Source organism: Corapipo altera, unplaced genomic scaffold (assembly GCF_003945725.1).
Source record: "Corapipo altera isolate COAL_440 unplaced genomic scaffold, ASM394572v1 94, whole genome shotgun sequence".
Classification (NCBI taxonomy): Eukaryota; Metazoa; Chordata; class Aves; order Passeriformes; family Pipridae; genus Corapipo; species Corapipo altera.
The window spans coordinates 2,615,377-2,757,358 of record NW_020884950.1 but is presented as its reverse complement, the minus strand read 5'-3'; the positions used below and the strand labels follow the sequence as shown (position 1 = coordinate 2,757,358).

Sequence of the window (141,982 nt, the reverse complement as noted above, 5' to 3'; positions counted from 1 at the left end):
CAAACTGTGGTGGTCAAAAGGCTGCCTTCACCAGCAGTGTCTCTGCTTCCATTGCTGCACACCTAAAGTCTCCCTATCACAGATATATTCTAGGAAAATAACTGAAGTAAAGGAAGAGTCATTTTGTTGAAGTCAAGTGATTCTATGTGGTAATTTAAATAGAATTGTAGTATCAATTTACCTGGGTTTACTTGACAGAAGGCATACTTTTTTGTTAGCATTAAGTCAATAAGCCAAAGGTCTTTAAAACAGTATTTGACTGTGATTGTGACATTGCAAGTTCTTCAAATCAACCCACAGAATATGAAGCAATAAATGGAAAAGGTTGGGTATGATAACAAGGACAGGTGTTACTGGGGGTTATTAAAAACTTTTGCTTCTTTGCTCATAGGCAAACTGCATGTGTGTGCACACTCACATGGAGTCAGATTTGATGGCTCTGCACAAAAATGGGTTTGTAGCTTGTGTCACTCTATGAAGCCCCATGATAATGAATAACTCTTCCCTTCCACTGAATCATCAGGGAAACCAATGGTTAAATTCTGGCCACCAGTGCAATTACCAGGAACAGAGTCTAAGTTAAAAAGAACCCAGCTTGGTCTCAGCACTCAATTCACACTTAGAAAGGTGTTAGAAAAAAAAAAAAAAGTCCCAGATACAACTATTAAAGTGAGCCAGCTCATTTTGAACATCACAAACACAATTAACATGGATCTCCCTTTTCTGAACAATCTTTCCTCCAGGATTTAAAAAGCCCAACAGGAAGCCTGAGAAAAGCAAAGAAAAGTCTTGAGACAATAAAAAAAGCCACAGAATGCAATGCTCACAAAGTAATAGTAGGCATCACTGAGATCTAAGAAGGGGGTGTCTGACAGCCCCTCAGCAGCAGCCTTGGATGTATCCCCGGCAGGCTGGAGGTAGCCTTCACTCAGGAGGGAAGAGGCGAGCAGGAGACCTTCTCTGCGGTTTCGGACGGAGTTGCTGGACACCAGCCAGTCAATCACACAGGTGCCTGGTTACAAAGCAACAAAATATCAGTCACAAACCAAGACAGACCTGAAGAAGCCTAAAAATACAGAGGCAACAAGCCTACTCTATCTATGCATCAATCTCCTGAGAAAGGTTCTTAGCGGCAACACAGGGAGCTAATCTGGGAAGGTTCCTGGGTCATCCAGGGAGGTACAGCCTCATTAAAGTTGGGAAAGACCTCCCAGATGATCAGTCTGACCATTAACTCAGCACTGCCATGTCCACCACTAAACCATGTCCCCAAGTGCTGCATCTACATGTTTTTTTGAACACCCACAGATTTGACTTGGAGCAGAACAGGAATTACAATGTGACACTGTTTGGTGATAAAAAATTCAGAATGGAATAATTCTTCCGGAGTTCAGTGTTTCACACAACAATCTACTCAAACGATTTACTTCAATCTTCCTGACACTGGTTAAATTCCATTGCTTACCATGGTCATAACTGAACACTTTGTCAAGATTCATCTTATGAGCACTTCCTGGGTTGGTCAAGAAAATATCTGCCAGACTTTCTTCCTGACTTCTCTGTTCTACAGAGCTTAGAGCTATTTTATCTATCTTTAGCTTCTTAGTGCTGTGCTCCCTTTATTGTATGGAGAAGAGGGACAAGAGCTCCTTACCTGTAAAGCAATGATTGTACACTCTTTTATCTTTTTCCAGCTTCAACTCCTTTATTCCCTTTTCGGGATCTTTCATTGAGATGTACAAAGCGCTGTGTGTAAAAAGAACCACAGAAACTGTTAGCAAATAAAAAGGTTTTGCCGGTTTGTATGTCATTGTCATTCACGGGGTCTTTGTGTTTGGTTGGCACATGGCTCCCTGCAGAGCTGGGGCATGACTTGTTTTCATCTCCTGAAAAATTCAAGTTGAAAAGCCTGGAGGTATCACTACATCACTGTCACAGCTGTGGGAGCCGGGGGTGGAGGGCACAAATGGCTCACCACATCCCCCTATTTTGAGAATGCAACTGCTTGTGGTGACTGTACTGTGAAGAGAGGAACACCCACTGCTGAGGCACGTTCCCAGGGTCCCATGGCCTCAGCGCAAGCAGGAGAGTTCACTGCTGTGCTCTGTGTTTCCCCCAAAGGTCCTGAGCTGAGCAGAAAACCTGTCACTGCGACATTCCCAAAGCCTTCCTGCTCTCAGAGGCCACAGGTAACATCAGTGAAGGACAAATATTAAATATCATAGGCTAAGTTCTTTGGCCTGATGCTCTGATGAAGCCTGTGAAGCCAGATTGAGTTGGATCTTGGCCCTGCAGGGTTTTACTGTCTTTTAGGGAGCACTGCAGGTTTGTTGGTATCTTGGTATTTACTTCTCAGAGGCAGAAAATAAGTTGTCCTTCCCTTTTTAAAGTACTAACAGATGGCTTCCTGTGTGTGCCCTTTATCTTGTCTTCTCCCTTTGCCAGTTCCATGTTCTCTGGCAGGCAGTGCACTTCCCTTACCATCCAAAAACTAGGCCAACATCAGCATTTCTCTGGAATAAATTATATATTGTATAAAAATGCCTCTCCTGGAAGAATCACACTTTGGCTGGGGGGTCTCCGCTTGTACTGCAGTGTGCCCAGAAATCTCCTTATCAGCAAAATCCTTTGATAAATAAGCATACTGTGGGTAAACGGTGACATTTTAAAAATGAGCTTCCCAGTTCTGATTGCTGGGTCATTTCTGCTACACTGTACACACTGAAACTTTTAGTCTTTCAGAAATCATGAGGTATCATGGACGGACACGCTCATGGCTCTTCCAGACCTAAGTCACATATCTGCCAGCTACCTGCAGAGGGAAGTACACAGGGGAGCAGAGCTACAAGAACAAACCTCAGGTTGATTGTTTCAGGCAGTCTGATAGATTTTCTTGTGGATTTTCTGGCAAACCTTTGGCCCCCATCTATGCAGTGAATTGCTTTCTTGATATCCCGCACCCAGGCATCTCTCTCCTCCAGGTAGGCCGCTTGAAAAAAGTGGTCCTGCTGCTTGGCTGCAGTGAGCTTGAAGACGAACTGAAATGATAAATTAGGTGGTTTTTTTAAACAAAATTACTTTGGTGTAGCCAGTTGGTCATGATTAACCAAGTACCTCCATGACACACAGCCTACCTGTGCCTAAGGGACTATGGAAAGTGCTTTAGAGCCACAGTTAAACTATAAAAGCTCTGAAGAAAAATATGAACAAGCACTGCAGGTAACTGAATCCTTTTGTGTACTTCCATGGGAGTGATCCTGATGCTGCCAGTACAGCCAAGGTGAGTGGCATTGATATAGCTGCTGATTGTAACTTTTGCTGGGAAGTTCAACACAGCTGAAAGGCTGAAGCACTCAGCCCTTGCAGTTACAATGGGTGTAAATTTGTCTTAGTGTTTAGAGACATGTGAACAGTCTGAAGGAGCAAAAATACCCCACATCATGTTGCTCAGCTACTGACTCACAAGGAGAGAAAAGGTCACAGTCACACTGGAGAGTAGCTGAGTACGTTTGCAGACTAGAAAACATTTAAGGGCTTAGTAGAGAGATGGTACATGCAACCCTTGGCTAGATCTTGGGATCACTGCCTATAAACACACTAGCAACAATGAAAAGACTGTATTTCCCAAAAATGAGAAAAGATCTTTTAAAGGTAGTTTTAAAGAGAAAAAAATAACACCAACCTGAAAAAAAAACCCAAACAAATGAAAAAACTACCCTATAAAGTTCACACTGATTGAACTCATTTCCATCCAGTGATCTTTTTGGATGGAAAATCTAGATCTAATTTCTAATTACTCAGGCAAGAGGGTTTCCACTTCTAAAATATAGTTCTCCCATAAGTGAAATTAATTTGTTATGTACTTGTGCTAGAAAACCAACCCACTGAATGAGTCTACTGAAGCCCATATTTGTAAATGGTACATTTCTGAACATCCCTCACATGCATCTTCCAGATTATGGTCAACAGGAAAAATTCTGACACCCTGAAATTGTGCATAAGTCCAACTGACTTTCATGGAAGAGATTTCAAACTTACAAAGAGTGGGTAGTCAAAAATCCAATTCAGATTGGATTTTTTTTCAGACCATTTTTTGTCTGACACTGCTCAGATTTCCAGCAACACCCATCTTTTCCAGTACACAGAGGAGACTGGGAAAGCCCTTTCTCTTAACTTTAGCTTCTAGAAAGCTAGGCCACTAAGCTGGACTTTCAGGCTTCCTCTGAAGCTGGTGAAGAGGTTGAGTGTCCTATCCTAGAAGTGACCACGCCTCCCTCTGAGGATACATATCTGTTTGCACTTTTGAGAAAATTAAACCATACAGGATAACTCTATCCAAAGAAAAGCCATGGGGAAAACAGAAAAAGCTGAAGTATAGCATAATCAACATTACATTAAGCAATGATAAAACACCAAATCAAGAAAAGTGAACAGTGGTGAATGCATTTTGAAATATAATCTCAAAATATGGAGTTGTGGCCTCTTCTGGACAGGCTTTGTCTCTGCTTAACAAATCCGGTATTGCTTCTTTCCCCCTCAGTGCCTACATTTTGCAGCTGATTTACTAAACAAAGCATGTTGGTGATGTGCTCTGAGCTTTCAAGTGAGGCCCTGGTGCAGGTACACAAGCTGATTCATAAAACTGAAATCTAACCAGAGAAATATAAAAGTCAGCTCGTGGCCCAATAGTCCATGCTCCAAACTGGGTGCAAGAGAGACTAGACTTAAAGCTTACCTAATGAGAATTATCCCACTTTTTGCCCTACAGAACTCCTGTCTTAAAAATATACTTTCATTTTTAGCCATATGAAATCAATGTATGGAAACCACCTAAGAACCAGAATTAATCCCATAAGAGGAATAACTGTATGCTTTGACCACATAACCAATGAGAAGCCAGGATGGAATGCAGAGGCACTGGATTCAGCTGTACAGTAAAGCTGCAAACGGTAAGATGCAAAAATGAAGATACTTTGTTTTCAAGAAATACATGCAGAAATTTAGGTTTAATCATGTCAGGCAGTAACCACTCTCAAGAACAATCCCAGCAATGGCTTTGCTCATGTGAATGAGCATGTTGAAGTTTTGACTGTTTGAGTGATGCAAATTTTAAGAGAAAATACATCTCCAGGGCTATTAGTCTATGGACTTCTGAAAAACGTCACCAGCTCCATAAGGAGGATCTGCTCTGATACCTGCTGAAGTTGTTTGTATTGTTCCCACTGACTTCAGCAAATCCTTCATCAGATCTTACTTATGAAAAGGTATTTTGGGTGCCTCAACCTCAGATTCTTCCTCTTGCCTTTATTCTCCCTCAGAAAAGACCCCAGCAACTAAAATGAAACATAATGTAAAGCTCATTAGGTAAACTTATAGTGTCAAATGAAGCATAATGTTAAACTCATTGCAGCCAAAGGAATGATCCTCAAAGACTTTGTCACTTTTCCATACAGATGAAATGCATCTTCTGCAGACTGGTACATCAGCAGCCCTTTGGGCAGGTGAGGATCTCTCTCTCTTTGCCTTCAGCAGACATGGGATACTTCAGACCTCTCTGCCTGTTTTACAGAATGCACATATGCTGGTGAATTATTTTTCCTTTATTGTTAAGTGTGTTACTGTTAGTGACATTTCCAAGCAACTATTATGGACCAATACTGATAGCTGTGCCTTTCTGGGAGTTAAATGAAAAAAACAAAACCCCAGACAAAACTGTTTGGAAAGGAATGGTTTGTGAGAAAAACTTCATTTCTACCATTGCAGTGCAGGATATGTGATACTCTTGAACATAATACCCTTCTCCCCATGGCTCATACCTCATGTATAGAGTAAGGAGTGCTGTGCTGAGGGTTAATTAGATAATTAGCACAGGATTAACAGCAATCTTTATTCTCTGCACCATCCTTTTTTTGTACTACCTCAGTATAACTTAAGAGTCCCTTTCTCTCAATGGATGAGACTCAGTAAGAATCAAGGTGGGGTTTTTCATATAAATGTGAGTTCTGCACAAAGAAAAAAAAAGAAATAAGTTGAAGAAAGAAAAGAGAGCAAAAGGAAAGTCAGCAGGTTCAAATTTGACACGACTGACTCCACTTATCACAAAACCTAAGGACAGGTCTAATTCTCCTCTCTCAACTTAAATGAGAGGTGAACTTTGCTGTTTCATGCAGTCTCTTAGACTTTTTTTCCTATTTTTCTAATGCTCTTAGAGACTTCTATCTTCAGTAAGGCATCCTATGGTAAATTGCTTTAAACTGCAATTGGATAATTTTCCAGATTCTGGGGGACCCCTTTGTCAGAGGAATTCCTGGGGATGTAATGCCTATTTGATGAAATCAAGTTGACAAAATAACAAATTACAGACTAAAGGTATGATTCTTTGTTCATACTAGAAATCCTGTTTTACCAACAACTATTTTTCAGGAGCACTATAACAAAATATGTGTGTAACAGCATTTATCTCCTTCCTGTCTAAGCAAGCCAGTTGTTGTTCCTTGACAATAAATGCTTCCACTGCTCATGAAATGGTTTCCCACAGCTTTATTCTGTGGCAGTTTGATTTATATTTAATACAGGAATTTGTTGACATTCAGCTGCGAAGTGTCCTCACACCAATAAAAATTAGCTCTGCTCTCTGATAGACCCAGAGATTGAAAAAAAATCCATAATAATAAAAAACACCCAACACTTTCTGAATTAGTCCTCTTGAATTGCCTTCAAGTCAAGTACTACACAAGTCCAAGCCTGCTTGTGACTTTCTGAGACAAGTGAGAGTCACCACTGGGATGAGTGCAAGGAATTTGTGACCACCAGCCTTTTGCCCCCTCAGTGCCTCCAGGGGCATAAATATACTGTCAAACCTTGTCACAAAATAAGTACTTACCATTCTTCTGCCAAAATCTTGGCATGGGCTATTTATAGAACTCCCTTTCAGTGGGATCATCCCTTTGGGAGTGTTGTCAGCCTTCCTTTTGTAGAATTCAATTCCATCTTCTAAGAGCACGACCCACATCGGCTTCCAGGTATTAAACATGCTGCCCTGAAACAATAAATCACTGTGCATATTATGTTCAATTAATCACTCTTCACATGGTATCCAATGAAGATATGACCTCCCAGAAAGTGTCTGGCTGATGCTGAAGTAACTAGAGTCAGTGTCTCAAGGGAAACATACCACAACCACACCCATCTTACATGAAGATAAATGTTATTATCCATCTGACCACCACTAATTTCCCCTTGCAGTCACCCCAGACACGAGTTTTTCCAAAATTACATTGCAGATGTTTCTCATCAGTATCAATTAGCCCCAGCCACTGTGTTCAAGATGATGTAGTGGCATTACTGTGAACAACCCTCAAAATTTCTAAATGTGAACTCTCACATTAGGACTGCAAGCATACTGTGCTGTATTTAGGACTTGATGCTACAATACAGTCAGTCACTGAGGCTTGGCTGTCTGATAAGAAAGCACACATCCCAGAGGATCTCTAGCCATTTAAGAACAAACTGTAAGAGTAATGAATAGTTTGAGGGCCTGAGGCTTCAGACCTCCAACTGCAGTGGTGAGGAATGGAAGGGCTTCATTTCACCTTTTAAAGCTTTTGCTTCCTATTCCTGAAACACAGCTGTTAGGTGCAAGAAATACAGAAATAAAGACAAGTCTGGACTCTACATAGAGTGAAACACACAGCAAAACTCTCAGAGACTGAAACAACATGTTTCTCTGTGTTGAGCACAATTAACTGCTAGAATTACTAAGACTTTTGCACTCCAGCCACACAACCTCTCTGGTCCTGCCTGCAGCCAACTTCAACAGCAGTCACAATCCCAGATACCCAGGTGACTTAGTGCTCAGCCAAATGAACACTTAGATATTCTGCAAACCAACAGTTCCCCTGAAGACTTAACCAAAGCACAACAAGCATCGGTGGGCCCCAAAACAGAGACCATTCATCAAAAATATTAGCTCCCCTTGCTCTTTCTGTTACAAAGAGAGACCCAAGTTTATCCTCCCTCTGCCACATCTCTATTCACAGCATCCCTGTCCTACTCAGACCATGGTGTCTGAGCAGTGTTAAAGCTGGAGTAGAAGCCAGGCAGCCACTGTTGTGCTGTGAAAACAGCTTGTTATGATTTCTTAAAACTGAGAGCTGGGTAGAGTTATTTACATTTGCATTTTCTATTTCTGCAGGAGTGAATGGGATAGAGACATACCAAGTCATTTTTGATTTATTCTTCAAACGAACCTGTTGCTTATCACATCCTTTTTTTCTGCTCTACCTTCCATGAGAAGGCTTTTTCACTCTGAATCAGACCTTACATTCAATTACAGGGTAGGGATGGAAAATCATCAGCCAAGATCTTATTAAAAGCAGGACCTGGACCTTCCTCCAGCCTCTGCAGCCCTCACTGGAAGCACAAGATGCCCTACAAAAAAAAATTACTGTTCTGGTTGTTCTCTCAAAACTCAGCTGAAGGGAGAAACAACAAAAAGGAGTTTCATCTGGGTACCACATGTGGGTTGAATGCTGTTTTCCTTTGATTATTTTTCTTTTATTTTTAATAAACCATACAAATTTACCATTTTTGAGAGTCCAAATTTACCCACTGGGTTGATTTTCTGCTAAAAAAATCAATTAAAATGATAAGAACTGTTGCAAATTCCTTTTGTTTGTGGGTTTACCACAGGTTACAGTATTTCTGCTCATAACCAGACAAGTCCAGTACTTCCTGAAGGCTGGACTCTGACACGCTGTGCCAGTGGAAGCCACGGCCAATTTCAGTAAAAATTAAGGCTTTATCCTATAGGCTGTACCACAAAAAACTACAGAGCAGTGGGGCAGTAACTGCCTTCCCAAAGAAGGGATGTGCCCATGACCCCACACACTGTCTCCAGGCCAAGGTGATCCACCCTCTCTCATCTCACTATTCTTCCTTGATGTTTAACTCAGTTAAGTGCAATAAAGTAGGCTGTGGCTATTTCCAGCTGTTACCTGTTTTGCCATACTTTCACAGCATGTTTCCCTACACCTCCCCAGCCTTTTCAGAGTTAGTTTTCTCTTCCACTCAGTCCAAAACTGCCCACTTACCTTCTTTACCAAGTAGCCTTCCCTTATGCGTGTCGGTTCTCGCTCCATGTCTTGGGTAATCCTGCTCTCTAACAGTTAAAGTTCCTCTGGCAGCACAGTCTGTGGGCCGGGGTGTTTTTACAGTACAGCTGTGTCATTTCACAAGTTCCTCTGACTGCTAATCACAAGCCCATTTCCTCTTACAGACCGAGAGAGATAGGGAAATGCAAGAAGCACGTGTGTATTTATAGCCTGCCTCTGACAGCATGGGCAGCAGCCTGACAAAACACTCCATCGTATCAAACACAGCCAGCCTGGATGACAGAATCCTGGGAAATTAAATAAGCACTTTGGTGCTCAGGCCCGCTCTGCAAATATATAACTCTACCAAAACAAAAACAGAGTACTGTGCTGCTGCTCAGTGTGTGCCCAAAGTATCTCAGAGACAGGTTTCTGACTCATCAGTGCTCTCACATCTTCCTCTCCTCAAAATCTCATTCCCAGCAGGTGAGCATGTGGAGTCTGCCAGCAAGTTGGAGGGTCCTCGCCTGGTTAGTGAGGATGCACCCTCTGCTGACACAGGAAATTTGTTTGTCAGACTTGATCAGTTTTGGAGGTCGGTGCTGAGGCCTCCCAGAGAGGTCAGCTGTCAAACAGGCATAAATGGATTAGACCAGAGCATGACATAAAGCACCGACCGCAAAGTGTCACTTTCTACAAGCATCTCTTACTTTCTGCAGAGCTCCTTTGGCTATATTTGGGAAAAGACAAGGCAAACCCATAATTTTTTTATATATATCAGAGTCACAATCCCTCTTCCCCATACAGAAGGAAGTGGGAATGTATGGGAGCCAATAAGGAAAATGCTTCGTTTCCAAGAGCAAAGTGTCCTCCCAAGCACAAGACTACAAATCACTTTTGCAGCTAAGCCCATTCAGATGAGGGTTGAGCCCTGGGTGACTCCATCTGTCACCTCTGCCACTTGTAAGATCCCCAAATAGGGACTTTTTTCAGACAGAAATTCTGGTTGTCCATTTGCCTCTGTTTGTCTCAGCCTTTACTCAGAAGTACACAGAAGTCTGACAAGCTCTGTGATAGAGGATCAGAGGGTTAGCAGAGCCCTCAGAGAGGGCTTTTCTAGACATTCCTCACTGATGCCTATTTAGTGGTTCTCCCACAGTTGAGACTCCACTCCTTCCTTGATTATCTGTATTAGTGCTTTGCTATGCCAACCACTGGATGTTTCTCCCCACTGTCTGAATGGAGATTTTTGTTTCCAGACCTTTCTCGACTTGTTGATCAAATTACACTTCCAGTCTTTCTGCAGGCAGAGCACCTGCCTGCACCACCTATCTCAGGGGAAACACTTTGAAGTGCAGATTATTTCATGTACCACTACATTGTTTGGGGTTTCTAAAACCTACAACCTCAGTAAATTGTTCCTTTGCTCATGTAAATCATGCTATTGTGAGGATGTGATTGCTTAAAGGCCCTGTTGCTGACCTAACCAATCATCCATTAGGCACTTTGCAAATCAAGGACTCCATATATGCTTTCCAATTCTCTGGCTGTCAAGTGTACTTGAAGTCAACAAACAGATTTTAAAATTATTAGAGACAGAAACTCACACAGAGCTAATAAAACTTCATGCTCTTCGGAGCTAAAAGTAAAAATTTACCATTAAAAAGTGATCAAAAAAGCTTGTGTCATATTTAAAGTAGAGAATTTGCCTACCAGGTCCAGACCTTGGAATGAAGATGCATTCCCAGAGAGGAGATGATCTAGCTGTATTCTGAGTTACATATGAAGGCTCCCTTCATTGCCCATAAGCCTTAAAATTATGCTTGATGGACTGAGGAGATTGGAGACTCCTCCTGTATAATGCCACTAGTTCCTTTTGCTTAAGGTGAATTATTTCCTTCATCTTCCCTTTCATGTCAGTGGTTCCATCTTTGGGAAAAGGTACTTTTTTTTTTTTTTTCCTGATTAGATAACCCAAAAATACAGGTCACAGGCAACAATTCAAATTAAATACACCTTTCACGGTGTGGCTGGAAGCCTAAATATCCCTTTATTAGCTGCCTTGAGGCCATAATGCTACAGAGCCTGGAGCAAGGATTAGAGACCAAGAATGGGATCACAGTTAACTCCTTCTGTCTCTAGTTTGCTTCCCCCTTCAGGCCTGAGGAAAAGAAACCACTTCCCCAGCTGGAAGGGCTTATGGTGAGCAAAGTCAAAAGAATATACTGGCATTTTCCTCCCTGCAGGCATTCTTTCCCCTGGTTTTCCTGTTCACCTGCTCCTGCTGACAGTATTTGTGCTGAGTTGGGATGACTCAGGCTCACAGGATGCAGGGAGAGCCCTGCACTATAAATGGATGATATGAAATGACCAGGGATCCTCTCCAATAGAACATCTATATGACCTTATACTAAAAAGAGGTTTAATGCAAACAGAAAAGGTTACTGACTCCTCAATTTCACAAAAGTTCCATTTCTCATTTACCTGCATGAAAAGCCCTTGGAGGTGTGAAATATAATTTTAAACACAGTCAAAGACTCAAGAATTTATCATTAACTACCTAAGCAACTCAGTGTCAAAGCACAAAATCACCTCCATCCAATATTAGCTGAAAGCAACCACTTTTATAACACTTCTTTGCTCTATGTTGTTTCTATTTCATCTTCAAAGCTCTGCTCGTCCTTTTGCCCTTCTGCCTTACACATCTGGAACAATCCTTTTCTTTAACGCTGAGGTTTGGTTTCATTTGTCACACACCACCTCAGGGGAGTCAGCACTTACCTCCCCCCAGGCAGAAACATGCTGACAGCTAAATCACTCATGTGAGGCAAAATGGTCCTTAACCACGCAGTGGCTGTGGCGGGTACGAGGGTACGAGGGACAACCTGGACTGTGGATGCAGATCGTCTTTGTCCAGCCCTTCCTGAAAAGCAGCACCAGGCATAAGATAAAGGAAGAGCTGTATTTCTTCTAGCTCTCCACAGAGGGGAGGAAGAGCTTTGTCTGGCAGAAAGACAAAGTAACCTGCGACGTGGAAACCTGCTGTAACTTACCTTGCTCTCCCAATTTCTGTCTGAAGTAGGTAAAGGTTTGTAATGTTGGATGAGCAGCATTTGTCACAAAGGCACAATCTGCAACAGAGCTGAGTATCTTAGCTCAGTTTACTGGTGAGCAATCTGTTCTTGTACAGGAGATCTTGATGCTGTATTTCTTCAGAATATTCTGCTTTGTTTCTGCTACTTCACAATCCGAGCTCCCTCGAGCATTAAAAAAAAAGTGATCAAACACATTTATCTGAGCAAGGGATCTATCTGAGAGACCTGTGAGTGTTTATATAGAAAATTGAAGCCATATCTTTTGCAAATAAATATGACAGCTGCAAGGAAGGCAGGCAGTTCCTTAGTTTGTTACATCAGCTTCACTGCTCTCTCCATGAGCCCTTGCAGAGCTGGTTCAAACATGTTTACTGTACTGTAAATGCCATAAGCTCACCCCATCTGTAACAGAGCACATGAGCTCTCCATAAATATGCAGCACTACAGAAAATCAACCTGCATTTCCAGGGGAAATTATAACAAATGCTATATGTTCAAAATTATTGTCTGTACAGGAAAAATAATATACACAAGTGATTTGCAAAGGAGATAAAGACTGTCCAGCTGATAGTTCAGAAAAGCTCTTTCTCACTTCTGCATGGAGACAGAGGGCTCAAAAGAACCACAGTATGAAATTAAGAGCTGACAGGTGCAAATCTCAGCACAATTCCCTTTACAGGGAATCACACAGGTGGGTATTTTTAGTGAATGAAATATTGTGGCTTTGCATCCCCTACTTGAAAAGAAACCCCAAATTGCATCATTTCCAAATTTAGTGTTATGTTAAGGAATTAATCAAAGAGGGTATAGCCCATGTCACCTTAGAATCTAAATGCTGTGGTTTGACTGCATTAAATGAACCATCTTGATCTGACCTCAAGGCACATTTTATTTATTTAATGATTGTGGAACTGCGCAGCAGGATTAGTGTATTAGCAAGAAGGTCTGCCTGCATAAATGCTAATACTGAAAAGCTTATTCAGTCGACATATTATCATATCTAGAGAGATCATACTCAGTGGATGCACTCAAGAGACCAAACTGATTTCTCCAGAATGTTTTCTAGACAGCTTGGACCAGCACAAAACATAGGTCAGGGCTTATCTGCATGTTATCTCTGACCTTTCATTGAATGCATCCAACCTCACCTCTACCCTACAGTAGTTCCTCATCAGTGATAAGTGCAGGGGATATTGACACAGCAGGGAAGGTCCAAGCACAAGAAAGAGGTCTTGGAGGACGTAGCTGCACTGTGAGAAGATTTTCCTAGTTTTAGGAAGACACAGAGAGATGAGAACTGCTGGCTACAACTCACTCAAAAAACATTCCCTTCAAAACCACTGAGGAGTTTACCAGGGCACAGGTGAGTGCTGCAATCTTCCTGCTCCGAGGGGAGGGAATTACCTTAATATACCTTGCTGACACCACACAACAGGCTGGGAAATGTCAGGTGCCAGAGGAACAAAAAGTAGATTTGAAGGACTGAAAAAGCAAAAAACCCTAATATTTCCCCCCCCTCCAAAAAAAAAAAAAAAAGCACAAACCAGAAAAAGCAGTTTTGTAGTTTATAAAGACATTAAATATTCCAACCCCACCCCTCAAATGCAGGTGTAGAGAACAGAGGAACAGACACAAATTTATCTCTTTCCTGTAAGTAAGTTACTGCTGTGGCTTAGGAGAAATAGGACCTCCTTCTAAGTCTATGATACGTAATCTATTTAGAATTTTGTAAAAGCCAGCACATTTACTCTTCGTCCATGACTCCTTCTTCCTGCAAGTATTTTCCTCCCTACAGAATATCAAACAATTAATATCAAGTAACCATGTAGGAGCCTGGGGGCTGGAACCCACAGAAAATCCCCAGGGGGACTGGAAGCACATGGGTTTCTACAGCCAGTGCACATCCCACAGCATCAGGCACCTCCATGGGGATGGGCTGAGGTCAAGCCAGGTGATCAGTCTGCAGGTCAGGATCCAGGGCATCCACGGCTGGATATGTCTGTAGCAGAGCTGGAGACCAGCAGCCCTAAGCATAACTCAGGAAGGAGCTAAACCTCAGGACTGAGCGAGAATAGGGCCTATGGGCAGCCCCAGGTGAAGCTGGTCAGGGCTGTTAAGGTGGGCAGCAACAAAATAAACCTTGTAGAAATACTTACTAAATGAAATCCTCTGGATCCCTTTCCCCACCCACGACATAGGGCAGCCCAGTTCTAGTTCCGTTTCCATCTGAAGAACCATTGCGACGCTTTGAGGGATGGGGAAAGGGAACTCCAGGGGTTTCTCAGGGGTCTTTTCAGGCCCTGAGCCTGGAGGGGAAAGGTGCTCCCCCTCCCCCCCTTGCACGTGGCCCCATGGTCGGCAGGGAGACAGGACACAGAACACCGGGCGTGGAGAGGAGGCAAGAGAGAGTTTATTGTGGGGGATGTTACATTTATAGGGTTTAGGAGGATTCACAGAGTAACCAATTAGAAGTCTCAAGGGGTTTAAAGGAACACCCAATCACAGGAAGGGCTCAGGACACCTTCCCAGGACATTCCTGCATGGATAACATGGGGGGTGCTGGGAAGAAGAAGCATGTGTTTGCAAAGAGGACCACCAAAAGCCATTTTAAGACATGTTTAAACAACAGTTTCCCTATATAATGCAGGTTTAATGCTACAAAATGCCTCCCCTTGATCTACACTAATAAGGAGCATCTGGTAGGATCAGATAAGTAAATGTAGTAACACATGTGAAGTTATTGGATTCATAAAAAGAAAGGCCTTGCCTAAATTTAAAAAGTTCCTTCTTCATAAGTGTTCTACTCTAGCCATGTTTCACTTTCACATGGTAGAGCAGTTGCTCAGCCTACGCATACACAGTCCATAATATGATGCTTTTTTTAGTTGTCCCTCATGTTTTCCCCTTTTCCCCAGCAGTGGTCTGGAATAAACTCACAGCCTGAGCTGTGTCCATAGAAAGATGATCATTCAGGCAGAAATAATAAGGGAAAAAAACCTCGTTATAGATCTGACCTCTCGTGTACTTGGGAAACTAATTGCAATCAATGTCTTCAGCTACACACAATTTACTACAACATGATACATCTGGCCCATGAGGCAAGTAAAGCTGATCCCTGGCAATGGCCATCACTCTTCACACACCACTTCAAGTGACACTATCAGGTTCCCCACATGTGAGGCCCCTGTGATTTTGTACTGAATAACATTTAAACTTACAGAAGCGGGAATTGCTGCAAGCACAACTTCCAGGAAGCCACAAAGTGCAGTAGTTTCCACAGAATGTAACAAGATACGAGAATTCTCTGAAAGTCAGGAAATAAGTTAAGGAGAAATGCACACGGAGGCACTTTTTTTTTTTTTTTTTTTGTGGAGATGCAGAGTTCTGCGAGGCAGAGATCATGTCCTGCCCCTATCTTTGCAGAAACCTGTCTGGCTGAACACATTATGAAGCCTGTGTTTAACTGGATACCTAAGTAAGGCAAACACAGTAGGATTTTTTTTTTTTCAGAGGCTTTCAGCAGAATGTATTATTTTGCTTAGTGTTCATAAGAAAATTAATTCACTAAGTAACTTACATGCACAAGGAAATGCAGCTGGGCAATACTATATCTTCCATTTGGCTTAGCAATACATTTCACCACCATGTGTACATCCTAGCCTTAGAAAAGCAAATACATCAGGTACAGTGCAACATGTAGCTGTGAAATTCTCCTAACAAAATAACTCTGGCACGGGACTTGGGCCACGGATATATTTTTTGCTTGGACATTATGGCAGCTATAAGGATGCTGTACTTTTAACAGCAAACAAGAACAAAGGCAAAAATTGAAAAGATGCACAAACGTGCTCCTGGGTTAAAAGAAATCTCTAACTGTTGGATGGGAATGAGACAGACAGAGAGTTGAATTATTGCACAACTTTCAGTTTCAGAGATCTTTGTCCTTGAACAAACAGTACCAGCCACAGGTAAAGAGTAGTATTAAAGATATTTGATTCTCATCTGATACTGTAATTACAGTGGGACTTTTTTCCCCCTCCTCATTTGAATAAGAAGATTGCAATTAAGTGATTAAAAAAATCCCAGCAGAAGCCCTGACCTGCTGATGTTGAGGCAGCAAGACACTGACCCTCAACCCAGGGCATGGTGACTCTGACAGTCAAGAAAGTGACCCTTAGTCCAGGCACGGTGACTCAACAAAACCCTTTTGCCGCACAGGGAGAGAGAAGAGCCACAGAACTACAGAACCGCGTCTTTGCTCTCCGCCCTCCCCTCTCTCTCGGGCAGCTCCGGCTCCTGCGTATCGCTGCGCAGATGCTTCAGCAGGGCTCTGTCATCCCAGAGGGCTCGATGAGCCCTCGGAACGCGTTTCCCTGGGTGATTTCGGGAGGGGGTTCATCCGGATGAGGGGATCTGCGGGATGATTTGGGGGCTCCCTTCGGCCGGAGGAGCGCTCGGGGCTCTCCCCTCCCGCGCCGCTGTCCGCGCCCGTGGTGCTGAACGGGCCCCTCGCGTTTCCTCCGCGACCAACCGCGGGATTAAGGCTGCAGTAATCGGGGCCGGATTAACTCCCTGGAAACCGCCTGCAATCCGAGCAGCTGTAAATGTCCCCCAAACCGGGATATGGGGCGGGGTGGGGCGGGGTGGGGGGGGGGGGTAGTGGTGGTGAGGGCATCCACCGCCCAGATGCTGCGCCGCGATTAGTGAGAGAGGAAAAAAAAAAAAAAAATAAATCTAGTATCTCATCCGCTGCTTTTGGGAAGGGCTGGGTTGGCTGGGATCCGGCAGCCCCTCCTCTTCCTCCTCCCTCCTCCTCTTCCTCTCCTTCGCTCCCGTCCAAGCCGCCTTTTCCGCGGAGGGGGCGAGACGCGCGCAGAGCCCGCAGCCCCCCCTCCGGCCGCAAGCGATGGGCGACATCCCCGGCCTCGTGAAAATCAGCGTCTCCCTCAAAATCCAGCCCAACGACGGGGCCGTGTACTTCAAGGTGGACGGGCAGCGCTTCGGCCAGAACCGCACCATCAAGCTGCTGACCGGGGCCAAGTACAAGATCGAGGTGTCCCTCCGGCCCGGCACCGTCCAGGCCACGTAAGTGCGGCCGCCCTGCCCGGGGCGGCTCCCCCGACCCTGCCCTGCCCTGCTCTCCCTTCCCTCTCCTCCCCTTTATTTTTAGAGGTTTAATGTTTTTTCCTGGCAGGCTGACAGCGCGGGATTGCCGTGATTTCTGCCTCCCCGCCCTTTTTGCCTTGGTGGCCCCGTTTCTGTGTTCCCGGCCAGCTGTTCCCGGTGTTTGCCTGGCCGGCTCGGGAAGGAGGGAGGGAGGGAGGGAGGCTGCGTTTTGGAGTCGCTTCCTTCCCTCTCTCTCCCCACCTTCTCCCGGAGATTTTTTCGAGTCCAGCTCCTTTTCTCCCTCCTTCCCCGCGGTTTTTCCTGGAGGAAGAAGCCCCTGCAGCATGCCCAAGCCTCGCTGCAGCGTGGCAAAGCAGGGACTGGGACCAGATGGGGAACCAGCTCGGGGTGGAGGGGCAGCCCTGCAGAAGAGATTCGACTGACCTCTCCCCAGCTACTGGAAATCAGATCCCTCCTGCCTTTCCTTGCTACTCCTTCCCTGTGTGCCTACAGAGCCCAGACATTTTTCAGGAGCCCCAGTGAGTCAGCAGCACATGCAGGTCTGCTAAAAATCCCTGAAGCATCCCCCAGCACAGAGGCTGCCAGGCTGCAAGCCCACGTGCTGGCTCCAAGCTGCCAGGGAAGGGGACACACAGGGCTGAAAGGCTGGATCCTGTCTCTTTGCAGGACGATGGGCATCGGGGGTGTCAATGTCCCCCTGGAGGAGACATCGCGGGATGCACAAGTGGCCTCTTACACAGGAATCTATGACACAGAAGGGGTGCCCCACACCAAGAGTGGGGAGAGACAGCCCATCCAGGTCAACATGGAGGTATGTATATCTCCCAGCCTGGCATGGGAGGGCAATGGAAGGCAGCAGGGGGTTGACTCCCAGAGAGAGTGTGGAGGTGAAATATTCCAGGGCAAAGTCTGATCGCAGCTGCAGCCTCCTCTTGCTTTGTGTCAGTCAGGCTGCTGACCAGAATGTAGTCCTGCTTCTTTCTCTCCCCAGAGAGCAGGAAGGGCCAGGGAGGAGCAGGGGATTTTCTAGAGACCTGCAAAGCCCTTTGGGGTCCTGCAGCAGAAAGAATTATGAGCTGAACCTCTCACGTCTTCTGAAGGACTTAACCAACTCCCACCAAGTTCCCTGGCTAGAAATCCAATCCCTTGGCATACAGGGACCCCTCTTCTTGCCAGCACTACCATTTTATTTTGATGCAGAGCGTGCCCCAAGCACAAGGGGTGACTATTCTCCCCTTCCACCTGTCATCTGCAGGATGCCTTAGGACCTGCCGGAGACTGAAAACATGTGTGAGAACAAGCTCCCACAAGGGAGAAGACAAAGACCATCTTCTCCCTTTTCCCATATGCTTCCATTATCTGCATCCACAAACCTAAGTTATTATTCAAGTGGCTCCTCACTCCAATCTTAAAGAGAGGCTCCATGGCCCCAAAGTGAGATGGCAAAGGCTCCAGCCCATAAGGCAGCAGAGCTGACAGAGGACAGGAAGAGCAGCAGACAGATTTCCACAGTACTCTTTATGTGGTATGCTCGGCATGCAGAGGGAGATTTGTTTTGATTTGGTGGTTTGTTTTTTTTCCCCCTCTCCTGATTACAGTTTTGAGGGATTTCTGCTGTTTATTCCATGTCTTCTGTACCAAAAAGGGTAATCAGGGGAGTAAACCTTCTTCATCTGAAGCTCTCTTAAGGGTCTGTTCCCACTTACACAAGTTTAGGACCTTGCCAAGACCACCATTTTTCTGGAACCATCATTTAGCATAGAAATCTCCTTCTGAATAAGAACTGTAACATCTCTGTTTGGTGTTTCTAATAATTACAGTGTGCGCAACTAAATTTTGGAGACCCATATCAGATTAACAGTTACTACTTCATAGTCTTAGGTTAAAAGACTACCCTGAAGTATCTGTACATGTTAATCACTTTTCTACACAGCAACTTCTTTTTAACACCCAAGAAAACCAAACACGTGGTATTATTTCACAACAAGTTTAAAAGGGCTGCTGGATGTCATTGTTGAGCATTGTAGTTATATTTTATAGTGTCCTTATATCAGGAGGGCAACATTCCCAAAAAACCATCTGCTTTGACTAAGGCATCCCTATTTTGATAGTCACCTTTATCCTTAAGTGCAGCACTGATGTGAACTCTGAAAATCTGGAAGTTTAGGTTTTCTTATGGAGAAAACTGAGTCCAATCACAACTGAAACGTAAGGAGGGTCTGATTTTTCAGATATAAGCTCTCAGATGGTTTGTTGAAGAGTCACAATGAGTAGCCACAATATTTGCCCAAAGAGTTGTTTTTACAGATCAAATCCTGGGATATTGACCATGAAGCTAATAGGATTTTCAAGCATTAAGCAGGTTCTCAATCCCTTGTAGGATCTGATCTTGATAGATAGGTTCCTCAGCACAGACTTAGATGTCCACAATTGATACTTCTAAGTATTAAATAAAGGCAACTCAACAGGGATTTACATGTTTAACTCATCATTTAGCTGCTTAGCCAAGCAGAGCCATAACAGATTTAGGGAACCAACCTCAGATACCCCAGTCTGAAAACTGCTTTGAATGCTTACTTCCTGAATCTTCAAAACTGGGCTTGTTGCAAACAGCTTTAAATATTCCTGTTTCCTTCAACTATGAGGAACTTCTGCCTCTACTTCCTTTTCTAGAGCAGACAGGATTCTGATGCATCATAGGGAGGTAAGGACATTATTTAAGGCAAAAAAACTGAATTCACATTAGAAATAGATTATGAAGTCAGTCCTGCAGTCAAAAAATGGTCTGATATTAGCAATCTAGTGCTTGAATGATTGAAGGTCCATAAAGATCCATAAGAATATATTTCCCCTCTACTTTAAAACTTTAAACAAATAATTCTTTCTGTTTCTGCTTTAACTGGCTAGTAGATATCTGATCTGTGACAGCCAGAGTTTATACATTTAAAACAACAATCCTGATTCAGAATTGTTTCTGCTACCTGAGTGCTCAAGTATGCACATTATCCAGTAACTGCTGAACTCTCTGGCAGATGGTGTAAACTAAGTCAGAAACCTCTCTCTGGGCCTCATTTTAGTCTTAATCAGACTGAGACTGAATAAAGAAACCAGACCTCTATCCCACTATTTAGCCATCAAATCATCCCAGCAGGCAAATGCCAAAGGAGTGATTAAGTAACTGTTCAAACCTATAGCACTGGATGACAGAGAAGAGCAGAGGGGAGCTACACTTCTAGGTCTGACCTGTGAAGAGTGGGGCCATCCTTCCTCCCTGGGGAAGGATATACAGGCCCAGTGGAGTAGCCAGGATTCAGCTGCAGGACCACAGGAATTCAGGGGAGCTCTGGTGATGAAGTACCGGGCTGGTGGGAGGCACATGGTAGTAGAAAAGCTTTGGAATTAATTCTCTCCTTCTCCTGGAAATCCACAGCAGTCAAACTACTCAGGGTAGCTCAACAAATTGGGTCATTGAAGGAAGATGGATTTTGTTTTCTTCCTCTGTCTTGTTGAAATTCAGATCCTCCATACATTAATAAAATTAATGCTGCTCTTGTGTTGTATCACCTTCTACAAATGTTATCAGAAATCCCTTTTTTTCCCTCAGTTTCCACACTGAGTGTGTGCATAGTAATAGCCAATGTGCTTAATCTTTACTATCTTGCATTGTGAGTGCATCGGGCCTATCAAAGATGATCAATGAAAAAAAGTCCTTACTTAGGATTTTAGTTGATGGGAGAGATAAAATAGCATGTACATCTGATTCTCTCTTTGTCAGAGGAAGTGGCAGAAATATTTCAGTTACTCTTTAAGGTAATTTTTGGAACTAGTGCCAAACAAAACCTTTCACTTACAGCACACAGCAATTCCTGCTGTTGTCAAGGCTAAATTTGTCTTACCACAGTGGGCTGTGGCAAGGTTTAAAACAATGTCCATTACACAGCAGCAGCAGCTTACATCTTGAATTAGAAAAAACTACACCTTGAATTAGAAAAAGGAAACAAACCAAATTTGTCCTTTTGAGAGAACTGGATACAGCAGGTTTTTCTTGGAACTCAGGAAGAGTCCCTGTGTGAAAGGGCTTTCATATCAACTTTTCAAGTGTGATTGTAGCAGGCAGATGATAAAAGGTCAGCTCTCAGGCACATGATGGGAATGGAAAACAGTCAAGTGAAGAAGCTGTCATTAGAGTGATGGAAATATTTAAAGGGAAAAAATGTAAAGAACAGTGCTGTTCAGTAGCAGCGAATTCACCATCTACTATAATCTAGCAACAGAACACTATCAACAAGCCATCCCACTGGGACCAACAGCAATACACACATACAGGCTTCACACCCCCACTTCAGGTTCTCTGCAGCATCTCAAGGCACAGGAACTCAAATTTTCCATCACCATTAAAACTGAAATCATAACCTATCCTTCAAGGCCTCACTGAGATTTTTGTGATGTTGTACAGGTGTCTAGCAGTGGTTTAAAGAAAAAAGCACCCTTTATTTTACAGAACTTGCTGTAGGCATGGTCTCATTCACTTTGAAGCTGCAAGAACAATCAGACAACTTGCAGTCGTCTCACGACTTCTTCACTGTATTAGACACTTATGTACTAAGCACACTGGTTATCTCCTTGCTATCTTCTCTTACTCAGCTGCACTATCACAGTCCAATCAGCAGTTATAGAAATGCACAAAGAGCTTCTCTTACCTAAGTGTCACTTAAAACATGGAATAGACTCAAAGGGAAGGAGTAAGTGGTGCAATCGCAGCACATTTCAGTCAAGGCACTGCAAACACAAGGCTCCAAAGTACAAAGGTATCAAAGGTTTCAGAAGGAGCAAAAGAAGGAATCTTCCCAGTCCTAGCTGCAGCCTCTAGGTATGGTATAAAGGTAAAGTGATGGTCTGTGTCACTGCAGATCACTGGTACATGATCTACAGAATATACAAATCACTTTGAGGTCATTGGGCCAATTACTGCTGTGTCATTTTAAGAAAGGTTATAGCTTTGATTTCTGCTGTTAGTAACATTTATCTATATGAGAACTGGAATATTTTTACTCCCTTGCCTTGCACAGATGTAAATGCAAGAGGACAGTACATGCAGAATCTGATCCTTCATGTTTTATGTATGCCTAAGCATAAAAGACTTTCTGATTTCTAAAGCAGGCTTTACAGATCTTTGATTTATTGATTTGAGGAACAATAACCCCTATATCAGTTGTTTTATGTTCTGTTTCACAAGTGTTGTTTCTCCTTAAGAGAGAGAAACCAAGAAAAGAATCATCTCACTAACACTGATATTCCCTCTTCCTTGCAGTTCAATGACATTGGCGTTTTTGAAACAGTCTGGCAAGTCAAATTCTACAACTACCACAAACGGGATCATTGCCAGTGGGGGAACAGCTTTGGCAGCATTGAGTATGAATGCAAACCAAATGAAACACGCAGCCTCATGTGGATCAACAAAGAGACCTTCCACTGAAGAGATGGGAAACCACTACTGCTGGACAATCTCCCTAAAGAAAAATCTACCTTTTTAAACCAGCAAGAAGCCTTAACAAAGGCATACTGAAAGGTTGCTTTGTCCATAAGGTTCCAACAACTACATTGTATATACAGGTGGTGCCACTAAAATATTTGCCTATTACTGTGTTTTAAGTTTACCATGGCATCTGCAACATTCTTTATCTGTCACCCTGAGAATACTGAAAAGTCTATGGTAAAGAATATCTGATATCTGGGTAGAAAGTCATACCACCATAATACTGTTGTAAGTATTTGGATTATTCCCCATAGATGTAACAACTTTTGTGAAGTGTTTTGCTTTATTGCTTAGGATTTGGATCAACATCACATTGGTGATTTCTGTATTTATGTTTGTGTTTGCTCCTAAATCGGTGTGTTCCTTCAAGCATTTTGTTGTACATGTCATCCCAGTGGACAGCAAAAAATTCAAAATATGGATATTTGTAGGTTTAGCTAAATGGCAGCTAATGCACTTGATATTGTGCTTTCACACCAAGGAATTTGGAAACTCATTCTCCCTTTTGTTAAGTGCTGTAAGATATTCTGTGAAGTTTGCTAATTTACCAAATCTCTCAAAATAGATTCTTTGTTGTTAAGTTTCCCAGTCTCTGAAATAGCTTTAGGAAATGTTATAAAGATGTGATGAAGGAAAAGCAATAAATCAATTGTGGTATCAAAGACATCTAACAACATGGCTAAGATCTATCTTAAGATCATATAATATTCTTGAGAGATACAGAAGCCATACCTAGTTTAGTTCTTTAAGTTCTGATGGTAAACTCAGTTTTCGTTTTAATGACACATTGCTCAAATCAGTAAAATCCTACAAATCGACATTTTCAAGCCTGACCACTGTATTACACCAAAATTGACAGGATTTCTGACCAACAAACACTCAGCAGTGTGAAAGGTGCAGATCCCAGTGCACAATTTACACATGCACTGCACTCTTTCAAATAAAGATAAGCATGTAAGCGTTTGCATGGTTATAACTAAAGGTGCTACATAAACACTAGATCAGTGTTTAACACAAACAGGCAACACAAAACAAATGTATGTTTTCTTTCAGTAAAGAAAGTAAAGCAAGAAAACAACTACACTTGTCCCTCCCCCAACTTGGGTTGAAGTAAGCTGTCTGCCAATTCTTGCATATCTGTTTTTCCCTTTGTGAATAATTTGTAAATTGTGTATGTAAATGGTAACCATGACTTTTGATCTTTGTAATAAAGGACTTAAACAATTTCTTGTCTACTATGGCCACCTAAATGAGATGAAAATACTGTATTAAAAAAGTCAGTGGCTTTAGAGAGTCAAACAGCAGAGGTTATGTAGCCAGTGCTTTCTAAGAATCCAGTTCAAAGTACCTCCTGTTGTTTACCCAAAGCTCCTGCTTCTAATTAATACAATAACACTCAATAGAGCTTATTAACATGCAGTTTGTTGTACTAACATAGTGTGGAAAGCAGGGATTTAGGGCAAAAGTAAAAAAGCAAAGAAATATTTTATTCCATTGAATCAAAAAGCTTGACTGGCTGCAGGTTTCTACAGACAAAGGAGCCTGACAGTAGTGCTGATGGAATACCCCACTGGAATGGTGAGCTATCCAGCTGCACCTCCACTCCAAGGCAACATTACACAGGCAAATTTTATTTAAATTAAATTCTAGAAATAATCTTCTGCATTAACTTCTTTCCTAGACTCTTCCTAGGAAGAATTCTCCAAAATGAAAAAACTGAACAAATTGAAATGAAATCTGCACTTCAGAGAGAAGTGCTATTGGCAGCACTTTAGCAGAAGTTTCCAGATAAAGTGCTTTAATGATTCCAAACTTCCAGTTGTCAATCAGTTCTATCTCTGCACTGCTAGAAAAGTGATTTTACTCTGCAACAATTGGCATATTTTGGTTTGTTTTGTTTGTACATATGAATGGAAAAGCACATTGGCAAGAAATACATATCATACATAGCTAGCAAAGAAACTTCTGTCCCAGTAAAATTAAAACATTTAAGATGGACCTTTACTTTGAGCTCAGCTTCCATGAAATCCTTGGCCTGTTCTAGCTCTCCAGCATTTAAGAAATGCTACAATAAATAAGTCCAGCCTATCCTGGCACAGTTGGACTGTTATTCTCAGCTAGCTGGAAGCACACCCTTCCCAAGGCAAATACTCATTCCCATATTAATGACAAATAGGGGATCACTTTTCTCACATCCCAGCAAGTCCTGTAGCAATTCAGTTCAGAGGGTAGTCAAGAAAGAGTCTGCAGATGGTGAGTTGCTTTTAAAAGGAAGGAGAGAACACCAAGGGAAACTGTGTCTTGCAGGGTCCATGTCCTGAGGCTGAATATCACTGCCCAGGATTGCAGCACCCCCATTACAGACAATGGCAGTGAGAATGGATGAGGACTGGTTAATGGCAGATTCAGGGAAGGTGTATCAGGAATTTATCAGCTGTTATATCACTCTCCCCTAGATGAGGTTTAAGCATACAGAAATGTGATTTGCATTACTCTTAAACAGAAGATTGTTCACATCCACACCACCAGTGCTGATATTCCACACATGTAAAGCAAAATAATCCCATCAATTTCCCCTTGCTCATCAAGGGCTTTGCTAACAAAGCAAACATTTGCTCCTAGTAAAGGAGATCCAAGACTTTAGGAGTTCTCTGGAAAGTAATGTTTTGGATTTCTTTCATCCAGGACAACTCTGTTAAATATTCATAAAGCTTGAGTCACTAAAAAACTGTTGCTGTGACAGTTTGATGCATTATTCAATCATCAGCATTTAATATCCAGACAAGTTTGTTCTTTACACAGCTTTTTCTAATTAATACTTCCATTTTTGTGTAGAACTCCAAAAATTCAGGACACAATACACTAAGCTTAAATATACATGTCAGAAAGTGCTGACAATGTGTCAATCCAGCTGAAACCACTGAACACTCATAGCTGGAGGTTTTATACCTGACAGACTTCATGATTTTTTTCTCATGAAGTGTCCAGCTGTCATTTTCATAAGAAAAAATTGAAACAAATATTCCAAATCTTTGTGTCACTTTTTCATCTATATTTAGAGGTAGCAAGTTAGCACTTTCAGACTGCTGACTAACAGAATTTGAGAGCAAGTTATTAGTCATGGTTGTTACAGTTGTGATCCTGCATAGGGCTTGTATGAGATCATTGGAGTTTGCACAAGGTTTAGAGCAGCTACTACAGGCTTTGTTATTTCCTACCATCTGACTGTTTATGAGAAAGAGATATTACTGCTTGAGTCTCCATGCCCTACTAACACATGGTAGGGAGGTTTCACTGGCTTCAGCTGAGGCTCTGTCCGTAGGCTTGCAGGTGCACTGACCCTCACTGATTCCAGACTAGCAGAGTTCCAGAAAAACTCATTTATAACATTCTTTGTATATAAGATGTAAGCAGAACTTCTGTACAATGAAGAGGTAAGTTTTGTAATACAAGGCTTTTGCATGCCAGCAGAGGTTCTTTCTCACTTGGTTAAGAGCATCTCCCTAATTTGCTTTGTAAAATTTTGATGTGTGGGCTATGCATTCTATTCCTCTAAAGTCTCCATTCAAAGCTTTGATGAAATAAGGATGTGGCACGTTGTAAACGCTAACCTCTTTCTCGGATGTGAAACAAGAGCTGTGACTTTCAGAATTCAAAGCACTGAACATTGCCTTAATATCTATGTCAACCCTGAAGCACAAAGAAGCAGTATAATGAGTTTACAACATTCATGTTTTCCCTTAGGTCCTCAAAGCAATGACTGGAAAGTCCCCTTAGTGGAACTAATCCAGATCTTTGGCTAGGAGAGGCAGGCACTCCTGCCTACAGGCCTTCCCTGCTGCATACTTGGCAGCTTTCACCAGCATTCCTTGGACTGCTTCCTTTCCTCCTCTTCCTGACACCAGCATTTAAGATTTCAAATCCCTGTGAGCCTTGGCTTTAAGCCTTAGGAACACAAGGCTGCATCAACCCAGGAAGAACCAAACCAGTCCTCTCTACCTTATTTCTCTGTCTCTACCATAGGGTTTTGTGAGTTCTCCCACTGCAATCATTGGAGTTTATAATCTTTTGACCTGCAGTGAGTTGCACAATTCAGGTATGAGTACAAAGATACAAACAGATCTTCATTGGAGACAAGGCTCAAAAGCAATGACAACTTTTTCTTCAATTTTGATGCCAAAAATATTAAATTTAAAAAAATAACTCATAGCAGCACATCTGCATTGACCAAGTGTATGGCTTTGATATTCTGTTTTCCCTCATTCAGACAAACTTGAGTCTCACTGCTGCCATCCATATACACATGCTTCATATGCTATCTGCAACACCTTTGTTTTCCTCTTCCAGAGAACAGACACTGCTAATCCCTTTATCCCAAGTACCAAGGAACAGCCTGGTATTCAATCCAGTAACTTCTGCAGCCTTTGAACAATCCTGAGAGAAGCAATAATAAATTCTCAGTTGATAATGATGAAGACAAGAACCATTTGACTGTGCTGGAGGTAACCTGGACCTTCTGCTCATTCTCAGCATGGTAAAGACAAGGTCAGGAGCCTCCTGCTGTTACAGGAGTGACTGTGACAACACCGTCAGTAATATCTACATTAAGCTACAGTGTATGTGCTACAGGGACCAAATGTTCTCGGAAGCTTGAACTGAATCTTTATGAGTTTAATGTGAACCACAGAAGGTCTGCAGAGAAGTGGCAGCAATGTGCAATATCACAACATACAGTCTTTTCTGACTGTGATGGATGGCACACTCTAAGTTACTATGCCAACAGATTCACCTAAGGTACTTCCACACTTCAGACTTATTGTGGAGAACAAACTGTGGCCAATTCTATGTGTAGAATATATAGTCTAAAGTTGGTATGCTTTTTTTTGTTTGTTTGCTGGCTTGGGTTGGTTTTTTGTTTTGGTTTTTTTTTTTAATTAACTACATAATTTTTAGTTCTGGCTTCTGAGACATCTACAGGCAAACTGAGTAGATGCAAGAAGTACCAGGGTATGAAAATACAACTGAAGTCATACCTATTCTGTATGGAAAATATGGGACTGAACTCCACAGCTTTAAAAGCATTAAAACAGAAACAAACAAACAAACAAAAAGGCTTCATGCATCTACATTGTTTAAGAGGTTTTTAACATTTTGTTTATCTGAACAAGGCAATAGCCAGATATAAATGTGCTAATCACTCCATTTTCAAATGCACAGTGCTTGCACTGAACTTTGCTATCCTCGAGGTGGATGGTTAAGAAAGTAAAAGTCCAAATGCACTCCAAATGCAGTCCAAATGCACTCCTGCACTTCCACCCAAACATATGGAGTTAATAGGAGAGAAAAATTTGCCCTAATACGCTAAAATGTGAATGAACTGCCCTTGCTTAAAACAGAACTGTAAGAACTTACACTGAACCATTTTAATACAAATTAAGTGTATCTCACTGAGGAAATACTTAGAGGGAGGTTGTTTATTTTAAATACAATGAAAAAGATTTCCTCTACAGATCATTTGCCCTATCATAGACAAAATATTTATTTTTCTCCAGGGATCGAGAAAAAAACATTTTGTGCTTGCAAACAGGTAGAGAATCAATTACATAATGCGGTGAAGGTCCCTCACTCAGCACCCTTTTTGGTGAATGAATCCACAGGAGACAGACTTTGTCCAGGCAGAACTCTCTTGAAACTTTATTACTCAATTTATATGCAGAATAAGGTTCCAAGCTATCCAGCCAGGCCAGATGTTACTTATCTGCAAACATTCCACACACACACTCTCGTGGTTGCCTTCAGCCACAAGGAACAATCATGCGATTCTTTTCACACACACACTAATCTTAGCTCTGGCTCACTCAGGACCACAATATTTTTGCTTTAATATTTTCTTCTTCTTCTTCTATCATCCAGATGGCTGGTGTTGTCTTGTTTAGCTGCTCCTACAACATAATGAGCTTACAGAGCTGAAAAATTTCTTGCAGGTTTTTTGTTTTATTTTAATAAAAAACTTTATCAATTCTTGCTTCTTTCTTCTTCAGCCCTGCAATGCCAGCAGCAGTAGCCCTCAAGCATAAATAAGGAAGTAAAGAAGGAATGCTGCCATATGCTTAGCTCCAGAACTGAGATTTGATGCAAACAGTACAAGATAATTAGCCACCTTGGAGTCCTCCTATAGCCTTTATTCTTGGAGAACCACAACTAGGACAGCTAAGTACATGATTTTTTCCATACACTCCATTCTACAAATCTGCGAGGGATCATGCATTATTTGAGACACCAGCTCCTGTCCAGATATCTAAAGGGAAAACATTGGAGGGGCATGAGCTTGGAGTCATGGTACAAGACAGAGACAGGAAAATATTGGTGTATTCAAAGATGCTGAGCTTTTGGTCCACAGGTAGTGTGGGAAACTCTCACTAGGAGCCTTCATATCAAAATATAACAATGCCAGAGAACTCCCAAAAAAAATCTCTTCTGGTAGTCTCCATCTCAGTCACCTTTAATACTTCTTCTTGGTCCTGCTAGAAAGACTGCTCCTAACCTTAAAAATCTCCTACAGAACTTCCCGTGGTTTTTATTGGTAAGTAGCTTCAAGCTTCTGGCTCACTAAGCTCAGTGTCAGTAACTTTCCACAGATTTCATACTAATCTCAAACTTCTCATCTTTCACTAGAACATTCTCCAGGCAGTCAGCGATTGCTAGTGAATCCTGTCATTGCTTACCTACCATCCCCCAGCGTCCTCTCTCTTATCTTTCATCTGTGATGAAGAGACAGAAAAGGTTTTCTCTTCTCTCCACATGCACTGCTGTTCAGTCTATTACTCATTTGCCCTGAAGGCTCTGCAGTAAGAAGCTATTTACAGAATTTCTAAGGCCCCCAGTCATTCAATAACTCTTAATGCAATAATCTAAGAGGGTGGGAGAAGCAGCACTATATTCCATAGTATGGAATAAGCAAAGAAGCCCTTAAGCCTCCTACACAGAGGGCATACCAGCTGAGCAAATCCATACCCTGTGGAGCAGCACCACTCACGGGACACTAGGAAGTACTCTCAGTAGACACTGGCACTGCTCAGCCAAGTAGGATTCATTGCTGAACAAGATTCAGGCTTTTATATTTTCTTTTATACCAGAGAACTTCAACTGAGGAGAAAAAGAGGTGGAATCAGTTTTAGTTCATCTCATTCTTACCTTCTAGGTTTTTATTAAAAACTCATAGCAATGAAAAATTAAATGACATAATGGTCCTTAGGATGCTGTAAAAAAAGTATGCTGACTATCATGTCTCAGAACAGCTTTGAATTACCTCCTGTGTAACCCCTTTGATGCAGAATTCCTGGAGGAAGACAAGGCTTTAGTGCAATCCTCATCAGGTAATCCAAAACAGTGCTTTAAATTACTGCAAAAGCACCAGAACATCCCTCTGCAATTCTGTTTCATCCATGGTCTACAAATTTTCAAACAAGACTTCATTTAAAGTGAGCAGGTACAAATTATTAGTCATCACAGTCAAGAGTAAATGCTGAGCTCTTGTAAGTTTTCTCTGTATTTTTATCATCATTTCAATTCCCACAGCTCCAGTAAAAGAAAATTAACTGTGGAGGACTCAGGTGTTCGAAGCAATGTTCTTCCAGCAATTGCTTCACAGAAATCACTGCCATGTGAGTACTAAAAACATAGTAAAATTTTAATTTACTTTTGTTCCTGGTAGTACATCACAATGAACGGTGGACCTTACAGAGGTTAATTTCCTGTCCATCTCCTGTGGATTCCCTGGTGTTTTAATATTACTGTTCAAATCATGATGCACTTCCTGTGCCATTATGGAGACTAATTTCATTCACTGTACTCTGTTCAGATATGCAATTTCATAAAACTCAAATCAATTCAGCCTTTCTTTCGATTTTCATGAAAAACATTTAACAGTGATTGTGGAGGGGTGAAGAGAAAGGAGAAGAACAAGACAAAGTGTGCTCAACAAAAGCTTCAATTTCCTAAGAAACCAGACAAAAACTGCCAGAATGAAAAAAAAAAAAAAAGGAGCAATCAGAAATACTCCAGGCAATCACTAGATGGAGCTACTAAGAGGAAATACAGAATTGTAGAATCATTTAGGTCGGAAAAGACCTTTAAGATCGAGTCCAACCATTGACTCAGCACTGCCAAGTGCACCACTCAACCGCTTCCCCAAGTGCCACATCCACACGTCTTTTAAATCCCTCCAGGGATGGTGACTCATACGTGCCATGAAGGAACTTTAAAATCCCAGGAGCTGTAAGCCACATGGAAAAGCCTCCCCATCCCATTTGTAACTGCACAGGCCACTTCTCCTCCCACGCAAACACACTGCAGCCTCACAGAACCTGATACAAGTGATGATATGCAAAAGGGACTCCCCTTTGCTGCTGCCGAGTTTCTTTTAATCCAAACTGGCACCTGAAGAGCAGCAGCCAGCAAGTGCTCTGTGGTCCAGAAGGAGATCCAGGGAGCTCCCACAGCACTGAACCTCACTAATAGGGCATTTCTGCCAGTATCCCTCATGACCCTGACTCGAGCCTTCATTTCATGCAGCCTCTGGAGGATTTCTGTTTCTCCACAAGTTCAGGAGCTTGCATTTCTTGACATGCACGATCATACTTTGTTCTCCCAAAGAATAGAACTTTGACAGTTCTTATAAATGAGGATACTACTTCCTTAATAGTGCAACAATTCCCCACTTCCAAGATAACTCCAAACCCTATTGAAATGAGCAGGTACACCGCCGTAACATTTCTAAAGACAGAACCAAATCTCACTTCACCATCACATACCACTGCCAAATCACACAGTTCTGTAACCAAAGTATTGTCCCTGCTGCTGTGTGCCACGAGCTAGAACTCAGGCAGCTCTGAACAACATGGTAATTTCCCATTTTACCAGTAAACAGGATCCCAATACCCAATCTCAGTGCAGCAGTTTTCTGCAGCGGGTCAGTGCACTCTGTGCTGTCTCAGTCCTCTCCATCTGAAAATAAATTCGAGTTGGAAAATTAAAACTCCACTGTAATGCTAAAGATCTGACTCCCTCCCTCCCCCCCCAAGTGCTTCATTCTCAGGGGAATAACATTAGCATTTATGGAAGTAAATGCCTCAAGGTTTTGCTAATGTGCTAATGAGCTAGAGCCTTCCACCTTCAGATCACAAGCATGAATCATATTCAGCTCAAAGGTAAAAATACTGTTTCTAGCAGGAATTTGATATTGAGTTCTAGTTGCAGCTCCTCCATCACAATTTCATCTTTATTCTTTCTGTGCAGTTGTATTTTCCAAGTCAGACAGGGCTTGGAGCTCAGCAGAGCCTTTTGCCAAGGACCACCAATCACAGCAAGATTCAAAATCGTTTTGACACAGATCTTCAGAATAGAACATCAAACTTAAAGAAGGGAAAAATAAAAATAATTTTAAAAAATATAACTTAGGTTCTACAAGCTGGAATTCACAGAAGTGACCAAAATACTGAGGTTTTTCATCAAAGAGCTACAGAAAGCAAAATCTGTATAAATGTCAGCTGCTTTAGACCCCTTTTAACACTGAAGATTTCACTTTGGCCATGTTATATTATTTAAACTATCCAATTTTGCTTACAAACAGCCAACAGTTAAAAATGAGATAAATTTTTAGAAAGAAGTCATAAAAATGTGAAAAATTTACTTCAGGAAAAAGAATAAGAGGAAGCAGGGGCTTCAATCCCAGTATTTGCAACCCCCTATTGTCCTTGTGGCCCTTTTTCCTCCTAATTTAAAATCACAGCATCATGCCCTTGTCTCTGCTCTGCTCTGTCACAGCAGAGGTTCCTCTCTTCCACAGGAGGGAGCTTTTCTCTTGCAAAGATGACACTCTCACAGTTCTCAATTTGGAAATGTGTAGGAGCTCTAAACATTCTGGAGTGCCCCACGCCTGACAGCTTCCACCCAGGATTAGCAAAGAAGATTCAGAAAATGAAGGGGGGGGGGGGAAAGCCCAGAAAACCTAAGATCAAACATTTATAAGCTAAACCATTCTCAGACCCTTGTGTTATGCCACGCTATTACTCCTGCCCACCCCTAATGTAATTCTTTATACAGCAGAAAAACCTGAGCATGTCAAGTCCAACACCGTTTATGTCCAGACATATCTGATGTATATAAATGCCACTTATGTGACTGAAGGTATCAGGATCCAAATAGTACTGGAAGAGGAACAATAAATCGCTGTAGTTCAAAGAACTTTACATCTCGAGATGAAATCTAGCATAACAACTGAAAGAAACAAGTTTGAAAATATATTTTAATTAACACAAATAATAGCAATCCTCTCTGGACAATGATTTATTAATTCTGCAAGTGACAGTCAGCTTTTACCAGGTTCTTTTTCCAGAAAAACAGCTCACATTCATCATTCAGAATTCTGTGCCACGCTTGATCTGCAGCTCTGAGCTGCAATTTCCATCAAGGTAGCACTGTGCTACCATCATGTTTGCCAGCTGCTACTTCCACTACCCTTTCCTTAGCAAAAATATCACAAAATGCAGAGGTGACAAGCCAAGTGGGAGTGATGCTTAAACTGTGCTGTTCTCACCACCTAATAGCTGGAGAATTTCATATTCCCTGCTGCCTAAGTTTAGTCCAGTGGGTATTTCCTCCTCCTCATGTGTATAGCTAATTCCCATCATCAACAGTGGGAATAACGCATGCACACAAAGGGGACAAGGAGCCCTTGAGGCCTGTTGTAGTAGTGATTTGAACATATCAGGGTAAACATATTTTGCATGTGATAGGTAATAAGCCTGTTTTTGTGTTTGAGACTGTGCTGTGGGTTTGCACATACAGAGCACTAGAGATACCCTACTCCCCTGTTTCCAGCTTTGTAGAAGCTTCAAGGAACAATTCTGCCCTGAATAACTAACTGCTAGAGATACAGATCTAATCACAGTTCAAAGCCCTGAGGAGCAAAATGGGGTAGAAAGAATTCGGCAAAATAAATCTTCTACTCCAGCAGCCTTACATGCTGCTCAGAACTCTTTCCTCCACTTCCATAAGTGAAAAAAATATTACAAGTCTTCCCTGTCTGCAATACTTGTTATTATTTCCAAGTCAACTATGGTATAATCATGCAGGCTGTTTTGGCTTGCACATAATCAACGCTAATAAAGACAGATTCAGCTGCAGGCCGTGGTCAGCTCCACAGAAGGCTAAATGTTAAGTAAAGAAAAGCCAGCTCTGATGTGATAACTCTCTTAAATTTTCTTTAATCAAAGCCTTATCTAACACATCTGCAATCTGCAGAGCACATCAGATCATACTCCATGCTCAGGGTAATTTTTCAGAACAAACTGTTCCTTTCCACAGGTAATTAACCCTGCGAAATTATCATGCTATATGGTAAATGTAAATTGTTGAAAAAAATATTAACAATGAAACAAAACTGATAGCATATTTTGAAAAAAGACTGCAAGTCCCAATGCAAGCAGAGGCAGCCAGAGAGTCTTGTTTGTATAACACTTAATAAGTCCCAGAGGGAAAAGGCACAGCTGTGAAAAGCCACCTCAGTTGTCCCTTTTTTTATCATAATTACATCTGTTGTTGATATTTCATACAATGAGCTGTCCAGAGAGTCTCCTCAAAGTTCAGTGTGAGTATTGACAAAGCTTGAACATAGAAAGCAGATTAAAAAACACCCTCAGTGATACATTTTGGATGGTAGCTGAGATCACCTGGGAAGCTTAAATCTCCTTAGGTCAAGTAGAAATCTTTACTGAGTTACAGGGCATTTTCAGCACTCATTTGACCTCTTGTGAGTGCAAGGACTTCAAGTGAACTTGACATAAATTTTCCCAGTAGGACTTGTAGCTTACAATGACAGCATATCAATATTTACACTCATTGTATGACTTCTGTTCTGTTTCTTTAAGTAGGGTTTTGGAGGTTTTTTTGTTACATTTGAAAAGAAATTATGGACTTTTTGAAGATTCTGAAAAGAATCTTTCTCTTACAACTTGAAACTGCAACTGAGGAACACAAAATGCTGGAGTCAATTTTACTCTAAGATAAAAAGGTAAACGACAGAGTACAAGGTAGGTAATCAGAATTCAAGTCTGGGAAACAAGAGTTACTTGGTTTCACTCTGGTTCCAATAATCACTCACAAACTGATCCACAATGTTTTAACCAAAGCTAGATACCTAGATATATAGCTTTAATATCAGAGTTGCTAAGCATCTACCTGCTTTACTTGACTTCAAAGAAAAGAGAACATTAGAATCTCTGCAAGAAACAGAAAACTCTCACAGCATTCTGAAAAAGGAACAATTGTCCCTGGTTATGTAAAACATTTCATAATATTAACAATCATTCAAAAATGACTTTTCAAATAAAGACTGGCAAAACACAAACCTTACAAAAAACTTTCCATCTTCAAGTTTATTTAGCAGAAATTAAATATATAGACACAAAGAATTAACTGGAAGTTTGGGATGCCTAATTTATTTGATCTAGTAGCTGCAAATTTTGTAACAGAAGATTTTCTGCAAAAACCCGCTTTGGTCTGAAGACCTCTGTAAGTAGCATTTCATAACTGAGACTGTATATAACTAAGTAATATTATAAACTACTTACCTCTCTATCATGACTGTAAAATTAACATGGGGAGTAGGCATAAGACTCATAAACACTGAGCATGTTTTTTTTTTCGTTCAAAGTATTACTTTCTAACAAGATGAGGGATTAAAATAACCATTTGCCTCTCTAGGGCTCTATTGGCTCTACTATTTCACTTACTCCAAATTAGCAAAAATAAATGGTAGGGCACAATCCTTCCTAAGTTACATATATACTTCACCCTGAATATTAATGAGTACCAGGTCTTTCATCCCAATATGGTTCCTTTTTGTGCTACTCTGGCACGGGAGGTGAACCAGGATTTTAAGGAAAGGGGATGTGACTGGGGAGTTGAACCACAGTCTCCAGAGGGCATGACATAACTCCAGCCTGGCAAAGCAAGCTCAAGAAGCAAGCACAGAAAAACAGAAGTGTTATCAGGACTTTCCTGCTTCAGTTAGATTGGTGTTTGAGGGTGAAACCTGAACTTGGGCAACTACAGCGCCTCCAGCTCAGGAGTGAAGTTAATACATTGATTTGGAAGCTCACTTTTACGGGACATGAAATACTCACAAGACCCCTGGACATCATTACAACATGCATTAAGCTTTACAGAAGTCATTCAATGATTTTAAAAAGTTTTACAGTCCAGAATGGCTATATTTAACATATTTGACCTGTCTGGTAAAAGAGAGCAGTTGCAGCATTCTATGTGATGCACTACCATTTCTGAGTAATTTGCATCTGTGAAACAGCAATGGACACAAAAGTGTTCTTACTTTCCATACTTTGAATATGACAAATCAGAGCAGGAGACTGCAAAAATGCCTGCATTTCAGGAATTCGGGAGTAAAGTTAAGCCTGGAAGAAGGGGGGGGGGGGGAAGGCGTTTTAAGATTTGGGGTTTGTTTCTCATTATTCCACTCTGATTTAATTGGTAATAAATTAAACTGGTTTCCCCCAGGTCGAGTCTGTTTTGCCTCTGACAGTAACTGGTGATTGATCTTTCCCTCTCCTTACCTAGACCCATAAGCCTTTGGTTATATTTTCACTCCCATGTCCAGCTGAGGAGGGGAGTGGTAGAGCAGGTGGCATCCAGCCAAGGTAAATGCACCACAACAAATACTGGAATTATTCCAAATTGCTTTTAATCATGTCTATAAAAAGAAATAATACTAAACCAAAAATAGATCAGCAAAATTAATTGACAATACGAAAAAAAAGCTGAGTCCAGGTGTGATAAAAAGGTTTTAGACCCCATCCAGGTTCACTGGGATTTGAGAGCACACAAACTGTACTTAGTCAGGCCAAAACTCATTATATTTCCAATTCTAACACTGTTCTGTGAAGTTTTGCACATTTAGTTGCAACACAAGATCAAGTTAGTATGGATCGTTCCCCCAAGTACCAGTTGCCTCAACTTTTTAGGAACTGAAAACTATGGGGGAAAAAAAAATCTACTCATAATACCAGAAATAAAGAATTTTGGTTTCTTGCATTTGATTGTTTAGTGTTTAAAAAGTTGAGACTTTCAGCTGAAGCTTTTATACAAGTGGGGAAATAAGGTGTTGGTGCTCTATGGATTTTTGGTGTTTAACAAAAGTCAGGTTTATATCTCTCCCCTTATGTAAGGATAATACAAAAATCTTTCTCCTCTGCTCTGTGGCCTATTTTCACACAGGGAACTTAGTATTTTGGAGAATTTTGCTTGTCAAACGCATCTGATCATCACTGCATACACCTTGTTCCTTAAAGCTAAAATAGGCTTGTCAAAATGTCAGTGGCAGTCATATTCCTTCTCCTGGCCATGTTTTTTGTTGTTGTTTTTGGGAGCTTTTTTTAAGCTAAAAGCATTACTGGCATTCAAACCAGTAAAGATGCATCTACCTACAAGATTTTAAACCAAAAAGGGGTATGTGGGTGTGGATGTCTAATCCAGAACAGTTACAGTCATGATGGAAGCCCCACTGGATCTCACTTGTAGAACACCTTATCCCTCATCTGGGAAGGCCACATTTAGCCTTTGTAGCCATTCCCTGGATGAGTAACAGGAATGCAAATGTTCTAACAGGATTCTTTTCATCAGCAGTACCAGATATTTTATGTGCACAGGGTTTTTAGGAGGCTACCATATCACTCAGTTTGGCTAATGGATGAAAAACTTGCACTGTACTAACACCACATATGGAGAGCTGCAGACCACAGTTTTCTTACATCTATACTCTTTTTTAAACAGTGCTCAAAACACTCATAAGATGTTTTTATTAGAGCTGCAGTCAAGAACACATCAGCTATAATGAAACAGTAAAATTTAACTGCTGCCAACAGCATTCTGCTTTGGTCTACAGTCAGTTTGAGCTTGTGCCCAACATCCACTTGCTCTCCACTCCCACAGAGTGACACTAAGCTGCTTCACAAAGAGTCCTCAAGTTTATTTTGCTTTTACTGCAACTCTTCACCATGCAGCTGCGCAGTAGTAAACATGACCTTAACATCGAGTGGAAGTTTGGCAACAACTTGATTGTAAATGTAATCTACAACAGCCACAGAAGGTAACCAAGCCAAAAGCAGAGCTACAGCTCTTAAAAACTCAGACTATAAATGGCTATACAAGATCACACTGCAGTTTGCTGGTGTGATTAACTGTAGTGCTGTGCTACACCTGCAAATTATTTCTCTGCTTGCAAATACTGCAGAAATAATGCAGATGCCCCCGTACCTGTCTGTCTTCAAATCAGGCAACAGCACAGGAAGAGTAATAAATCAGTGGTACCCTTTGAAACATGCATTGTTAAACAAGTGTGCAAGTCTCCATGGGATCAAGACCTTGGATGGTGAAGTGATGACCTAAAGTGTGCTGGAAAATAAAATAGCACTGTAATTTTAAAGGCTCAAAATGATGGCCCGGTTAATGTAGCAGATAAAAAGTAAAAGCCTTCATCAAGTTTTTCAGTTGTTTTAAAATCTGAGTTTCTAAAGCTTTGTAGTTATAAAACACATACTATTGCAATGTTTTATAAGACAGAGGGAGCATCTGAAAAAGGAATACATTTGAGAGTTACTTACAAATAGGTTACAGAAATAGCTAGTACTAACCTTGCTGCTGTTAAAATGCAAGCTGAATTAAAAAGAAGAGGCTTTTCTGACAGCAATTGTCTAAGTAGAGATAAAAATAAGATAAAACTGAAAATAAAGAGATGCAGTAAGTTCATTGTAACAGAGCCCCTGAAGTGAACATTCTCATTAAATTCTGTGGCCAGTTTTCAGAGATCAGAATATGAGAAGAGACATCGACTTTCAATCCTGTTAGCATTTTCTTTTCTCAGAACAGCACCAAGTAGATATACTTGGCTCAGGAATATACTTCCAAAGTCACAAAAATCACTTCAAAATTAATATGGGTTAGATCATTTCCTCACTTAAACTGGCTTAACTCCCAACCCAATACCTGTTTTTCAACAATTTCAGCTACAGCACAGTCAGGCCCCAAACAAGTGGCTTCTGCAGCAGCTTTGTAATCAGTTTTGGTAGCTGTTTCTCCCCACATTCATCACAGTCACAAATTCCTGACTCTTCCCAGTGCCTCACTGGGGCTCATGAAATCATTTGCTCAGGCAGATCAGAAGGATGATCTGGTGAACACTAATTTTCAGGAGGTTAATTTTCAGTCACTCCCAGGTTTCCGCCATGCTCGCAGCCCCAGGAATATAAATAGTGGCACAAGGTCAAAAAGGTGTAGGTGGGACCGGCTGTGCCTCAACCAAATGTGAAACTGCATTTTCTTACAGAAGTTCAGGCCTTGGCTCACTACAGCATTTGCAATCTTGCTCAGCAAAGCACATCGACTTGAGACCTCAGTTACTATGGTGATGAGCATGGAAAAATGTTTATATATAATTAGATAAATTCTCCCTTCAAGGAAGCAGTTGTCCTTCTCACAGGCAGCTACTCATTTTTTTTAACTAAGTAGATGTAAAAAAAAGTATTAAAATTTTAAATCTTAAAGCTCACTATTATTCATCCTCAAGTTAATGACAATTTACATCTATAGCAAGAATTTTATAAAGCACATGAAAAATTAGTCAATGAGAAAGCCATCTCTTCTGAAAACTAAACTGAAAATGCCCTAGGAATTAAGCTAATGCTTGGTTTTATATATTTCAGGGTTTTGCTTAAGAAAAACAGGAATGATTAATAGAACTATCTTGTTGTTTAACAAAGCCTAAAAAACACTTATTGAATAAAAAATGAATGTGTGAGTCCTTTTCTTCTATGCAATCACTAAACTAAATCAACCCTACTCATAAAATAAGCAGTATTGCTTGTAGAGATAGAAGCAGTATTTCCTTACTCTAAACTTACTATAAAAGCAATATGCTGACATAAACAGGTTAATTTAGTTGAAATGCTTAGTTCATAAACTCATGAGTAGCTTACTTCCTTTTTCAAAAGATTATGAATCAGCAATTACCGTAGAACCATCTGCCACAAAGATGAATATTCTTCTCGGGATTTTGGGGAACGCTTTGCCAAAGCACTTACATATAACTTGGGCTTTCTTTTTAATTAAGAAAATCCAGTCCTATAATGTGAGAACTAGTATCATTCCTTAGGATCTAAAATTGCTTTAAATTTAAGGAATGCTAAATTCAGAGTAGACCAGATGATTTTTTAGGATCAATAACTATAAAAACTAATGACAAAACTTAACCAAACACTAAATTCTTCCCTGAAGAAAAAGAAACAATTGCCAAATCGCAGCAGAAATACTGCCAGCTGATGAGCTGCCTCATTCTTCCCACTATGATGCCATCTGTTTCCAGTTCTTTCCTGTCCACATGGACTACACTCCTTCCAGCTCTCAGCCTGACCCAGATCCAGCCCTGGTCTCAAGCCTGATAATGAAATCCAGCTTTACCCACCCAATGTGTGTCAATAACTACACTGGTGGTTAGAGGTGGTGCTTTGGTGACAGCAGGCAAGTAAAGAGGCTGCTACTCCCAGACACCTTTTTCTTTCACTGAAATTTTTCCCCCTTCTCCACAGTCTGCCAACATGTGTATTCTCTCCCCAGCCCAACTGTCAGAGTAATTAACTTTAGAAAAACTTCAACTGCATGAAGTGTTTAAGCTAAGAGGGATAATATTTTAAGAACTGAGTTAGGAAGAAGCCACATGCTGGTTCATGCAAGTAGATCATATGTGGGAAATCTCCAGCAAGGGCAAAACTAACAGTATATTCTCTTTTCCTGCAGCATGGCAGGAGCCAGTGTACACACCTGGTATCCAGCCACACGCTATAACCTAACACTAAGGAATAGTGACATCTTAACCCTAATAAAATAATTTAATAACATTTAGTTATCCTTTACATTTAGGCTGCAAGTTCCTGCAAGGCAAAGATTTTCTTCAGTGCCCTGCATTTGTTGATGCACAAAAGATAAAAGGAAGATGTGAAGCTGATCATGAAGAAGCAGAGTGTAATTTTGACTTGCTCTAAGAATAGGCCAAACGCCTTCCTCCAGTTCGCATGAAAATTTATTACTGAAGACAATGCAGGTATTTGAGGGAAGAAACTCAGCTTAGAATCTGCATGTCTCATCAGGAACCATCCAAATTTAAGGCATACTTTCTCAAACACCAAGGTTTACAGCATCTTCTATCAAAGGAGTTCTAAGTGACAAAGAGTTATATATTTATAGAAGTGACCTTTGTTTCAATTGAGTACTTAGCCATAGCTGCAGAAAGCAGTGTGTTATTGCAAAAGGCACTAACTAGATAATTAGGTCAAATTAAATGTCCTGTTACCCTTAAAAACTATGTGCCACTATTAATTCACAAAGCATTCACTTACATTTACAAGATAATCCATAGCAAGGGACCAGATAGCCCCAAACACGGACACTAGAGCGAGCTCTCAGTTGTGCTGAGAGTCAGGTAAAGTGCTTATTGTACAACTAAGTAAGTTCAAAGTGGATTTTCTCATATTTTGAGTTGTTTTCCAACTTCTATAGTACACCGTCTCTCATTTTAGTTTTCGTTTATACATGAACATTAAAGATTTTAGTTGAGTATCTTTGCTCGATTCACCTTGAATTTAGACAGTAGCACCAAAACAAAGAAAATATGAAGCTTTTAAGATTTGTCTCACTCTTAAGATCTGAGATTTTGTTAGTGAGCAATTCTGTTTATCTTCTTTATGCAGATTTTTGCAGATACAAAATTTCCCCTAACACTGTTGAGATTATATTTTGAAACTTTTATAAGTCAGGAAGAATTCTTTTTTTTCCTTCTGTTTTTCCTCTACAAAAAAGTAGTTAGGCTGGACATGTCAAGCAATGTTGAATTTACCATATTTTAATGTCGTGTACTTTTTAGTAAGTAGTTATAGATTATATTATGTACATATCAATGTACATATAAATACATTACATATTTGTATGAGAATTTCTGAATCCTCCACCAAGTAGTGCTATTGCCTTTCAAAGAGGACATTTCAAAAGAGGCCTTAAAGTTTACATGTCCACCTGAGATACCTGGTGTGTAAAGTCACACAGCAAATGAACAACCAACTTGGTGTTAAAAATCCTCTACTTAAACTCAAGTCGCGTAAACAGAGTATTAACGGACGTGTTCCCAAAGTGACATCCAGGAAAGTGTGTACATTAGAAAACTTGTCTTAGGGTTATCACTTATCCACCTCACTGATGTTTAAGTGATTGGTTTGTTCATAGCTGTAGCAAAGAATCACTGCGATCCTGAGCCAGATTTGGCATCCCCAGCTCCACAGGAAACTCAGCATACAAGTGCTTAGTGATCCCACAAAACAGAAGTAACAGGGTCTAAGCTAAACCTTGTGCAGATAAGAATGTCTGGACCTGTTCTCTGGTCTTCATCACCACAGCAGCAGGTAGGAGCACATTACTACAGGTGAGGACACATTTGACCAAGGTGTGGTTCCTGAAGATGACCACACACCACACGGGGACATTAAGGATGCTGGAGAGCCTATATGTTGGCACTAAAGGAGTGGGCAAGAGGGGCTGCCCACAGCAACAGCTTTTCACTGGTCTGCTCAGGGATTCAGCATGCTTCCAGCTCAGCCTCACTGCTCAGAGAAACTAGACTATCCCTGGGAAACTTTTTATATCTTAACTGGAAGTTATCTGCAGAGTTACCTCAATCCAAACACTCTCAAAATATAATTATCCCAACTGTCAGGAGATACACAGGAGAAGACTCAGAGCTGGCTAATCATGAATGGAGATCTTAAGCAAACACGTAAACCAGCTACTATGATGCCAAGAACTGAGTATTTTAAGCTTTCATCATGTTCTACAGTACAGATCTACAGATGTATGGATTCAGTAAGAATGAACACACATGTGTTCTAAACAAGACAAAACCCCATCTTCACTAACAGCAGTAAAATGTTACTAAAATACCAGTAAACTAAAAGACTTACACTGCGAGGTTCTTCCTTAATGATTATACAAACCAGATACATAATTAAGATAAATTCTTAAACCTATAGTTACAGTACTGCAAGTTCTTTTTTTCTGGTATCATTTTTTGTTTTTCTTTAAATTCTTATACACATTTCTCTCTGCATTAACATGAATTAAAACATGGTATAGTCGCTGGTTAAGTTGTATTTTACTTCAGTTAAAGAACTCCCAAGAACGTACTGCTTTATCCTCAGATCCCGAGCGCTTTAGAAGATTCCAGCCCTGACTGCTTCAATGATGGATGATTTTTATCTTAGTACCACAAGCTTTACTGGCTTTAGACATTCTCTGCTGTTTTTCAGCACCTTCAGGGGCCTTGAACAGGTAGCAGCATTTCCTCTTTAAAAAGTCCATTTGCAGGGTCATTCAGACTTTGCAGGATCTGGAAGGCTCTGAAAGCAGCTCAGCTCAGTTCAGGGAAAGTTTTTTGCTTTGTTTTGTTTTTAAAACACTGCTTGCTCCACACAGCTATTTCAAAGGATCTTACCTCCCAGGGTCTGCAACAGCTTTAGGCTACATCCAAAGGCTTTTGAATGTTGAAAACCAGGTTATACTGAAAATTATTTCCCTGGAGAATTAATCTAAAATATGCTCTATTTATTGCTCTCAGAACAGAGTGCTTAAAAAAAAACCTAAGAGCCCACACAAGAAGGGCTGCAGGTTGTTAATCGTGAAAGGTAGATCTCCATTAATGTGTGTAAGAAAAAGAAGAAGCCTCCATACACACCAGACAAATTCTCACTGTATAAGTGAGATCTCACTGTGCTACCGATATAGACTGACCTGGTCAGCAGAGGGAGATTGAGTTTCACTACCAAGAGGATTACAGACGTGCTCCTCCTTCACCCTAACAGCATCCCTTCTCTCTTCCCTGACCCTAAGCCAAATCCAGTAATAACTAACAGCAACTGCATTTGATCAGGAGAAAACTGGGTATGTATTCCCTGCTGGGGCATTCATTAGTCCCTTCCATCCCAGGGGATGATTACAGGATGCGGACACAGGGAATGAAAGCTTTCAGTTGCTTGCTCCTGAGGTCTTACTCAAAGTATTGCTAGAGCTGGAGAGGTTGCATCCAGCAAGGCAAGAGAGTATTTATTGATGACCCATGTTTATTGTCTGCTCTGTATGTCAAAATTGAGAAGTAGCCTTCTGCCTCACCATGCCGTGAGAGTGTTTCTCAGCATGGTTTCTATTTGCAAGAGGGACAGAACATAAACATTTCCCAGACACATCCTACACTTTTAGCTCTGGGAAGGTGGCAGAATACTCCTGTGCGCACAACTCAGCCAGAAAACTGCAAATTACATTGACCAAAAAGCCACTACAGCGTTGTTTATTCTAGTCCAAAATTGGTGTCAGCTATAACGGGAAAAAGACACTGACTGCAATGCCACTAAGAAAGTTTGCCAGAATGGCAGTGTTGTCTCATCCACAGGCTGCTGTTACCTTGGAAATAGTGGGTCCCAATGGAACTGTATACACCTCGGTAAATATTTGTCAGTTTTAACCTGTGCAGTTGTAGCATTAGTTACATGCTTATTACAACACTAAAAACATTTCCATATTTTTTTTAATACCAAGATTTGCCTGCATTACAGAGCTTTCAGAGTATTTCAGATGTGTACCTCAAGTCCTGGGCATTAATTGTCCACTGACATTTTACCAGCTGTTCCTAAGTCTGCAGAAAGGGTCATGTAACAACTTCAGCTGAATGGGAAAAGACAAAGCTGAAGCTGATTTTTTTTTTCAACACAAATAGTTTCACCTCATTAGTACTATCCTGGAAACTAATAGTCTATTCTTTTTTTGTGTTATACTGTTCTCTTAAAACTCTGTTTGGTTATTTATGCACAAACACATGCACTCAAGTCACAAAATGTTCTGTTGAGTTCCCCATCAGCCAGAAAGCATTAGAACTACTACTGGTCTTATTCATCCTGCCACAGACAAGGCTTACAGAACTGGGTTTTTTGAAACTAGATTTCACATTGAGGACAGCCTGGAGTATCTCTTGTTATGTATGTACATTATGTATGTATGTATGTATGCATGTATGTACAGTATGATACTATGTATGTCATGTATGTACAGTATGATACATTCTGCATAAACTAGGGATAGTACATGTGAGGAGATTATCTTCCAATGGTAAAACTGTTTAGGCTGGAGCAAAATTCCAGTGGTATTGCTTTACAGTACAAAATCTGAAGTTGCTTTCACTGTGCAAAGCAGGCTGCAAAAATAAAATGCACAATTTTAAGAGAGCAGAATTCTTCCCTATTGACAGAGGGAAGAAAAATAGTACTGTATGACTAAGTCACCCAGAATTTCATGGTATTTACTTAGGAATTTCACTGTCATTATGCATACCTTTTGTCTGCAAGGAAACAGAAGTAGCAGGGGGAAGTCTGATATGAAAATATCAGAAAATGTCTTTATTCTGACCTTTGAAATAACTTCTGGGAACATTGCAGGTCCTTCTGGAAGAGAAAAATCTCAATTTTTTTCTTGTAGGAAATTTGTTGTGGGAGAGTTCAGGAACAGCATGATGGATCAGAAGTTGTTGTTAAATTTACTGAAGTTATAAATCCAATCCACATCACAAAGTAGATGGTACTTTGCCAAATAGGTAGGAGGCAGAAGCATCATGACTTACAGTGTACCACAGTAACAAGCTGCACCACATCCCTGGAAAGTGCCCCTTTTAATTAGACAGTCTTCTGCAACAAAATCTTCAGATCAACACAGATTAACAGCAAATCCAGCCAGGTTATAATTCCTGTTAGGGATTCCCTAACCTCTGTGCCAAGTAAGAGCTCCCAGCAAATCTAGCAACTCCACATATGCAAAAAAATTTGCAGTATGTTACCCGCTCTTTCTCTAAGGAAGAAAAGGATGCCAGGAGGCTAAACATATTTATGATTCCTTGGCTAACCATAACTACAAGTGCAAAACATTCAGTGACAGAATCTATCCCTTCTGGCATTGGGATGAAAGAATAAAACCTAGGAAGCTCAAACACTTGTGATTCAGGACCTGAACCCGCTTTATGTGGACAAATCACGGAATCCCGATCCAGCAGTGTGAGCATAACTTCACTCTTCTACTGAAACTTCACCCACCATTAAAGGGCCGAGGTGATTTTCTAGTCCTGTGCCACACAACCAGAATACCTGAGGACTGCCATGGTAAGAAAAAGGCAGAATCCAATGTTGGTCCAGTCACTGACAGACAGGCACAGTTGACAGATGAGGCACTTTACACCTTGAGAAAAGAATACCACCAAAAATAGTTTTGCCACGTCTAAAGTAGTAAAACCTGCCACAGCTATAAAAACACAGGTAGTATTTTGTATCAGCACCCAATTAATTCCTTAGAAGTTCTTAGATGCTCTTCTGAATTCCCCTAGAAAAAAAATCCTATCCTGTGGTGAACAGACTTAGTTGGCATACAGGGTTATACTCCCTCCTATTTCTCAAATTCAAATGACAAACCCCACAGTCCTCCCAAGAGTCTGCATGGAGCTGAGGCACAGAGTGGAGAATCCCACATGCACAGTGACTACCTCAGTGCTGTATCATTGCCTCAGCCCCATGGGTCCTTAAATATCTACAGGAATACATATGATCATGCTGCACCATGTTTTCCTTGAAAGCTCTAGCAAGCTACTTAATTTTTCATATTGATCCCTGCACTGGAAATCAAAACAGATTACATGAGCACTGAGATCATAGCAGTCAAAGTGTATGGAAAAATGCACAGCTAAGATGGATGCAATTTAACATACCACAGACAGCACTTGTTAATGCAATTATTTTTCTCTTCCATGGCAACAAAAGGGGTTAATAGACACAGAACCTCACACTAACTAGCTCCTTATAATACATACTGATATGCTAAAAGGTACTCCACATGACAACAACATCTATTTTGATTAGTTTTGAAAGAGTCAGGTATTCAAAATCTGTCCCCAACTCAAACTGTTAGGGGATCAGCAATCAAGCAATTACTCACTTTTCTCTCTGTCACAAGGAAAAGAATGAATAAATTAAGGCCTTTTGGCAGTGTTTCCATTCAGACTGTTGTTTCACCATTAAATTATCACTCCAGTTTGCTGCCTGAGTCATCACCTTCAGAATTTGTACTGGCCCAAGACTGAACCAGTCAGCCAACACATGACCAGTGACAAAACAGTAATTCCAGAGATTGTTTCCACAAGATTGGAGTTACACACATTAATAGCTCATTAACAGCCTGTGCAGGCCAATCTCTACAACCTTAATCAGTTACTGCAGGAAGATAAGAACTTCACAAATCAGACCGATACATGTTGATCTCTAGCGGAGTTAAGCAAAATAAATAAGCCTTTGCACGGCTGGTAGAGAAACATATCAGTAAAAAAATCAAACACTCTACTTGTACAACACTTGCCTCCAGTTGTTGCAAGGTCTTTGAGCAGTCAGCCCATAACAGCTCCCCAGAACAAATGTCTTCTGAAAAAAAGCAGCAAATTATACCAACCTACAGCTGGATGCCACCAGGAAATCTTATGAACTGCTAGGCAAACAAGATGACTACATGAAATTATTATGCAAACAGCAGTCTCAAAAGAAAAAAAAAAAAAAAGCAACCTTTTAGTCTCAATCTTTCCTGCAAATTGATTCCACACATTTGTTCTGCAGAGAGCTATCTGATAAAGTGATGATTATGGGCACAGGGTCAAAGACACAGAAAGGATTTTTATCCCCAGTTTGTCTTAGCCAGGACTGGCAGTAAGTCTAGGAAATCAGAAGGTCACTCTTCATAACACAGTTAAGAAAAAACCAAAAAGTTCCTTGAAATGATTTTCAGTTTGTGGCTTCAAGTCCTTGCAGGCTATTAGCTACCACTGAGAGCTGAGAAGAAACAACCCTACAATCAGCTCATTTAATTCACACCACCTTGGGCAGCAAGATCCACAGATCAGAAGCATTTACAACCATTGTCTCAGTAAATGCACCTAAGCTAGAGGCAACTGTACATCTTCACCTGCTCTAGCAATTTGAAATCCAGCATCTCACAGTGATGCAAAACGAGCCATGGTAACTAAACCTCACCCTATTAACCTACAGCTTCACAAGGCTTCTGTGGCCCACAGCTTTACTCTGGTCTTTCATTAGACCAGTTTTTTCAGCTGTGCCTTACTGGATATGAAAAGTATCATCTCCCTCTCCTCCCAGGTCTTGGCAGTTTATATGCGCTCTCACAGATATGCAAAAAATAAGGACAGACTCCCTTTGATTTCTTTCAAGTGAAAAGACAGATACAGGAGTAGGAGAGATGCAATGAGATGCACATTATGTTTCCAATCATTTGTCAGTTCTAGTCAGTATTGTATCTTTAGATTTGCTTATTATTCTACCTGTTATTACAAATGAAACAAGATGAATCAATATGGAAGCAATAGGTTTTACAGACATAAGGAGTTCAGGACCTGCACTAATAGGGCAATTCAAACATCCTGAGAAAGGACAGTTTTCATTTCTATCTTAAAAGGCTTCCTCTTTTGCTGATAAAGTACATCTTCCCTTGCCCACTCTAACTGAAAACACTTTCCCTCAAAGCCAGTTCATAAGGGGTTTCTTTCCTTTCTTCCTTTTACAGAATTACAGAAGAATAAGAGTTTGTTTATTTTTAGAAAGCACTACTGGAACACATATGAACACACACATGTGCTTAGAAATCATGTATTTTTGAGCTTTGTTGCACTGTCCCAGGAGTTTACCTGCCTTGCTGGGAAAAGCTGCTTACTGTCTGTTAAGGGTCAGGACAGAAGATTATTTAATTAGGCGGCAGCCCTCACCCTGGGTTAACAGAGAGGTGAATGCTTCATACAAACTGCATCCAGCAAGGTTTGTGAGTAAGGAATGTTTATATGAAGACCAGCACAAGGCAAGACAAAGTAGGATACACTCGGGGGATCAAAGACACGTTATATGAAAAAACCTCAAAACTTAGAGACAGTTAAGGTATCACAAATAGCACTTTCAAAGACAAATGCTTTGAAGAAGCAAAGAACTGTAGCTGGAGCCCAGACACATAAGCAGGCTGTTTCCCATACCTTAGGTCAAGCACATCATTATGGTTAATAACACTGAAGATCCCAAACAGGTACAGGGTTTACATATTTATTTATCTGTAGCTAAATCAGCTTCCAATTACGAGGAGATACAGAAGTTCTATAGAGTGAGAGTGGTAAAATGTTGGAACAGCTTGCCCAGAGAGGTGGTAGATACCTCATCCCTCAAAACATTCAAGGACAGGGCCCTGAGCAATCTGATGTGGTTAAAGGTGTCCATGCTCATGGCAAGGGGATTGGACTAGGTGGCCTTTAAGGTCCCTTCCAACTCAAACAATTCCATGATGTTATGATCCTAGTTGCAATGGTTCTAACCATGCTGCAGATGAGCTTTACTGATACCAGAAAGTGACAAAACACAGTGTTATCTGAAACTTACTCTAAAAAACCCATTCACATATCCATATTTGCAAAAATATTAGTCAGAAACACAGATAATATAATGCAAAGTGTTAAATGGAAGTCATGGTTTTCTGCAGACTCTTACCTACTAACAAATTTCATCTTTCATTTTTAACTTTAGAAGTCAGATATAAAAGAAAAGCAACTTGGGCACATTCACTCAACAGAAAAGGGAATTAAAACCAAATTAACTCATCCTTGTACTGTATCTAGAGGTCCAAAACTACTAGCAGTGACATAACTGCATTAAAAGATAAAAATTGTGTTTTCACGTGTTCTTGGCTTTCTCTACTTGGAACACAAATGGTAAAAATTAAGGTATTATATTCTTCATTTCTGTTTATTTTATTCTTAGTACATCATGCAATAGGAACTGTAGCTGCACTCAGCTGATTTTACTCCAGGTTTACAGCTGTGAGACACAGCGGCAATGACAGAGATGTAAGCAGCAAGACCATTTTACATCAGAATTCCTTTTTCTTTTGGAGATCTTAAGTTATTGTTTTTTGGCTAGAGACCAGTCAGTTTTAATACAAACCTTCAGTGAAATCTAGGAATATTTTATTCCTAGATATCTTATCAACTAGATTTTTTTTTTCCCCCAAAAGAAGAGACATCCTAGTCATCTGTATCTGTTAATAAAACAGGCAGAAAATTCCTTCTCTGGATCAGACCATTTTCTGATGTATAACCTGTCACTGTGGCCAGGCCCAGGTTCTTACTGGCAAGGCCTATTTTGCTGATTTGTTATTAACTTAAAGCTTACACTTATTTTTCAGTGTTTGTTTTGTTTTTTCCCTGTACGAAACCATTCAGTTTCACTGATCACCACCTTCTTCATTTACTTATTTTTGCCAGAGTTTTCTGTGCAGTCTCCCTGATCCACGCTTGGTTCTTCCTGCTCAAGGCCCCCCCCCTCCTTGCTGTGTATCAGTTTGGGAACAGAACATTCGTCAGTCATTAACAATTTCTAAGAACTGCTCGTTTATTGCTGTGCTTTGCTTCAGTCTTTCAGATGAGAACAACTTCTGATCTGTTCTTGAACTCCATGGTTGCTCTTCATTTATTCAGGTTCCTGAGCAGCCACCCATATGGGATATTCCCTATTCATCTTAGCAGTTGTGCATCAGCATTTGATTTCAAGATTCCAGGTTCCTCCATGAACTCTTAAGGTAACCTTTGCTAATCTTAGATCAGCTCAGACTCCCACAAATAGGGCAACAGTGACAAGGCAGTTCCTTTTCCAGAAGGAGCTGAAGGGAGAGGAAATTACCATTTTAGACTGGCAAGCTCACGCTCTGAGCTACGGTCCTAAAAAATTAGCCTGGTTTTAAAGCAATAATCTAGTCTTCCCTTCCCCCACAAATTATCTCATCATTCACCTTGAAGTTGGCAGAATTAATTTGAATTTTCCTGGCAAATTGTCTAGCTGTTGCAAGCCAAATAGCAAATGCCTGAAAAACAACATCAACATGGTACCAAATCTTCTTTTTGGCAGTTTTAACACAACAATATTTTATATGTAATTATTATTTTCACATCACCACTTCATTTGTCACAGTGTTATGCGCTGTGTCATGGTGCTCCAAAATAAACACATTCAGTAGAGAGAGCACAGAAAGGGAAAAACAGCAAAGGGAATGTGAAATCAACCCATCTTTATTCACTATTTTATTTTATCCTTCACAGAGTTTTTTAAAGGCATCATTTGGCCTACTTAAAACTTCGTAATACAGAGAGATCACTCCCTGAGGGTCAGCCTTACTTATGCAAGCAGTTGCATTGCCCTAAATCTTGCCTCAAAGGGCTTACTAAGACTACATCTTTTATCTGAGTTTGCATTCAGCTGTATCAGTTGTTTTATTTTGTAGACTGTCCAAGGTACAAAGCACTAACTACTGTCATGAAACCACAAAGATACATGCATACACTTCTAAGAATTATCGCATCCCTGCACAACTCCTTTAGTTTTGTATAATTAACTATTAACAGTACCGAAACACAGTACTCTAAAAATCTGTTAAGTATGGGGGTTGGACTAGATGATCTCCAGAGGTCCCTTCCAACCCTAAATATTCTGTCTTTCTGTGATTCTTTACTTAACAGCTTCAAGCCTGGATAGTGTCTTGCAATATAACATTAAAAACCTAAGGAAAATAACAGCCAGGACACAGGGAGAGCAGGCACCTCTCAAAGGTACATTTCCAAAGGCTCCTTGTGCTTGTGTTGAGCTTTCTCCCTGCTAAGATTTTTTTTCCCCTTTTGCAGAAAGCAGAAGTCACACGAGGAAGAAAGCTTAAGAAGCAAGGGCTCCGGCAGCACAGCTTATAGAAGTACATATACATATGTGACATAAATATATATACAGCTTATGGCTGAAGGGGACCAGCCTAAGCAGAGGGTGTGTGGGAGAACAAGGACAGCTCTGGCAGCTTTCAGGAGCCTTTTCCTGGGAAGAGGCCTGAAGGAGCAAATGTGACTGTTGTTAACAGCAGTAGCTGTAGTAGAGCAATAAACCTTAGGTTTATTAAGGTGTTTCAGCCTTACTATTCAGAGGTTTATCCTCTGCTCCCTTGTTCATACTTAGGAATCCCAATCCTTGGGGCTTTTCAAGACTTTTCATGCCTTTGCTGTGGCCACACAGTTGCAGCTGACCTGATCCAGGATTGGAAATTGTCATGCGATCATTTGTGAAATCATACAGAAAAAAAACAAAGTATATATTATCACCCATAATCAGTTCTGGGTTAGTAGCAAAAAAAAAAAAAAACAAACCAAAAAAAACCCCAAAAACCAAAACACCAAAAAACTAAACCAAACCAAAAAAACTCAGGTTTTTTTTTCTGTAGCAACACTCAACACACAAGGCCTTGTAAAGAGGATCTGCTGGCAGCAGAGTAGTCCCTCAAAATGCCTTTTCCTTGCACTCGTATGAAGAGCAGCTGAGGGAGATGGGCTTGTTTAGCCTGGAGAAGAGGAGGCTCAGGAGGGACTTCATACAACAGACTGAAAAGAGGTCGTAGTGAGGTGGGGGCCGGTCTCTTCTACCATGCCTGCAGTGAGAGGACCAGAGGACACGGCCTCAAGCTGAGAGAAGCCAGATAGATTAACCATTAGAAATTCAGATTAGATAGATTCAGATTAGTTATTAGAAAAACAATTTTTCAGTGTTCGGGATGGCCAGGCATTGGAACAGATCGCCCCAGGGAGGTGGTGAAGTCACCATCCCTGCGGGGTGTTTAAGAGACATCTGGATCTGGCGCTGGGTGACGCGTTTTAGGGGTTGAGTGATTTAGGGACTACAGTGATTTATGGTTTACGGCAGTCGGCAGTGGTACTGGCTTCACAGTTGGATTCGACGACCTAAAAGGTCTCCTCCAACACTGATGATTTGACGACTCCGCCGCTGCCCCTCCGCCATTTTGCCCCCCCTTCCCCCCTTTCCCTCGCGGTGACGTCACGGCCCGGCCCCGCCCCCGACGCGGCGGAGTGCCCGGATGTGGGAGGCCCCGCCCCCGCCGCCCCGCGCCAGCGCCGCTCGCGCCCCCTCCCTCTCTCCCTGCCTCCCTCCCTCCCTCCGTCCCTCCCTCGCTCGCTCCGTGCGCGGGTCAGCGGAGCCTCTGCCGCAGTGCCGGGATTTGGGATCGGGGAGCGGGGCCGCCAGCGGGATCGGGGGAGCGGAACCGGGGAGCGGCAACGGCGCCGGCGACGCCGGACGACGCACAGCGAGGGCCGGGGCTCGGCGGATCCATCAGCGGGGGAAGACGCCTGACGCCCACCCGCCGCCATGGTGAGGGACCCTCCTCTCGCTTCCCCCCTCCCTCCCTCGCTCGCTCGCTCTTCCCACCTCCGCCGCTCCCGCCCCGCCGGAATATTCCAGACCGGGCCGGGCGGGCCCCCCACCCCCGCGGCCCCGGCGCTGCCCTGCCCCTGACCCGGCTCCTCCCGCCCCCGGGCCGGCCACGTCCTCCTCGCCGGGCTCCCCTCCCTCCCTCCCTCCCCTCCCGGCGCTCCCCGGGGGCGGGCGCGGCCCCCGCTTGCCCCCGCTTCCCCCCGCCGCCCACGGAGCCCCGCAGCTCCTTCCCCGCCTCCTGCGTCCGCCGCCCCGGCAGCGCTGGGGCTCGGCCCTTCCCTTCCCCGGCACCCCGGGGGGTTCGCGTTCCCCTCCCCACCCCCGGGGGGGGCTGCGCCTCGTCTGCTCTCCAGATGCACCGGGAGCTGTTTGGAAAACGAAACCCCGGTGCCGTGCGGGGGTTGTTTGGCAGCTCCGCGGGGTTCTCCCCCCCCCGCCCCCGGTGCAGCAGCAGCGCTGTGCTGTTGGTGTGCAGGGCCCGCAGAGCTGTGAATGCACGTAGCCCACGGGCTGGGTGATGTGCTCTTTAACGGGGATGGTGCTGGGAGCTGGCGCTCCCGAATGGGATGGTTTGAGGTGTGAGGTATGCCGTGTGTCCAGGTGTGTGTGTGTGGGACAGTCGCTCTGTTTTTTCGATCACGACGGTTTAAATTTCCCTTTTTACTGCCGTAAAATTTAACCCGGAGATACAGTATGGAGTCCTGTAGTATTTTACGTCGACACTAGGGGTTGTCTCCTGCTTTTCGCCGCTGCCAAGAAATCAACGCCCTTTTTTTTTTTTTTTTTAATAAACATTTGTTTTAGCCTAAATTATCCGGTGCCCTGACTGCAGGAAGACCCTGGCAATATTTTTGTTTTACAGCTGGAGAAGTGCAAGGGGTTTAAATTTTTTCGTTCTTAACCCTTTCCCAGCAAGGCCAGCTGTTTATCACATTTCACATTAGACCTCGTAGGGCCCGGGGGTCGAAAATGGGTTTCCTTTTGTTTTTAAGCAGGGCATTGCAGAGTTTCCTTTAAAAATTAAAGTTGTGGCAGAAACTGATGCGCCACGCTCAGGCTGTTTATTTGTGTACGCTTTAATATTTGTTAGATGTGCATTCAGAGAAATGTTTTGAAACGTGTAAAGGTTTCGTTCCAGTTGGGAGTGCATTAAGACCATGGTTAAAAAACTCTCGTATTTTAAGAACAAGGTGTTAATAAAGTTGAGACTTAAAAAGAAAAAAAAGTTATTACAATTTAGGCCATGGTTGCAATACTGCTAATTACTGTGAGCGTGTAGATCGTCATGGACAGTGATCATCTCCCACAGAACAGTTGTGCTCATCCTGCCAGTTACTGGGACTTGTGTGAAAATTTTGTTCCCAAACACTTGCCTGATGAGAGAGACTAACATACACAAAAAGAAGGAAAATGTTGTTTAACTGTGATGCCCGTGTGTGTGTTAATGACTTGTAATGAACTTAACTTTCAGGTACTATTACCTTTGATTAGTTTTTCCCTCCATCCTGTCATTTTTTGGTGGTATAATCATGTTGGTTATTACTTTGTCACTTGATGAATAGTATTTGTGTATGATCCATTGCAATGTGGAAATGCAGATACTGTGAAAAAAAGGTGTGCTGGATATTATCTCTACCAGTAAATGTGCTTGTTTTCTCACAGAAGCATAACAACACTGGGAGATTTTCTCTGTGGTTGTATCACTACACTGGTTCTGGTAGCACCTGATCTTGGGTGCCTTGTCATCTGAAAACTGACTAAACATTTTAACAAAAACACTCCCAACGTTTCATTTCAGTTGCTGTACTTCTTATTGTCATTACTCAGTGGATGTTTTCACTGAAAGAGTTCAGTTTTAATGATGGAGTACATCTTGCTTAAACCTTTATGTTATTAGAACAGAGCAATTTGTTTTTCACAGCTTGGAGCAACATTTCTTCTGTGTTCTTACAGTACCAGAGATCTGACAGTTATGGTAAAAAAAAAAAAGGTGAATGTATTGTTGTGTTCATAGTAGGTGGCTTAAGATAAAAACATCTAGTGAGTCAAAGAATGTAGTTCTGGATGCTTTGGTATAGCCAGTTCTAAAATAATCTGTCAGAGCATACGATGATGAGTCCATTACATAATGCCAGAAGTAATGTTGATAAGCTATTTTTGTCAGAGTTGACTTAGCAAGTTTTTCCTCTGAGTAGTGTTTTCTAGGAAAAGGTAAACAGCACAGACAGAAGGTATTAAACAATCTTGGGTTTGCATAGATAAATTGTGTTTTCTTGGAATGGTCTCTGTTCTGGTTCGTATCCAGCTCTTGAACTTTATAGTTGTAGTACAGAAGCCACAGAATTCTACAGGAATCACCACAAACATATTACACAGTGCACCCATCTTAGCTACACTGTTCCCTTGTTTTCACTCACTTCACTTGAGCAGTAGTGCCTCTGGTGAATTTTCTCCAGCCAGAACTGATCTAAAACTGTTCTTAAATTACTGGAGTCAAGAACCACCAAACCATTTTTTTTTTTTTTTGCAATAAAACAAAGAAAAAGAACCCCGGAAGACCATCTTAAATAATTGTTTGCTATTTAGCAGGGAGGTTATTAAGTACTTTGATTCTTAGCTGAACAAAAAACTGGTTATTCTGTTACGAAGTCATAATTTCACTGCTATCGTGGCAAATACCTGGATAGTCAGTTCAGTTTTGTAACAGCTGGCAGGAACTGAAAGGCACTCACAAGGGCTGTGTTCCAGCCCACTGATGGGCTTCTGTCACAGGTGGAATAAATGGTGTAGGGTTCAAACTGTGAGGTTCATGTGTAAGTGTGAAGTATTTGGCAGGCTTATTTAAGCCAGGTAGTTTAATGGAAGATTTTATTTTGGAAGTGATTCTCAAAGGGCAATTTGAATATGCAAGTTTCCTTAACTGTGTGATCTAAAAAGGAAGATAGGGCCTGTTGATGCAGAAGGAGAGAGACTTTTTAAAAGTAATTCTATTTTTTTTACCATTTCTGTGGTAGAAGTAGAATTCTGATTTTATATGGTTAAACTATTTAACAATAGGGAGGAATAAAAATTGAGTAGTTGAAGGGAGAATGGTTTGTGATGGGCATACCTCAGAAACTTCAGTGTATTCATCATCTACCGAATGCATCTGGCTTAGCAATGAAAGGGAAACTTCAAGGGAGAGAAATTAATAATTTCTAAATTGTGGGTTTTATTCATATCTTAAAGGAGATGGGACTGTCTTCTGTCAATCAGCACCAGAAAAGGCAGATTCTGTAATTCTGGTATTCCTGAGGAAGCAAGATGAGGCAGAAATGGGCATTTTGGTGCCAAACCATTTCTTGGTCTGCTTCTGCCTCCTCAGAGAATGGGTCAAGTTGGAAGAGACCACAGTGGGTCATCTGGTTCAACTTCCCTGCTGAAGCAGGGTCATCCAGATGGTTCTGGAATATCTTCAGGGAGGGAGACTCCACACCCTCTCTGGACAACCTGTTCCAGTGCTCAGTCACCCTCACAGGACGGGAGTTCTTCCTCATATTCAAGTGGAACTTCCTGTGCATCTGGTTCTGCCCTTTGCCTTCTGTCCTATTGCTTGGCACCACTGAGCAGAGCCTGGACCATCCTCTGAAACCCTCCCTTGAGATACCAATACACATCAGTGAGGTTTCCTCTCAGTCGTCTCTTCTTGAGGCTGAACAGACCCAGTTTTCTCAGCCTTTCCTCGTAAGAAAGACGCTCAATCCCCTAATTCTTTGCAGCCCCTGCTGGACCTGCTCCAGCTCTGTGTCTCTCTTGTCCTGAGGAATCACCATTTCCATCTTTTGTGTCAGAAAGACCTACAAAAGGTTGAATCCAGCAATGAAGATCTTGCAGCTTTCCTGTAGCTGGGTGTTGAATCAGTGCTCACCTGGCAGTGTTACAGAAGGAATAGCTTTTTTTAATTGTAGGTGTACTTGATAGTGTTCTCCTACTGTAATTCATAAATTACACTTGCATAAGGTTTTTTCAATGTTGCTATGATTTCCCTTCTAGTTAAAAGAATTATTTTGCTTTCCTTCCCCTTTTTTACTACCTGTGTTTAGCTGTGTTTCACTAAAGCAAATTGTACCCTCTCCTAAAACGTGTTAAGTCTGAATGGTAGTTGAGCATGAAATTCTTATGACTTTGGTTTAATTATGTGAAATGGTGACAGAAAATTGTATTCATAGAAAAATATTTTTTTACCATTTGAGCTAATATATGACTTCTTGAAAGCAATTTTCTCTTAATTTCCTTGCCTTTCCTCTTCCCTCCCAAGCCTGTTCTCCTTGCTCTGTGGAATACCATTTGTGAACTTGTAATTGGGAGAAAAAATGCACTGTGCTGTTCTTTGTTCACTGGTAGCCAGTTCATTTAGTGACACATTTCCCAATTTTCCATCCTTCTCCTCTTCTGGACTATATATTTTCTATTTTCCTGAGCTTGTTTATTCCTTTGTATTCCCTACAGAAAGACCATGGGGGCAAAGGGAGCTGGCTGTTCCCGTGCTTCCTACATGTTGTTTCTTTGCCAGAATCAGCAGAAACAGGGAAGGTGCTACTGTGCAATGTCCTTGTCACGATCAAACTCCTCTGCTTCTGGAGGAGCAAGCACTGTGAGGATGGGGGAGTAAAGACTGAAGTGATGGGGAAGGAATGATGAAAGACATGGATCTACATGAAAAGAGGAATGAAAAGTGCTTGTGCTTAAAGGTCACGCAGTTGGAACCTCTGAGTAGGATGCCATTAGAAAACAGGCATGTTGTTTGACTTGCAGGCCAATGGTAATTAAAATACAAAAAAGTTGGAACTCCTGGAAACAGTAAGAATTTTATTGGCTGACTTGATTATATAAATTACTTAAACATGTTCTTTCTTTCCCAAAGACTGTAAGAACGTATCTTGCTGTGCTCTTGTGAGCTGGTAAATATTGTCCCTGTTCTGAAAAAGGGTTGAGGTCATGGCAGGGTAATAACTTACCCAAGGTCCCTTTTATTGTTTAGAAGCTAACATTAGGATGTGATACTGGAAATGGATGATGTGTTTGTAGCTCTGAAAAGAAATATGTCTAAATCAAATTAACTGCTACAAATTTAGAGGTCTTGAGCTGTGTATTGTCCATTGGGCTTGGGGCATGGGATGGTGTGCAACCATTAAAAGCTTGGTCACACACTACCTTCCTCCAACATCTTTGTAACACCCCATTTGCCACTTAAAGCAACTTCCTTCAGAGATTAGACCTGGAAATGGGCCTTTAATGTCCCATAAAAGCGACTCTGTTTCTTTGCTGTCAGTAGCCTAAAGTAATCTTGACACCAGAAAGATCGGCTGCAGAGATTGCCTTAATGTGCTGAGTGAAGTGGGAAAGACTTGGACACGCACCAACCTCTTTTAATCTGGGACAGATCTTTCCGTGTACCAGGTCAGGTATTCTGGGGAAATACAGGACTAGAAGCGATATATTCTACCTGATGTATGATGTAGCTACATTATTTTGGTCACTGTGTGAAATACTGTATTTCCTTAGTAATACTGAGGTGACTTTAACCAGGGTTAAGCTTAAACTATGGCTTGTCTTCCTATTCAGGGTTGGGTTTTTTTGTTTGGTTGGTTTTTTTTCGTTAAGTTTCAGGTGTGTCTAAGAATAAACCCCACGTCTTTCAAGTGAAGTGATTTTTTGGAGTGTCCATTCTTTTTAATCTTAACATTTTGTGTAGCTTGAAAGTTTGGGTTTGGTAGCTATACTTTATTAGGCTTTTTCCACAAACAGAAAGACCACTTTTTGTATATTGCTGCTAGATTGTACCTACCACAGCCACAGGCAGTTGGGGTTGTTGATGCTGCAAAACATGCTGGAGACTATATCTGACTCACTTGTAACTTGACAGTCACTTGGCCCTGCTATTGATACTCCCTTCCACAATAAAGGAAGAATCCCTCAGGATATAAATAATCCTTAACTGCATTAAAGAAGTCTAGGAAACCCTTTAAATGCTCTGGATTAAAGGACAACATTTCTCCTGAACTGCCAATAAAAAATCTTGGCTTCTGAGCTGTAAACAGGTTGTGCCAGTTGGTGCATATTTGCAAAGTCTGTGTTGATGAACCTTTTTAGGCAAACTTAAGGCAAAGAACAGGAGCTCCCCCAGTAAACTGATACTGTGCTTATTCAGCCAGCTTGAAGTCCACAACACTTTATAACATTGTCTAAGTTATGTAAAGTAGGAATTAAAAAAAAAAATGTGTTAAGGCATCTACTGATGAAATTCTGTCAGAATTTGGGAGGGGCAGGAGAGGAAGGAATGGGATAACAGATAGGAAGCCCAGAAATGAAAGCCAGGGAAGACACTGAGCTACTGGAAAAATAGATTTGGCTGTGATTCTCACAAGAATATAATCCTTGGATCATTTTTAAATGCTGTGGAACTTTTTCTTCCTCCAGTATATTCGTGACAAATATGGAAGTTTTTTACCCTTTGTTTTCAGCATCTAGAAGCCACAAGACTATTTTTCTACTTCTTTTCTGTTGTCACCTCTGAGTACCCCTCTGTGTATGTTTTCAGGTGGTTTGGTTTTTTGGAATAGGTGGTAAAAACCAAAAAACTGTTGTTTCACTGCTGACTGTGTAGGTTCTGAATAGCATCACTGAAGTTGAAAGAAGTCACTTGAATTCCCTCTGGTCAATGATCCTATGACTTGCAGAGAGGACTTTAAAAGGAGTTGTTTTTTTTAACTGAACTTCATGGATATGATTTCAGCCCTGAACTTGTGAAGGAGAACTCATGTACTCTGCAGAGATGAACAGCTTTCCAGTGCTGTATGTGTAAGATGTTCCCTTGGGGAAGTTTAATTTAGTATTGAGCCACTGCTAACAGGCTTAGCACCTTGGTATCTGAGCAGTCATGGGTCAATTTTGTTGGTAATGCTGAAGTGTCACTTCACAGATTTTTTTTAGATTAAGGCTTTATTGAATGTGGATCTGCTAACAAGTCTAGGAAAAAACCCCATGATAAACAGAAGAACTTCTTAACAGCAATAATAAAAATGCTATATGAATAAATAGACTTGATTTTTATATTTGGCTTAAATAGGCTATCTTGGTACTCTAATCACTGTTCTTCATAGGGGTATCAAGCATAATATCTGTTCCTTACTTATTCTTAAACGTGTTCAGTGATTCATATTACTAAAATGAACAAACTGTTTTGAATAAAATGTTTCAGGAAAACTAACACTGTTTTTATAAGATTAAAGTGTTTGCATTAGGTACCACTGTTTGTTTTTTTTTCTTTCAGACAGTGCATTGAAAAATCAGATTATTAATACATGTAATTTGTAAAATATGAAAGGTTATTAGTAAGTTTGTAGTCTTGGATATTAAAGTGCACCTCTAGTGTTGGTGCAACTGAGTTTGCCAAAGGCCAGTTCTGAAAAATTCTCATTTGAGAGGCCTTGAAAAAAATAGAACAGTGAGTTAGAAGGTGACAAAATGTCCCTTCATGGTGAGAAAACAAAAAGTCATATGAGTAAAAGGGACTAAAATTGAGTGGAAGGAGAAGATGGTGATTTAGGATTTAGGCATTGCATGATTGTAGTAATACTTCACTGCTCTGTAGCAGGGGGCAGAACATCTGAAGATTCCAGAAAAATTGTTTTGAGGGAGAGAGTGTACATGAGGTTTAGCAGAGATTTTATGTTGGCTTCTTTTTAAGAGCTGTTGCTCAGCTTCTGTGCAGTGTGTGAAGTCCATCCGTGTTACCCAGTGTTTCCCAAAGAGCTGTTTAAACCCTTGTTTTAAAGTCAGAAGTGTTCTTTGGTTTGCAGTTCATATTACTGGTGTACAAATGTGTGCACATTTATTATCTGCTGTCTTTAAGGTTTGCAAACAGTAAATTTTGGCAAGTATGGCATATGAGGAGATGAGATGAGGAGTAGCAGAAAGCTGACGGCCCGTGGTTCAGAGGGCAGGTGGTGTTTCCATGCACACTTGGGTTGGTCTTTGGGGGTTGGATGCACTTACTTCTGCTGTGCCTTGGACTGGAGTCTTGATTGGGAGCAACTGGGAATTAGTACTGGAAGTCACTGGTGCTCTGCAGGGGTGCATCTGCTTGACTTATTTTGGGACCTGCAGACCCTATAAGTAGCAGTAATTTTTCCAGTGCTGCATTGTGTGTACTTTTATGCTTGCTTTTATGTACATTTATGACTTTAAAAAATTTACAGCCCTTCAGGAACAGCTGTTTCTGGTTGTATTGCCAGTTACAGCAATTAATGAGCTTTGACTTCTGTCAGGATAAGGGATCTTTCTTTAGCTAGTGCTACGAACCTTTTACTTACAGATGTTAGCAGTATTTTGGTAATGAGATTTTAGATAATTCTTCAAACATTTGACATGATTGTTTATAAGCTACTGAAACTAGGTTGGAATTCTAATTTAATCTTTTGAGTACCCTTTTATTAGCTTGTAACAAAGTGACAGATGTCTCTGTTTGATACTCAGTATTTACATTCCTGTATATAAATACAAGAAACAAGTCAGTTCCTGCCCTGAAGAACTTTACCTAAAATATTCTATCTTTTAAATAACATTTGAATATTACTTTATATAACCAACTCCTGAATGGACATCACCTCAGCATTATGATAAGTCAGTAGTTTCTCCATGACACAGGTTATATAAAGAAAACTCTTTTGAGGTTTTGGAATACTCCATAGCAGTGAAAACCTTAATTGAAAGCATTGTGGTATTTTTTATGCTTTACTATATTTCATTTTGCTTTCCTTTCATTGGGAAGTCTGTGATAATTAGGAGACGTTGGAAATTTGCAATGCATCTTTTGCAGAAAACCAATTGCTAATTTTATTGAAGTTCTAGTGTTGGCAATTAAGTGTTCACTTAGAATGGAAGCTGGGACCTGTTTAATGTTGTGTAAAATTCTTAATATTGTAATTACAGTGGTTTTGATCCCTCTGCATTGTATCAGAGTTTTGGTAGGGCCTGTTTTCAAACCATATGGCTCATCTTTATTCTTCTCTGAATTCTTCATGAATCCTTGAATGGCATAAACTAAACCTGAGTTTGGTAAAATGTCTCAGTTTAATAGGTGGCACCAATAAGTTGTGATTAAGTTATTTTCCTTTAGTAAAAAACCAAAACAAACAAAGAAAATAACTAAGATTAATGCTAACTATGGTTAAGAATACCAGAGTACAAATAATCTCTATTTTTCAAATTCAGTATCTGTGCAACAATTCCCCTTCAGTACAGTCTGCTTCTTCCTTTGATTTGCACGTCTTTCCTAGTTCTGCATCTTTGACTCCCTGATTGTTTTCTGTTCTTGTCAGTTTGTGAAATCAAATCCCATTTTTGAACTGTCTTTTCTGTTTTGAGATAAGGTGTCATTTTCACAACTCTTCACAATGTTCTTCAGCCTCTTTTGTGATGGATCCTGAATGACACTTTGCCTACTTTGTGATCTTTTTTACTGTGCTGTTTCCCCTTTCTCCCTTCTTGTTGTGCAGGCTTAGAACACTCACCTCCTTTCAGACTCAGATTTCCCTTTTTCACACTAAGTGATACTGAGCTGTTTATAAGTTTGTTACATGGGAAGAAGGGCTGGTGACAGCACCTATTTGTGCAGCCTGTTTGTGCAGTGCTGTGTGCTGGCCTGTGTGACTTTCCTGTTTTAAGCCCTCGTGTGAACTGCTGATACTTTCTGAATTGGCACTTAAACTTCCCTGCTCAAGGGTGTTTTAATAAAACTGTTAGTAAACTGTTGTGTGCAGTAGAGCTGCATTGTCTTTCTTTTTCCTCCAGGCCTTCTCAGATTTATTTAAAATACATCTGCAACTGTTCCCAAAGCCTTGCCCTTTACACCTAACGCATTACTGAATACACTGGTGGAACCTAAAAACTTAGGATAATCAATTGGTAGAGAAAGATGTACAGGTCACATTGTTCTTGACTGTTTCCAACCTGCTTCTGTGAACAGGAAATTATATTCAACTGCAGTGTAGTCTTTTACACTAAGTAGCATGGTACTGTTATATGTTGCAGCATAATCTGTTAATGTATCTTTGCTGTTGTCTCTCCTCTCTACAGATAACACTTGAGTGAATCTGCTGTGTCTAAACCCCCTAAAAATATGAAGCCATCTAAACTTACTTTCTAACTGATAGTGATCTTTGCTTGCTCAACTTGGTTAACAGTTTGTGGCAAGGGACCTTTATGAACTACATGAGGAGCAAATACATTAGTTAATACGTTTGTTGGCTGCTGTTGGAGGATAACATGGTCCATTTCATTTCCACGTATGTTCTCATCTTTTGTGTTTGTCTCAGCCTGATACAGCTGTGAGATACATCTGATGAGGCACAAGGATCTGTGGCCATTTTTTGCGGAAATTAGGAAGGGGATTTGTTTTCTTCACTTGGGGTTCTGTGACTGCTGTAGCTCCTTTTCTGCATTTTGGAAAACCCTCTTCCAAGAGAAGTACTCTTACTCCTTTCTAATGCTCACAGAGTTGCAGAAGAGCAATAGTAGGAAACTGATATAATGATTGGTTTTTTTCCTGCCTGTAGAGTTCAGGCTTTCAGTGTTACGTGTGATCTTCTTGGAACAAGCAAATTCAGGAAGTTCAGAAACTTCAAAAGACTGCGCTGTCCTAGGCTTTACTCATTCCTTGTATTTGGAGTGTCACAAATCGTATTTTAAAGAGGGAGTTTTTGATTCTACAGATGTTGATAGCACTTGCTTTTAGCTTTTTGAAGACTACTCAAAAAATAAATTAAAGTTTGAAAGCATGGTAACAAGTACTGTACCTTTAAGTGACTAATTTTCACAAATGACTTAAGAGAGAAAAGAAAGCCTGTGTTTCACGCTCCTCGTCGATCCAGCAGCAGGAGTGCTTGACTGGAAATATTACAGAGAATATAATTCTTTAACTATTTCTGTTAATTTTGCAGGAATATTGGATACCAATTAACTTGGCAGAGTTTTTACTGGTCTTGTTCTGGAGAACTGTTTGCTGAAGTCCCTAGTTCTTTTTGGTTTTATAGTACCTGGAAGTGCTGAGAATTAAATTGGCCTAATTGAAGGCAACCTCAGGAGAGTGTGTCTATAGATAGCAAATTATATTTCAATGTAGCTTTAGGTCATTTAATGTCTTCTTGTAAAGTGACTGTTCTGTTTCTATTTGTATGTAGGTCAGCCAGTGATTAATTCTGTTTTGTTGGATGGACCACTCTTCTGTTTCTTTGTGTTGAAGTGTTTGGAGCATTGTCTGTTTTCTGGGAAAAATCTGTTTTATTTCCAAATTGTTGCAGAGAAAAGCAGAAGCTGAAAGAGCTTTAATTACCTACTAAATATTTTACCTGCATAATGAATGTTTTGAGTCTTTTGGGTAGTTTTATCTTTCTTCATTTGACAGAGTACGAGATGCTAAATAATAGCTTGAGTATAATCCATTTTAATTCCTGGTGAAAACTGTGCAACTTTGTAGTCCCTCCAGGTTCTCAGTGATGTTTGCATACTTAGTCTTAATGTTTTGAGTGAAGTTTTATTTCCTTTGTTCTCTGTGTTACTCTACTTTCCAAATCTGCAATGGTTATTCTTTCACAGGAGTGTGACACAATTTACTGTGTGCAGTTGCTTGGATTTTCTATGTTCATATTCACCAATGAAGGGGAAAAAATTCCTTCTTATTAATGAAGTGATTAAATTGGAGAAGATCATAAGTGTCTGATATCCAGTTTATGTCCATCAGTGTCCCAAAGAACAAGATCAGTGTATATGCTTTGTTTTTTGTTTCTCTTTAATATCCTGTTAACTGTAAATTGATGTAATTTCTTTGTTATTAAGATGTTGACCCTTAACTGTGATAATCCCACGACACCTTAGTCACTTGTTACAAACTTCAGTCACTTTTTATGCTTTCTCCCATACTCTTTAGATAAGGTTTTGCACTACATATTTACCAAGTTGCCTTCTTTAAAATACTCTAAAACTCTTCTTTTGTTATGCATAAAGATTTGTGGTTGTTTTTTGTTTGTTTCAGGTTTGTGGGGTATTTTTTGTAATTTGTCATTGATATGTCTGTTCCCTTGCAGTCTTTCATATTTTCTACCTTCCTGTGTACTTGGATTACAAATTTTCTGGACAGCCTGGCCCTGGTTTTATTTTCATTAGAGTAGGGTTAGTCCATGTAACAGCACAGTCATGGGGTGGATTGATTTAGAAACTTAATTGCAGTTATCTTTAAAGTTGAGAAGAAAGCTACTGTTGCCTCCTCCTTAGCTCCAGGAATTGAATAAACTCCAGTGAAGAGGCATGTGCAATACATTAACATAAGTGGAACAGATAAATTAGTACCTTGTAAATATTTTGTGACTCCTCCAGAGGCAATGGAGGAGCAACCTGTCTTACCCCAAAGACTTCCCAATGTGAACTCTTGATTACATCAGAACTTACTGTGATTTAGTGGTGGCAGAACTTTATTGTTCCCCTGCTAAAGGCTGAGTTACTTCAGAATCTTCCTGGGAAAGTCCTTTCCTTGGCTTTTGGAGAGTTCATTATTCATTTATGCACTTAAAATTACAGGGTTCTGAGAATTTTCGAGAGTGATGCAAGCTTTAGAAATGCAGCTCCGGAGTGATTGCATAAGCAGGCTGGGTTGTTGCCTCTAAAGAGCAGCAGCTGGGAACTGCCAAAAGCAAAATTGTGAATTGTACCTTAGCTCATAAAGTTAACACTTCTGTTCCTGTCACTGCTTTTCTCTCAAGTTTTATTTACAGATTGCTGTGTTTATGCAAGTTCTTGCAGTGAGAGCTCTTATTGTTTTGTATGAGAGCTTATGGTTTCTCATCTACATGAGGTTCTGCTTTTCTCCTTCAAATAAGATTAATTTGTTAGTTTTCTATATGTGGCACAATCAATTCTCTGCCTCACCTTGTTTTAAAATCTCACTGTGTTTGTCTCTGGCACTGTTTATTTACTCTTGTCTACCTGACACTGCAAGCTCTATTAGGGAGATCATAAAATAGAACAGAAAATGTGAATAGTCACACATATTACAGAGGTAACTATTGAGTTAAGTTTAAAGTAATCTCGTTATTTTGGTTTTTATTATGTCTTCCTCAAACTCGTGTGAGGTTGTTTGTGGGGATAGATACATATCTATGAATGGTATTATCAGTGTAAGCTTTGACTTGGCTTCTTTTGTCCTCCAAAGTTAGGAAAAAGATTTTGCAGTAAAACTGTTTTTATCTCTGATCATACTTTCTTCTTAAGCAGCTTGGCAAACTGCTTTCTTTGGTGTTTCTACTGGATCTGTATGTCTTATTCTGTCTTGGATGACAATTTTTTTTTCTGGGAGACACCTTTTGTTTATCTGCTGCTACGTCAATAGTGTAGTGTGTCTGTATATCAAACCAAATATTTTATCACACCTTCAAGATCGTGCAAGTTTGGATTTTTGCTGAAAACTCAGCGGTTGTGAGTTCAGATAGGAAAAGCTGTGGCATTTATGTACAGGAATATAAACTATAAAATCCCTGCTGTAACTGGACAAACTTTATGGATTTCTTTTCAGTCCTGAACACTCGAAATTCAAAAAATTAAAAATTTAAATGAGTGGGGCTATTCTATTTGAATAAAATATTATATTTGAAATTGTTTTTATGTCTATGTTTCCTTTAATATTAATAAAGCCAAACAGTGTACTGAAGATAAAGGCTGAATCCTCTTATAATTACAGCCTTGATTCCTTTAGTTTTCCTGTCTGGTCGAGTCTTTGGCATCAGTACCCATCTCTGGTTTCAGGTTTGCTTCTTGCTTCGTTGGTTTAGGGCTTCCCTGTGATATCCTAGAATAGTTACTTGACTGTGATTGCCTTAAGCCATTAATATCTCACATTGGAGGAGCCCCGTGGACAGTGAAGGATTTAAATAAAGCATAGCAGAAGTGACTGGCCAACTGCCAGCCAGGGGACAAGTGGTTTCCCTTAAAATGACTGACAGAGCTTGAGCAGAGGCATGACTGGATTAGATGGTGACTAAGGAGTAAACTGCAGGCTTTTCCTAAGGCTTGTGCAGTCTTTCTTGCCTCCTGAGGGTGGACGTGGTGGAACCTGACGTACATGTGAGAGGGAAGAATCTTCTAAAGAATTATCACTTGTTTTCTTAGGAGCAAATGGAATAAGTATATCCAAAATAAAGATTGGTTTTTTTTTTAATTAAACTTTGTTTTAAATGTGGCAAAGGGAATTTTGACACCTACTCTGCATACTTGCAATGAACAACAATGTCAGAGTGCTGTCACAGCTTTAACCCGACTTGATCTCTGCTGTAATCCCAAATCCAGCAATCCCCTTTGCCTTGGTTCATTATCTCTGATGTCTGCAATTTAAATGCCATGTTGAAGAATTAGGTATTAATCTTTTTTTGAGTTCCTTCAGTACTGAAGGTCAGACTGTTTTCTTCAGAGGCAAGATTAACAAGTTTAGGCTGCTTTGGGGGTAACACATTTAAAACTTGAAATCTTCTCCTTTTTAAGGTAAGTTAAGAGAAACTGTGTTTAACTTTGGTTTTTTTCAGGCAAAATGCTCGTAGCCTTCCTTTATGTTTGCTGTTGATTAGCATTCAGGTGAGGTATTGAGTTAGAATATTAACAACAGCTGTAAGAACTTTTGTACTTCCATAGTTTTCACTTTTGAGTTAAGATCATACATGACAACTGAGCCCCGATACAAGTTAAGTGGTTTTTCAGAACTCTGATAAACTTTACAAGAAATGTAACTGAAAGTGTTGGGCAAAAAGTTATCGGGGTAAATTTTCAAGGGATAATGATGACAGTCATCTGCAGGTACAGGGGAGAACACAGTTTATCCTGTAGTCTCCAAAATGGAGACTGTATTCAAACATGAAGGTGGAATGGAAGAGTGGATTGGCAGTCTTATGTCACTGGTATTAAACAGCTAAGTGGAATTGTAACAGAGATGGTGAGGAGCTGTGGATGTATCATGCTAGAAAGTTGTATCCTCTTGAAAACTGTGCCTGCCAGAAAGTGGAAAATTCCTCTACCTCTTCAAAGGAAACCTTGATTGGACGATAATGTGTTAACTAATTACAATGTTTGTTTTTAATCCCAAATGAAACTTGTATGTTTTTTCCAGCTCTTTTAGATGATTTTTTTGTTCAAAGATAAAAGATTATTAGACTCCTCAAGCATTTGACACTTCAGTTATTACATTTTCTGGGCCATTAAAAACATGCTTTTCGGTTTTTCAGCTCCTGTGGGATCAAGGTTTGGCTAATGTTTGTGTACGTGAAGAAAAAGTAGAGGAGAGCAGGTTAGCAATCCCTTGGCAAATTAAGATTTGAAAAATTACATTTTTGTGTTAAGGTGCAGGAATTAGATGATGGCAGTTTTCAGTTTCTCTCTATTTGACACTCTTGGTTTAGAATCTTCAACATAGGGAGCTTCAAAGATGGGGCTACAGCTGAGTCAGATAAGTTAAATCATTACTGAAATTTCTAGATGAAATAAAGGAGCCTTCCTGCAACCTTTTTTCCTCGTGCCCTATGTTTTTTTCCAGTTACCAGTCATAGTTGATACATAATAGCCAATATGTACCAAAACCACTTGGAATAACTTAGAAGCAAGTTCAACGGGGTTTTTTTTGTTTGTTTTGGTTTTTTTCCTTTGTGTGTGTGGGGAGTTTTTTTAGGGTGCATCCTAAAGCTTGGTGACTGTTGAATCCTTTATCTCTGTATAGCCAGGGACCTCTTAACAGCTCAAAGGAAGGTACAAAATAATCATCGAATAATTAAGGTTGGCAAAGCTGTCCAAGATCATCAAGTCCAGCCTTTGAGTGAACACCACCATGCCCACTGATCCATATTGCAAGATACCGCAAAGTGCCACATCCGTTCGCTTTTTTGAACACTTTCCAGGACGGTGACTCCACCACATCCCTGGGGAGCCTGTTCCGATGTTTAACCACTCTTTCAGTGAAGAAGTTGTTCCTGTTACCTGACTTGGGCCTCCTCTGTGCAACTTGAGGCTGTTTCCCCTATCTATCCCTCGTTGCCTGGGAGAAAAGACTGACCCCCACCTGGCTACAACCTCCTTCCCAGGGGTTGTAGAGAGTGATAAGATCATCCCTGAGCCTCCTTTTCTCCAGGCTAAACAACTCCAGCTCCCTCATGTGCTCCTCATAGGAGCTGTGCTCCATACCCTTCACCAGCTTTGTTGTCCTTCTCTGAACTCGCTCCAGCATCTCAATGCCCTTCTTGAAGTGAGGGGCCCAAAAGTGAGCACAGGATTGCTCAGTGCAGCCTCACCAGTGCTGAGTACAGGTGACAATCACTGCCCTAGTCCCACTGGCCACACTGTTTTTGATACAGGCCAGGATGCCATTGGCCTTTTTGGCCTCCTGGGCTCATGTTCATCCACTGTTGACCAGCACCCCCAGGTTCTTTTTCTCTGGGCACTTTCCAGCCACTCTGCCCCCAGCCTGGAGCGCTGTGTGGAGTTGTTGTGACACAAGTGCAGGACCCACCTGGCACTTGGCCTTATTGAACCTCACACCATTGGCCTTGGCCCATTGCTCCAGCCTGTCCAGATGCCTCTGCAGAACCTTCTTACCTTCCAGCAGATTGACACTCCCACCCTACTCAGTTTAGTCTGCAAACTGAGGGTGTGCTCAATCTTTTCATCCAGATCAATCACAAAGATATTAAATACAACTTGCCCCAAAACTGATCCCCAGGGAACACCACTAGTGATCAACCTTCAGCTGTAACTCCATTCCCCACCACTCTCTGGGCTCGGCCATCCAGACAGTTTTTTACCTGGTGAACAGTGCACCCATGAGCAGGCAGTTCTTCCAAGAGAACTGGGGAAACAGTGTCAAAGGCTTTGTCTGAAGTCCAGGTAAACAACACCCACAGCCTTTTCCTCATCCACCAGGTGAGTCAGCCTGTCATAGGAAGAGGTGAGGCCGGTCAAGCAGGACCTGCCTGTCATGAACCCCTGCTGACTGGGCCCGATTCCCCTGGTTGTCCTGTGTCATTGCACCCAAGATAATCTAAGTATCAAGATTTAAGGTCAATACATAAATTTCATAGTTTGTTCTTGTTGCTATATCTTGTCTTCAGTGGTCCAGGAGAAAATAACTGTAATCCACTGCTGCAATGTACACCTTGTTGCTGGTTGATTAAAGAATTAAAGAAACAAATGGTGGATAATCTTCCATAAAAATGCTGTTCATTCCTTTGTAAGCAGACCATTGCAAGATTTATTTGGTGAAGACCATATTCTGTATTTCTTTCATGACCCAATGCCATTCTGTGAATTCAGTGTATGATGGAAGTTCTAGCTGTCAGAGTTGTGTTAATAATAAAAATCAGTGATTTTAATAGTAGTTTTTACTCAAAGAAGTGCAGAGGAGCACAACTCTTTGTAAAGAAATGCCTGAATCCTTTACTGTCACACTTGTGGTCTGTGCTACTTGCCTGGTACCATTACTGTTGCCTCTTTGTTTTTCTTCCTTGTATTTTCTTTCCTTATTTATTTACTTTTCTTTAATCCCTTACTTTTCTGGATAACCTACAAGAATTCCTTGCTTGTTTTTATCCAGTTTAATTCGGTCTGTTGCACATGTCTGCAACTGAATGTTCACACCAAAGGGTAACAAGGTGCCCAGATTTGACAGTCCATTGCCAGAAACTATTTTGGACTTTTGGACAGTCAAGGTGGTGGCTAGAAAATGTCATGGGATTCCTCCACAGCTTTGGTTGCAGCAATTAATGGAGTATATGCAGAGCTGAAGTGGTGAACACTGTGTACTTGTGGAGACTCAATAAATTGTCATCTGAGTTGGATTCAACTTGTAAGCCTTGCCTCTTAAACTGCTGTCGTGGTATCCTTGCTTCAGGATGAATGGATTTGTTGGTGACCTGGAAATATAATGTAAGACTGGCAAGTGTAGTACAGCATACTGCTAGGAGATATTTAATTTTGGAACTTACTGAATGTGAGGTGAGTGTCAGGCATTTTTATCTATTTCTTTAATTCCTTTTTTAGGTCATGATCTTAGAAACTTAGAAACTAGGCTGAGAATTTGGGGTCAACAATGAAACTGTTACTGCTCTAAAGTTGCTTGGAACTTCCACAGGCCTTCTAATGTAATACCCTCTCATTTCTTGGCTTCACTTAATTCTTTTGCATCACAATATTTTAACATTTGTATGATCGTAAGAAACTGAGAGGTGGATTTATTTTCTTTGTATTTGAGTAGAAGTCTTGTGCTGGAGAGCTGCTAATTCCAAGGAGGAAGTGTTTGGGAGAGTTGCTCTCTCTGTGCCTGAATACTTTTTTGCCAAGTGAGTACCTAGTAGTTGCTTCACATAAAACAATATAGAAGTCACCAAGTTGTTTTAATGTTACTTTCTAAATTTTGGCAGTTAGTCTGCACTATTATCAGCTCTTATATTAAGTCCAGTCTTGTTTTTGGGTAACTGTTGGAATATCCCAGTTCTTAGCAGATTTCTGTAGTGTCTGTAATAAAAAGCCTAAAGGGTGACTTAATTACTCCACGTCAGACACAAATGCCAAGTTCCCGAGCGATCTTATCGCTGACATCTCCTTTACAAGTTTCCTTTTGTAATGTATAAATTGGATATTCCTGTTAAATAACTGGAAGATGATCAGTGACATGTTTTTCTTGATTCACAGACTCCTCTTGGGCTGACACAACTTCTCTGTATTGGGTAGTTTGTTTGAGTGTGGGGGTTTTTTTCTTCTAATTAGATTTAACAAAAGGAGGCCAAGTATAAGATATTAATACTGTTTCTGAACAGGGTAGATAAGTGTTTTTCTTGCTGGTTTTTTCCACTCAAATCTTATTCTTGCTTTTCTTGTTTTAAACTGTATTTCTTGTGGTGTCTACAGAAACTTTGGGTATGTCTTTCATCTGTGCTTTGGTAAACTCCTTTTAGGCTTTAATTGTTCTGGTAAGTCACATATGAAATGTATAAATTACAGTAGGTGAGATCTTGCATATTTTTGTGACCAACATTAATTCAGAAATTCTAATAATAAAGTGTCTTAAAGCCTCCTGGGCTTTGTGTGAAATTCATTTTAAACCAGTGTGGATGCATCTCTGGATCTGTCTGTGGCATGTTCTATTCATGCAAAAGTGTTGTAGAGCTTGTTAACATATACCATCCTTTCTAGTTTGCCAACTTGCCTGCTGTTTGTTGATGAAGGATACAGTGCCAGCCTCTGACAGCCAAAGCTCTACTAACACGTTAAACAATGATCATTTACAAAAACCCCAAACCAAACCCAAACTCTTCACCAAGCTGGCAGTTCCTCATTGTTAAAGCTTTGTGAAAATGGCAATGCATGGAAAATGAGCTCGAAGGAGGACGAGGAGGAGGAAGAATTCTCTGCAACAGGTAATTTTCATCAATCATTAATTTTGATGGTATGGGAAAGAATGAGAAAAGATGGAGAAGCATTTGATGTGTTTGTGGAACGGGGAGAAGGGTCTTATGCATAGGCTCTTCTTAAATATTGACTGCCAGCTTCTTCCATCTCTTCTTAACACTTCCATTCTCTTCTAGTTGTGGAAGCGGATGTTGGAAACCAGCTTTTTGTGTAACTTGAGAGTTGAGCTGATTATCTCGATAATGCCCCCAGCTGACATGGCTTGGTTAACTGCTTCACTTGCCCGCTGTAGTTTCTTTCTTGTGATAACAAAGATAATTAGTAGGGTAGAAGGTGTAGGAGCAGATGCACAAAGCACAACATACAAGAGTTGCTGACACCCCATGAGATGCCCCTGCACCAAATACACAAATGCAGAAACATCTGGTGCAGAGGTGTGACAAGGCAGTTTGCGTGTTTAAGGCCATTTACAAGGATGAGCTTTGTCACTGCAGAAAGGAGTAAATCTTGGACTACTCCTGTACGTGCACTCAACAGATTAGAGACCACTCTTGCCCCTTGTTGAATTAATTCATTGTCTGACTGTGGAAACAAATAGGAATCTTTGAAACAATGTAACTTTTTAAGCTGTCCGGGAGTTAATTTTCATTTGTAGTCACTCACAAACCCCCACTGGAGAACTAAATTTGAGATTAGTCCTAAGGTGACATTGTGGCTTGCTGACATTCAAACACAATTTCTGCTTATATAAAAGCAGAAAACTAATTGAAGGCTGACACTGTAATTTAAGTCTCTGAACTACTGACAAAAAGATGTGCATCATGCAGAGAAGTAACATACAATCAAACAGACCTAGAAACAGTGTTGTACTAATGTATGCTGAAGAACTGCTTTGCAGTGGCATGTCTTACTGTGTACAAACTGTTCTGTATAAGCAGCTTCAGCTAAGAATTGAGGCTCTGTTGGTAATTTTGCTAATTGCTAATTTCCTTTTTTATTTTCTATCCACAGATCATGTCTTTCACTAAGAGGAAACTTGTCAAGATAATTGCCCTTAACTATCGTACCTTGGAGGAGCACGTACAAAACTGATCTTAAGAAGAGAGAGTGATTCGTATTTGAAATAACTGCCAGGGAAAGAAAAATCAAGAAACACATTTTTGAGAATAAACTACAGAAGAAATAAAGACTTAAGTCTGTTAAGAGGCTATCTTTAATCAGTCAAAAGGCACAGCTGGTGAAAGGAGAAAAGAGTACTTAGCTGAGAAGAAAATTGCAAAGAACACTTTTGTTCTTAAAGGAACACATTACGTGTCATGCAGACTTCTGAACTACTTTAGTGATGTGTTCTGACTTCTCTCTGGGAAACAGGTGTTTCTGCAGTATTCAGAACTGGGTCAGCCTTCTGTTAGTAAGTTTTGGCCTGTTCCTTGATCTGTGTTTATTTCTATCTACAAGTCGTGATTTTGCGGCTGTTTAAGTAGGAATAACTCATCGGGCTCTAACAGCATGCAAGAAAATTGCAAGACTATTCTAAAAGGATAAGGCTATTCAAAGTATCTGTAATGTTCCAGCCCCTTGTTCTAATGGGGCAGGTGGAGAGAAGAGCAGCAGTCTGGTGGTGATGCCCAGATGCCGCTGAGGAAGGCGTGTTTTACACTAGGCGTAGGTGCCAAGTAAATCTGTTGTGGAGTGTTGACGCTGTAAAAGCTGCATTTCTTCAACAAACCATGTGTCACTCATTTCTAAATGTGCTGATATGCTGTATAGGAGAGGATAATCTGACTTTGTGTGAGGTATACTAGATGTATCTGGTAGGAAACACTGATTTTATAATGAGGTTTTAAAATTGACGATCTTATGAGTTGTATCAGAACCTTTTGTATAAATCAACTACTTTATCAGAGATAAAATGACATCTTCAGACATTTTACAGTGGCTTTGTCTTTATAGAGTATCGTTATCTGTAAACTATTAAAATAAAGTTTCAGTGCAGTGTTATTTTACTGAATAAGGTGTATAATTATGGTTATGTTTTGCAGTAACTGTCAAATTCTGTTAGTGCGTCTAATCACTGTATTTTTCAGCATTCTTTAGAATGCTGTCTCAGCCTAGGGTTAAACTTGGGTAATTCTTTTAATTAAAACTGTTCAGATGAAAATGTGTACCTGGTTTCTTTCCCTTTTCTTAAAGGGCTCTTTAGGTACTTGATGAAGTCTCGTAGCGGTGTTTCCCTCCCTGCTTTCATAACATGTTAATGTGGTTGTAGCTCTAACCTTCCATTTTACTTACTCCCTACTACTCTTAAACAATTCTTTTTTCTTGAGCAACAAAGTACTGAGCCTACATAGTGCTTGTGTTTAAGGGCTTATCTTCTGTCTCATGTGTACACAGATTGATTGTATTTGGGGACAAGTGACCTTCTTGTACAGCTACTCAGAATATGATGAAAAATTCCTGCCCCCAAGACTAAATAATTCATCTTCATCTCTGAAGATCAAGACTTTGGTATAGAGCAACACCTTTGTGTTTGTCCAGGTCACAGCTGTGCAAACAGGAATCTTGGCATGAATAGCTCAGATATTTGCACCAAAAAAACCTGCAACCAGCAGCTTTTTAAGTTTTAGTAGACTTCTGGATCCTTCTGTCAAGATGAAAATTCAGCACATCAGTGCCAGGTAACTACTTTTTAAAATACTTTATTTAAGTACTATGTGGCAAATATTGAATAATCCTGTAATTTTTACATTGTCATTTACTAGATTTTTCTGCTTTTTTAGGTATCCAAGATCCAGCCCTGGATAGGTAAGTATTCTTAACACTTTTTTTTAGCAGTAACTTATTTCACAGAAAAGCTAAGCTGAAGTTTATTTCACTTTTTTCTCTGCTCTCCAAATATTTTTTAGGCTACTCCATTTATATAACTTGATTATGGCTTAGCATGTACATCTAGATGCATAGTGAGGCTCCTTATAAATGTTACACTTAGTTCATGAACTGAAAATGATTCCCCTTTTTTCATTTTTTCCTGCTCAGTTTTCAAAAGCATTTTATGTTTATTTAGGCAGATTGATTGATTACTAGAAATTAACTTTTCCCAACACCTGAACAAGGATGTAAATGCCCAGAACAGTCTTCTAATATAATTATGATTGTTTATTTGTGTGCATGTGCATAAATGCACTGGTTTTAATTCAACTTTCTCCTTTAATTTGCAGCCTTCCAGTCTGGTGTTTTTCTTGCCTCTTCATGACCTCGTGTCTTGAGCAGCCTAGCTGGATCCCCTGGTTCCTGTTTCTTTTTGTTTCAAAATTCTGCTTTTCCCCCATTTTAAATCCCCTACCCTTTCATATTCACATACAGACACTTGCCTTTTGCTGTCTGTTTTGGTCTTTGCTGTTTTTCCTGAGACTTTGGTTGGGTTCCATCCAAGATTTTCCATGTGACACTGTTCTCCTGGATTCCCTGCAGAACACCTCAGTCATGCTTCTGAATTTTTAGGGACCTGATGGTCCTCATCTACATTTCTTGTTCTTCTACTTTGTCTTGCTCTGAGTAGGCATTGGGGAAGAAGTTAAGGCTATATCTGTTGCTGCTCTTCTTATAAAGAAAATGCATGAACTTTTTTAAGGAAGCTACAGAGCTTGTGGATTGTGGGGGATAAGCAAAGTGAAAGTGTACTGGAGGTAAAAAATTGCTAACACCCCCCCCTCCCAGCAACATATCTCCTCTCAGACATGTTTAGATTCACGAGATGTTTGTTCTGCCCCTCTCTGTCCTAATTAGGAAATGCAGCCTCATGCTTCCAGGCTAAATGTAGTTCTTCCCTTTTTTTTCCTCTTCTGTCAAGTAATCTCTCTTTCTGTTCAATTTTGTATTATTTTGATGAGCAAGTGCTCAGCTGTGGAATCCCTTGTGCTCTACACTGTGAGAGAATCACTGCTGAATAGAACATGTCTTAGACTCATCTGAAATATGTTTTGTTTTCTTATGTAAAACGCTCCCTTAAAAAGATTTTTTTTTTTAAATGGTTATGAATCCCTTCAGGTATCTGGTCACTCCCTTGCTAATGGTTTCAAACAAGTCATTAAGTATGTGTGTATTGTGATCTCTGGCTGAAAGTGAACCATTTGGGGGAAAATACCAACTTTTAGTGTCTTTTGGCGTTCATGTGTCAGCAGTTCATGTTGATTTCAGTGTGTGCAAATTTCAAGTGTTGGTACTCTCAAAGTTTTAATTTTTTGTGCTATTGCTGTGTTGTAGTTTAGCAAGGATTAAAAATCATAGTTTGACTTTCCATTCGGCTACAAAACAGGAACATATTAACATAGTACATTACAAAAATAATTAAATGTAAAGCTGTTATGTCAGAATTTCTGGTCATGTAAAACACTTCTTTTACTTCATTCTTCCTGTGTGAATCCTTTTTGGGGGGAATGGGCATGTGGCTCAGGGGAAAAAATATGGTACACTTTTCTTGTGGTAATTGAGTATGATTTGTCATCAGAATTCATAAGGACATGTCTGTTTCTATGTAGAAAATAGTAAAGCAGGCTTTGTGAAGGTTTGAAATTAAATATTTTTAAGTTCAAAAGTAGCATTTGCTCAGTATATGTGTTTGTTTTTTGAGTTTAGAATATGAGATTGAAGTTCTTACTGTAATTGTGTGCACTGACATTTTCATGGGAATTCTCATCTGGGAGATCTCTCAATGGTTTCGTATTTCTTTGTATGTTTTGGTAACATAGATCTATCCAAATAAAACACTGTCCAAGGCTGGTGGGTCTAAAAGATATATCTTTTAAGAACAATGTAACTTATATTGCCCGAGACCTTTACAGTGCTGAAACTTTAAATAGTTCCTCAAAGCTAATTTGGGAATAATTGCAACTTTGTTCTGTTTTTCTTGTTGTGTTTCAGGGAAATGAGGCAAGCTACCCCTTGGAAATGTGCTCACACTGTAAGTTTTTTTTGCTTGCTAACATTGTAATGTTAGATGGAGATGGATATGTACAGCTGTCATGTATGTTATGCAGTTTATTTACTAACTGAAAGAGTAAAAGGGTTAAAGATACCTTTGGAAGTGATACAGCTTTTGCTGTTCAATTGTATACTCAAAAATCAGTCCATCTTTAAAATAAAAATCACTTAAAGTGGTTTTTTTGGTTGGTTTTTTGTTTGGTTGGTTTTTGTTTGGTTTTGTTTGTTTGTTTATTTTGCGTTTTGTTTTGTTTTGTTTTTTGTTTTCCATTAGAATATGAAACAAACTTCTGATGGTTCCGATGTCTGTAGGGTGAAGTGTTATAACTGGTAGTTTCAACCCCTGGGGCTTTTCCATCAGTCCTGGTGCCAGTTCCTCAGAGATGTGGAGCAGCTCGTGTTGCAGTCAGTACTGTGTTAGGAGTGAAGTATGTTGTATGGTGCCTAAACTGGCTTTGTGCCCTGAGAGGAGAGAGAGGTTGAGACTAAAAGAACAGTTTTTTCCTGTGTATGCTTGCAACCAGGCAGGTGGGTGAGAAGCCACTTGGTGTTACTTGCTTTTGGCCATGTGAGAATAAAGTTCATTGCTCCCTCTCATGGGGTTTAGTCCACCCTGTAAAAATAACAAAGTATTTCTTGCCTAAGGCTGACCAAAGAAAGGGTTGTCTTGTGAAATGTCCCTGTGGTGTTATGCTAAGGGCACCTATTCTTAGCTGCTTTTTCCCTTGAATGATTTTCTTCAACCCTAAAACATGTGTAGACCTGTGTCTGCATCTTGTTGGACCACTTGATAAAATTCCTCATCTTGGGTGAATCAGATTTTGTTTTTAAACAGGGAAATTCAAGATAGGGACTGTTTCCTAGATTGATTTCACAGTGCTCATCATAACTGACCTCAAGCCATTACATGAAATAAATAATCACTGGGGAGTCTTTGTCTAAATACATTTTTTCAGAGAAATGAGGCTTTAGCTGGTAATTTGCGAGTCCTCTATGCCTGATACATATAATTTGAGTCATCAGTTTGTAAACACTTGAGAATCTTTGTCCACAGCAGTGCATGGCTGTGATATGCTCCCAGTATTACTATTTTGTTAAATATGGATATGTGATTGGAGTTTCATTTTTGATGAAGACTTCTGTAGTGTTTTCATATGTATCAATCTTAGATTACTGCTCCATTGGTTTCTGAAGAGGGTTTTTTTTTCAGCTAGTCATGTCTCTACCAGAGTTGTAAGTAGTGTGTTGCCATCATTAACTTCTGATTCTAGACCAAGCTGTATTTGTTGGTAGCAACTGGCAGCCTAAAGGTTTATTACTGAGCTTGTTTGCCTCTATTTATTGCAGAAAAAGTGAGGATTTTTGCATTATATACTGTGGTTAAAATGTGTGTTGAGTATATGGTTGTTTAGATCATGGGAGACATCAGAAATCTATTTATGCTGTTTGCGTGGTGGCATTGGTTTATAATCTCTGCTTTGGTGGTGCACTTGCTGCTTTGGTGTCTTGTTTTATAAGAATAATTTTGTGTTTAAGTTACATGAAGCAAATTCAGGATACCACGCAGAGGACGCACACCGTTGAATAGTCAAATATATTCTTTATCCTTTCATTTTTAAAACATTAGTTCTTTTCAGTGGGTGAATTAGTTGTTGGATTCCTTAAGATGATTTGGTTTTGTTTCTCTACTGTGCCGTGTCCCAGAAATTACTAAAAACCTAGTGCTGTTTGACATGGTGAAAATTTGATGTGAAATTCGATGTCAAATTATCCACAAGCAAATATTATCATAACAAAAAGATGTGGAGAAAACTACTTTGTAGTAGAGTAAAAAATACTTTTCAGTATAGTATTTTTGGTATAAACACTATATTGTATTGTGGTTTGATTTTTAGGATAAGGAGACTAGTATCTCTTTTCTAACTTAGGAAATTGTAAATGACACATCTGAAGTCATGAAAAGGATTAGGCCAGCTGTGTGTAAGCATATACAAGACAAGTGGTTGAATGTGTTCTCAAGGGCGTCATCTTTTTGAAATCCGATCTCCAAGACTGAAATGGCTGACTTGGTTGCTGCTCTGAAACGTTATATTCGTGAATCAGATGAGACTGTAGATAGGGGTGAGAGTTTTGCTGAAGGTCTGTTTTATTTTGAGATCTCTGCGATCCATTCTTATGAGAAGAAATTAACCTGGAAACATTTAAAATTAATTTCAGAACATGTTTTTTTTACAAAAAATATTTCCCCCAATACCTTAGCAATATTCTTGTTTATAATGATCTCATGTTTGAAGAATACGTGGAAATTGGGCTCTCTGTGACCACACTCTGGTCTGGTTTTTGTTAGTTAAAACTTTGAGCCAGTATTTTAAGAGTATCTGAAAAATCAGCTTTTTAAATAGAGGTTTAAACATTTAGGTAAACACTTAGATTCTAGAAGTGCTCAACACCTCCTTCCTAAGAGATGTACAGCCTTTCTAAGGTCTGGACCCTTTGCAGATGGCTCTGTGTGTGTCGTGTACTCTGCAGCAAAGGATGCACCGTGTTTCTTAATACATAAACAATTATCCTGCCAAAGCATCACTTGAATGCAGGAGATTTCAGAGTTCTGTATTTTTATGGATGCCCCATCCCCTGAAAGTGTTCAAGGCCAGGCTGGATGGGGCTCTGAGCAACCATGGCAGGGGAGTTGGAACTAGAGGATCTTTAAGGTGCTTTCCAACCCAAACCATTTTATAATTCTGTGATTTTTAAGGCATCCTTTACTTTTGACTCTCACATTAACAGGAAGCTAGTTTTCTACCTTTGCCTTGACTAGAAAAAATATCATTAAATTTTTCTTTCGGACTACATTTTTCAACATAGAGCACACTGAAACTGGCTTTTAATGAAGCTTTTTGAGTTGCCACTTGGCTGGTTTTTAGAATCCTATCTGAGCATCAGTTATGTGCCTAGCAATTTGAAACAATTGTTTTAAAACATAACATATCATCCTCTGCTGTTGTGTTGGGGGAGGGAGTGGGGTACTCAGTGTAGATCAACATATTAGAAAGTGAACAACTGGGAGATAAAGCTCCTGCACTAAAGTGGGAGTTAGGCAGAGCACTTGCATGTAGTTTCTTGGAAGCATTGGAGTCCTTACATTTTAACCTGATTCATCACATTTTTAGATGTATGCAAATGAATTCAAGATACGAAGCAGGTGTTGGCTCTAGAATTTTAATACTTGGATGAAAGAGGAATGAATCTTTTGAAAGTACCAATAGCTCTAACAAAAATTCCTTAAAACTGTTTTAACCCTCCCACACACCCCTTTTGTTGATTTACAAGGTGAAGGAAACTCAAAATTGATTAGGAAAAAAACATAAACAATTCTGTGTGTTTTAAAACAGTGAATATAATTTGATGTTTCAGCAGGGCTACCAACAAGGCCTTTTAAAGAAAACCACTTAGCAGCTATTATTTCCAGCCACGTGTTAAGTTTGTGAGGTCAGGCATCAGTGCCGAGCTGATGGGATACTGTCCGATTCCACGGAAAAGCGTAGGAAGCACACACAGAGCCAAGTGTCAGCTGGTGAGCACAGCACTGAAAAGGCCAACTCGAGTGTGAGGGAGGGGGGAACACTCACTGCGGCCAGAGCTCGGGGTAGCTCCGACCTCGGGGATGAGTCACCGGCAAACTCTGCCTCAAACAATGTAAACAAAGCTTGAGCCTCCTCATTTTGCTCCGTGGTGTTATCGCCCCTTTTACCCAACCACGGATTTGGACTGCCTTGGATTTTCCCTGGTGTTTTCATCTCTGTCCTGTTCTCCTGAGCTTGTCTTGTAAAATTCTGTCTGCTACTGCCACCATCAGTCCTTCCAGCTCAGAAACCTTCCCTGGATCTGAACTGTGTCGTGCATTTCCAGCAGAGCTTGAGGGTGTTTGTGTGGGCACTGGGTTCTCTGCAAGGAGCCTGCAGAGAAGAAGGAAAGTCTGTTTTGTTCATACACTGGAAATTTAATTCAGTGCTCTCTTCTTCAGTGAGAGCTATGTGGAATTTTAAGCAAGTCTGTTGATAAATACCAAAGAAAAAGGGGTCTTGTAAAAAGAGGCACATCTATCATAGATGAAGACCGTTGTATATATGTGCATTCTGGGAGATAATCTCAACAAAAAATGAAAAGGATATTATTGAAATCTGCTGGTATACATACTGTTTTCCTTTTAAAAAGCCAAAGGAGAACAAAGAAACAAACACTAAATCCCAGAAAACCTACGTAATTTTTAGGTAAATTCAGCCTAAGCAGGGGGAGTCAGCAGAAATAAAGGCTGTGAACTGAAGGAAGAATAGACAGAAACTACGCAAATTTAAGTCATATTGTACTGTAATGCATTCATCCCTTATTTTATATTCATATTCTTTCATTTCTTTAAGCTGTTTTATGAAGACAAAGATGCTACTGAAATACAAATTTTTTTCAAGTGTATAAGCTTTTTAAAATTCAGCTTGTGGAAAGGATTTAGCAGTAGGTGAGGTGCTTGCAATATATTTAAGGAAAATAATTAAATTCTGATATAAAATCTTCAGGCAGTCAGTTATGAAACACTGCATCTGCAGATGTTTATCCATATATGTTCATTATGAACAGAGGTTTTTATGCTCATGAACTATTAAAGAAATTTTTCCTATTCCTGTAATTACTTTGCTTTTTCATTATTTCCTCCTTCAAGTACTGTCATCCGTGGTGTGTCATTTGCCAGAGACAAAACATTGGAAGAGTTTGCTGTTTGGTCAGCTTTTGGCAGAGATACTAATTTTTTCAGTACTGCTCTTTGACTTGTTATTTTCCCCCTCCCCAAGAGTAGAACCTCTCTCAGTAGAACCTCTCCAGTGCAGGCAAACCCTTTGCTTGAACGTTTCAAGGTTTGGAATGAGAAATTTATAAACCCCTTTCCAGGAGAAGCTGCTGCTAAATATCTGTACTTGGACTGTGTATCGCAGTTGAACTGGTACAAGCTATGAAATTGGATGTGTTTATACGTGGAGGAAGAGTAATTAGCATTTTCAAAGTATCAGGACTCTTTACTTTCCTAATTTAGGCAGCTGTTGCTTTGTTAGTTCAGCAGAACATTAAACGTTCTTGAGAAACATTCTTACGTGCCTCTCCAACCTCTTCCCCTTCCCGTCGTCTGATTGTTATCTTTATCATCCCTGATCTTGAAGGCCCTGACTACAGTCTTTAGAACAAAAAAATAAATCCATGTTTTATCTGCTTTTAAGTGTTGCTGGTTTGTAAATTTAAGTACCTGGCTAATTGCAAATGCAAGGCTGGTTAACCCAGCAGTGGTTCTTGTGCCCTGCAGATGTTGGCAGAGATTGTCCCAACAGCATTGATTGTTATCATTGCGTGTGGTGGATCAGTTTCTGAATGTCCCAATCAGATGTTCTTTTTGAAAATTCATATTGGTAGGTCCTGCTAGAGATAACATTAGCTCGAGATAAAATACCTTTCTGACAACAGTTTGTTTTCTTAGCACATCTTGTGTGGGAGATCTTGTGATGGCAGAGTTGACCCTGTCTGTCTTTTGTGCCAGCTCCTGCCAATTTAAACTGTAGCAGTGTTTGAGTGACTTGTATGTGTGATAATTAGCTCCACTTCATAGCAGGACATTGACAGAACTCTGGGTCTCACTTTGAGTTTTTGCTTATATATTTGTGAGGGAAAATAGCATGGACTTGAGCTCCCAAAGCAGGAAATGTAACTGGTGTTGTGAAATAAGACTTGCTTTAATGCTGCTTCTGGGTTGTGAGAAAATGGTGCTATCTAATAACTGCTGGTCTGCAGCCCTGCCTCAGGCAGCTGCTTCTTTACATCCTGATTTGTAAAAATATCATTACTGTGTTTTGATGTTTAGGATTTTTTTTTCAGTGTAATTTAGAAATGTTTCAGAACTTGCAGTTTATTAACTCATTCGTTTTTGTTACAAGGGAGAAGAGATCCAGCTGTGTTAATGCTTCTGTCATTTTTCTGCATTGTGACTCTCTGAAATTGAAGAACAATGAAGTATTTCAGGTTGCTTAGGAGGCTTTAGCACTGACTGAAATAGAAAGATTTAGTCTTTCTATTAATATTGGAAATGAGATTCCACTGATTTTGTAGGACGATGACAGTGCATTATATACACCATAGGTAGTACTTCCAGTTTACTGTTTAGTTGTTTTAAAATGAAGTAATATAGGTATAAATGATATTTATTCAAACACTCATTTTACATTGGAAGATGTATTTACAAACGTAGTGCGACAAGCCACCCTTAATATTTTTATGCTTTTGCAAGTGCTTGTGCTGTGAGGATTTTTTTAGGATATCAACTCTTCCTATGGGAGTTGCAAACCTGGAGTAGAGCTTGCAGTAAGAATGGTTCTCCCTTTCACAGCTTCACAAGGTGCTGGCTTTGTATAAAACTGGGATAGGTCCACTAACTGTCCAGTGGCAGGACTGGGAGTGAGGGTGGATAGAGCCTACCAGTGCCAAGACTGACTCCCATTTAGTTTTAGGAGTCTGAGGAAGAATGGAAACAAAGGAGTTTCTGTGAGCAGAAGCAGAAGTTGGCAAATACCTTCAGTGTATCTGCGAGAGGAAGCATTTTGTGCTGTTGGAACTCCTAAAATTGCCAGTGGAACTCTACTTTGCCATTCCCTTCTAATACTGCCTTCTGTTAGTCACATGATTATGTTCTACATGCAGGTTACCATGTGGTGCTCCAGCTCCTCTGGTGTGATCTGGAGGGTTCCTGTGTAGCTGAGCCATGTGCTTTTGCCCCTGCAGTGTTGTGCTGCTCAGGGCACACCTTCAGTCATGTTCGAGGCTTCTGAGCAAACTGGGGCTACAAGGGAAGTTTCACTGCAGTTGAGAGGTTAATTAATTGAAATAGCACACAGGGAACTGAGGAAAGCAGGTCATGTTTAGTCTTATTTTTATAGCCCTAGAGGCAGAATCAGATCTGTCACTTGCTGGCACAGCAAAGGGAAGATTGTTCTGGGACTATCGACCCTTTTTTGCCCTCTGCCTCTGCAGTTGCAAGCAGTAACCAAGCCTGACTTGACTGCAGAATGTCAGAATTTACTACTCAGGCAAAATAAGTCTTGACAGAAAATCATGTGCTTCTGGACCTGGTGTGCTCTCTGCCTTTCATTCTGCAGTAGTGCAGTTGGGAGGATCTCTGGATTTGCGTCTCATTCGTTTTAGACAAGGATATCAAGGAGTTGAAATGAAGCTGGTTGCTGTTTTGATCTTTGAATCAGCTGCGGTTTCCAAACATCCAGCTCTGCATCTTGGCTGACCTTATGTAGAAAGACTCAGAGCTGTTTGGCTTTATGCAAAAGCCTAAGAAGATATTAATGTGATGTGAAGTGGATCAGGTGGTGATATGTGCCTTGTAAAAGTGAAGATACAATTTTTGTTACTATTGGACCAAAAACACTAAATGGAGCTAAGAAATATTGAGGAGGCCACTCATGTTAGAGAGACAATTGGTCGGGGGAATTTGCCAGCCTGGGATTCTGTGAGGTGTGTTTGCTGTGGTTTGCTGTGTGCTGATCTCTTCCTAGGGCTTCCTAAGGACCTTAGTTCCTCCTTCATAGCCAAACATGGTGAGCAACAGCTGAACTAACCTGAGTCTCATAAATCAAGCTGCTGATAGGATATTTTCAGGTTGTTATGGGCAAAGTTTTTCCAGTTTTTCAGCAGCAGCAAAGTACAAGATTCTTTTTGGTTGTTTTTACGGATTCACAAATTTAGTGTATCCCTGGCAAAATCAGATGTGTAAAGTAGAGTACTGGGTATATGGTTGAACTGAAATTCTCCATAAATTTGAAGAGGATAGATGAAGAGGTAGTGCTGCAGAACCTGAATTGACTTTAATTTCTGAGACAAAAAAAATAGCTGTATGCAGGTCATGGCTGCAGGTGTATCTGTTTCCTGTTTGAGATGGAGAGAAAAAAATATCTTAGGCCTGTCAGAGGGATGTTTTGTGTAGGTGAGTCAACTGGTCAACAGTGGGAATGTGTTAGCGTGCTCAACTTATCACATAACCCAGGAAATCTCACCTTTGCTGTGCTGAAGAAGCACTGATTTTGCTAATAAGTTGAATATAATTGTCTTTCTAACATCTTATGTTAGTCTAGTGTAAAGGTAATGCTAGCTCCTTCAGAGAACACTCATTCTCTTCTTTAATTTCTTCATACCTGTTATTTGTTAGAGCTGTCTGATTAAGAACTTACTAAGCATCCTAAATCCTTCAAAATGTTGTGTCAGCATGTGGTATTCAGTGAGTCACAGACCTAACTGTATTATGGCTGGTGCAGGGAGGAAAAAAGGTAAGGCTTATTTAAAATAAAATGGTAAGGCTTGTGTTTGTCTTCAGAATTTTATGTTATCTTTACTGCCTTCCCTGAGAGTGTTTAACAGTTGTAATAAAGTAGGAGAAAATCTTGTAGGAAAGCAATTAAACGTGTGTTGTGTTTAACTGCTAAGGGTTTACTGAAGCCTTTCTGAGAATAAGTGTGGGGTTGTTTTTCATTTCAGTTGATGCTGATGAGATAAAACGACTAGGAAAGAGGTTTAAGAAGCTTGATTTGGACAACTCTGGTTCTCTGAGCGTGGAAGAGTTCATGTCTTTACCTGAATTGCAACAGAACCCGTTAGTACAGCGAGTAATAGATATATTTGACACGGATGGCAATGGAGAAGTGGACTTCAAAGGTAAGGCACAGTGCTCTGTGACAGGGGGTGGCACTTTAACAGAACCTCCTGGAGCTTCAGAACACTCCAGTTTTTCTTCAGCTGAGAAAGGAGGGGTGAAGAAAACTTATTAATCCAAATAAGGTGCTAATTCCTCGTGGAACTAAATACCAGTAGAACTAGTTTCTCTGGTGCATTAGGGCACTCCTGAATGAAGTGCTTAAAAGAGCAGATTGTATAGTAATAGCTTTCAAGGTCATGCTGATTTAGGGCTACTCATTAAATATCTCTTAAAGTGCTTTAGTTCAGACTCTTAATTGTGATGCTGTCTGAAAAAGGTGGGGTAGGCTGTGTAAGTGGTGTGTCTGTGCATTAGTTGTACTTATCCAAATGAAATCTGTCCTTAGTTGGAGCATTTAGAAAATAGAAAGGGGCCCAGAATTTTCTGTTCATGCTTCTTTTATAGGATTCTTTTTAGGTAGATCTTAAAACACTTCAAGTAAAAAAACAAAAGTTTTGATTTAGTACATTGCTCAAAATTTTAGACTTAATTTAAATATTCATGATTAAAAGGGCCAGCAGGTTATAATTTTCATTACTAGTTTGTTAAAACAGCCTCTGACCCTTAGAAGTGATAATATTTGTAACTTCTATTCAAGCTAATACTCGGTATCTCTTGTTGCACATGACTGGAAAAGGTAAATTTCTTGAGTTTTTTTTTAATTGCAGAAAGTTCTTTAATCTCATTTATAGTGACAGGCTGACATTTTAAATAAAATATTAACATACAAGAGCTGCTAACCTTTGCAAACCCCCTCAAATTTCTACAGGGATTAACTACAGGGTAACTGGAATGTTGAGTTTTGATCAAAAGCAGTCATTGTGGTATGGAACTATTCAAAATCTCCTTGTGAAAAAATAGGCAGTGATGAAAGATGATGCTTTATTGTCTGTGACATTGAGCTGTGATTAATACAATTATCAAGAGCTGCTATACTTGGGAGGGAACAGGAAGTTGTCAAAATCAATTTTCTTTTTACCCTATTTCTTAGAGAAAAGTATTTTTTTACCTATTTCTTGTAGAGCAGCTTTCAATTTTAGTGTAATTCTTTATTTGGGAAATTAGTTTTGAGAGGAGCTGTACAATTAAAATCCCCGATGGAGTGGATTTAGTAGAGAACTTGGAGTTTTCTGTCAGCTTCTTCTGTGAAAGTCCAGCAACAAAATTACTAAAATTCTGGTGTAACCAAGTCTATTCAGTGAACACAATATTGCATTTGGGGTACTTCCCACTAAAGAATATTAAAGTATCAAAGTATGTGGACACTTAGGTGTCACAAGGTAGACAATATTTTGAAGATTTTATGGTAATTTAAATTCTTTGAACAATTTCTAAAAATTTCTGAATGTTGATTTCCTTGATTTATTAAATACTACACTTTTGTATGTGTTTTTCTTGCATTATTTAGAATTTATAGAAGGAGTCTCCCAGTTCAGTGTCAAAGGAGATAAAGAACAGAAGTTGAGGTGTAAGTATTTTAATTTTTCCTTAACAAAAATTTTTTGATCCTCAAAAACTATAGTTGTTAGGTAAGATTGAGAAATCATCAAATCTGGATTCTTGTAAAGAGTGAGAAATCTTTCATGAAGGTAGACTGTAAGATTTTTGCACAGTTTGTAATTTTTTTTTGTGTGGAGATTTGCCACACTCTTTTCTGCAGGGAAGATTGGAGGAGGTTGCCTTTTGATGAACTTTTGATGAACAGTAACTGAAGTTGCTTCCTGTTTAAAAAAAAAAATTAATTTAAGAATAGCTTGCTACAGAATTTTGTGAACTATATGCTTTGCTTTATAGGGCCTAAGAGTAATATTCCAATTTTTGCTACTACTGTAGAAAAGCATTAAATTGATGTTTCAGAACTGCATCTCAGCATCCAAACTTTTGAAGTAGAAAAGGAGTAGGTTCTGTCATACATGTAGCTTCCAATAACTAAGACTGAAATGTTTAAAAATAAATCCAGTCTTGATGCCAAATTGTTTGCAGCGGAGGAACCAGGTAGGATTTTGATTCATCTGTTTCCTGGAAGGTTGTAATTTTTTCTACTTGCAAATGAGCTGCTGCTTGGGTGCTTTACTTGTGGTGGTGGTGATTTTCCTGTTTGATTTTAATGGAATCCTTGTACTGCTGGTGCCTAAAACAATTTCAGTTGATATTTCTGAAGTGAGTATATTGCTCTTTTCTGACCACATTTGTCACTGAATGTTTTTTATACATATATATATATATTTTTTTTTTATTTCTGCAGTTGCTTTTCGCATTTATGATATGGACAAAGATGGCTATATCTCAAACGGGGAGCTCTTCCAGGTGCTGAAGATGATGGTTGGGAACAATCTCAAAGACACTCAGTTACAGCAAATTGTAGATAAAACCATAATTAATGCAGATAAGGATGGTGATGGAAGAATATCCTTTGAAGAATTCTGTGCTGTAAGTAACTTCTAAAGAAAACTCGTGTCATTTATAGGGAGAGGAGCCCCTCAACTGCTGCTCCTGAAAAAGGGCAGACAGTTGAAAGGTGCATTTTAAGAACTTTGGGGTTTACAGAGCAGAATACATGAATGTACCACATGAGACTTGAAATGGTTGATTTTCACCCATGTGGCATATTTATTTAATTATTTGACAGCAAGTTTTAAATTCTTTCTTCAGAAAAAGGAAATGAATCTTGAACATTTGCAAATTGCAACAATGAGCGTTTAGACATTAATTTGAAATGAATGTTAATGAATATACACCTCGTAACACAGTTTGGGAATTGCTTTTTTTTCCTACTCTTTGAATTTACAACTTCAGTTCAAACATAACTTTTTCATACTCAATGTGAGTTCTAAAAAAGAGGGGGGGAAATCTGCCATCCCTCCAACTATTAAAGCAAAAGGGTTCTATTGGTGGCACATTTGAGGTTTTTTTAAGTTATTTTTCTGACATCATGTAAAAAACACATAGTCATCTGCAAAGATCTCAGAGTCACAGCCTGCAGAGACCTGGATTACTGCATTATCTGTTTTCTTGCACTGGGTTATTGTCTTCCAGCCATCCATCAAGTGATGTTGCCTTTTGTCCTTGGGCTTCTGCCCAGGTTTCCTGTCTTGTGCTACTGTTAGGTTTTCTTCTTTCTTTGAATTTCATCAGTTTTTGTTGACCTGACAAGAGGCTTTTCACTTTTATAACCTCTTATCCTCTTGTTCTTGCATTTTACCTCCTCTGAACCTTGTGCCATCTGTCTGCAAAAATACATTTTCATTTATTGCATTTGGCAGGTACCATTTGGCTTTTGAGTTTCGTTCACACGTTGTAAGACGTTCCTCTGACATGGCACCTTTCCTTCTCCCTTTGCATTGCATGGATCACACCCTCATGAACACTGGTTATTTTTTTCTGGGTGTGTGCAGTTCTGTCAGAAATCCTACTGCTGTTCCTACGACCCTTTGCTACTCATGGAATGATGCACAGTTTTATAGGGAGTTTTAGAAGTCTAGTGAGCATTTTATTTAACATGCAGAAAAACAGTGCACGGTCAGAATATGAGCTGAGGAGGAATGCCAAAATGGTGTCATTTACACTGGTTTTCAGGTCTTTGAGTGTGTAAATTGTGCTCATATTGAACGACTTTGGTTTGTACATAATTCATTTCTGTCCCTCACAGTACTTGTGAAATGTAAATCAGTGTGGAGAGGCCAGGGAAGTACTGTCATTATGATTGACCTGAATGCATCTATTGAATGTGTTCTTTGTACGTTGCTAACTTTCAATTCTCATGTCTCTGAACCTTATTTTTCTCCCAGGTTGTAGGAGGCCTAGATATCCACAAAAAGATGGTTGTAGACGTGTGACTCTGTAGGGCACCACCCAACACTTTTGCTTTCTTCTCCATCTCTGAAGATCTGCTCCAGACGTCCAGCAATGCTCTCTGTGTATTTAAATGGAAGTATTTTTCTCTGTGAAGCCACATTTTCCAACATGAGCCTCATGAAGCCAACTAAGTGTTATTGAACTTTTATTCTCTCAATAACTCAGTGTAGCACTTTAAAGTCTGAAGGACAGCAAAGATGGAAAGAGCATATCAGTGTGGCGGAGAAAGGGAAGGGGTTGGCTTTTTAATTTATTTTTCTTCATCTTTTATAACAAGGAAATATCTATCTATATATATATATGTGTGTGTGTATTTATATATAGATATATATGTAGCTTTCTATATGTAGTAGCTAGGTGGGCTTTAATTTAATATACTTGATTCAGAAACAAAACTAGAGTACAAAGTGCCAAGCAGAATATTAACAGTTCAATATATGGATATACATCCTTACTTTTATTTCACACAGTTTTATATATATAGTAGAAGAATGTAAAATTTTAACTGGGTGTTAGGTCAACTCTTTTCCTTTTCCTGTGACTGTTCAGATGTTTCTATATATTGACTGGCTGACAAAGCATCGCTTCTTATTAAATCACCTTAAGTACTTTTTTTTTTTTTTGTAACACAGGAGACTAAGTTTATTTATACCTGTTAATATATTACCAGGGACTGTGTCTCTTTGCTAAATAACTTAGTACAGTTCTACTTAATATGAGAATATAGTTTAATGCTACTGCCAAGAACTAGTCCTCGTGTGCATATAGTGACTGCGGAATGCTTTGATGGCCCTTAAGCTTCGTCACCCAGGAATTGGGAGCAGTTACAGCTGTCCTGAAGCCAAGGCACATCTGCTGTTCTGGGTTCAGTTTAGATACAGCTGCTCAAGTTGTTAGATGCATTCATGATTTTCTCTTGTGCTTAGCTTAAATGAAATTAGGATCAACATAACTGTGCAGGATTCCCACCTACTTATTTTATACAGTACTTAGATTATAAAATGTTCTCGCCATTTAAATTCTGTTGTTTCAACCATGATAGTTTCCCCCTTGCATTTAAAAAAATACTACAGGTAGCATAAATAACTGGTAATATTTTATATATATATGTATATAGGATTCATACAGGGGGGAAATCTTGTTAACCTATGCCATAGAGGAGGAAAACTTCACACTATCTAAATTTATACCTCTTGCAGTTCTCCAGTCCTTTGCCTGGAGAATGTTTTTCTTTTCTAGATTTGTCCATATCATAATTTGTAACGGAAGGTAACTTGATATATTTGTGTGATATAAAAGTAGCGAGCCATGTTTTACAACTTTATATCATCCCTTCCCTTTTCTGCAGTGGTACTATTGGCTGGAAGAAAAACATTTGCTAGATTTTTTTAGAACAGTACATCTTTCCTGTATAGTAGTTTTTCTATTAAAAAAAAATTGTTTTATAATGAGCAGTGGAAAGTGCAGGTTGTCTGAACCTCTTCAATCGAGCACCTGTCTGCCATAGCTGTTCCTTCAACTGAGTGCTGCACATCATGGGCTCTGTCTGTGAGAGAGAAATCCAGGTGCTTGGTGTCCTTGCATGACATGAAGTTTTGCATGTAGATCGATTTGAAATGTTCCTCTTGTTTACATAATTTGCATAATTTAAAAGATAATGTTGCCAAACTTTGGTAAATGTTAATGTTCAAAACAAAAATCTCCACTACATGTAACTTTTTTCTTCCTCTGGATCAGTACGTGGTTTATAATCCCAGCCAGTGGTTGTATCTGTTCCAGTGTCAATTGCCATGTGCTCTGCTTCAAGGGGGAACTAGTCTTTTGTGAATTTTTTGTACATAAGTATTTGTTACAAACATTTTAGCAAATGCTTTCAATTTCTCTTGCTTGTGCATATCTTGGCTGGCATTATAGAAATTAGTGCTAATGTTATTTCCTTAGGGGGACTGGAAGGGGAGGGATGAGGTTTTTTTTAGTTTGTGTGGGGAAAAATGATTTATGTTGAATGTTTAGTTTTTCCTCTGCATGCTACATCATATGTTGTGGGAACTATAAGAACCTTCATACTATATGAATACAAAATAAAATATTTGAACCTTGGCTGGGGTGCTTCAGTACTTACACAACCTTTCCTGTTCACCTTAAAGCAGCTCTGCACACTGATCTAAGGAAAACTTGTTCACAGTTTTTTGTCTGCTCTTCCATTGTGAAGATTTACTGAAAAACTCTACAGGGTGCACAGTCCACTGAACACTTCCAGGATTTATTTCAGTGTTTCAAGACCACTTACATTTTGGGGATTTTCAAAGGCACGTTGTTCTCTTTGCTAAGTGTCTAAACTGGCTAAAAAACTTTGAGATCCTTGTGTTAAGTGGAAGGTGGCTTAAAAAACAAAACAAACCCACCCTACCATTAATGAAATGGAGAACGAAAGGCAGCTCCTTTCTCAGGGAAAGGTCTGAGCCTTGTGCTGGTGACACCAGCCCTCCCTGCAGGGGTATGTCATTCTCAGAAGCTCTGCTGTGCTCTTTGGGGTGCAGGTGTTTGGGCCTTCTGAGTGCTGCCCTCTCTTTTCTGCTGATTTGGGTTGGGATTAATATGCACCTGATTTAGGATAAGCAATAATTTTTGTGTGTTCTTGCCTTACTCTCCCTCATCTTTCAAGCTAATTGAGGTAAATGCAGATGATGAACAGAAGATGTGCTGACCAGGTGTGCACACCTGGAGCTGCTCTCCCCTGTACAGCTTGGACTGCTGAGCACTATAGATTTAGGTAACTCAGCAAGTCTTAAATCTGTTAGCAGCTTAAGACTTGAATCAATTTGGTTGTAGTGATAATCCCATACTGCAAAGTGCTGCTCTGGAAACTTGGACATTGAGTGAAATGCTGACTCTGTTTGTTTGTGTGTTTGATAATCTCATTTCAGTTTTTGTTTTCATTCCCAAGCCTGAACTGAATTATTTTGCCAGAGACTTGGCAACAAGGTTGGCAGGTAGGGTTAGGAGAAAAGGGCCCATTTTTAAGTCATACTGGGACTGGCCTCTCTAATCCCTCCCTCTACTCTTGTGTGCATTTGGTATTTTAAGGAGGAGACACAGGACTTTCCAGTTGTTTGTGCTCTGGTACACTGGCAAGCACTAAACCTAGTGGCTCTTGGCTTCACTAGGCTGTCCTTACAGATCATTTTCAGGAGAATTATATAATTTATATATGTGCAGATTCAGGATGAACTGCAAATACCTTATTTAGCTCTGTGTCTTACTCTTTCCATGTGATGCATTGTTCCAGCAGCAGCAGAGACTTGGTGGGCAGCCTGCCATTGAACTCTGCATTCCAGTTGACTCTTCCTTTTTCCAGGAGGATACCAAACTGTGATTTAAACACTTAACTGTGCCGATTCCTTTAGGCTCAAAACATGAAACACAAAGGCTTTCTGAAGTTCTGACAGCAGCCTCTTAAAACTTTGACGTTCCAAAAATCCGTAATGAAGTGTGTTTTTGTTGGAGGCTGTTCAAGTAAAATCATGTACTTGTGCTTTTGATATGGACACAACCAACTTAAAATACCTTTTAATAATTATACAGAGACATTGTGTATGTTCAAATCACACCACACGTCTGAAGGCAGTCAGACTGCAAAAACAGTCCCATTTTTCTTCTGGGCTTCCAAATCTAGCAGAAGAGCTGTGGCTTCTGTAGCTCCACGCCTCTCATGTGCCCTGGAAGCAGAACTCCTGTGTGTCCAGGAACCTGGACTCCCAGCCCCAGTCCTTGGTGGTGCAGCTCAGAACCTCTCAGCTGCTCTGCTGGCCACTGCTCTAATATTGCCATAAACTTTGGAAGGAGGACTTCCTGCAGAAGAAAGGACAAATCCAGTCAGCAAACAAAGATGATCCATGTCACGAAAATGGATGTTCTGCTCTCACACGTGTGCTAAAAGCAGAGAACTAAGCCCAAGGGTGAGAGGGATGGTCAAGGTCAGTCACCCTGTCTTACTGCAGGTGCAGAGTTAAAAACTGCTGCTGTCAGGGTGAGTTGTCCCCTTTGGCTTTCAAGACCCCTCAGGGAATGCTGCAGCTACATCAAAAGGCAGAACATCTTTCTGCCCCATGGAGAGGGTTTTGGAGCCAGAACGAAGCCCTGGACTCCTGACTTCCCCCCTCCAAAACTTTCTCTTAAGGGCATCAAGCCAACTGCCAGCAAACTACCTGCTCCAAGTGCAGGTATGGACAGGTCAGGAAGAAGGTAAGAGCCACAAAGCAGTTTCTCAAAATGCAAGATCTATTTATATGTAGTAAAGAAGATTAGATAAGAAGACTTACCTAAAATTAGATTGCAAATTGCTGTTCGTGCCATTTTAATGTTCTGAAAAGATCCCAAAATATGAATTTTTCTGTAAAAAGCAAAGTAGCCTTAAGTTAATGGAAAAAAACCTCTGTGATTAGAGAGTTAATAGAGAGTTGGAGGTGAGAGATGAATGTGAAATTCTTTATCAGTGGACTAGTTCCTTTTCTACATTTGTAAATAGTAAAAAAAAACCAACTGAAGCCCAGAAAATCTACATCATAAGACTTGTGCTCCTCCAAATCCTTTAAAAATAGATTTTACAATTTTGAAATTTAACAGTGTAGCAGCTTCAGGAGGAAAAAGTTGCTGGGTTGGTGAGTTCAACTTTGATTATTTGTAAGAAGGAATTCTTACACTGTGGGGAATGACTGAATTCTAAGTGTGCTGGTGACTGTCATTCTCATAACAAAAGGTCAAATAAATACTTGTGTTCATTAAAAACAGCACTTAATTTTCTTACTACTGCTCTGCAACAGTTCTAAAAAATCCAAATTATCTTTGTTCCTGGCAGGGGACACAGATGAGCTGAGGGACTGTGTTTTGAGCAGGAGGAAGTGAGTCTCTACTTACTGGTCAGCGAGAACGATGCGTGTCCTGGTTACATTTTCTATGGTGAATTTGGTTTTTCCACCTTTCCCTGCTATTCTCCCTATTGCTCTTGACAGATGATCTCCTTTCAAAGGTTTGACTGAAACGAGAATAACATGCCCAGGGTAACAGCAGTGGTGCATATCCCTGTAATCCTCCCCTTGGTCAAGTTACTGGAAACAACTCAGGACAAGTAATACAGAAACAGCTTCACTGGTGAATACAGATCCATCCAGATTTTACTTTTGGTGACCAGCAGTGCAAACTGCATCCAGTGCTACGTGACTCTGAGGCCTCTGGCATCTAAGAGAAATTCTCCTGCAGAACAGCAGTGGAAGGCATTCCATTGCACCTCAGATTGAGGAAACAGAGCCAAAGCACACCCAGTTAACAGTGGTAGAAATGAAGTAATACATGACATAATAGATGTTTCTGGTTTTCCTGATCTGTGAGGGCAAGTGACCCAAGTGGAGCAGGGGGAAAGAAAGAACAGATACTTGCAAGAGGCACACACAACTCCTGGAATACTGCAGCAGCAACTACTCACCATCTGTAACTTCAAATGACTCTAGAAAAAGATCATCTAATCTGATGAGAGCAAGAGCGTCCTAAAAGAGCAAGAGATTTGTTATTAGCACGAGTGCCTCACTACCATACAGTTTAAAGCAGATGTTCTCTTTTTACATATGAACAAATGACATCAGTTGTATTTCTCCAATTCATCTATCAAATAATACCTTAAGTTAAATCCACTGCTTTTTCAACAGCCATGTAAGTATTTCTGTCTAGACAACCCCACCCATGCTTGGTTGCCCCTGCATTCACCCCAATCTCACCTGTGCTAGTGAAGCCAGTACAGGTCTGGGACAAGGAGCAGCCCCTACAACACTGCAAAAGCTGGGTTTCTTTTCTCTAAGTAAAGTCTGAGTTTTGCACAGACTTCAGGTTATTGGCTTGGACTAAGACAAAACGAACAGTCTTGATCTGTGCAGAGCACCTCAGAGCCAGATTATGGCACCGTGCTGTCTTACACAAACTAAATATATCCACTGTTTCATAATTTTCATTATGTGTCGTTTCAAGGTTACTTTTTTATCCTGCATTACCTTAAGAAACTCGATGTCCACTCCAGGCACAACTTCAAACAAATTTATTTCTAGAAAACCACCCAAGGATTTTTTTTCTTTCTGTAATTTGCAGAGGCCAAAGACATCATGGTATCAAACTGGAGCAATCTCGCAACCAAGCTGTTGGGAGACTCACCTCTACTTGAAACCCAAGTATAAATGCTTTCACAAAATCAGCTGCTTTTGTCAAGGCACTGAGATCCTTTGTCTCTTGACAAGTCTGCAAGACAAGAAGTTGTGCGTGCAAATTAAGACCAGATGAGCCAGAATCAGGACTTGAAAATATGAGGGATAAAGACTAATCATAAAAAAACCCCACATTCAGTTAATGTTAATTCAATTAAGTCAATTCAGTTAATTGTGTTTTACTTGTGGTTTTTTTATCATGTTCACCCACAACAAGATGAATGTATCAACTACACCCTGTGCTTGGAGGGGAGAAAACAGAGAAGGTGCTGAAAATTCCCCCCCTCCACTGAGAACCCTTTTTATTGAGAAAACTCAAACCTACATGAACTAAACTGCAACAGAGAACTGCAGGAAAAAAGAGAAGGATGATAATGGCAGGAGAGTTATTCTAATGAAAATATTCTAAAGATGCCTTAGCAGGTAAATGAAACACATTTCAAAGTTTTAAATCGTCATGGTGGATACGGGCAAAATGAAATCTGCTTGATCAAGAACAAAATTAATCTTGCTTCTCGCCAGACATCATTTAGTATCAAAAAGTGGTGTTAAAATCCCAGGTTTTGCTTCTGCACAGTTATTGAATGGAACTGCAGGAGTTCCTGCCCCTCCCTCCCTTTTCCTTTAAGTTATTTCTTGGAAGTTTAAGTAAGGTATAGTTCTGTCATCTTTCCTCTAGTGGTAAGATTTCAAGGTTAGGAAGCAAAATTCCTGTTGGTGTCTGTACTTTCAGTATTGGAAGATCTCATATGTTGACATGGTTAATTCAGTGAGTCTTATGTCAAAGCTTTGGATCTACACTTAAAAACTGCTAGTTTGAATATTCCTGAGAAAGAGTAAGAAAAAAGAATGAGCATCTACAACATTTGCAGGTCTATGTTGGTATCTGTGCCCTAAAGTATTCCAGTGCAATCCATTAAAGAAAAATTATAAGCAACAAAATACTATGGGCCCTTTTTGTCTGCCGCAAACAAAGGCATTAGAAGATTTGGTGCCCCCGTCAAAAGAGGAGGGCAAAATTGTCAGGTAAGCATTAGGTAGCCTTAAATAGCTGGAAAACATTTAATTCTAAAATCCTATCTAACACATAGATTAAAATTTTTCCTTAATACTACAGTACATTATTTTCTCCTATAAAAAACTGAACACTCCTCCAGTTTATACTGGCCCCTTCTGGAACAGATTTACACTTTTGGATTTTACTTGCATTAACTACTTGTTCTGAACAACAGCTGCCAGATTTCATCCTCTGTGAGGGTCTTCTGGGTAGGTGAAACCACACAGTTTCCATTTTTCCCAGCATTATCTGGGATTAGGGACACTTCTCTAGTCTTTAATCTGTGGAACAAGAAGGAATGATGTCGAACGCGAGACGCCCCACCTTTCAGGAGTCAGAATCACAGAATGTTAAGGGATTGGAATGGATCTTAAAAATCATCTCGTTCCAACCCCCTTGCCAAGGGCAGGGACACCTCCCGCTAGACTAGGTTGCTCACTGCCCCATCCAACCTGTATTTGAACACTTCCAGGGATGGGGCACCCACAACAACCCTGGGCAGCCTATTCCAGTGTCTCCCCCACCCTCACGGTAAAAAATTTCTTCCTGATATGTAACCTAAATTTCCCTAATTTGTACCCATTCCCCCTTATCCTGTCACTACAGTTCCTGATGGAGTCCCTCCCCACCTTCCCTGTAGGCCCCTCCAGATGCGGAGAGGGTGCTATGAGATCTCCCCACAACCTTCTCTTCTACTTAGCGGGGAAGGCAGGAGGAAGGGGGCTCCCTTTACCCTGATCTCGACGTTCCTCGTTTTCAGGTTGAACCTGATCTGAAGCTGCAGATGCTCCACGATGGGCGTGAATATCTTCATCCAGTTCTCCTTGAGCGGCGTGTACCTGTTGGCGGGCACGGGGATCTTCCTCAGCTCGCCCTTCCCGACCTTCCGGGAGCGGGGGGGAAAAGAGAGAGAAAGAATTAGTCGGAGGAGGCGGGGGCACCCCGAGAACCGGCGCTGCCCCGTCGCCCCGCGTACCCCGAGCGCCTCGGCGGGCACGGGAGGGAAGGCGGGCCGCTTGCTGGGCCGCGGCCCCGCCGTGTCCATGGGAGCCTCCGCCGCGTCCGTGGGAGCCCCCGCCGGCTCCTCGCCGCCCGCCCGCCGCTTCCTCCGCCTCCGCCGGGACACGACGCTGGTGAAGCCGCCGGCCGGGGCCGCCGCCTCGGTCTCCATGTCCGCCCGTGATCCCACCACGTGGGGCCGCCGCCGCCGGAAGGGGCCGGCGGGCGCTGCCCCCGCATCCGCCGGGGAGCGGCCGCGGCGGGGCGGGATGTCGGCGGCGCCGGCGCTGGAGCGGCCGCAGGTGGTGTCGCACGCCCAGCAGGCGCTGAACTACACGGTGTTCGACTGCAAGTGGGTGCCCCGCAGCGCCCGCCTGCTGTGCCTGGGCAGCGCCGCCCGCGGCACCGGCCTCGTCCAGCTGTACGAGCTGCGAGGGGCCCGCCTGGAGCTGCTGCGGGAGGTGAGCGCGGGACACCCCCCGGGAACGGCTTGTCCGGGGCCGGGGGACAAATCCCGGGGCTGGTTTGCCTGTTAAACGTGCTGATCCCGCGATGTCCTGTCTCTCCCTGTCGCTAAGCAGTGACCTTATCGCTCTCTGCGAATACCTGACGGGAGGTTGTTGTCAGGTGGAGGTCCGTCTCTTCTCCCAGGCAACCAGCGACGGGACGAGAGGACAGAGGCTTAAGCTGGGCCGGGGGTGGTTTAGGTTGGACATTAGGGGGGATTTTTTCACAGAAGGGGTGATTGGCCATTGGAATGTGCTGCCCAGGGAGGTGGTGGAGTCGCCGTCCCTGGAGGTGGTTAAGGAAAGGCTGGATGTGGCACTCGGTGCTAGAGTCTGGTGGACATGGGGGTGTTCTGTCATAGATTGGACTCGATGTTCTTGGAGGTCTTTTCCAACCTAACCGATCTGTGATTCTGGTTCTTGCCGCTCATCAACAAGCCTATGTTACTTGATTTGTTCTCACGGGTTACGTTATGGGTACAGGGCTGTATTTCGGGTGTGTCGGGGTTTTTTTGTTTGTTTTTTCCCCTCAGACTGACCTTCGAGCATTGGCTCATTCTCAGGGGTAGCAGCGTCTCAGGTGCATAAAGCCCCACCAGGCCACAAGCAAACAGATTGTTGTTCTTCAGGACCAGTAAACTGGACTCTCTGCTTTCCTGTGCACAGGGAAATAACCTCAAATGTAGTTTACCTTTGATAGCATTTTGATAGTATTTTGCACCAAATATCCCATGTGTGTTTCACTGACACCTGCCCCTGGGGACTCCCGAGAGCTGCGCTGTCTGTGGGTTTGTGTTGCCTTTTCCATGTGCTGACACAGACATTTCCTTCCTTTAAAAGATTGAAAAGCCCAAACCTATAAAATGTGGAACTTTTGGAGCTACATCTCTGCAGCAAAGATACTTAGCTACAGGAGATTTCGATGGAAACCTTAACATATGGTAAGCATGGATATTCTCTGGAAGCTTTTTCACTTGGTGTTGTGTTTGTCTGTCTGAACGGAGGCTTCTGTGCCTGGCTTTTGCATGAGATGCTCTCCCTACTCTCTGTGGTTGGGACCCAGTATAAGCTTCACTGGCTACTGTATTTGGACCGTGCCTGTTTTCTAAAAACAACGTGAATTCTGCAAAGTGTTTAATTCAGTGCTGCTTCACTCCCATCTTTTGTGTGCAGCTGCAAAAACCTGTTAAAACTCTGTGAGGTCCTCCTCTGAAAAGAGGCTTTTGAGTGGATATAAAAATACAAACAACAGGTTGTGTTCCAGCTAAATTTGATGTCTAGATTAAATATATATTTTTAATCTTGAAGCTTTGAATGTTTTTTCAGGTCCCTGAATGATTTGTGTGATTAATTTTTAGGTAAATTGATTATCAAATAAAGCAATAGTGTCAAAAGGGGATTGTTTTATTATTATTATTATTATATTTCCCTTGTCATGGAATTATCAATTCTTGTTGGAATAGCAAGAACGACATGGAATAGTCACTAGTGAAAATGTAAAATAAAATTCTGAAAGATTGTCAGAGAATGAGAATCAGTGGGAAAGAACCATGAAAACCATGTCTGGATACAACGTTCACCTGAAGTTGAAGACCAGTAGTCAGAGCTAGGTGGGGATCAGTGAATTAGGTCATTTTATAGCCTTACTGAAAGTAGAGCTAAATTGGAGTATTTTGATCTGTAGTGTGATTCATTTTTAGTCCATCATAAAAACTGGGTCTGAAGGGTTGCTCTGGTGAATCCCTCAACTACCTTTATAAACAGGGAAGTCCAGAACTGAGCAAAACTTTTCAGACCAGTCCAAAACAGTAGCCAAAGAAGGAATAAACAAAGACATGTGGTTCTTAATGGTGATATCCATATTTTCTTCTCACTGTTAGTCTGAGCTTGTATGATTTATGCTCAAGTTTCCTCTCATTTTTATACAAATCCTGAGTGTCAAGGAAAATGCCATATTATCTGTTCTTTTTCTTTCTTGCCTAGGAATTTAGAAGCTCCTGAAATACCAGTGTATTCTGTGAAAGGTCATAAGGAAATCATAAACAGTATAGATGGTGTAGGTGGCTTAGGAATTGGGGAAGGTGCACCAGAAATTGTGACTGGCAGTCGAGATGGTGAGTTAGTGAACTCTGCAAGTCTTCTCAGTTCCTTTGAGCCTGTGAGCTCTGATGGCAGGGCACAGTCTGCCATCTGAACTAGTTACAAGCTGTTGCAACTAGTTCTTCATACACTGTCTTTTGAATCTTCCTTGGGACAAATTTTCTCTCTTTTAGAAGCTGTAGACAAGCAAAATACACTATTGTCACTGAGGTTGGGGCAGAAGGAATACAAAGCAGAATAAATGCAAAATATCAGTTAGAGAAAATACATCCTTAAGAAATGCTTTCACTTTATTTCTGTTTGGTTTTGTGGTTCTTTCTTGTATCCACTAAACACAGTCAGGTTTTCTGGAGTTGAAAGGGGTTTTGAATGATCAGGCTGAAAAGCAAAGGGCTTTCCAGGGAAAATGAACACAGTGTGACAGTGTATCCCTAACACAAAATCCATTGTCCTTCTTTCCCAGGAACTGTGAAGGTGTGGGACCCGAGGCAGAAAGACACTCCTGTGGCTAATATGGAACCTGTACAGGGGGAGAGCAAAAGAGACTGCTGGACAGTGGCATTTGGTAATTGGTCAGATTATGACCGTTCCTCTCTCTAATATGACTGGGCTTTGATGATTATCAAGGTATTTCAGGATGTTATGGAGTAGTTTATTTTTTGTAGATGCATAAGTAGCAGAGGTTGCTTTTCAACATTGCCAAATTTCTATGGGTTTCATGTTGGTTTTTTTTTCAAAATAAGCTGGTTTTGTGGCAGTTTGGTTTTGGAATCATTCTCTAATCACCTTTGGTCACCATTTGCGGTTGGACTCGATCATCTTGAAGGTCTTTTTCAACCTAAATGTTTCATTGATTCTGTGGTTTCACAGATAAGCTGTGCAAGCTTTATTTTTAAGCCTAGGAATGTAAAAATAGTATGTCCAACTGTGTTTTTCTGAAGGAGCGTAAATGTTGCCGTGCACGGGAAACCCGTCACTGTTGTAGTGTAGTTCTAACTACCAAGCATTTAGGCATTAATTTATGAGAAGATCCTTGAAGCTTAAGAGCTAGTTAAAGAAAACAGCAACGCTTGATGTGAACTCTGCATTTTTTTCTTTTGGGCAGAACAAGCTCCTTGTGTCTTACACAGGATTTTTCTGTACTCTCAGCTTTGAAAACCATCCAGTTCTTGAAATCTTAATATCCCAATAGCAATTTTTTAATTTTTTTTTTTTCTTTTGCATAAATATAAGTTGAAATTGCAGGCTTGGGACTTCTGAAGTTTACAGGCTAAAGAGGGTTTGTGTTTTCTGATTAATTCTTTCTCTTTGTCCAGGCAATGCTTACAACCAAGAGGAACGTGTTGTATGTGCTGGATACGACAACGGGGACATTAAATTGTTTGATTTAAAAACCATGTCACTGCGGTGGGAGACCAACATTAAGAATGGGGTAAGGAAACCATAAAAGTGTTTTTTCATTCCAGGTTCTATGCAGGACGAAAAATTAAAAGGACTCTGTGTGAAACTTACCCAGAAGATGTTTCTGCTGAGATTGCACCAAGAAGTAATTTTCTTTAAGTTAAAAAAAATTGTACACCTCAAATTCTTGGTCAGGACAGGATGGGGTATTTTTTAGTGGATTCATGTTTTCAGATGGATTTGTTATTTTCAAATTGATGGGCATGTCATTGTAGGAAAAACGAATTATTAATGTCTATTTACAAATAACAAAACACCCATTTTTTTTTTTAGCAATGGCTAAATTTGAAGAGTGAACCTATCTTTTTTGTATTTCCAGGTTTGCAGTGTGGAGTTTGACAGAAAAGATATAAATATGAACAAGCTGGTGGCCACATCACTTGAGGGAAAATTCCATGTTTTTGATATGAGAACTCAGCATCCAACCAAAGGTTTTGCTTCTGTTTCAGAGAAGGTATGGGGAGACAGAGGATTTCTTAATAAGAAACAAACTTCCTGAATATATGCTGTCAAAGTACTTCAGGTGTAGTACAAATAGGTAATAAATACCCAGGTTACTTTACAAAACAGTTTGGTTTGTGGGGTTTTTTTTGTAGTTAGTGAACAAAGTCTGATGATAATTAGAGAAAAGGCACTTTTTTTGGTGAAGTTCTTCAGGACTGCCTTTTTATTTTTTTTAGAAAAAGCTGAGTTTCATCATAATATCTTTAATCATCTCTACCATCACTCAAAGCAGATAAGTTGTTGGAAGTGCTTTGATTCTGAATCACAGAATATTTTTACTGAATTAGTGTTTGTAATATTTAAAGTGTGAAAATGGAATTTGTCGTTCATTTAGTGCATTTAAGCTTTTCCTTGTAGATGTTTACAGACAAATGGGCATTAAATCAGAGCACGTGTGCTGGGGTTTTTTCTAAGTGACTTCTGTTGCTGCATGATCTTGCTGAGCCTTGGATGAGGTTTAAATTTGAATTGTAGACTGTTTGTTGTGTTTGGACAGTGTTTGCAGCTCATTCCCTTCCAGTAATGATTTTAAGAGATGTCAGACAGTTAAATTAACCATCCACCATGAGGTGGCTGGGCTCTCTTCATAAAAGTGGTCTCTGTTTTAAGATTCTATACCTTTTCCTGTGGAGTTCATCACTAAATTACTTCTGTACACTGCTAATTTTAATTTTTTTTTTTTTATTAGGCACAAAAATCTACCATATGGCAGGTCAGGCACCTGCCACAGAACAGAGATATATTTATGACAAGTGGAGGATCTGGGAGCCTTCATCTCTGGAAATAGTAAGTGATCATTTCTCCAGCTGGGAATAAGAAACCAACCACTTAATGTTTTAAGAAAGAATCTTTCTGAAAATGATGAGTGGGGTCCTGCTTCCAACTTCAGAATATCTAGTTAAAATTATTGCTTAAAAATGCAGTAGAAAGGGTGATTTCAGTGTCAGAACTTGATCTGAAATATTGAATTAATCCCTAAGAGAATGTGACAGCACAGATAAATTTTGCCCTTGTCAGTAGTCTTAACGTAATGAAAATCTAATTGTATCCTTGGTTAACAAGGTGATAAATGGAAGAAAATGGGTTTCTTAAAATTCACATACAATAGCAGTTATGACTGAGAAGAATATTGAAAGCCTGGACTTTTAATGATTCTTATGTTTACATCTTCTTACTTTACATGGAAAAATAATTTCCTCATACTAAACACAGTGAAGGATGTGCATTAAGTTTCAGAGCGATAGTTGAGGTGAACTTTTCCTGCCTGTGGCAAAAGCCAAATGGTTAAAAAATGAAGGGCTGTTGGAGAGAGGTGTCAGGATTAAAAACTTCCTGCCCCTTTTTTTCTTTCATGAAATACCCACTAAATACGCAGTGTGGGTGTAGCTGGATATAGTGATTATTCATTATTTGTAATGACAGACATTTATTTGCCTTATCTGTAGAACAGGAAATAAGGAGGATAATGGTGTGATTGTATGAGTAAATTCTAAGCATATGTGTTTGTTTTTGTTTTCCTTTTCCCATTGCCAGTGAGTACCCGGCTCAGCGCTCCAAGAAGGATTCGGAAGGAGCCGAGATGGGGGTGGCAGGGTCTGTCAGTCTCTTGCAGAACGTGACTCTGTCAACACAGCCCATCTCCAGCCTGGACTGGAGCCCTGACAAAAAGGGACTGTGTGTTTGTGGGGCCTTTGACCAAACTGTGAGGGTGCTGATAGTTACAAAGCTTAACAAAATTTGACAGCAAAACTAGAATTTCTGACAAGAAAGCAGCAGAGTTTGCAGGCTGTAAATATGGGATGGGGAGCCCTTCTGTTTCTAATTTAATTTCTCCCTTAATAAAACTGGATTAAAGAAATAGAAACCAGATCTTTCTATTGAAAGTTCAGATATGTGCAGTTAAGAGTTGTTTGACCGATTGTGCTGCGATGACTTGAAGTTGCCTGGGCACAAAACTTTTACCTTCTAGAAATGTGAATTTACACTAAAAGTAAAATGTGCCTTTGTGTTAATACAACTCTGTAATTTCAGAGTTCACTTTAGTTTGTGTTCAGTTTATCCATAGTGCAAATCTCTTCACTCTTGTTAAATGGTTTGGCTTTTTTATATATAGTATTGCCCATGTGCATTGATGCAGTGGGAACTACTGTATAGTCCTTCAGAGAAACTCCTTGTGTTATGGGATTTAATAATTAGAATGTTTGTTGAAGTGACTTAGGATTCTTTAATACACTAGAGAAATTACAACAAATGCTGAAATTAAACTCGTGTTTAATGGAGTAAGCTTTTTATTGAAGTTCATACAGGAATTAAACTATTGAGGAAAATGCACTGTTTTATTATTTTAGTTTGGTTTCATAATAAATTTTTATGTTCTGTTGTTTTTACCTCTGTTTGCAACTTGGTATTCTACAAATAAAGTTATATGGAGTGTTGTCTTAATATGAACAAAGTATATTATTCAAACATACAGAGATTTAGAGAAGGAATGTATTTGCATAGGTTTACAAGAACAGTGTGTGGTACTTAGCTAAAACTTCACTCATTTTACAACAAAAGTTGCTAAAACTTACCTCCATGAAAAATTTGAAAAGGTAGCAAAAGTACTGTCTTTTTAATTTTTATGGATTCAGTATTTCTTCAAAACCTAGTTTTGGGTTTTTTGGTTTTTGTTTATTGTTTACTGTAGTTTTATTGTTACTGTAGTTATAACTCCTGTTACCTCTCTCCAGTGTGTTTCTTTTCTGATTTTACTAGTGTCTGCTGTTGCCACTTCTTTTTATCAGGCACATCCAGTTACTGTCCTCTATTTGTGGATGTAGGGTGTGAGTTTACTTAATTTCAGCAAATTTTATTTGTCACTTCTTGGTCTGGCACTAGCTTTCAGCTGACTTGTAGGTGCATATGCAAGTTTCAGATTAAAGTATTTGTTTCTGAAACCAGATTGTGATGGAAAAACATCAGCTTTGTCCTGGTTAACAACAGAAAAGGCCCTGTGTGGCCATTGAGAAGCTGTTTCCTTAGGTTTGGTATCTGACAAATTCTGTCTGTCTCTCCAGTTTGCTGAACACTGATGAGTTCTCTAGTGCAGCAAGTCCTGTGCTAGAGGGTGAGGTAGGTCTGAAAGGTCTGAATGTGCCAGTGGATCCAAACTGGGCCTTGCTACGCTTCTGTGGTACTGCTGCAATCTTTCTTACAATAAGAAATTGCAGCTTTCAAAAAAATCTAGAAATGTTTCCATTCCAAATAACAGCTTGTGTCACAAAAATGATACTTGCTAGATCCCAATTGAAAAGGGAAATGGGATGCAGATTTCCCTTTGTATCGCCAGTCAGCTCTGTTGTGGAGAGCATGAGGTGACAAGCTTTGGACAGAGAGACTTCAGATGTTTTCTCTCATCTAAGATTGCAGCTAAATACAAGTGTGATAAAGTTGTCCTTACTAACTCCTGGCTATCTTAGTTGATTAAACTAACTGAGGAAAAAGAGGCACCTGTCGGTAGAAAAGGTTCACAAGCTGTTAAACCTTAAACCTTGTGGAACAGAGAAATCCTTCATGCCTGTGTAGCAGATGGTGGGCGGGGGGAAAATTGTAGTAGACTGTAAACCCAATGTGTCTGTGGAAGTCCATGGTTGTAGCAGGTCACTCTGCTCCAGCTTGCCTTCCAATTTAGATTCTTATATCTCGGGTTTAGCAAGGGCCAGTAAGGATGAAAACACGGGGAATATAGGCTAAATATTTAGTGGAAGACAGAGATTTATGAGATCCAGCTGTCTTCCCTAAGACTTGATGGTTTGCTTTCAAGTGTCATATTTAGTATGTCATTTTTTTTTTCTTCCCTGACCCAAGTAATCCCATCTGCTTTTGTGCATAGTGTAGTGCTGAGAGCATATTCTGAAATTATTTTAAATGTTGTCCCTCTTAGGGTGCATCCCAGCAGGAGGGAATAGGAGGAACCATTGCTCTGCAGTGCAATCTGGTGTGGAGTTCAAAGAATCAGTTTGAGTGCTTTGAGTCTAAAATGCACCGTTCAAAGACGGCCTCCATGAGCTTTGTGCTGTACATAAAATATACTCACTGAGAGGTGGGCTAGGCAGTGGAAATCAGTAGAAATATGGTTTCTCTCTTTAATAGTAACAGAGTCAAGCACAGAGTAAGGGATGAAAAAGCTCTCAGCATAGGTACCTCTGAGGGAAAACAAAGACCTCCTAAGTTCAGCACTGGGCTCTTGGTGCTATTTTTATGTACTTGTCCTGCAGCAAAAATATACACACAACACGAGGGAGATCTCCTAGTGAGCCTACGTGATGGGGATACAAATCAGAGCAAGAACTAATAAACAGCATTTTTTAAAGCTCCGTGGGCCTCAGAAAGATGAAATGTGTGTTACCTCTGTGTACTTAATTTTGGGATTCATTTTGTTTCTTGTTTTGAAAATGAAGGAAAATTTCCCTTGTGAGTAGCTGATTTCATGAAAATACCTGACAGTTTGTGTGGCAAGAGCTTGCAAAAAGCCAAGAGAGCTGGGGGGAAGCACAGATGGAAGGTAGTGCTGTCCTTGTTCATTAAAGGTAAGTGGCTGTATCTCTCTACCTAGAGAATGAGAGACAGTCAGTGACTGGAGAGAAGAGCTGTTGCTAGTGCCTGTACTGTGCCTTATCTCCTCAGCAGATTGGATTTCTGCTTCTTGCAGGCTAAACAAGAAAGTTAAGCAGACCAAAAGCTGCCTGTGGCAGCCTTGGCTGCTCTATTTATAGTCCTTCCCCCTCTTGCTGAAGACTGGCACCTTGCCTCTGCAGCCTGGAGGCTGAAGAGCTGAAGTGTGTTCTAAATAAAATCATAATGCATCAGAGATGTAACGCACAGGGGCCAAATCCTCTGTGACGCAGCAACTGGGAGAGCTCTGGAAAACCCCTGCCTCGCCCAGGGCCAGGGAATGGAATGTGCTACTGAGTTTGGAGTGACCACGTTGAACAAGTGTATCTGCTTGGCAGCTGTCGCTTGTTTCCTGTGCAAAACATCCCTGTGTGCTCATGGAAGAGAAAAATCTGTTTATGGGCAAGGCTGCAGCCAGAATATAAGTACGTGTTTGTGCTTTTTTGGGGGGAGCTTTTGTTTGGTTTTGGTGGTTTGGATTTTTTTTGTTTGTTTTGTTTTGTTTTGGGTTTTTTGTTTTTTGGTTTTGTTTTGTTTTTGTTTTGTTGTTGTTGGTGGTGGTTGGTTGTGGGGTTTTTTTGTTTGTTTAGGGTTGATTTTTTTTTTTCCTTTTTGTTAGCCAGGTGTTGTCCAAATCCCCAACTACTACAAATCAGGTTTGTTTGTTGGTGTTTTGTGGGGTTTTTTTTCCACATCAATATAGTTACTTTTAATTTCACCGTTTGTACCTGTCCTCAGAGATTGCAGCCCTCCAAGGTTTCTGCACATGTATGTAGTCAGTATTTGGCCTACAATATATAGTTTTCATCACAAAAAAAAAAAAAAAAAAAAAGAAATTTAGAGCTTAGCCATGACTTGGATTGAATTTTAAGCAAAGTAAGACAAGTTATAACTCTGTATGGGAAGATACAATACGGTGCCTTCACCTCTCCACAACCACTGATTCTGTTAGGGATATTATGGAACTGGTGCACAGAAGGAAGACAGGGAATTGCATAGAAAAAGAAAGACATCTGTTCTCCAGAGCCAGCAGATACAGCTTGTCAATACAGTTCAGCTCATCTTCCCTAAATTATTGCCATCAAGTAGATTTGATAGCAAACAGGGATTGTTTGGCTAAGATGACTAATTTATAAGTAAGAAGCTATTAACTTGTGGCCTGCATATTCATCACTATAATGAAGATGTCTAAAGTTGGTATTGACAAACTGCCAGAAAAATACATTGATTTACTACTTTTTTTTTCTCCTATTATTAAGCCTGCATTTTCTTACTCCTGATGCTATTACTGCTGAATTTTCAGTAGTCTGCACTCTTGAGCAGAACAACTGCCCACTCCTCAAAGAATGTCCAGACCACAGTCTGTATGTTTAGCGGGTATTTAAAGCCTTCGTGCATGCAAAATATTTTCTAGTAGCAAACCCAAGTCCCAGTACTTTGGGCAAGGGCAGCTGTTGACTCAGGCAGGAGCCAAGAGCTGAATCCCTTGGAGTGCAGTGTAAAGCTGTGGGACTGCCCGTGGCAGTGCAGGTTCAGCCCAGAGGAAAGACCAGGTGGGATTTCTGGGCCAGAGCTATTTGGCAACTTGGTGATGGCCTTGGCCATAGAAGGTTTCCATTCTTTGCTGGTCTTTTTGGGAGGACCTGCTTCCCACAGCACATCCTGCCCTTGCAATTGTACAGCGTCATCCACACAGGACACTTGGAAGTGAGTCAGTTTGCTTGATGGCTGCAAGAGTATCCAGGGTCTCAAGGACAGTGAGGATCTGCCCCATGCTCTGGCCTGCCTCCTCCTCAGCCACCAATGAAGCAATTGGCAGGGAAGTTTTGCAGGATCCTGTGGAAAAGGGGATCACAGCAGAGTACCTCTTCCCTGTAATATGCTTCATTGTGGCAGGAGGCCACCCAAGGCTGATAGACTCTATATTACACCCTGACCTCCTTCTGGGGTGTCCCTGTATGTTACGGAGTGTTTTGATTGTCTGGAGCTTAATGATGGTGATGATGAGATTGAGTCTTTATGGGTAAGAATTGGGAGAAGGCCCATAAGGCAGATATCCTGGTGGGAGTCTGTTATCCAGAATGAAGAGGCAGATGAAACATTTCATAAGCAGCTGGAGAAGTCTCAGAATTGCTACTCCTTGTTCTTATGGAAGACTTCCCAGACATCTGCTGAAAATACAGCAGAGAGGAAACAGTTGAGAAGGTTCCTGAAGTGTGTGGCTGAACAAAGAGCTTTGGCTGGAACTCAGCAAAAAAAAAAAAAAAAAAAAAAAAGGAGAGATTCTGACCTGTGGAAGAAGGAGCAGGCAAATCAAGAGGACTGCAAGGATTTCATGAGGTTATGCAGGGAGAAAATTAGAAGGGCCAAAGCCCAGCTGGAACTTAACTTGGCTACTGCCAGACAATAAAAAATCCTTCTATAAATACATTAACAAAAAATGGAAGGCTAAGGAGAATCTCCATCCTTTATTGGATGCCAGAGGAATCATAGTGACAAAGTATGACGATAAAGGCTGAGGTACTTAATGCCTTTTTTGCCTCAGTCTTTAGTAGAAGACCACAAGTTTTACAAGGAGTAGCTGAGGGTACTAGGGTTGTTAAACCTGAAGAACGCCCAGGGGAGACCTTATTGCTTTCTGCAACTACCTGAAAGGAGGTTGTACTGAGATGAAGGTTGGCTTCTCTCAGGTAACAAGCAATAGGACAAGAGGAAATGGCCTCAAGTTGTGCCAGGGGAGGTTTAGATTGTATATTAGGAAAAATTTCTTCATGGAAAAGATGGTCAGGCATTGGAACAGGCTGCCCAAGGAAGTGGTGGAGTCCTTGGAGGTATTTAAAGGACATGTAGATGTGGTGCTTGGGGACATGGTTTAGTGGTGGTAGACTTGGCAGTGTTGGGTTAATGGTTGGACTCAACGATTTTCAAGGTCTTTTCCATCCTAAACAATTGTATGATTACATGATTCTTAAGAATGGCAGTGAAGCTGAATATTTTTCCTCACTATGAAAAGCCCACCGGCAACATAAATAAAACAAGCACTGGCAAACTCTCCTAGGTTGCTTGGGATTTTAAGGTTATGAAAATTTAAGACATTCTCTGAAGCCAGAGGATGTGTGGCTTGCAGAATGGCAGTAAGGCCCACAGGACTGCACAGCAATCAAGACCTGATGGAACGTTTTCCTGTGGCAGTGGCTCAGAAATAGTAGCTCAACCTGTTTACCAGATTGCATTGTATCAGTTGTCCACTGTCAGACTGACTATTACAGCCTTGCAGCTGAAATTACTTTTTTTTTTCAAGTAAATTATTAGTTAAGTCTCCACATCCCTGCTGCTTCCAGTTCTTTCTTTTACAAGAGGAGGCTGCTTACATTAAAACCCACCAATGGCAAAATTTGTGTTACCTAAAACATCAAGGACCTGATTTTTTTGTGGGAACGTTTGCATCAGCACAAAAATGCTTCTTTATCCTCACTTTGCATAGACATGGATGACTACATGTGACACAAACCTTGAGTTGATCTTGTTCGTGGGATTGCTGGGAAGGCTAAGAGAGTTGTCCCTTCTTGCCTCCATCCCTGTGTCACAAAGCATAGTGGAATCTTGCACCTCTTCTTCTGCTGTTGTAGCTGTTTCTGGTTCTCATTATCCTGGCATGTTGCTCCAGCCTATCTTGCATCTGTCTGACAGGAATTTATTCAACACTAGCTATGTCCTCAGTGTACTAAAGGATTTTTCCTCCTCCTCTCTTCATTTTTTGTCTTTTGCTTATTGTTTCAGGTTTCTTGAAGAGAGACAATCTTCTCAGGAGTATTCCCAGCTTGGAGCACCATGAGGCTCAGGTTTAGAGGCAGCACTGCAGCAACAATGAAAAATAGCAGTAAAAGGCAGGTGCAGCTAATGAAATCCGTTCAGTTCAGTTGCATTCCACGCTAAACCATTTCATTTTTGGTCATCAGTCTTCCTGCAGGGATGACAGAAACTCTCCTTTATGTTTCTTTCTGGCGTAGCTCAACCAGGCAGGACTTTGTGGCCTGTTCAGCAGATGTGAGGGACAGACCCTCCTGCCTTGCAGAAGTGTGTGGTGGCACAGGCCTGTGGCATCTTCATATCCAGCAGTGTTTTCCCTTCCCGACATTCACATTCCCTTCCTCCCACCTCCTGCTGTTGCAGAGTGTATAAGAAACACAAGAGCAGCCACACCGGATTAGGCAAAAGACTCTTCCAGTCCCTTATCCTGCCTCTTCAGGGGCCACGTGCAGATAAATAAATATTAAAAAAAGCCCCTCTGAAATGACAACTACAATTTGGGCCTTAAGTTTAATTTACTACTAAAGTTGTTCTAGGCTTCCTGCTGAAACAAAGTTGGAATACAAAATACATGGTTCTATTGAATTTATGCACAGAAGTTATCAAGTGAGACCAGTGGAATTCTAATGCACTTAAAAATAAACCTCAATTTCTAATACAATTTACTTCTACAATCTTAGTAAGAGAGACAGCTGTAAAAAAATTAAAGCTTTACATACTAATTAGAAGAAATGCAATCTTAGAACAGTATCAGAACAAATACTCTACACATGGTAGATTGCTTTCAATTTATTTCTATAATTTCCATATATAAATGCATATAACCTGATATATAGGGAATAAAGCCTTGTATGTTTAGTAACCAGATATGGTACCCAGCACTTCCCCACATCCTGTCATTTAATCTAGTTGGCATGAACACAAGCTCTTTTGATCTGTACTAACTATCACTATCTCAGTGTAGATCTCATCCTCCCTATCTATGTTAAAAAAGCTTTAATCAGAGGGTTTAAGCCAGTCTTATTGAATTATATTATTTTTCCTCCCTAAAACAAAGTTCCATCAAGCTCAGTTTCCCTCTTTCCATGTACTTTTACATCTGTATTTTGATTAGAAATGTTATGTTTTCATAAGAAAAAAGACTCTGTGTTTAGCAGGTTTAAAGCCATTCTAATTTAATTTGAGTGCAGAAAAAAAGGTATTTCCAGAGCATTTTAACTGAAAGGTGAGTCTAAGTTCACCTGGGCTTAGGCATCCACATATGTTGTCCCTAAATTCAGCAAACTGTATCACAGCATGGAAAATTTTGGATGTTACACTTCTTATCCACTGTCTTAATGTCACTGCTACAGGTTTTTTAGTTCCCGAAGATGTAAGACATCCCTTTGGGTTAGCCTCGAGACTCTCTTCCCCTTCTTACTCTGTAGGTAAGAAAAACAAACCTGACAGCCAGATACCTTGGTCTCTCCTCCTGGGCTCACCATCTGCATCACAATAAATCACCCTAAAATCTCCATCCTTGCCCTCCCTCCCTGCATATGTCTGGTCTCAGCAGAATTCAGGCAGAGGCATAAATTACCACAAAAATGGCATCGAGCCAGGCAGCTGCCTGTCACTGTCCTTTTAGGAATCTTTGCCTTCTGATTTACCACAGGAAACATCTTCCACCGAGGGGGGCAAGTACACATCAGCCAGCAGGTACTGGCGAGCAGATGGATGCTGGTGCTTCGGCTCACTCCTGCTACACCCTCTTCTGGCAGCTTGCTGGTCTGCCCACACATCGGGATTGCAAATTCATCAGATGACACTGCAAAGAAATGGGCCCTCACAAACACAAAATGCCTGTCCCAGAACACCCAAGGTGGCTGAGACCCTTCAGACACAAGTGTGCTACACACACTAACAGCTCTCAAACTGGTCAGCTCGCCCGACCTGGGATTTTAAAAGGTACTGTTTCATACTCTGTTTTTACATGTACTTTGGCCATAACCTGATTTTAAACATGCTAGGCCAAGAACTGTCATGAAACAGTTTGTAGCTCAGGTGACACAGGTGCAGACTAACTCTTGAAACAGTTTAAAATGTGATGCTGTGCAAATTTAGACACTTTAAACATAAGCTACAGACCGACCAGAGGTAAAACAAAATTTCTCAGTGTAGTCTCAAGACAGAGTAGCTATACTCTCATTGACTTAACCCCATGTAAATCTGCACTGGTTTAGTATTTTCAACATGGTTGATGAATCTCTAGAGGTTTAAGGCAGAGACTGACAGACTAAAAGGGAATGTTCTCTGTGTTTGGATGTACTGGCTTCCCAGTAATTGCTAGAAAGGGCTTATGGTGGACACCTGATAAAAGTGTCTGCTTAGAAAGGCTGAATTATTTAATAAAGTGTCTCTGATGCTCTCATTTAGACCCACATTAGAAGGCCAGAAGGAGCGATTAGTGTCAGAGGAAGCTGGACTTGCAGACAAAGCAATTTTAGTGCTTTATTTTCTCCCTTAGGATGACTACAGATGCTTATTGCAACCACCTTTTGCTTTTGGTGTGGTTTAGAGTCTGTATTTTTATCCTGCTAATGATTTATTAACCCTTTTGTTAAAAGTAGCTTCTAGTAACCTGCCTTGTATTCACACCATATTCACAGCATTTTTCTAATATTTACCTTGTCTTCTACATGAGCATCTCCCAAAGCTTTTTCAGTGGCACTATTTCTGGGAGTTGGAGTAGCCACAATTGGTCTGTGCATCATGCTGTGGTGCTTTGCATGATCCAGGCTGTATAATGATTCCAGTGAGGTCAAGACTACAGGGTTTGGCCTCCATATCTGCTCCACAAAGAACATTAACTCCTTGGGAGTCATTATATAGTATGTACAGTTAATGAGATACATCATAATAAAGCAGTAATTAAGTTAAAGATGCCTGTCACTTTGACTACTTTGGAGAAAATATTCATGGTTGTTTTTCTGTTGGTTTGGGAATGATAGAGAAAAATCAATAATCATTCAGAGGCCTCTCAAATGAAATGGCTTCCATTAAGTACCAGATGGCAATATAGCTTTTCTTGGATAGATTTTTGAATAGATATCCATATATAAAATAATAATATATTTTCAGAGTGGCACCAGCATAAACCAATTGAATTATATGAGCTGTATCTCAATCAAATTTTGGCTGGGATAAATGCAAATTCTTAACTCCTCGCTCTCTGCTCTTGAAAACCAAACAATCAGTACAGCCATTTTAAGCAGAATATGAATGCTTATATACCTAATAATCCCCTGCATGAACTGTCTCAAGAAATTCCAAGACTTGTGGTACCAGTGTAGGAACTCCAGTTAACTGAACAAAATTATAAATCTGTAGTAGTCTGGAGCCAGTAGTAGCACATCTATAACAAATGTAAACCAGTAGAAGGAGACAGAGCCACACTGTATGATCAAGAAATACTGAGTGCAACCTGTACTGCATTAATGCTTTACATGGTTACAATCCTCTGCAAACAGAGTTGGCTGAATCTGAACATTGATCAGCATGTGTTGCATTTTCCTTTGATCTTGTAATTGAAACAAAATATTGGGTTTAGGAAATAAGACTCTGGCAACAATTCCTACCTAACATTCGGTAAATCAATTAGTCTATCAGCTTCCCTCCCTGTATTTCCCAACCTGTGACATGTGAATACTGAGGTAAGAATGAACTAAACATATGTTAAGTGTTCTGACATCCTTGTAGGCACTTGGCGCAGTGGAACTGCAAAGTATTATTGTATTTATGAGTGCAGGTCTTGCTAATTCTCTGCTACCCTTCAGGCTTGCATTTCTGACTTTTTTTTGGAAAAAAAAAAAATCTCTCCTAAATTCCCTTTTACCTACACTGCATAATTCTGTAGCTGTACTAGAAAAAATGAACATGAGAAAATAACCAAGAATGTGTTTTTTGAAAATAAGAAATGGTTATGAAAATTCAGCTAAATGTATTGTTATTACCCTAAAATATTAGCAGAGAGTAGGGATGTTATTCCCTACCCCAGTGATTCTACTATCTGTATGTGTCCCACATACAGCTGAAAAATTCTTAAATAATCCCTGTGTTTGCTGCTTTCATAAATACTCCGCTATAAATATATATATTTGTATTGCTTTTTCAGCCCTTTTTGGTTGAAACTGAAAACCTAAACCTCCAAATCTCCTGGAGGAAAAGGAGACGACAAGATGTAAACAAGTAACTACTCCATCTGAAGATCTTTAGATATGCTTCCAACTGGGAGTAGGGAGACTCTTATTTGCAGTTCATACTGATTCAATTAGAATAACACAGGATAGCACTCAGATGTAAGCCAGCTTATTAAAAGGAAGCTCACTTTTGCAGCATTTTAAATTGTACCGAAGGTGCAGGGAGGTGCACTGAAGCTAGACAAGACCCTAAACTTCTACTCCTGTTCCCTTCACAAACACACTTCCACTTTCTCCAGCCTCGTCCTTCTCCAGGCTGGACCTGTTCTTCTCTTCCTCTAGAAACCCTGATACTAGGCAAGCTAGCTCAGCACATTCCCTTCAGGCAACCAGCCACGATTTAATCAGCCACATACACACTCCTGCATAACCTACAGTTGAAAGCAGGCCCTCTTCCCTGAAGCATTCCAGTGATCTTATCTTGATCTGCCTTGGAGGAGACAGGCCAGCTACAAGAAGCTTCAAACAAGACTGTGAATAGAAAGGAGGTGGAAAAAGGTCTTTGGCAAGTAATGGCAGTATTTTTGATGCAGATACTGACTTCTGTTTCACTATTTATCAGAATGTAAATATGTAAAATGCAGATCTTATCTTTGGGAGCCATAGATGTGTTGGTACCATCATCCAGTCAGCCAGCTCTCGAAGTGGAACACTATTACTCCACTGCATTTTGAACCTGGATTTATCTGCTGAAATCTTATAGAATCATAGAATAGTTTGGGTTGGAAGGGACCTTAAAGATCATTTAATTCCAACCCCCCTGCCATAGGTAGGGACACCTTCCACCAGACCAGCTTGCTGAGAGCCCCATCCAACCTGGCCTTGAACACTTCCAGGGATGGGGCACCCACAGCTTCTCTGGGCAACCTGTGCCTCACAACCCTCACAGTCAAGAATTTCTTCCTAATATGCAATCTGAACCCACTCTCTGTCAGTTTGAATCCATTCCCGATTGTTCTCTCACTCCATGTCCATGCAAACAGTCCCTCTCCATCTTTCTCTTAGGCTCCCTTCAGGTACTGGAAGGCCACAATTAGGCCACCCCTAAGCCTTCTCTTCTCTAGGCTCAACAATCCCAATTCCCTCATAGGAGAGGTGCTCTGTCCCTCTAATCATATTGGTGGCCTCCTCTGGACTTAAGGAGAAACACAGTGGAAAACACAACCATTAGAAACCAATCCTCACTCTACGGTGAGGTGAAGATGTGCAGCCTCAGGTAGGAACAGGCACTGATCTCTAGGATGCCTCCTCAGGCAGGAACAGGCACTGATCTCTAGGATGCCTCCGTGTGATGTCTGGCATTTGGGTACCATCTCTAAACTCAGTTTGTGCCTTCCTTTTTCCAGGAAGCAACTGGGAATGCTTGGGAACAACTGGAGACGTGTTGTGCCAGCTGTTTACCTCCTCCACCCAGAGGAGATGGCTGCTGGAAAGCGTGTTTTCTGCCTCAAAAGAGCATCTCCCTCCCCACTGTAGAATCCCAGAAGACAAGGGGCTAACGTTTATGTCTTAAACACTGATAACTGGATGGCTTTGGAGCCAACTGAATCATCAGTTCTGGGGCAAAAATCCTTGTTGTAGTTCCTGGAGATAAGCAGAACACAGTACAGCCCGAGTGCAGGATCAAGATGCCTCAAGATCCCCAAAGCCCTCTGACTCATTTCCAGAAAGGTCTGAAAGAATGGACTGTTTGGATGGCAAATAATTTGCCTAGAAAGCGAGAAACCTCTTCAGGGCAGAGAAACTTGTCCTTAAAAAGCAACTCCCACCAAAGCTGGGCAGTGTCCCCCAGGGCCCTGGACATCCCATCAGCTGGATTGACACTGGAACCAGGACTGGGACTGATTTATCTTTCCTTTTTCTTTCCTTTTTTTTCCCCTATTCTCGTTTTCTTAATTTTTCTTTTGCTTTTATTTTCTCTTTTCATTTTTTCTTCCCTTTTCTTCTTTTTTTCCCTTCCTTTTTCTTTTCTTGTCCTTTTTTTTTCTTCCTTTTTCCTCGTCCTTTTCCTTTTTCCTTCCTTTTCCCTTTCCTTTTTTTTTTTTCTTTCTTTTCTTCTTTTTCTTCAACGGTTGGACTTGATGATCTCAGAGGTCCCTTCCAAGCCGGCTGACTCTATGATTCTTTTTTCCTCTCTTCCATTTTCTTTCTTTTTTTTTATTCTCCCCCTCTAACTCATCTTTCTTTCTTTCCCTTTATTTTATTTTCTTTCCTTTTCTTCTCTTTTTTCTCCCCCCTCTTTAATTCATCTTTCTTTCTCTCTCTCTCTGCTCCCGCTCCCTCCCCATCAATCCACCTCTTCCTCCCTTCCCTTTCGCCCCACCCCGTTATCCCAGCAGCACTGCCGTGCGCTTATACAGTAGCTCAGGGACTGGATTTACACCGATTCCCGCGCCAAGTGTATAATTTTCTGACTGTTCGCGGACCCTCCGACCGCTATCACCCCACTCAGGAACCTCGGGCGCTCCCTTTCCCTGCCGGGTGGCCCGTCACATCCCTCCCCTTTCCCGTATCCCGGTCCCGCCCCGTGGCGTCACCGCCGGGCGCCGGCGCCGCTCCCGTCCCGCTGCCGCTGTTCCAAGTGCCCCAGGCCCCAGGTAAGAGCGGGGAGAGACCCCCGTGTGTGTCCCCCCGGGAGCCTCCCGGGGTCTTAGGGCTTTCCCGAGGCCTTGGCAAAGAGGGAAGCGCGTTGTCGGGAGTCAGGGCCGCTGGTGGCCGCGCACAAGGGGGGGGACACGTGGTGTGCGCTGCTGGTGTTGGTTGTGGGCGTAATGAACGCAGTTTATGGAGTCATGGAATGGTTTGGGTTGGAAGGGTTACCTCAAAGGTCATCCCGTTCCAACCCCCCCGCCATGGGCAGGGACACCTTCCCCTAGACCAGGTTGCCCAGAGCCCCATCCAGCCTGGCCTTGATTGTTTAATGCACGTGGCATTACATGGCTTGACATGTTTTAATGCGTGACTTGCTTACATATCCATGAAAAAGAGAATATGGACCATAGGCTTTGCTTACATACCCAGGAAAAAGAGAATATGGACTATAGGCTTTGCTTACATACCCAGGAAAAAAAGAATATGGACTATAGGCTTTGATTACATATTCATGAAAAAGAGAATGTGGACTACTGGCTTTTGTTTTTTTTTTTTTTAGGCTGTGCTCTAAGCAGTAAATTGTTATATTCCTGTTAAAAATAGACTTGAGGAACCTTGAGACCTTGTTAGCTGTTGTAAGAGGAGTGTTTGTTTCAAGATACAGTTTGCACGTACAGGCCGTGGCTAAAGTAGTTCAGCAGCACTCTTTTGCCCTTAACAGAAAGGTAGGTGGTACTTAAAACTACTAAGCTCGAGTACTTTGTAGCAAAGTAGGTCTTGTTCCAGTTCTCTCATGTTGCTGCAAGGGTGAAAATGTTGCCTTCCTTACACTTTGTAACAGCTTTCTAAAGCTTAGAAGGGACTTTGGCTTGCAAATTAAAATTTACATTATGCCAGTTTAAAGGCCTAATTTCTGAGACAAACAGAAATGGAATATCTGGGTTGTAAAATCAAAATTGAAAGGTATCTGGCACATTTCTTGGTTTTAAAAATATAAAATAACAATCTAAAATACTCAGATATTGCTAATCCCATGGCAGTGTGACCCTTGCTAAAGAAATTAGAAAATACTCAGAAACTTGAAAGTAATTGATAGAATTTTTACGCTTCCTGTTAGAAATGCAGTGCGAAAGTCACACAAACCTTTCAGATAAGTACCTTTTCTCTTTGAAGTGGTTTAAGATTTTCAGAATCACTTTAGAATCATCTGTGATCTGCTTTTCCTCTAAATAATTAAACAGTGCACTGGAATGGTACTGACCACCACAGCTTGTGGTACATGTTGCAACATCAGAGCTGAAAAGGCAGCTGAGAAAGAAGAAACGCAGGTCACTGCTTGAGTGGTGAGAGGGAAGCTTGATATTATTGACTTGAAAGATGGTGCCAAGGGGATGGGATAACAGACTATGAAAGATTTGAGGTCGCAGACTTGATTACCTCTCTCTGAGCTCTTTATATTCACTGTAACCTTTTCTCCATCCTTCATGCAGGCTTGCTGTGAGGCTTTCTGCAGGGCCTTGGTATATGTGACACAGTTATACCATCACACAGTATTTCCCGTGCATGCTTTTCTCTAGAAGTTCCATCACGTTATCAGCTCTTCAATTCCATTTAGAGGACAGTTAGAAGAGATTTTGGTCTTTTTTTTCTTGCGTTAGTGAGATAAGTTCTAAGAAGACAGTGCTTAGAACACAACATCCCACAGTTACTGTGTTATGCTCAACCAAAAAAATGGGTAAATATGCTTTTAATAGTGTCAGAGGCTCATTAAATAGCAAACAGCCAAAATACATTGAGGTCAAAACTGTACAGAGAAGTGCTGCACAAAATGCAAGTAGAGGAAATTGAATTCTGATAGAAGAAAGTGCTTTTTCATGCATTTTAGAACTGGTAGCTAAAGGAAACAAAGCAAGTTGTCAACAGTTTAAAAGAAATAAAAAACTCCTTGGCTTTAATTCTGGATATTTGTGGTGCTGATACTAGTGGAGAGTGGCAGTAAATTTTAGAAGAGGTTGTAAAGTCCATGGTTTGGAGCATACAGGAGCTGCGGACTGGAGGCAGGCTCTTTCCTGCAAATTTGGTAGGACAGAAGTATTCAGTGTTGATTGCTGTCCCCACTGTGTTTAAACTGCTGTTTCCAGGGAGACCATCTTTTGCTGTATGAGAACTTGGTAGCTTCAGTGCAACCAAAAGTGTGTGTTTTAAAGACCAGTTTATACATACAAATTTAGCATCACTTTAGAGCCCCAGCCTTGAACTGAGCTGTTGCAGCATAGTTCTGAGTGTGAGAGCTTTTGTGAAAACCTCTCAGGAAGGAGCATTCTGGACATACCTGAAGAAAGATGGTTTTATCATTGTGCTTACTGATGGGGGTACTGGCAGATTGGAGCTGAACAAGAGCCAGGTTATATTGGTTTTGTTCATAAGAGGAAACGACTTTGCCATCAAAGATGTGGAATCTAGAACAGCTGATTACAGAGAGTAAAAATGTTTTATGAATTGTGAGGATCAAGCTGAAGGTTTACATGAGACGTGGTCTGTGTGGGTATAGATGGGGTTGTGGTGAATGTGGGTTGTTTGAGCCAAGCTGAGATAACTGTTTTCTCATGTGATATCTGCCATGGGCTGAAGTGTAAGAGAGCCTCAAAAATATTATCCCCTCCCTTTAAATTTTAATCTCCTTTTAAGACAGATCAGAATAAACTTTGCAAATCCTTTGAAGCTCAAGAGACTTTTTCTCAGAGGCATCAGCAGGAGCCTGGGGGCTGTGAGCTGCTTTGTAGGATGGCTCTGTGCACATGTTAATGCTGGATCCTGGCTTTAAAGGCAGGGTTAAAAATGATTGCTCAGCTGTTGCCCATTTGTAGTATAGTGCAAATTGCGCACTGGCTGACTACCATGGCTTGAGTTGGGATATTTTTAAGGGGATCAAGGTAAGTCTGTTGGTGTGTGCTTGATATTTCGTAGTAGACCCTTTTACTTCTGCCATGGAAATCTTTCTTTCAAACAAGGTTGTGAGTTGGTGTTGCAAGAGAGCTCTAACTGCACTAGATGTGCTCTCCAGCTGCCCCAAGCTGGCTTGAAAGGCATTAGTAGCAAAACAGTTCTGTGGACACCATGATGACCAGTGGGCAAGTAATTATTTATTATCAGCAGTAATAATGAGTGTCTGTCCCAGATGAGAGCCTTTTGTACTTAGAGTTTTGCAAGTGTGGATTTCTCTACCCAAAAGAGGTTTGTGGCCAAAGAACTGAGTCATGGTCTCTAGGAGCTTTAAAATTAGGATGCTGGTTGTTCTGTTCTACATCCACAGCAGTGAACTACAGTGTCAGAGCAGAAGGGACACCTTTGCTGTGCTTGCACATCCACTGTGTTCACTGCAGGCTGTGAGTCAGAACTCACAAGAAGGAGAACAGTGCCAGTTTTCAGGAGCTGACAGATTTGATTTGTCTTATTGATGTTGCTAATGTGTTTGTTTTGAATTTGAGAGCGGATTTTATATGCCCTGAGCAAAAGGTTTTGGGTTGATTTTGGTTTTGGTTTTCTCTGTGTAATTTGTAAATATCCACGGGAAGAGGGAAAGTCTAATCTGATTTTTGTTAGGTGAATAATCTGAAAAAGCAAAAGATCTGAGCTCAGTATGGAAAGAAGGCCTTCTAGTGCTTAGAGAATATGTAAGAATAAACATGAAGTGTGAAGTGAGTTGCAGTATTTAGAACACCAAATTACTTTTGTCTTAGGTTTGCATGTTACAAAATATTCCAAATACACAAGTTTTATCCTGAACTTGCAATTTTAATTCCAGTTGAAAGCCATGTGCATGACACTAACACTGAGCATGTTTTAATTCTGTCTTAAGGAGTTTCCTATTGCCATGTTGACAGATGCATGTAGCTTCCACTACTTTTCCCATTTGTCTTCAGCAAAATCTCTCATAGAGGTACCCAGGGCCTAATTAGAGTTTATGTCTTTCAGTATGACAGAGTTTAGCTGTGGGGGTGGGCAGGAAGGGAAGTTTGGTTTTGCTTTTTAAGCCAGCTGGCAATTACTTTCTAAGGCTTGTGTTAAAGCACGAGATATATTAAAAAATATTCATAAAAACCACGTGCTTTTATGCAGTTTCTCTTTTTCCTTTACTTACCTTTGTATGCCAGTCATGGGTTTACTTTTCTTAAAAGAGGTCTGCAGTTCTTTTTATTCTTCTGGAAGAGAAATGTAAAGTTGCTAATTGTATTGTGCACAACCATCTGTATTTTGTTTGTTTTTATTTAAAATTCCTTAATACAACATTGAACCTGGTTGTATCTTAGATCAATAGCCACATTATTACTACAGCAAACTGCTTTTGATTGTCACTTGTCTTCTTTATACGGACTGCAGAAGATGGCATATTTTCTCTTTTTCCTTTTCATATTTGTGTCTTTTCTGTGGTTCATTAATAATGTCCGTCCCTTCCCTTTTTGTGGTTCCAGTGTATTTACTTGTTCTGGTTTATATGTTTATTCATATGTTGACTGCAAAGAAAACAAGGTGTTCATTGTTTTCTAAGCATAAGTTTACATAAATGTTTCTGAATAAACGAGAATTTATTTAGAATCTTTCAGAAATTTAAGTATATCCAGAAATTTTCTACCTGTGTGGAAACTCATTTTGTAAAACATTTTTTGACAGACCTAAATGCAATCAATGTATAAATTTTCTCATGAATATGCTTTACCTTTGCAATTTAAAGTCCTTTTTTCCCCTCAAACATATATTTTTGGGGTTTTTTCCCCCCAATAACTACATGGCAGTTTTTGAGCTCAGGGTTAAAAGGCAAAGTTGTTTCTGGTAGATTGATGTTATGAAGTCAGACCACATTTTTCATCACTGTTTTTTTGCCCTTAATCAAAGTAGGCCTCTTCTCTCTTATGTTTATGGGTTGTGAACTTTCCTTTGCATTCTCAAAATGAAAGATCTTGTGAAGTATTACTTTTGTGCACAGAACCACAGGTTATGTGTTCTGCATCTTAAGTGTTACTGCTTGATAATGAAAATGCTGTGTTATTGCCTTTAGAATTCCCCATTATGCACATGCTTATTCAGCAAGATTTTGTCACTTCTTTTATCTGAATATTTCTACTATCATTAATTTTTAAAGTGGGATCTCTGTGCCAAATAAAATCTGGTTGAAAATCAGTAAATTCAAAACAGAAAACCTGCCTAGTAAACATCAACTTCAGGAACTGACTTAAATATTTGCTTGTTCAAAATACATAGAGAAACATCTGAAAAGTTTTGAGGAAGGTTTTGTTAGTGATTTAATAACCGAGACATAACTAGTGAGGGCAGTATAGCCTTTAGGTGTGTGTAGAGAATCACTGAGGTGGTCTCAGTTCCTCCCATCGTTGGCTTGGTCATTCTGCAGGTGTGACTGTGCAACCTGTGTATTAATTTTGGCAGAAACAACTTTGTGGAGTTTCCGGTGTACACGTTTTCTAATGTAGTGTAATTTTACTCTTGTTGGTTTAATGTTATCAGAATTATTTTAGGCTGCCTTACTGTTGGCATGTGCCAGCACTGTGACATATCCTGCTTGGAGATTAGCAATGCTGAAACAACAGTGTAATGAAAAGAGAGAGGTCCCTACACAGCAGGAGTAGGAACTTGCTGGTTCCTGTTGAAATGAGCAGAAAACACAAATTCAACAAGTTCTTCCTCCTCCCTGGGCAGAAGGAGTGGACTTATCAATGAAACCCGTTGAAGTTCAATGCATGTTTTTCCCTTTCCTTGCTAATTGACAGTGTCAAATGAATACTTTGTGATATGGGCACAAACTTAATTTTGTCTGCTTCATAAGACAACAATCAGAGCAAAATGTATCTTGAAGTGTATCTGTTATCTTTCCTTTTATCTTCCTGTTCTTCTGTCTTATTCTTTAGGTCTAGCTTAGTCCAAAAAGAATATCAAATATCCTCTAGTGACTTTATTCTTACAACTGCTGTAAAACAGCTCGAGTTAGTTTTGATAACACATTCCTGCTACAGGCTTTTGTTGGTTGTTTTTTTATTCTTGCTGGTGCTGGATACACTGATAAAGGGAGAGAGCAAAGTTGGAATTTATCACTATGTTCCTGCCTGTCCATCAAATTAAGACCATAGCAGGTTAAGTGCTGCAGTGATTGTAAACTCTGCAGATTATTCTTGGATTGGATTACACCTCTCTCCCTCTATGTGTAAGCGTAGGAAATGTGTATGGGCAGACACCTTCTGACCAAACTTAACTGTACTAATAACTGGAAAAATCTAGTTTCTTTTGTAGCTTTGAGGGTTTTTTTTAATGCTGTATCATATGACTAAACGTTAACAACAAACATTGTTTCTGAACCCTTTTAATCAGTCTAACAAGGGTGATTATAGAGCAGGTGCCCAGGAGAGAATTAAACACATTGTTATCGTAAATGTCAGAAATAATTGTAGTGGTATTTTTTGCCTTTCTGTGGGCAGCATCTTGTAGGTCCAGGTCAGCTTTCTTGCTTAGGTGTGCTGCAGCTGACTGAAATATTATTTACATGTGTGCATTACATGCTGGGGTAGGGAGGGGACCTTCCAGTAGTTGTGGTTGGCATTGTGATTCTGTACTCAGTCTGAAAACCAACTCTGACCAGGATAAACAGTCATGCAGCTGAGTAGGGTTGTAATTCTTAACTATGCAAGCAACAGCAGTGAAACTGGGCTTGTTAATTGGCTGATCATATTTCTGGAATCACACTGGTGTGGTTAAAACTGGAGTTGCAGACAGGCTTGAGTAGCTTCACACTGGTTTTCCTCCCAACCTCCTTCCTTTTTGACTCCAAGAGGCAATATAAATAAAAAGCCTCTCTCACACATACCACGCTCTTGCCAGGAAAAGGGAAAGATAAAATTGTTATCTAAGACAAACTCCATTGATTTGACAGCTGTTTGCTGTTTGCACTGACCGTGTGGCTTTGATGTTCATAGATAAAGTGCAGCCTCTCCAATTCCTGTTCCTGCCCTCTGTACTCAGCAGCTGGGGAGTGGGATTATCACACTCAACCTAAGTAGGAAAGACTGCAGTGATCCAGGTGATCCAGATGCAGCTCACCAAATGGGCAGGAAAATTGCATATTTCTTCTCTTGTTTCCTTAGAACGTTCCAAAAGTTGTTGCTCAATCATAGAAGTTGTAGAAAATAACATAGCCCTAAGTAACATTAAACCCCAAAGATAATACGTGATTTATGATTTGAGAGGAATTAAAGATATTGATTATAAGCCAGCAGGTGGCTTGGCAATAACCAGTGCAATGGTACTATAACTGCTGGGATCAAAAAAAGGCTACTTTGGGATTTATCACATGTTATTTCCCAGTTGGTGTGCATTGATGTGTCTGCAAGATATTCAGAGTATCCTGAAATCCCAGAAGCAACTCAGCTCTGTTACGGGTAGAGTTATATTGCAGATTATAATACCCCATAGAGAATTCAGAAAACTGGATACAGGGTTCACAAGAAGAATTTTTTTTGACCAACTGCTAAATTTAGCATTGGAAGATGTAACTGACCCTGACATAACTGGTGCTGAATAATCACTGTAAAGCTGAAGTAATGTCTGTTCCTAAGACAGGCTGAAGCCATATCCCTGTTTGGTTGGGTTTTTTTTTTTCTCCTGGTGTCCTGCCTGTTGCTTGGTGTAGCTCTTTATATAGTGTGATTTATAGAGCACTTCTTTTAAACAAGCAACTAATTCCTTTCTATCACAGGCCATAAAAGCTAAATACTGTTTTGGGACCATTGCAAGAATAGGTACTACAGTCATGTCATTTGTAGTGCTCCTTCATGCCATTTTGCAGAGCAGTCAGGAGATATCCCTGAAATTACAGGACCTTTTAACTGTGTCACTGTTGACATAGCTTGCTAGAAGTCTTCACAAGTAGGCATTTCTTATAATGTTTAATGAATAAATGCTAATGCTTTGTATTGTAAAATACAGTCTTTTGACTCTGTAGGTGCCTAATGAAAAGGATTATTAGTTTTGTTTCCTCTTTTCAGATGGAAATGTCAGAGGATGATAATAGTTCAGAAGAATACCCCACTGAAATTCATGATTATCTCGCAGCATTTGAAAAATCTCTTGGTTCTGTAGATGAGATGCTGAAGACAATGATGTCCGTTTCCAGGAGCGAGCTTCTGCAAAAGGTAAATAATCTTCCTTTTGAAAACCTTTTCCTTGTTAATACAGGAATACTTGGGAACCTGAAATGAAATAAAAGGGTCTGTTAGGTTTTCAGTAACAAATATGACACTTCCTATCCTTGATACCTACTATTTGAAACACTTACATTTCTAAGATATCCAAATAGTCTTACAAATTAAACACTGAAACACATGCTAGTAAGTGATGATCTTACCAGTGAGTCATTTAGGTAGAGGACATTCTGGCTTATTCCTGACCTTCCTTGAAGTGCATGTGAGTGCTCTTTGATAATGGAGAGGGCACTCACGTTTTTTGTCTCAGACTTCCTCGCAACAAACTTAATGGAACTTTGTGTACCCGGGGGGATATAAAGGTGAACTGACAGCAGTGAGGATTGATCTGATTCTGGAAGTCTAGACTTGCAGAGCCTGAGCTGTCTCCTCTAGGTATGTTATAAGCATAAGTCTCTAAAATGTGGCTTTTTATCAGGGCATAAAGGTACTGCCTGAGAACTTCATACAAACCTCTCTTATCTTTTAACATTTAAAGCCTAACATGTAATTTCTTTCTGTAGGGCAAGAAAAAGCCAGCCCATGAGGGAGCTTCTTTATCCTAAGAGGATTTCTTACACAAATAAATTATGAAGAAAACAGTCTTGAGAACACAGATCTTTTGACAGTATCCATGTTAGAACTAGTGAGCTGTACAATGATATTATCAGAGTTTCTGGAAATCCTGTAGGACTGAAATAATAAATTGACTTTGACAGTCAAGGGGAAAAAAAAAAACCCTCATTACCTTTATTCTTCCTTTGCTTTACATCCCTAAATATTCCAACATGCACTGAACACACAATATAGTGCTAACATTCATTCATTGTATATTCACATTTGAGTTTTTCAGCAATCTTAAGACTTTTTTTTTCTCCCTTCCATTGACAGCAACAGCTATTTTGAATTAAATTATAGTGGAAAAACAGGGACTTATTTCTGACTATGAGAACAGTAGTCCAAGAGCTACATGCCAAGAGATTTTTTTGCTTTTGGCTGTGTGGGACTGTGACATTTAAAATCAGACTGGGAAAATTACAGAATACTTGGAGAGGAGAGAACGGTTCTGTGGTGGCATGGAAATAGGCATAAACATGGTGTCAGTGAACTTGTGCAAAAATGTGCTCCTTCTGTGTGTATTTTTTGACTAATACATTCACAATTATAAAAATCTGTGCATATCTTACTTAAAAATGTGCAAATGTGGTGGTCTTTTTTTTTTCATTCTAGTTAGATCCTCTTGAGCAAGCAAAACTGGATTTGGTTTCGGTGTACACGTTGAATTCCATGTTCTGGGGTAAGTATGTGGTAGGAGGAAAGAGTAGTATTTATGATTGCTATCTGAACACTTAAGACAGCTGCAAACATTAAATAATCATATTTTAGCCAAATAATTAAAAACTCGTGGTTACCTTCTGGACCCACATTATTACCATCCATAAGGTAAATGATGTTGAAACTCCAAATCAAAAATCTGTATTTAGAAAAGCTGACTTTGTACATGCATGAAGATGTTTCTGGTTTTTAGTGGCAACCTTTTCTGTCCTTTTAAGGGCAGAAAGTTTAATCATGTTAGTTATTCAGGGAGTTTTTAGTTGCAACATTTGATGATAATAGTTTGCCAGATACTTAACAACATAGTTAACTTCAATTCTTAGTAATGATTTTATGTGGAAACTACAGTTTTCCTATGTGACTGCTTGACTGGGCCCTCAGTCATGGCAGACTTCAGTTTCAAAAAAATCATGTTTTTTCTTGTAGTATACTTGGCTACTCAGGGAATCAATCCAAAGGAACATCCAGTGAAACAAGAACTGGTAAGTTCTTTACACTGCATGCATCTTGCTCAGGACGTTTAGCCCATATAGAAGTTAAGAAATGTTTATATCTACATTTAATATTGATATGTTGCTATAATAGCATACATATGCTACATGGTGTTATATAACTATTTATGTACCCTGCTGGGCTCTCTAAATTAAGAAAGTAATATTTTTAGTTCCAAACAGTACTGTTTAAAGTAAAGTTGTAGGGTCTGCTGAAATGAGAAAAAAACAAGATGATGAATGATATCATCTTATCTTGTCTTTTTTTCTACCTTTGTTTAAGAATTGGGTTCTGAACAGAGCAGCTTTTCACTTGTATCTGTTAAATGGAAAAATGTTACATGTCTGATAATAATTTATAACTTCCAGTATGGCATTTTTTTTCTTATAAATACTTGGAATCATGTTAATCTCTGAGACTGCCTTTTCTTACTTTTGTATGACTCTAAAAGTAGAGTGTGGGTGATTTACTGGCAAAGACGGGAAAGAGCCCCCCCCCCTCCCCCTTCCAAGTCCTCCATTAATTCATTTTCTCAGCAGTAAAGAATCCAGTTCAGCAACAAAGCTAAAAGCTTTTTTGGCACCAGTTGTATGTGTATTGTCCAGTAACTCTGCATTAGTGACATATTTACAACGTATAATAAATCTTTTAGGTTTGTCTTTATGTTCCATTTAGATGCATGACTACAGTGTAGAAGGCCGGCTATCTCGAAAATTCTGCTGACTTAAAATATCAAATCATTTTAGCCTGAAGAAAAAATAGAAATCAAAACTTCTTGCTACCCATTTTAATTCCTGTGTATAAATGGAAATATTAAATCCAGGCCATCGTGAAATACTCACCTTAAATGTAATCCTTACATAACCAGTGGAATGGGAGATAGGGCTGCAAAGTGTGGAAAGCCAACCTGAATAACAAGAATATTTCTATTTTTAATTTTGTGAGGTTTTCAGTAGTCTAGACTGTATCGTCTTAAAAAAAATACGTCAGTTAATATTTCATGAGCTTTCAGTCAGTTTCTTGTTCCTCCTATGTTATATAGTGTCTGAATATTTTGTTAATTTAATGATACTAAAAAATTTTATCTCTTCTGCTGTGGATATTTTATGCTGGTATTTTACTTCACAACTGCCAGTCGTTTTAACTCCAAAGAATGAGTGAATTATCACAGCCTAGATTCTTATCCAGCTCTCTTTTCCTTTTGCAAGCTCCAAGGTGAATGAATGCACATTCCTGCCTTCCAAGAGCATTGTGATGTTCTTATTCATGTGGAAAAGGAATTAAAAAAGAGTGTTCTGTCAGGATTCTTTTGTTTTTACAATTGCTCTCCTTGTGTAGATACAGGAATTCAAACTGTATTAATAAAACTCACATTCAGGCTATCAGAATTCATTTCTTTTGTCACACTGACATTTTTTCAGCTCCTTTTTCCCATGTTGATACATGCAGGTTTGCCATCTGTTCTCATTAGCCACCTCAGCCACCAAAGAAATATTACAGTCGATCATGATTTCAGACCCTGTAAAGCCCTCCTCGTTAAAGCTGTGGTTTTGCTACAGCCAGGGAGGCCAAGTTTTTGACGGTTGCTTATAATGGTCACTGAACAATTGAAAATCAGATTCTGTAGTGTAGGTCTTGTAGCTTTTGTTCCAGATCCAGAGGTGGTGGTGGCTGTGTGAGAAATGTGTGGATCACAGATCAACATTTATTTTAGCAGTAGCCATAAATGTTCTGTTAATCCACATTTATAAATCAGGTAAAGGGCTACATATCTGTGTAGATATATGTTACTGTTGTTTATATTACATTAACACCTAAAGGCCCTACACTTGAAGGCTGTATTAGGCTAAATATGTGGACATGAAATCAAAAGTCAACCAAACTGTTAAATTTTTTACTGAGTTACTGTAAGTGTCCTCTCTAGTCAGTGAAGAGAAGCAGGCACTTAACAGAGGGGGATTTCCATCTTAGGGGGGTTAATTTTCTCTAATTTTCTTAATTTATTTCAGGAGTAGATGAGGATGAGTAGACAGAGAAATGAGATTGTAAAACTGGGAGGGTATACTTGGGTGGGGCTAAGTCCAAGCCATGTGTTGTTCAAAAAAACTCCACGTAGACACCAAATGACTATGGTGGGCAAAGATGGCAAGAAAGTATCCCCTCGATTTATGGAATGGCATTGGAAACAGGCTGTTTCTGTTATTTATGGTCACAAAAGAAGCTTCTGGTACAGCTGGAAATTCTTCAGGCTGCCCTAAATAAGTTCATTGGTAAGTCCCCTTGACCATTTCAGGATCTTAAGCCATAGACTTCTGTGTAGTTGTGTGTGTAATGCTTGTAACATCTTTCTGACTTTGCTTGGACATGGTGAATGTATTTTTCTTTTTGTAGACAGTAGGCAGTATATTTCATCTATAAATCTGTCATATCTAAATATTATTTTACCATCTTTATGTAGGCCAAACTGAGTTCAGTAATTTATTTTCCAACTTTGCTTGCAAGAACAGTTCTCATTTCAGTGTAGATTAGATGCAGTCTTCATGTCTGTAGGACACTGTGTTCCTGTTACAGTGGATGTCACGCAGGTGGTATGGCAGGTACCTGTGATGGACAGTTTGCTAAAGGGGATGTCTCAAGTTTGCAAAGAGCCTGGTATATTTATTTAAATGATGCTATTCTTCTGGGTATTATAGAAGTGTACAGTGTGGAGAACTTTTACACATAAATTCATTTTAGCTGCAATCTTGGAAGAATGGTTTGAAATATACTTTTCCTTTTTCTTTTTTTTTTCTCCCTAGGAGAGAATAAGAACGTACATGAACAAGGTCAAAGAAATAACAGACAAGAAAAAGGCATCCAGACTCGATAAAGGAGCTGCTTCTAGATTTGTAAAAAATGCACTTTGGGAACCAAATGCAAAAAATGAACATAGTTCCAAAACTCCTGCTAAAGGAAAAAAGAGAAAGAAGGACTAAATCTTGGTTTTATACAAGTTAGAGACACCTAGTACTTATTTTGAATTGCTTTGCATACTGCATGCGCCTCATGGAGGTGCTGTATAACAGATTAAGTTATACTTAAGAATTTTACAGGACAGTATTTTGTCCAGAACACTTGTCACTGAGGCAATTGCATTGAATGTGTATCTAAAAGTGCCATTGGGTGCATGTTTGAGTGACATCTCATTATCCAAATGATAAAGACCTGACATACACTTGCTGGTAATAAATACTAGTGATGTTTTGCTTATAATACCTGTGAATTACATTTTTTTTTTTTTACTACTGAATGATTTATTGATACTTTTTTATATGTCCTTAATCTCCTGAATATTAAAATGTTTCAAACAATGCCATCCTGTCTATGGTGTTTATGAAAGAGCATTGTGTGAAATGCTGTGTTTGTAGAGTTTTGTAAGGTTTATTCACCGTGTTAAACTGTTTCCTTTTCAACTTCTGAACTTGAACTTATGCCATATTCCCTTACTTCTGTTCCATCTGAGAAAACAGAGCTTCAAGGGCCACAAGCAAACAGCCTAGATTCCATTCTAAGCCCCCATGTCTAGTCAATGGAAAAATTAGATATCCCCTAAGGGCAGTTTGTAGGGTCCAAAAAAAGGAGCAGGCTGGGGACAGCTATTAGGAAACAGCACATGCAGAAACTTGATTGGAATTTTGGCCGCAGTGCTCATCCCTTACTGCTGATGCTCTGAGAAATGTACTCTGTGGTGGTAGGATTGTGGTCATCCATTGGTGTTTCTCAAATTTTTATCAGGGAAAATGTCCTCTGGTGCAGTAAAAACCACTGCTCTTTCTTGCAAACACTGTATTTTTCCTCAAAGTGTGAAGCTTAGCCCTTTAGGAAAGGAGGTGTGATAGGTGGGTTTTAGTTCTCAATACACTGCAATGCAAAGCTCAATTATCTGCCTAAAAGCTGTTTGACAATTAGCAGTACCCTTATGATGGAAAAATAAAACAGTTTAGTTCACAGAAATGCAGTTTGGGTAGCAGTCCACAAAAGTGGTTTGGAAATGTTAAAGACTAAATGATAAGAATGAAGAATCCAGTATAGCTGCAAGCTGGATGATGTGCAGCGGATGGTTACTGTCCTCACAGCATTGTACTGCAGCTGTGCAGTGCAGAATGTGGGCTAAGTTGAATTGGGTACTAAAATGAAGGTTCTTCTCTCCCTGATTATCTAAAAATGTATATTTGAAAGTATAAGTTCATTGACAAGTTTATTAAACACATAGCATGTCTCTAGAATTTACATGTTCCTGTTTATGATAGACTGAATAAATAGCAATTCGTTCAATACAGCTAACGAGAGAGCTGAATTGTATATATTTTGAGGTAGGTACATAACCTCACTGCCTCAAATCCACAGGACTTCTTAAGTGAGTATATATGAAAAGCCCATAAACATTTACCAGTGGAAAGTTAAAATAAAAATGCATTATTTCTCCAGGTTAATGTCATGGATATGCCAAATGAAAGAGCTGCTCGACTTGGGAGTCTCTTTTTCTTTTTTTTTTTGTGCAATTAAGGTTAAAAATCAAAAGGCCCAAAGTGTGTTCTTGACCAAAAATGGCACACTTGGGTAAAGCAGTTCTTCTCTTGGTGTGGTCAGTAGGTTGGGACAGGGTTTATTTGGAAGTCTGTTAGTCCTGTCTTGTACCCCTTTCAAACTGCAAATGGCAGCCTTCGACTGTTATAAATAGACTTCTATTATAAATATTTAATTTTTTATTTATTATCTTTATAATGTTCTATTACAAATAGACTTCTGGGCTTGCTATGAAAGTAGAGGTCTGCATGTGCAAAGCATGAGGTTCAAAACGCTAATCTCAAACCCAACGATTTAAAAAAAAAAGAAAAATAGAAGAAAGACCAAATGTTCTTTGGACTAAGGGGGAAGACAGTAGGATAGAAGTGGCCTAAAGTGGCACAAACCCCAGAGCACTTTAATGTAGAAATTTTCTGGGAGATAACATCCTCTGCTTCGAGAGGCATTGTCTTGAGGAAATGAGTAGCTCAGTATTTACACACAGAGCTGTTAATTAAAAGGGGATTGAAGGACATTTCCATTACATGATTTTCCTCTTAAGCTTCAATTACAGCTTTTGTTTTAAAAGGATAATTTCTGAAAAGGATCATAATTCATTGTCCAGTAAAGTACACAGGTTTCACTGGTAAATGTTTAAACAAGAATAATGCAAAGCTATTAGCTAAGACTTACTGAGGTGGAAGTCCATCTGGAATAATTAATTATATACAGGTATTTGACATTTGTAATAGGGCAGTTTAAGTAGATATAACAGATGCAATTTTGTACACTTTTTTGGTTTTTTTTAAGACTCACATCATTCAGTGTGGCTGTTCATAGCCTGGATTTGTGGCTTTGCTTTTCTGACACAAAACAACCTAAACACCCCACAAACTAAGGATTGTCACCATGTGCTTGTTATTCACTAACAGCCCTATTAGAAAGAGGCTTGAAATACAAGATCATGAATTCTAAGTGTTATTTACATCACTGAAGCGATTATTTGGTTAAAGATTTTGTTTTGATACAGGCATTTAATGGGTAACCTGTTCTTGGAACTTTTCTTGCTCTCTAGTCTTTGTACGAAGGAACTGATGAGGTTGGCCGAGAGCATGTGAAGTTATCAGCTGTGACTAGAGTCTGATATGAGGTTGGGTGGGGAATTTTCCAAGCTTACAGGAAAAAACACTTCAAAAGAGAAATGAAAATGCAACTTAAGACTTTAAATCCCACTAGTGTTAGTGGCAAATAACTGCATAAAAATAGCAATTTGGCATTAACTGTCCTAGCCATATAAAGAGATTTTTTACTGTAACAAAATGTGTATCTTTGATGTGAGAAACTAGGTATTCTCCCAGCTGTGTAAAGCTCCTGCAGATCTACTCCTAGAAAACATCTCTCTGACAGAGAGTTTACTGTGGCTGTAAACAAAGGAGGAATTTTACTAGGACTTAAATTCCCACCCTTATAAATGCTAGCAATGACTTAGGAAGTCAACATATCAATGGTGCTCATTTTTACTCCTTCAGTATTTTTATTACTGGAGAACTGCATCACTAGGAGTGGATGTTTTATGAAGTCATCCTGTTTTTTCCTGGCCTTGAAAATCAATGCTAGCATGAAGCTTTGTCAAAAAACTATCAGTGTTGCAGTTTTATTGAAAATCTCCTCAAACTTATTTATCTGGAATGATAAAAGCTGAACAAACAAAATTCTCTCAGAACTCAGAATTTTCTTGGGTTTAAGAGGGTAGACTGATAATGAGTTTTTAACTGCAGGGCTGAGACCGTGACAATTGTAAAGGAAAATCCTTTACAAGGATGTTTTTCATAGTAAATTACATACTTTACTCAGTAATCGATGAAGACCTGGTTCTGCAGCCCTAGAAGAGACCTAGATCAAGGCTTCTACTGGATATGGGCCACAGGAAGGCTTTTGGAAGTCATGAACAGCAAAATCCAGTCTGCAACTGGAAGCACAGGTAGAGTTATATTGGTGTAAGTGGCATTTGTGGCATAGGGTTCCTTCTGGCAAGGTCTCACTGAACTTTTGACTCAGTTCATGCAGATTCTCCTCTATTGCAATTAACATAAAAAGCCCCAAACCCTTATACCTAGAAAAAAAATTCCTCTGTTTAGCATTGCTATAAGCTGGCATACGTGCCAAGCTATCCATAAAAAATGAAAGAGCTTGGTCAGAATGTAATTTCTTCTTTCATCGTACGTGGCTGGCTAGTAATGTAGAGCTGCTTTAGGGAGTTGAAGTGTAAGGAAACTACAGCAAACTTTTTGATGCAATTCAGAAGTTGAAAAGAACTTCAGCTACACAGTGGCATGCAAATCAGAATGCAACTGGAGGAATTCTCATGAAGCTTCACAGAAATGTTCTACTTCTCCAAAAGGGAAAGTCTGACAAACTTTAAACCAAAGAAACTGGTTGCATCCCAAATGTGGGCAGGGCAGGTTATTCCTTTGTCATAAACTGACATGTAAAGAGGCCAAAACAGGGCATTATTAGTTTATGTTATTATTTATGTTTCTTAGTTAGACATTCACTTGCCAGTGATTAAAGAAAAGAGGTGTTAGGCTGCAGCAGTTATGGGGAAATAATACAGAAAGTAAATACAATGTGTCATTTTAGAATCCCACGTGACACATATTAGGAAAAAAATGCATTTAAGTTCTGCAGTGTGACAGTGTAATTTTTTGGTCCTAATTTGCTTTGAGTGATATTTATTGCAGAAACTTTAAAAAAGTCCACAAGGATGCTTTTGTTTTGCAGAGCACTCTTAGCATCCTTAGCATTAGTGGTTGGTTGGTTTTTTTTTCTCTTCAGTTTCTGCTTTCCAGTATGATGCACTTGTAATGTTTCACTGATAGAACTAACAGTTTACCTTTTTGCTGACTTTTAACCTTCCCTGCAGGAGAAGATTATGGATCTATGGAATACTGGATCTATGGAGTGCTGGTGATCTGAGAAGCAGACCTTGAACTGCTCAGTTTTCATCAGCTGTACCAAAGGGAAAAGAGCAAAAGCTTGTTTTTACTACTAAGCTGAGTGAATATGGTGTGGAAATCTTGTAATGGCAAGGTATCAATTTGTAAAGTGATATATTTCAGAGGGGATACTAAATCTGACTGTGAATAAAAAGCTTTATAAATGGAACATTTAAGAGGCTATCTTTTACTTTTCAGCGTGGGGTTGCCTTGACATGCATCATTTCAATTTGGCAGCCCCAGCAAATGGATGGAAGCAATTCAGTATGATAATTCAGTATTGCCAAGAGGCTTCTTCTCAATCTAGTGTGGACACGTTCCATGGGCAAATTTAAAGTCTATATTAAGTGATAGAAAATGGATCTAATTCAGCTCTATACGTCGAGACAGTCTTGGTATCAAAGGTACCTAGGCAGCATATCCTAAGTATATGAACAACAAAATAATTTCCAAGCTAAGCATCACCTCCAATTCATGGTGATATATACTGCATAACAATGCTCCAGAATAGGCAAAAAAGAAGTAAAACTCAGCTGCACTTGCAAATTTACTTTTTATAGTAGTAATTCTAGGGGAAAATTCTTAGCTGCTGTTAGAGTCTGTTAAAGTAAATGAGCAGCTGCTGAGTTCTGCAAGGGAAAAAGTTCTTTGAAAGAGCAATAGTCTTTGATATTCTCTCATGATATGAATGCTCATTTTCATGAATATGTTGTAGCATTTGTTTTTTAGAATGCTTATATTTTCATTGTCATTTGAGTGTTTTTTTGCTCTCATGGGAACAAATTAGTCATTGTTTAAAGTCACAAAGTTCCTGTCCCCATTATTAAAAGGTGAGAAGGAGAAATGCCTACTAACAAACACTGGCAAGTTGCATAGCATAAACAGTCTTTTTAATTTGTTACTCTGGGCTGACAAACCTACTTCCCAAGTCACACACAAGACAAAACATGTTTTCTCTTGCGAAGTTTCCATGGAGAGAGCGTTTCCTGAAGGCAGTTTCCTGAAGGCACGAGGTGCTGGCTGTGGATGTGCACGTTATACATCCACCCGTGTGTTACAGGTCTGGTTGTCAGGAAGTTCTTCTCTCAGTGTGTAACAGAATACGAAGTGCATATTGCTGAAATTTTATTGTTGGACACTCTGTGTAATGTCACAAGATTAACTGTCTTTGCTTTAAGTCAGTTTAACTCTTGAGTTCATTAAGGCCACAGTAGCAAAAACCAGCGCAAGAAAACAGAGAATTTGGCTTTTTGTAGGTATGAATGTCTTTATGTAACAAAACCAGCATTAAAATATTTACTTCTAGTGAAATCTACTTGTCTGTTAGTTAAAGTCCACTTCCTCCCTGCTTTGACAGTGTTTGTTAAGCTTTGTTTACCTTTTATTGTATACAGGGCTTACCACTGATACTTCCACGCAGTGCCTTGACTTCTTATGGTAATGTCCTGTTCCCAGATGTTTGTAATTTTGCCAGCTTTTAACTACTTGTATTGGACTTTTTCATGTTTGGTCTCTGCCATGGCTGAATTGCCCACTCCCTGGAAAGGTTGAGCAGTTCATACAGTTGTTGGAGAACATGGCTTGTAAAGTATAGGCCACATTGAAATGTTAGCTAAAACCTCTGACCATGTTTTTCAAAAGATTGTAACTCTCTTCATTGAGGTAAATATATGAAATGCATTGTAAGGAGGTTAAAAAGAGAAGTTATCTCAGTGAAAATCTATCCAGATTAGGGCTCTGGAGAAACTTCAGAAACTGCATGGTAGATACTGGCCCTTAATGGGCTTGTGTTCCAGTTTTCCCGTGCATGGTCATCAGCATTACTGAGCTCCAAGCAAAGTTTTGAAGCCACAAATTGCTTGGGGAGGAATGTGGGCTCTGCAGTTAAAGTCCAATTTATCTCAGATGATGACAGGGCTCTGTAACATTCTGTATTTGCAGAATTGCAGATCTAGTACAACTTTGCAATTTTTAGCAGCATTGTTTTACTGTGGCTTTATATGGATTTCAGATTTTTAAATGGTTAATGTAGACAAAGGATGCTTCTATGTGTATCTGATTCATTTACATTATAATCATACAATTAATTCACTATGGCACCTTCGTAAGAGGTAAGTCCAGTGTGAGTATACCTCTTTTCAATGTTTAAGTATGATGAATGTATTAGAAATCTGAAACTTTAATTTTTGTCACAACTCAAACCATAAAGAATAGAAGGGTTACAGTTGTCATACTGAGTTTCTTTATTTGTTTTTTGTAAAGGGAGATGTGGTTTGGGGTTTTTTTTAAGCTGTGGAGCTCTTCCATGTTTGAGCTGGTAAAATGAAGCCTGGCCAATTTAATGTTTTCTTTTTAATAGATATTCTTGGGATTTGTAGAATGAATTATCCTATTTTCTAGAAGACAGATCATTAAAGGCTAAGAATTTGACCTCATTCCTTGTATATAAAATTATACAGAAGAATTTTGGTAGATGAGTAATTTCTGGGTATAGGCTAATATTTCTAGATCTACCTGTATTTTTTCTTGAAGCCAGGACAAACTGCCCAGATGGAGACTTGGCCCACTTAAAAAATTTAACAGGAACAATATAATCTTGGATTTGGTTTTTTTTTTTTTTTTTTTGGTCTTCTCCCACTTAGGTGAAGTTGTACTACCAGAACAATTAAGGGACAGATTTTCCCCTTGGATTTTCTTGCGCAGGTTTTCAGATGGCCAAGAGGCTGGATTCTGACATAAGCTACAGTGACTTCTGACTTGCAGAGAGTTTCCTGGTGCCATGGCACTTAGATTCCCATAGCAAAAAGCCAAGATATAATTGAGCCAAGCCTTCAGTTAATGCATAGTGGTAAGCTCATCTGGTCCGAAAAGAATTTAAGGTTCTGAGTCATTTAAGGCAAAGCCTGCCGTGCGTAGCCTGTGGCCTCAGGAACCTCAGTGGTCATTACCTCAGCTGGCAAAGATTAGTAACAATTTACTCTATTCAAGCATCTGAACTCCAGTCCCAACAACAGCAGGGAAAAAAAACAACAACCAACAACAAAAACTCTGAAAGCTGATTCTCAGCTGGTGTTAACTAAAGTGACTTTGCTGGCAGTGTGTGTGTTAACACATCTGTGGTCCCCATGTTGCTAAAATATTTGAATATTTCTTTGACGCAACTGCAGAACACATCTTAGAGCTTAGGTTTTGAAAAGCATCTGGAAAATGAAACAACCAACCATGAGCTTAGAAGTTTGCCATTTTTTCTTCTTTAGTGTATCTGATACTTCATTTATTTTATTTATTTTTTATTTCTTTATTTTAGCTTACTTGTATAAGTCTTAAGCTTTTTTTGCAGTTTGATTACAGCACAATAGAGAAGGCGTGTAAATCCCCATGTTTAATCACCTTTGTGCTTAAAGGCCATTTCATCTCTTTTTCAGTCTTTGAGCTGCTTTTCCTATATTCTCCTTCAACATAATTCAAGCAGTTGGCTCTAGTTCTGCCTCTGAAATTGGATTGAATGAAAGAAATACTGCCAGAAATTCTTCAGGGCTTCTCACAGCTTCGTGCTCCTTGGGCACATCTGTGCGATATTACCTAAATGACAGTAATTGCTACAAAAACAAGATGTATTAAAATGGAAAACATCTTATAGTAGGTTAAATTAGTTTAAATCAAAAGCAAAGGTGAGCAGCATATATACCCCTTGAAACCAACATGAATTTTTGGACTCCTTTGGATTATCTACACTCAATAGTCTTCCCCAGCACTCTCCACAGAGTCCTCTGCACCCCTCCAGACTGGGCAGCATTCCTGCCCCAAAACCATCCGTCCACAACAACACAGATGTTTGCTCCTTAAACCACTTAAACTCAGCAAGAAGTGTTTGGTGGTGCTGCCTAAGGGGGCACCTCACCTCACCTCACCTGAGCAGGCCTGTCAGGTGCTGTGTTTGCCTCCAAGCATATATTGACCTATCTTTAAGTTCCTCTACAGGAAAAACTGCAATGAAAAAAAAAATTTACTTTTCCTGGCACTTGTATCTATATTAAGCACACCTGTGCCACTGAGTGGAGGAGCAGCAGCTCAGCGTGGAGGCAAAGGGGGGGCATGTTAGGAGATGGATTTAATGCTTGAGGAGCCCCTTCCTCAAAGTGTCTATTTAGACACTGTGATGTGTCTATTTAGATGTGCTGTGTTGTGGTATTGGATATTTGTTATTTCCTCTCCTTCCCGTTTTTTTTGTTTCCCCAGTTTATGCCATGGATGGGAGTGCTGTCCAGGCTGCTCAGGGTGGCTTTGCTGGGGACCACCCTGTGGTGGCGGCTGTCACCTCCCTGTCCCTGCAAGCTTGGGCTGAGAGGAAAACTGGGAGAGGAAAACGAGAAAGCAGATTGAGACGAGGCCTTTGGCTCCGGGCTCTTTCGGCACATTTGAGCCGTCCTGTTTCTTTTCCACGTGGTGGCAGCAAAGGAGCATCAAAGAGGCAGTGGCGAGAAGAGCTTTTATTTTAAAGTCTTAGAAATCTGCTCCTGAGGTTCTGTGGGGGGGAAAAAAAAAAAAAAAAAAAAGACCCCGCATGGAAGAAGAACCCAAGCTCTCAGAATCTTTAAAAATGCAGAAATATTGAATTTCTGAGACAAGTGAATCTACAGCAACACCCATCAGGTGAAAAACGCTGCTTTTCTTACCTTACTTCTTTTAAACAAGCCTGTGTAGTAGAATGCACCATGTCTTTTGATTTTGGCAGATTTTAGCAGCTTTTTTATGAGCAACCAGTTAAATTTCCATATGCTCTGCTTACTTTCTGTCTGATTTCCTGGAGAGGTTTTAAAAATGGTGTGTGTGTATGTATGTGTGTCTGCATATACACATAATGTAATGTAATCCCTGCAAGACTGGAAAGTAATACATTGACTTCTAAATTCAGCTGAGTTTATAGACCTGTTTCTACTCTCACTTACACCTGTTTTATACTCGTGGAAGGCTGCTAATGTGGATAGGTTTGCTACTGATTTACAGTGGTGGAAGCAAGAAGCGGATTAGGTCCTTTATCTTCCCCTCAGGATCCTGAGAGATGGCAAATACTGAATGGAAAAGGGCAGCGTTTCTCAAGTGCACACTGGAGGACAGGACCTCGGCTGGTGCAAGGAACTGTGCTCTGTGGACTCTAAGGTCTTTGGATTTATTTAGGAATTAGCTGATGCACATTTACCAGTAGGGCTAAGCAGATGTTGACTTGTCTTCCCTGGCCTGATGTGTCACGCTGGGCAGGTTTTTTGAGGAGAACACATCTGTGCAACATCCTATCCAGATCAGAATTGAGTCCTTCCCAGTGGGAGGGAAAACATGATCAAGGGCTTTGCCCAGAAAAAGTAGGTATTCTTCTGTTAATGGAATGATATTGGTTTTCACCAGTAAAGGATGGTAGCCCCAAATACCTCCTTTTTTAAATGACTTTATCTGGGAAGTTTTTTTGAGGCAAGGTCTAATTTTCATGGTATTTATTGTCTGCTTAGCATCTGGTCACTGATGACTTTCATGTCTGTGCTTAAACTAGCGAGCAAGTGCATCATACGTCCAAAATATTTGTGTGTTAAGTCTTCAATATTACTTTCACTTATATCACTGTAAATCTTGAATAGCCTGACTGATTCCTGTGGATTTACACCATAAAAAAAAATAATAAGGCATTAGCAAAGACTTATTTTAGGGGCTTCCTTAGGCCTGAAGTTTGATTCTGTTTTTTTATAAATCAGGGTTGACTATAATGAA

The 141,982-nt window shown here is 40.2% G+C and overlaps 6 protein-coding genes and 2 long non-coding RNA genes across 13 annotated transcripts in view; 4 read left to right on the top strand and 4 right to left on the bottom strand.

Moving 5' to 3' along the window:
• Positions 1-9,598, bottom strand: part of PLEK (pleckstrin) — a 15,160-nt gene extending 5,562 nt beyond the window's left edge. Inside the window, exons 1-5 of one of the 2 annotated variants that reach the window (XM_027663065.1) lie at positions 9,534-9,598; positions 6,884-7,039; positions 2,857-3,038; positions 1,655-1,746; positions 828-1,012 (exon numbers count right to left, since the gene is read on the bottom strand). In XM_027663065.1, the coding sequence (XP_027518866.1) occupies positions 828-1,012; positions 1,655-1,746; positions 2,857-3,038; positions 6,884-7,033 (609 nt within the window). In that variant the 5' untranslated portion in view covers positions 7,034-7,039; positions 9,534-9,598. Of the gene's footprint in view, positions 1-827; positions 1,013-1,654; positions 1,747-2,856; positions 3,039-6,883; positions 7,040-9,092; positions 9,266-9,533 lie in introns of those variants that run through there. The other variant, XM_027663064.1, reaches the window with a different exon arrangement.
• A 7,322-nt stretch (positions 9,599-16,920) lies between these two features.
• CNRIP1 (cannabinoid receptor interacting protein 1) lies at positions 16,921-24,076 on the top strand. The gene is made up of 3 exons (XM_027663066.1): positions 16,921-17,272; positions 17,981-18,125; positions 22,626-24,076. The coding sequence occupies exons 1-3, from the start codon at positions 17,094-17,096 to the stop codon at positions 22,788-22,790; spliced, it is 489 nt and encodes a 162-aa protein (XP_027518867.1). The 5' UTR covers positions 16,921-17,093; the 3' UTR covers positions 22,791-24,076.
• A 26,385-nt stretch (positions 24,077-50,461) lies between these two features.
• LOC113956443 lies at positions 50,462-50,954 on the bottom strand. The gene is made up of 2 exons (XR_003530856.1): positions 50,877-50,954; positions 50,462-50,747 (listed from the first exon to the last, which is right to left on the bottom strand). It is a non-coding gene; the product is annotated as an uncharacterized LOC113956443 (long non-coding RNA).
• A 2,076-nt stretch (positions 50,955-53,030) lies between these two features.
• Positions 53,031-92,540, top strand: PPP3R1 (protein phosphatase 3 regulatory subunit B, alpha). 2 transcript variants are annotated; one of them, XM_027663077.1, is made up of 7 exons: positions 75,404-75,495; positions 75,598-75,622; positions 77,738-77,777; positions 86,369-86,545; positions 87,994-88,053; positions 88,831-89,015; positions 90,374-92,540. In XM_027663077.1, the coding sequence occupies exons 3-7, from the start codon at positions 77,765-77,767 to the stop codon at positions 90,419-90,421; spliced, it is 483 nt and encodes a 160-aa protein (XP_027518878.1). In that variant the 5' UTR covers positions 75,404-75,495; positions 75,598-75,622; positions 77,738-77,764; the 3' UTR covers positions 90,422-92,540. The 2 variants fall into 2 exon arrangements, with proteins under 2 accessions (XP_027518877.1, XP_027518878.1); XM_027663076.1 differs by lacking the exons at positions 75,404-75,495; positions 75,598-75,622 and adding an exon at positions 53,031-53,284.
• LOC113956455 lies at positions 63,965-90,366 on the bottom strand. The gene is made up of 3 exons (XR_003530859.1): positions 90,024-90,366; positions 67,691-67,694; positions 63,965-63,976 (listed from the first exon to the last, which is right to left on the bottom strand). It is a non-coding gene; the product is annotated as an uncharacterized LOC113956455 (long non-coding RNA).
• Positions 92,541-93,976: 1,436 nt separating the features above from the next.
• Positions 93,977-98,947, bottom strand: PNO1 (partner of NOB1 homolog). Its single transcript, XM_027663075.1, has 7 exons — positions 98,722-98,947; positions 98,479-98,628; positions 96,639-96,722; positions 95,923-95,983; positions 95,358-95,475; positions 94,763-94,833; positions 93,977-94,292 (listed from the first exon to the last, which is right to left on the bottom strand). Exons 1-7 carry the CDS (start codon positions 98,914-98,916, stop codon positions 94,225-94,227), a joined length of 747 nt encoding a protein of 248 aa, XP_027518876.1. The 5' UTR covers positions 98,917-98,947; the 3' UTR covers positions 93,977-94,224.
• A 29-nt stretch (positions 98,948-98,976) lies between these two features.
• WDR92 (WD repeat domain 92) lies at positions 98,977-105,757 on the top strand. The gene is made up of 8 exons (XM_027663074.1): positions 98,977-99,205; positions 100,091-100,191; positions 101,234-101,364; positions 101,814-101,915; positions 102,667-102,782; positions 103,131-103,265; positions 104,004-104,101; positions 104,849-105,757. The coding sequence occupies exons 1-8, from the start codon at positions 99,014-99,016 to the stop codon at positions 105,054-105,056; spliced, it is 1,083 nt and encodes a 360-aa protein (XP_027518875.1). The 5' UTR covers positions 98,977-99,013; the 3' UTR covers positions 105,057-105,757.
• A 2,524-nt stretch (positions 105,758-108,281) lies between these two features.
• Positions 108,282-132,034, top strand: C1D (C1D nuclear receptor corepressor). Of its 4 annotated transcripts, XM_027663047.1 has the most exons (6): positions 108,282-108,396; positions 125,592-125,695; positions 126,660-126,806; positions 128,085-128,151; positions 128,616-128,671; positions 131,480-131,933. In XM_027663047.1, exons 3-6 carry the CDS (start codon positions 126,660-126,662, stop codon positions 131,654-131,656), a joined length of 447 nt encoding a protein of 148 aa, XP_027518848.1. In that variant the 5' UTR covers positions 108,282-108,396; positions 125,592-125,695; the 3' UTR covers positions 131,657-131,933. The 4 variants fall into 4 exon arrangements, with proteins under 4 accessions (XP_027518848.1, XP_027518846.1, XP_027518847.1 ...); XM_027663045.1 differs by lacking the exons at positions 108,282-108,396; positions 125,592-125,695 and adding an exon at positions 113,584-113,728 and having other exon boundaries at positions 126,727-126,806; positions 131,480-132,034; XM_027663046.1 differs by lacking the exons at positions 108,282-108,396; positions 125,592-125,695 and adding an exon at positions 118,537-118,616.
• Positions 132,035-141,982: the final 9,948 nt, after the last annotated feature.

Bases quoted from the DNA above. Each gene is read 5' to 3' on its own strand.
- PNO1 (XM_027663075.1), bottom strand. From the start codon at position 98,916: ATGGAGACCGAGGCGGCGGCCCCGGCCGGCGGCTTCACCAGCGTCGTG. The intron at 94,834-95,357 runs GTAAGTAGAGAC...TGCTTTTTACAG, and splicing joins CGCATCGTTCTCGCTGACCA to AAAAATTCATATTTTGGGAT. The intron at 94,293-94,762 runs GTAAGTCTTCTT...TTTCTTCTGCAG, and splicing joins AATTTGCAATCTAATTTTAG to GAAGTCCTCCTTCCAAAGTT.
- C1D (XM_027663045.1), top strand. From the start codon at position 113,599: ATGGGCCCTCACAAACACAAAATGCCTGTCCCAGAACACCCAAGGTGG. The intron at 113,729-126,726 runs GTACTGTTTCAT...ATTATCTCGCAG, and splicing joins CCGACCTGGGATTTTAAAAG to CATTTGAAAAATCTCTTGGT. The intron at 128,672-131,479 runs GTAAGTTCTTTA...TTTTCTCCCTAG, and splicing joins ATCCAGTGAAACAAGAACTG to GAGAGAATAAGAACGTACAT.
- PPP3R1 (XM_027663076.1), top strand. The intron at 77,778-86,368 runs GTAAGTTTTTTT...TTTTCATTTCAG, and splicing joins CTTGGAAATGTGCTCACACT to TTGATGCTGATGAGATAAAA. The intron at 88,054-88,830 runs GTAAGTATTTTA...TTATTTCTGCAG, and splicing joins TAAAGAACAGAAGTTGAGGT to TTGCTTTTCGCATTTATGAT.
- WDR92 (XM_027663074.1), top strand. From the start codon at position 99,014: ATGTCGGCGGCGCCGGCGCTGGAGCGGCCGCAGGTGGTGTCGCACGCC. The intron at 99,206-100,090 runs GTGAGCGCGGGA...TTCCTTTAAAAG, and splicing joins GCCTGGAGCTGCTGCGGGAG to ATTGAAAAGCCCAAACCTAT. The intron at 104,102-104,848 runs GTAAGTGATCAT...TCCCATTGCCAG, and splicing joins AGCCTTCATCTCTGGAAATA to TGAGTACCCGGCTCAGCGCT.
- CNRIP1 (XM_027663066.1), top strand. From the start codon at position 17,094: ATGGGCGACATCCCCGGCCTCGTGAAAATCAGCGTCTCCCTCAAAATC. The intron at 17,273-17,980 runs GTAAGTGCGGCC...GTCTCTTTGCAG, and splicing joins CCCGGCACCGTCCAGGCCAC to GACGATGGGCATCGGGGGTG. The intron at 18,126-22,625 runs GTATGTATATCT...TCTTCCTTGCAG, and splicing joins CCATCCAGGTCAACATGGAG to TTCAATGACATTGGCGTTTT.